This window comes from Gorilla gorilla, chromosome 10 (assembly GCF_029281585.2).
Source record: "Gorilla gorilla gorilla isolate KB3781 chromosome 10, NHGRI_mGorGor1-v2.1_pri, whole genome shotgun sequence".
Taxonomy (NCBI): Eukaryota; Metazoa; Chordata; class Mammalia; order Primates; family Hominidae; genus Gorilla; species Gorilla gorilla.
This window is the reverse complement of record NC_073234.2, coordinates 115,644,184-115,757,906: the sequence shown is the minus strand read 5'-3', so window position 1 is coordinate 115,757,906 and position 113,723 is coordinate 115,644,184. Positions and strand designations below refer to the sequence as shown.

General features: G+C 38.4%; 2 protein-coding genes across 4 annotated transcripts; one reads left to right on the top strand and one right to left on the bottom strand.

Annotated features, from left to right (window-relative positions):
* Window positions 1-1,958: 1,958 nt before the first annotated feature.
* SCYL2 (SCY1 like pseudokinase 2) lies at window positions 1,959-72,097 on the bottom strand. Of its 3 annotated transcripts, none has more exons than XM_019039298.3 (18): window positions 71,824-72,097; window positions 56,100-56,304; window positions 47,639-47,796; window positions 43,617-43,761; window positions 30,616-30,765; window positions 29,171-29,392; window positions 28,284-28,400; window positions 27,207-27,332; window positions 26,088-26,264; window positions 23,893-24,015; window positions 18,489-18,602; window positions 15,372-15,504; window positions 12,804-12,922; window positions 7,835-7,935; window positions 6,410-6,476; window positions 6,195-6,290; window positions 4,595-4,714; window positions 1,959-3,573 (listed from the first exon to the last, which is right to left on the bottom strand). In XM_019039298.3, exons 2-18 carry the CDS (start codon window positions 56,274-56,276, stop codon window positions 2,929-2,931), a joined length of 2,790 nt encoding a protein of 929 aa, XP_018894843.1. In that variant the 5' UTR covers window positions 56,277-56,304; window positions 71,824-72,097; the 3' UTR covers window positions 1,959-2,928. The 3 variants fall into 3 exon arrangements, with proteins under 3 accessions (XP_018894843.1, XP_004053789.1, XP_055214729.1); XM_004053741.5 differs by having other exon boundaries at window positions 71,429-72,044; XM_055358754.2 differs by having other exon boundaries at window positions 71,696-72,029.
* Window positions 72,098-72,135: 38 nt separating this feature from the next.
* DEPDC4 (DEP domain containing 4) lies at window positions 72,136-98,044 on the top strand. The gene is given in 11 exon segments (XM_063694233.1): window positions 72,136-72,301; window positions 75,487-75,883; window positions 76,990-77,135; window positions 83,105-83,282; window positions 85,615-85,776; window positions 85,778-85,851; window positions 86,788-86,930; window positions 87,021-87,146; window positions 90,342-90,420; window positions 96,730-96,813; window positions 97,456-98,044. Coding segments are annotated over 10 exon segments (1,500 nt in total). The 5' UTR covers window positions 72,136-72,144; the 3' UTR covers window positions 96,768-96,813; window positions 97,456-98,044.
* The last annotated feature ends 15,679 nt before the right edge of the window (window positions 98,045-113,723 follow it).

The following is a 113,723-nucleotide window of genomic DNA, read 5'->3' as shown; positions in this document are numbered from 1 at the left end:
CGGCCTCCCAAAGTGCTGGGATAACAGGCGTGAGCCACTGCGCCTGGCCTACTTAGTTTTATTCAAACTAAGTCATGAAATCCTTTAGCAATTGTAATCAACTTTTTTTTTTTAATTAATAGAATAAAAAGAGTACACTACACCTATTAAAGACGTTTTCTGAAACTTTTGTTTCAGGTATATATTTTATATAGCAGTTGTAGGGTAAAATGTCTTTCTTATTGAGTGTCACAGTTAAGAGTTTGAAAGCCACTGATGTAGATAATCTCTGAAAATCCTATATAGTTTGAATTCTTACAGATTCATTTGTTCCAAAATTATTTTAAGACCAGTAATCACAAAGTATGAAATCACAACTTAATATGGAAAGTTTTATCAAAGCTAAAATTTATTTGGTGCATACTCCTCTTGATATCAGGTATGTTCGCATATACCTTTTTCTTTCATGTGTAAAAACAACCATGTGAGGTATTTTACAGGTCAAAAAAAAAACAAAAACTACTTCCTTATTCAGTGTAAAGGAGGCTTATAAGCATTCCAAAATAAAAACAAAAAAAACCAGACAAGTACATAGTCTATTTCCATTTCCTTTTATACATCCTCTATATATATCACACATTTTAGCAATAGGAGAATAGAGAACTAATTCAAATGCAAGGGAATCTTTTTTGTAGATTCTGTTGACAGATGCTCTTTAACCTAAACATTTTCTACTCTAAACATAACGGACTTAACTGTTTTCAGTACGTGAAATAATTTTAAGGTGATCTAGTACTTTGAAAATTTCATTCACTTAAGAACACGTAAGCCTAAAAATAGCACTATTTTTCAGAGGCAATTTCTCAACAGAAAAAGGCAATGGTAACAGTTCAATTGATGGAAATGGTTGAAATAAAATACCTTTGAGAAGTAGAAAAAAGGTGTAGGAACACTTTTGTAAAAACATAGCACCATTACCTCAACGAATGAGCAAATTTTACATACTGTATTTTTTTCAAATGACTTATTTTCATATTTAGTAGTTCAAGTTCTATAAGCTGTTATATTAAGCTTTCTTTCTGTTTAAGAGTTCAACACTAACATCATGTTATTTTACAAAATAAAAAACAATTTCTCAATAAATAGTGACTACTAAATTGTTACAAAGAAAAATTCTTCAATACTTATTTTATTCCACATGTAGGCTTTTTCCCAAAAGACATATTAATATTGCATTACAAACAGGACAGCTAATCTGGTCAAGTTGTGAATATATTTGACAAAAACATTTGATCTTCCTACTGTTTTTCATTTATTGGATGCATTTCTTTAGCAATTCTATTAGTCCTTTTTCTAAAATCAAGTTAACCAAGTACAGCCCATACAGAAATCAGATGTGAAAGCTGACTTCTATTTTTTAAAGTACCCTCTTAACTGAATGCTGCCAGCAATAATGTAATTAAATTACATTTTGTAATCAAGTGCTGTGTATTACATATATATATGTGTATATATTTTCAATGAATATTCATATAAAATGAATAAACTTAATACCAGCATACTAAACTTAATATGGTTTATTTTAAATGATTGCTGGTTCCAGATAATTAAAAACCATCAACTCTATGGCAGCAACTATAATACACATATATAGTTCATTGAAAGATGGTTTTAAAGTTTTATGAGTGGAATATAATTTTTTAAAATACAAATGACATTTATAGCATAAAGCTCTGTGGTTGAATAATCAGCAAATTAAAGAAAAATATCAGAGAAAGGTTTTGAAAAATAAAGCATGTTTCCTGTTAAGAGAATTGATTCTTTCCTTCCTAAAAATGGCTAATAGAAATTAAAATGTTTAAACAAAAGGTTCCTAAAATTCCTAGAAAAAAATTGAACTTCAGTAGCAGTAATTAATGAGGTCAGACTATCATGGCAAGCTGAAAATCTGTTGGTGGTCAGAAGATACAACTGCTCAATTTTTAGAGAAGTAAAGTTTATTACATTTGAAACAATACAGCAGAAACCTCAAAAGTTTACTCATAAATATAGTTTAATTCTTACAAATCTTCTTTTGAAAACGCAATTCATATATGCTGCAACCTCAGAAGTTTGAATTTGAAATGAAATATGAAGGTAGTAGTCAGGGAAGTCACATCAGAGTGCCTTGTCAAATATCCAAACAAATCAGCACACACCTCTTCCGTGATACAGGAGGAAAAAAGTGATTCTAAATATATCCAAGTGAATGCAGAAAAATACATTACTATTTGAGGCAGACCATGCTAAAATATAATTTACAATGATTAGTTTGCACTTAAGATGGTTAATAACGCATTTAAACCAATGAAATGAAGGTTAAGTTGAATTTTGTAGTATTTGCTCAGTCTCTGTACTAAACAATAGTTTAACTGAAAAGTTTGGAAAAAGCAAATAACCTGATACTTCTCTTTATGCTTATCATCTTCTCACTGTCATCTTAAATGCAAACAAATCAATACAGCATCAAGATTTTTTACATATTAAAATGAAGACTAATGACTCATAGACTGTGTACCATATAGTACTTAATAGATGAGCTTGCAATGACCATCACCTCAATTTTTTAAATAACACCAAGATCCACAAGCCAAAATAAACATTTGATTAAAAAGTTATGTTATTCAAGATAACTCAGTTGTCCTTTTTCTCTTTGAGATTGGGAAGGGCTGGGTCTTTAAAAACCTGAAGAGGAGTTGGTAAGAGGAAAAAAATCCTCAATGCTTTAAAAAAACTCAACTGGTTAGAAGTCCATACAACTACTATGCTGGCATGGACAGAGATGTTCCCTGTCACAGAACTGTTCACTTTCCCATAGAAGTACTTCCTCCAAGCCAACTATATAAAGATGTAAATCAGCTCACCCATGATTGAAACTGAAATAATCCTTCAAAATAGAAGTAAGACACCTCACCCAAAAAGATCTTTTAAATCATTGCTAGCTGAACTGCTATTGGTCATAGTAGTTGGTGGCTGTGCAAAGTTCTGTGGGTTAAAGAAAGGATTACCCTGCATACCAAAAGCAGATTGTCCTATCACGTTCATCTGTGTCCCCATTACTGAACTGCCCATAGCTGGAGAACCTTGAGGAGGTACAAACTGATTAAGCCACTGATTTGGTTTCTGTTGTGATAACTGGTTCATGCTAACTTTGGGTTTCTGAGGGCCAAAGAGATTATTAAGGGCAGACATATCTGTGGGTCTTTGTTGGGTCTGCTTTGCACCAGCAGGAGGAACACTCAAAGCATTGAAGTTTGGCAAAGTGGGAGTTGTTCCCAGAGTCATCTTGGTCACTCCAACTGTGCTTGGACTACTGTAGAAGTTCTGGTTTGTATTAACGGGCATGTTGAATCCTGAAGTCTGAAAGCCCATATTGGCATTTAGGCCATTTGTCAAATTTCTCTTTGTATTATCAGTTGGTGTAGAAAACATCATACCAATGCCCATGGAAGGAACAGAAGTGAAAGTACTTGAAGCAGAAGATTTAGGGGTACTAACAGAAAGGCTGGTCAAGGATGACATATTATCCATCAATGTGTCTGTCAAGTCCTTAGTCTGAAAAATATGAGAGAATTACTTTATCTCTAAGAAATATAAATTACTTTATAATTAGTAAACATTTGACAGATTAAATTATAAAGGACAAGTTAGAATTAAGCTCAATGGTCTACACCAAATTAGCAAACTATAGCCTGCAGGTCAAATCCAGCCTGCCACCTATTTTTGCATAGTTTTTACAGACGAATATTTGCAATCGATTTGATGATAGGGAACACTAACTTTAAACTCCAATTAAGCAAAATATTATCTTGTCAAAAAAAGAATCGCATTCTTCTTATTCTATATTACAAAAAATACAGTAATTTTTTACTATTATTTGTATAGTTTGAATTTCATCAAAACTTTATAGGAATTTGTTTCCTCTATTCTTAAAAAAGTACCTACAAAATATTCTCAATTTTGCCTCTTGGCCCGCAAAGGTTTTTCTCAGAGAAAATGTTAGTGATTAAGAGGTAACAAAAAAATAATTTAAAGAAAGCTTTTAAGATAAAGTTCTCTCTGAAACCAGTAACAGTGTAAACTCTCTACAAGCAGGGCCCTTATTCACTGCCATAGCACCAATACCTGGAACAGTGCCTGGAACACAGGAGAAAACAAATACTAGCCAGGTCATGTAGGTACATCTTAAATCAAGTTACAAATCTAACTATAATTGAAAAGTCAAACACAGAAAATAACTTTAGCTCAAAAATATGTTAAGAGCATGAATATAATATTCTGATCATTTCAGAGTGAACAGAGTTGAATGAGTACTATGAGTCCTAATCTCTTTTAAGAACCCTTCCTATTCTTCTAGCTTCTTCTTTATTGGTAACAAGCATTGTCACAAAACATTATACATTAGGCAGGTTATAGCTGAGTTGGAAAATCGTTTATGCCCATACTTCTTAGAAACCACATATTAAGGTATTATTTGAGATATATTTTTATACAAATACTAGTAGACTAAGTTCTATACCACCTTACTCCTTAACAGTAGTATTCTGGAAATTACACAAAAGAAATGAACTCTGACCTGTTTAACAGTAGCAATAGGTGTGTGCACTTGGGGTTTAAGAGGCTGCTGGCTTTTCAGCTTCTGTGCCTGCTCTTGTTCTTTTGCTAATTTTTGTTTTTCTTCAAGTGTAAGTGATGCCTTAAAACAAAATAAAGCAAAAAATCAACCGGCAATTTCTTAAGTCCATTTGTAAAACAAAAGATAATCTCTTCAGGTAAAGGACATCTTACTACTTCACTGAAAAGCAAACTACTCTTGTCTTGGTGATTGTCACAGTAAGCTGTATTTCAAATTACTATATAATTTAACTTTAGATAAAAACTCATAGGATCTGTGCAAAAGTATTTCCAGTATGAAAATAATAATTATTTTAAAACCATTCATTAGAATCACTTTTTTCCAGACAATGATAATAAGATTTAGTGATTTCATTCTTGAAAATTGGGAAATCTTTTTAAACTCTAATCTATCTCACCCCAACAATATTTTAGGAACTCACAAAAAGCGAAGAACGAATGAAACAACATTAGCAGTTCTTTCACTGCTGATGTCTACAGCAAATTTGATGTCTTGTCTTTTATCAACTTTGCTAAACTAAAAGCTCACAATGTTCTCTTACAATTTTGTAAACTACTATGTCCAGTAGTCCCTTAGCTTTACACATACAGTATTCACATTTATGAATGAAGAGAAGAATGCCCTCAGCAGAAGTCACAAACTGACTTAAAGTTTTTTTTATTGGATGCTAACCAAGAGAAAAGTATCCTATTATAGTTTAATATTCAAAATCAGAGGGGGAGCAAAATTTTAGCAAGAAATAGAGAAGAAAAAAATGTGCTCAGATTTTTTATCTACTTATGAGATGGAATCAGATCTATTTTGAAAATCCTCTTTAAAATATTGTTGGTCTGCCATTAATAAGTCATGTATACATCATGCACCCCTGCTGGAATAAACCAAGAAGGGTACATCATCACTTCTGTAGTATGCCTGCCAAAAATGTACAACTTTAATCCAATTATGAGAAAACATGAGACAAACTCAAATTGATGGCCATGCTACCAAATAACTGACCAGTACTCTGTGAAAGTGTCAAAGTGAAAATCTGATGGACCATAAAAGTTGACACCATGAAATGACAGAAGATGAGGTTGCTAGGCTCAAAAAGAATGGAAAGAGTTTGGAACTCAAACTGTTGGGAATGTAATGAGTGGGAGAGAAATTAAAATACTGAAGAGCAACAATCAGAGACAGCCTAGGATAGCTGGACAGCACAAATCTAGAGTAGAATCCATCAACACAGGAGCAGAAGCAAAGAGAGACAATGGGATTCACCAAGGGATGTGACTGGCAAAGTACAAGAGAAAGGACAAAGGAGTCAAGGAGTCTATAAATATTACCTTGTGGCAAGTCAAGTAATAATGGAAGCTAAAAATCTTAAGTATGTTTATTCTCAAAATGGGTTAGGGTCATGTTTAACTGATAAAGCAATTTCAGAAAGATAATTACAAATGTTTCTTGTTAAGCTGCTGAACAGTATTTCCCAACAAAAAGCTGTGGTTTACAGGAAGTCCTACAGCATAAATAAGAGGGCTGAAAGAACAGTAAGGAAACTCACTCTTTTATGTTTATTCTGTAACCCGTCCTCTTTATTTTCGGACTCACTGCCAGTCAGAAGGTCTGCTCCAATGTTGTTAAAAACTTTGTCAATTTGCTGAAATAGAAAAATGTCAGTAATTTAAATAAGTTCAATAAAAATGTGATTTTGCTGCTTAAAGATTAAAAGCCCTCCAGATGAAGCATACTTTCTACAAAAATTAAGCTGCTTCTTACCTGATTCCCAATATTTGTAACTTTTGTCTCCTCAGAAACATTCATTTGATTTCCTATATCCAAAGATCTGTAGGAGAGTTGAATTATGATAAAACAATAAAAAGAAATGCATATTTTTAAATACTCATGCCAAAAATTATTTATTCACATGGAATTTATTAGACCCCAATTAAACTCTTTAAGAAGAGTCATCTTTTCCATTATTTTCTACTGTTAATGTTTGCTTGCCCCAAAAATAACATTTGTATGTAAGTCCATTTCTTAAACACAACATTGGGGATTTACTGGAGAATTTATTCAAGGTGTCATAAAACCAGTCAAGCATGGTTCTCTTGTCAAAGAGCTCAACATCTCACTCAAAGACAAGATATAATATGGGGAATTCAATGTGATTAAGTTCTGAGTCTGTGATACTAACAATGAATGCTATAATCACTGTTATGTGAGCCAGATCTATGTCCTGAGAAATAGGTAAGATTTAGATAGGAGGAAGAAAAAGGAAGGGTTCATTTGCCAACTCAAATATAAATACTTGTTATTAAAAAATTATTTCTACCTATAATGCATTTTAAAAATTATTTCTCCAGATTTTTACGTTAACATAGTCAATCCATCAAACACCACATACATACACACTATAGAATACTTCAAGCATACAAAGGGCTATTTCACCTATTTCTATACCATGTGGATTTACTTTAAGTCTTCATCTTGTGGGCAGAAGCTAAAGAGTTTCTACTTGGGGACCTTGTTCATGATTTATATTAATTTTACTGATTTTTAGATGTTTTTTGGTTCAGGATCAAACTTTAATAGGTATCCTAGATTCATGTGTTTTACTCTGGAGCAAAGAATATAGTGGGGCTTCGATTTTAATAAACTAGATTCAACAGTCAACGATTTCCATCTTTGCCTTCTTTGAATACTAGTTTTCTGCAAATAATTTAGAAAATCCTCCCTAAAAATAAAACCAGGTGAATGTTGTGATGCTAAATATGAAATGAATGCTCTCTAAATGTTTGTGGGGCTAGAGAAGAGAGAATGAAAAAAAAATCAAAACACTAGAAGTTCATAAATTTAAAAAATTTTCCTAATTGGTGCTTTTAGTTTTCAGCAACCTGAGTTTACAATGCTAGTGGCTATTGCTGACAAGACATTTTTCAGAAACAGAATTTTCTTTATGTAGATAAAATGCTAAAATTATACCATATTACACTTTTGTACTCAGAAGTGACACTAGATTTTTCAACCACATTCTATTTTAATTCAGTTCAACTTATTAACATGATGGTAAATTTTGAAATGTTTTACATATGGTCAAATTTAAATCCAGCAAGTTTTCTATTCCATATTCCAGAAAATCAATCATAAGACAACTATAATTTCACTCCCGGACCACATATAATTCATGTGCAACCTACTTACTTCTGCTGTTCTTGCATTATATGAAGTTGCTCCAGTTTAGTCTTATGTTCAGACTCCAATCTATTAAGCATTTCTTTTATGACGGAAATGAAAGAATTGAACTGGTATAATGAGAAATTGATACAGTTACAATGTTTCAAGTTAGCAGCAAATGTAATCAATTAAGATAATTCAGTAAGTTAATCATAATATTCTCCATTTTTACCAGTAGAATAGGATCCAGTCATAGCGCTGATATTCAATAAGAATGATACATTTAAATTCGGCATATCATAGCAAGCTTTTATAATACCTTTGGTGATGACATGATAGTTGATGAGGCTTTTAAGTTCCAGAAAACATGTCTCAATAATGAGTTTTACTCCCGGAGTTGTTTAATAGCTATTATTCAGGGGCCTTGTATAAATTCACCCTTAGCAGTTATACATTGATCTTCTTGGGATAATTCAAAATTAACCATCTGAATTTGTGCCTTCTAGAAATAATCCATTTAATAGGCATAGAAAATTCCTGCTTATTCAGATTGCAATGACATATCTGGCTAAAATAAATCCTGTTTTCTGACAGTTGAAAAATTAAATGTACATAATCCAACTTTCAAATAATTAGATTTCATAAAGCATACCTAGCACTATGTCTTAACATAGTTTAAGCTTTGGTTAATTTTGGTCAACTGCTGATCATTCATCCCTATGGTACTTCATTCAGGATCATCATAAACAACTTATTTGAATAACACCACATGTTACAGGAAGAATCTAGAAATGGCTCTCCTCCTTTCCCCAAATTTTATAACTACATTTTTGTGTTGAGTGTTTATACATACACTATTTTATTAATCCTCACAACTCTTCAAAGTAGGTTCATTAATATTTCCAATCTACAAATGAGGAAACTCAGGCTCAATGAGAGGTAAAGGAACTCAGAGATGCTAGAGAGCTCATATGGCAGAGCGAGAATTCATTCTAAGCCTGTCTCCAAAGTCTGCACCCTTTTCTACTACGTTATACTGCTTCTCACCATGCTCTATCAGCAGCAGCTTCTTCATCTTATGAGAAAGTCAAAAGGCATGTTTCCAAAGCAGTTTACTATGATTGACTTTCCACTGATTAGGGTTCCTAAAACTTTTTATTGAAGTATAATATACTAACACAAAAGTCTACATGTCAAAGCGCACAGACAAAAAAAAAAAAAAAAAAAAAATCACAATTCACACAAATTGAACACACCCAATGTAACTAGTAGCCAGATAAAGAAACAACATCGGTCCAGGCATGTGGCTCACACCTGTAGTCCCAGCACTTTGGGAAGCCAAGGCAGGAAGATCATTTGAGCCCAGGAGTTTGAGACCAGCCTGGGCAACGTGGAGAGACCACATCTCTACAAAAAAATACAAAAATTAGCCAGGAGTGGTGGTACATGCCTGTAGTCCTAGCTACTTGGGAGGCTGAGGTGGGAGGATCACTTGAGCCCAGGACGTCAATGCTGCAGTGAGCTGAGATTGTGCCACTGCACTCCAGCCTGGGAGACAGAGTGAGACCCTGTCTCAAAAAAAAAAAAACCAAAAATAAAAACAAAAACAAAGCAAAATCATTGTCAACATCCCAGAAGCTTCCTTATACCCCCTTCCAGTCATTTTCCACCCTCATACTCTTTGGGTAAACTTTATTCTGACTTCTAGCAGCATAGTTTAGACTATTGTACTTTATATAAATGGATCATTCAGCAGATCCTCTTCTATGCCTGGCTTCATTCACTCAACATGTTCGTGAGATTCATCCGTATTGTTAAATGTCGTTTGTGCAGAAAAGAGTTAACACTGTAGGCCTAAACTGCTATCCTCGAAAACTCCTGCTTGCAAAATTGGCCTTTAGCTGGTGTCTGGGAACTCAGATTTCAGAAAGGTTCCTATTATTAACTGGTAACAGTGGTTTACTTGCCTAAACTGTTTGTACAAAGAATATGTTCTATGCTGAACACCTGCTTTCCTTCTGGGAGTTTGGAATTTGAGTACATGCCAGGCAGAGGGTGTTACTTGATCAGACCTCATTGAAAACTCTGGACACTGAGTCTCTAATAAGTTTCCCTGGTTGGCAACATTTCACATGTATAACCACAATTCATTACAAGGGGAATCCTGCGTGATTTCACTGGGAAAAGACTCTAGAAGCTTGTGCCTGGTTTCCCTAGACTTTGTCCTATGAACCTTTTCCCTTTCCTGATTTTGCTTTATATCTTTTCACCATAATAGAGCACAGCCTGGGCATAACTATATGCTGAGTCCTGTGAGTCCTCCTACTGAATCATCCATTCTGGGGGTGGTCTTAGAAACCCCCCTCAAACGCAAGTTATTGATTATTCAGTGGACTGCTGCAGGGCATTTGCTGTTTTTTATTCAAATGCTGAAAGTGTATTTTCCTAAGTTACTTATCTTTGTCACTTAATGTATAATAGATTTAAATCATCTTAAATCAGAAAGGAACTAAGAAGGCAGTCTTAAATGAGAAACCCTGACCATGAAACAAATGGGAAGGCAGACCACATCCATGCTAAACTACTGTAAAATACAAGAAGATATGAATCAAAATATTTGTTGATGAAAATAGCCACCCCCCCAACCCCAAAAAAAACCCTCTAAGCTGAAGTAAATTAACACAACATTTCAAACGGAATTAGAGACAGGGTCTTGCTTTGTCATCCAGGCTGGAGTGCAGTGGTGCAGTCTCAAATCACTGCAACCTTCACCTCCCAGGCTCAAGCAATCCTCCCACCTTAGCTCCCTCTGGTAGCTGGGACTACAGGCACACACCACCACACCTGGCTAATTTTTGTATTTTTGTAGAGAAGGGGTTCCACCATGTTGCCCAGGCTGGTCTCAAACTCCTGAGTTCAAGTGATCCACCTACCCTTCCCTCCCAAAGTGCTGGGATGACAGGAGTGAGCCTATATATCCTAAAATAAGCATTTGGGAATATTTAAAAACACTAAATCAGAAACATGAGAACTAAGAACAGAAATGACAAAAAGCTGAAGGCTGTTTTAGGCATATTATCCTATTCCTCTCCAATATTCACTGTCTCCCTTCTTGCCCACCCTAACCTCAACTCTGCTATCCAAGATATGAAGAAATTACCAAACCAAAAATTAAAATCTAGGGGGCCGGGCATGGTGGCTCATGCCTGTAATCCCAGCACTTTGGGAGGCCGAGGCAAGCAGATCACTTGAGATCGGAGTCTGAGACCAGCCTGCAACATGGTGAAACCCTGTCTCTGCTAAAACTACAAAAATTAGCCAGGCATGGTGCCTCACGCCTGTAATCCCAGGTATTCGGGAGGCTGAGGCATGAGAATTGCTTGAACCCAGAAGGCGGAGGTTGCAGTGAGATGAGATTGCTCCACTGCACTCCAGTCTGGGTGACAGGGCGAGACTCCATCTCAAAAAAAAAAAAAAAGAAAAAAAAATTAAAACCTAGGAACAAATTTTCAGAGGCTTACCCTATTACTTCAAATGAAATGTTCATTCTGATTAGTTTTATAAATTTCTCTACCTCCAAAACTCTGCTCACTCAGCACTCTCCCCAATGCCAAACGCTCTCAACTTCCAGCTTTCTGCTTCCCTCATTGCTGTAATTCACTCTCAGTTCTAAATCCTCCCTGCCTATCCATCTCTGATGCTCTCAGTTAAACAGTTACCCAACTCAGTCTTTTCCATTATATTTCATTAAATACTAGTTCTGTTGTGAACAAAAATGACTCATCTCTACTCTATATCTCAATTTTCTCTCAATTCAATTAATATTTTTGCTTCTGTCATCGCACTAAGTGCTGGGGCTATAATGAAGAATAAGCTCTAATAACCAGTCTTTGAGGAGTTTCTAATCTTCAGGAAGAATCAGTCACATAAGAACACAGCTGTGACAAACAGCGATAGAGGTATGCAGAGAGACAATTCCATAATAATCTTTGGACACATTATTCCTTTACTCAAACATTTACCACACCTTGAAAGTTCAAATACCTAAACCAGACAGGCATTTAAAGTCTACCTATTCTAGTCTCAATTTATCTTTCTCCCATTATTCTCCTACTGTATTATATATATCTCCCAATCAAATTGAATTATTCCTTCCCAGTGATATATAGACTCTTAAAATGGTTCCCAATTATCTCCTCCTCCTGCCATTCATGCCCTTGTGGAATCCCCTATCTTTGAGTGTGGGCTGAACCTGTGACTTGTTTCTAAAGCAACAGACTATGGCACAGGTGATGGGGTATCACCTCCTTGATTACAAGGGACTGTAATTTCAGTCTTGCTAGCAGACTCTCTTTTGCAGGCTTTGATGAAACAAGTTGCCATGTTGGAAAGTCCCATGTGGCTAGGAACTGACAGTGGCATCCAGCTAATAGCTAAGAATGGAGGCCCTACGTACAACAGCCCAAAAGGAACTGAATCTTGCCAACAACCATGTAAGTGCGCTTAGAAGTAGATCACTCCATAGCTGGGCCTTGAACGAGCCCCAAGTCCTTTACTACAGCACTGTGAGAAACCCTGAGCAGGGAATCCAGCTAAGCCATGTTCTGGCCTGACCCACAGAAGCTGTGAGATAATAAATGTGTGTTGCTTTAAACCCCTAAGTTTGTGGTGATTTGTTCTGTAGCAATCAATAAATAATGAATATACTCCCCAAACACATTCTATAACTTTGTTCTTCATTCATGTCAATTTCCCAGCCCCAAATTTAAAGTAGTCCCAAATCCTACATATTTCTCAACATCCTGCTCATTTACTATTTACCAATGACGTATTTAACAATCTATCCTTCCACCCACAAACTTTCTTCATTTAGTTCTGTGGCATATTCTCCCCTCACCCTTTTTTTTTTTAACCAATCTTTGTAATATATTTATATATCTAATGCCAAGAAAAAAGTAAGCTGAATAAAATGCATAAAGCACAAAAATACTCCTACCTGATTAAGATTAAGATTGTTTTCAATACTCAGGGGAATAAGATGAGGCAACACTTTTCCAGCCAGCTGCTCTTTGGTGATTCCCAACTTCTTATGAGTAAAAGTACATTTGTAAATACCTGATAGAAAAGAATGTGACAAATTTTATAAGTTAACACCATAAATTCATAGAAATCATGAAAATAATATATGTATATTAAATCCCTTGATAATCTGTGTAGTACAAGTTTTTCCCAATTAATGCCTAGAATAATGATGTTCTTACATATGAATCAGAATGATTTCAGCCTTTATCATCAGGCCAGATTTAAACAACATGACATATTTATCCTGTGTTCTTTTGGTTTAGGAGTACATTTAATGATAGCATAACATTAGAAGCTTATCAGAACCAGGTTCAATTCTTATTGTGCAGCAGTAAGGTTACAGAATGGCCTTCTATTCTGAAACATCTAAATATATATTTCAGAAATCATACTCAAGGCATCTATTTCAAAGGGTATAGTATAGGTACAGTCAACATATAAGTTCTACACCTTTATTCACTTCTTCAGCAAATCAAACTCAACATGTTTGAAATTTAATAACTGAATTCAATTCCACAAAATCCTTCCCTATTGTCTCACCTATTTACTCAATCTTCAAGACCCTACTTGTTACATCTATCCACAAAGCCTTCATTTGGTAAACTGAGTACATTTCCGCCTCATTCTCTGAATGCTTTTGAGTTCTAAGTGTTTTGTATATAATCCAAAGCTTTGTGAAATACCATCCCCCATTATTCTGCTCATGTGCACATGACTTATATACCCAAAGAGTAACTTTATTGGGCACCTACTAAATGCTTATTTGCTGAGCACTATGCTTGTTACTTTCCCTTTGTTTCAGTGAAGTCTCACAAGAATCCTAAAATGACGTTAGTCTCATCCTCATTGGATAAATAAACTTTTCAAAGTCACCTCAAGAACTGACAGAGCCAGGATTAGAGCCAGGGCTCAAATTTCTACTATGCCAAACTCCTGCTCAAAAAGACTTTTTTTTTTAAGACAGGGTCTTGCCCTGTTGCTCATGCTGGAATGCAGTGACACGATCATGGGTCCCTGCAGCCTCAACCTCCCTGGTTCATGTGATTCTCCCACCTCAGACTCCAAGTAGCTGGGACTACAGGCGCATGCTACCACACCTGGCTAATTATTGTATTTCTAGTAAAGATGGGGTTTTGCCATGTTGCTCAGGCTGGTCTTGAACTCCTGGGCTCAAGTGATCTACCCACCTTGGCCTCCCAAAGTGCTGGGAATACAGGTGTCAGCCACTGCATCCAGCCAAGAAGACAAACTTCTTTCTGCACAAAAGATTCATGCGATATCCCTAGAGTACCTTCCATGTCTATAGAGGTCCACAATAAATACTTGCTAACCATTCCCACAAATATTTACTGAGCAGTTTCTGCAGGCCAAGCACTACATTAGGTGTTAAGAATACATGGATGAATAATATAATTTTTCTTAAAAATTAACAAAGAACCAGGCGGTAATCCCAGCACTTTGGGAGGCCGAGGCAGGTGGATCACAAGGTCAGGAGTTCAACACCAGCCTGGCCAAGATGATGAAACCCTGTCTCTACAAAAAATACAAAAAAATTAGCCACGCGTGGTGACAGGTGCCTGTAATCCCAGCTACTCAGGAGGCTGAGGCAGAGAATTGCTTGAACTCGGGAGGCGGAGGTTGCAGTGAGCTGAGATGGCACCGCTGCACTCCAGCCCGGGTGACAGAGCGAGACTCCATCTCAAAAAAAAAAAAAAAAATTAGCAAACAACCTTAAATTAAATGAAAAATGAACTTGTTAAATGTTTTTGTGACTCTATAGCTATGCCTATTTTATTAGTGCAGCAGACCCCTGGCATTTTCAGATTGGACTTCTATAACTTTAACTATATATAAATGATTTCAGAGTTTCTTAGTAATTTGTAATTATGCTGAGAGAACAGAATGTCCTATAAGGTTAACATGCTTCATCAGCATATCACTTAGCCACAAAATATACTAATTAAGACTTAAACATATTAGAAAACCAGCTCCTATCACTTATCACTTGTATGATCTTGAATCACTTATTTTACCTCTCTGAGCCTCAGTTTCCTTATAAAATAGAAACAATAGTACCTATTTAATTGAATTTGGGGAAGAATAAAATAAGGTAATGCAGAGAAAATACTTTGCCTCTTACAAATTGAGTATCAAATAAACCTCAGATATTACTACTAAGACCAGTATCAGCATTTCCAGTAGCTTTGTTTGCCTCTCTCACTTTGTACCATTTTATGGGGAAAACTACATGCTATCATGATATTTGTAAAGCTAGAATTCTTAAATATCTTATTCCTTTATAAATGTCAAGATTCTACTGCTTTTGCTAAACTTAAAGAGAAAAGTTATATTATGGTATTTATCACATCATTCTTCAATTATGAAATGCTATATACACGAAAGGAGAGTATAATTGTTTTATAGATTGGAAAATTTATTTGCATGATAAAATAGCATCAAATGACATTAAATTTTCAGCTACCTAAAATTCCCATGAGGACCGCAGGTTCCTTGGATGGAATTTGTTGTAAGAAGGGTAGGATATCATCAAGTACAAACCACTTATCCAAGTATTCCAAAATCTTTCCTAAGCACACTAATGAATTTACACGAACCTATTAAAAGAGGTAAATTACATTAGTCATTAAAAGTTTTCAAAATCTAGAACAAAATATTTAAGTGTAAACTTAATCTTCATATAAATATGTTAAAGTCTCAAGAATAAATGTAGATTTAGAAGCTCTCATCCTTTATCAACATAGGAAATTCACTTATTTACTAATTTTCCTGGCTTGTTTCACAAAGAATTTATGATTGCTTCACCAGGTCACTAGTGAGCTAAAGTCAAGGAATGACTACAATCTTGTAGCATTTTAAAGTGATTAGGATTTGAGAAACTTTTACTACATATGTGTTACTATCATAAGAACACTCCTTTGGGGACATTTGAATAATAAAAAGGACTACATTCTTTGCACCAAGTGATCATTTTCACCCACATTCCAGTATTTTACTCTAACTTGGGTTCAATTCATTCTTAAACTAAATATTTTAACATGTGAAGGTATCCATATATGTGTTTTCTATTTCCAAATATACAGTTATTAAGACCTCTTATTTAGAAGCTTTTATCAAAATTCCATATGCTCTTGACTATTTGATAAATACATCATACCCTACTTCTATTTGGAATTTCTTAAGATAGAATATCTTTAAGTCAGGACCATAGTATTAATAAAACTCCAGTTTTCAAAAAACAGTAAACCAACAAAGGCAGAAAATAATTTTGTTGGCTAATAAAGCATCATAGTTCTACAGGAAAAATGGGGAAAAATTTCCATTTCTAAAAAACAATGTACAATCGTTTTCTGAAATTAAAACACAAGAGATATTATAAATTCAAAAAGGTATCTGAACGCTTAACTTGTACTCATAATTCGTTTTATAAAAGGAACAGCTGCATTCTACTGAGATATATATATATTTTAAGCAAAACCGAAAATACTAATTTTATTTACTTTTAGGATATATAAAATATTAGTCACGTAAGTAATGAATAAATATAGCTCTTGGAGGATTTTACCTAACTCTGTGTAGAATTTTTAAAAATTTTATTTTCAGGGAAGAGTATTAAGACACAATTCTAACTCATGATTCAGGAATTTCCTAGTCAGAATTTTAAAGTTTTAGAGACAGAGGACTATGAATACAATTTGGGAATTCCTATTTGCCACTCTGAAGGTAGGCAGAAGCACTGAAAGTACTATCCAAAATCCACTTAAAAGGTGACATATAAAATGTAAATCCATTCCCAGTTACTGTTCTAAATATAAATACATTCATTATAACTTCTTGTAAACAACATGCCTTAACGGCCAGTTGGCATCTTAAAAAGAAACATACATATAACTGGGCAGCAATTCACATCATTTAAGTATCCATGTTTCCCATTTCTACATACCCCTACATATGCTCAGAACTGAACTAGAACACGTACTCGTTTTGCTTTGGTTTTGGATTTTTTTTTGGCGGGGTGGGGAGCAGCGGGGGCTTGCTCTGTCACCTAGACTGGAAGGAGCAGCACAATCACAACTCACTGCAGCCTCGACCTCTTGGTCTCAAGTGATGCTCCCACCATGCCACCATATCCAGCTAAATTTTTTTATTTTTAGTAGAGACGAGGTCTCGCTGTGTTGCTCATGCTCGTCTTGAACTCAGTGCTTGAGATCCACTCGCCTCAGCCTCCCAAAGTGTTGGCATTAAAGGTGTGAGCCACCATGCCCAGCCTACAACATGTACTTTGAGAAAATGTATGTTAATATAAATTTATGCTGCCATAAAATAAGGTACATAGTATGATTGTAAGATCTTTAAAAGGGCATTTTGAAAACTAAATTTTAAGCAGTATATTACTACCATCTATTTTAAAAATTCAACCGTAAAATTGAGAATTTTAGAGAAAACAGCTACTTTTAATGATAGTGAAGACTCAGAGAGGCACAGTGACTTTTCAAGGTCACAGGGGTTGTTAGTAACAAAGTGAGAATAAGAACTAAAACTTCTTGACTTTATTTCATTTCATACTTGTTTGTTTCAGTAATGATTTCTTTTTCTACTTTGGTGTTACATTTTCCATTTCAAAGCCTTTCAACCAAGAAATGAACTAAAATAGATTCAATGGCTATAAGATAAAATCATATCATTCAAATTACTTTTGCTTATAATTTTATTAAGCTGTTTATTTTTATTTAAATTCACATTCCACCAGATAAAGACGGGATCTCCAGAGAACTAGTTTTACAAAATGCAAATTTAATAATATGCCCGTTATCGAAAATCAATATAAAGAACTGGTCAGGCAAAAGAGAACATTTCTCCCTCTTTAAAGCTGCTATTTTGAAGACAGCATTCAATATTACTTCTATAAAGAAATATAAATGTGATAAACTATTATATGTAGTGTTAGAGAAAAGGTTGGGGACATTTATTGCTTTCAATATGAGATAATGAAAACTTCGTTATTAATTCTACCTTCCTTGACTAACAAGTAACTGAATGTTAAAATTTTGTATTCAAAGAAGGTAACTATTTCCTTGGTCTACATTTTTTAGTACAACTATTTATCCTACTTGTATTCACATTAATTTATTGCTTTCTTGTACTCTACCTTTTTAAGAAGTGGGCAAGTCAGTGAGAAATAAGACATTTAGAGACCAATAACTAAAAATAAAGGCTATTTATAAAAGGAAACTTTTCAACAAGTTTTTACGCTTAGATACCAAGTTAAACTCTCATAATATTTTTAAACTAACAACAAAATAAATTCAGTTAAAGCAGAAAAGGATTAAGAAAAAAATAATCACCCAACTTTTTTACTGAAGCACTCAAAGTAAAGGGACAGCAAGTAAGGTTAGGAATGCAATATTATAAATTATGTATCAAAGAAAACTACAGCTCATTTTTATAGTACTACATACAAGTTATCTACAGCCAAGATGAAATACATCAACAATCTATAAAAGGGTTATTAAACAATAAGAAAATGATTTAAAGCACTGACAAGTGAAAGAAAAACAAAAATTAATATGCAATTACTTACAGCAAGGGAAGACGTTTGTAGACAAGCATTTTTAATTCTTGGTATCAAAGCGTTTTTCATGGATGGGTAGTCTATAAGATTTGCAAAGGTTGGAATGATGTTTAGACAGAGCTCCTATCAAGAAAATAAACTGAATCAATATTAGGGAAAGACTCATCTTTTCTCTCTGATATTATAAAGTTTTGCATTTGCATGGCTAAACTGTCATATAGTTTGAAATAAATTTTCATATATATTATTTGGTCCTTTCAACAACTCTTTGAAAAATGAATGGTTATAATCACTTTTCAGTTTTACAGATGAGAAAAAAAGCTCAGAAGACATTACTCAAAGTCATACTAGGTCATAATAACTAGTGTATGACATCCAAACTCCCTGATCTCATTCCTAATCTCTTTCTTTGATAACACAAGTCCTCGTTTATCTTTAAATAACAAGAACACATAAGTTTTGCTATCTCTCAGAAGAAAGGAAAATCAAGTATGAAATCATGTAAAAATACTCCTCTCAAGTAATTCTCTTAGCTGTTACATATATCCATATGATAACATACAACACTTTTTTAAAAAAAAATATCGAAAGGAGTGTTTAATTTTTTTTTTTTTTTTCTTGAGACAGGACCTTGCTCTGTCACCCAGGCTGGAGTGCAGTGACGCAATCATAGCTCACTGCAGCATCAACCTCCCAGTCTTGTGCGATCCTCTGGCCTCAGCCTCCTGAGTAGCTGGGACTACAGGTACACGCCATCACACCCAGCTAATTTTTTTTTTTTTTTTTGAGACGGAGTTCTGCTCTTGTTGCCCAGGCTGGAGTGTAGTGACATGACCTTGGCTCACAGAATCCTCCACCTCCCAGGTTCAAGCAATTCTCCTGCCTCAGCCTATCGAGTAGTTGGGATTACAGGCACATGCCAACACACCCAGCTAATATTTTGTATTTTTAGTAGAGATGGGGTTTCACCATACTGGCCAGGCTGGTCTCAAACTCCTGACCTCAGGTGATCCACCTACCTTGGCCCATGCCCACCTAATTTTTCAATTTTTTGTAAAGACAAGGTCTCACTATGTTTCCCAGGCTGGTCTCGAATTCCTGAGCTCAAGCAATCCTCTCACCTCGGCCTCTCAAAGTGCTAAGATTATAGGCATGAACCACTGAGACCAGCCTTAAAAGAGTGTTTAATAATTTTTAGAAGAAAATTGAGGACAGAGTATTACATAATCCCAATTCTTTTTTTTTTTTTTAGTTTTCTTGGGTTTTTTTTTTCTTTTTTTTTTTTTTTTTTTTGGAGAGTCTTGCTCTGTCACCCAGGGTGGAGTGCAGTGGCAAATTCATAGCTCACTGTAGCCTCCTAGGCTCAAGTGATCCTCCTCCCCAACTCAGCCTCCCAAGTAGCTGGCACTACAGGCATGCACTGCCATGCCTGGTTAATTTTATCATCTTTTATTTTTGGTACAGACAAGGTCTTACTATGTTGCCCAGGCAGGTCTCAAACTCCTGGCTTCAAGGGATCCTCCCACCTCAGTCTTCCAAAGTGCTGAAATTACAGGTGTGAGCTACGGCACCTAATCCCAAGTTCTAAAATGTGTAGGTACCTGTGTCTATCCATACGCTTAGGAAAAAAGACTAGAAGGATATATATGAAAATGTTAACCATCGTCATCTGTGAGAGCGAATTTTAATTTTTTTTTTTGTTATTTGTAAGTACTTCCAAATTCTGAAACTTAAAGCAAGCATAACTCAGAAATGGGGGAAAAAAAGATTTAAAACATTCTTGTTAACTAATGTGGTGCCATAGTAGAAATGACAACTGGCAATTCTGGGAATAACAGGAAAACAGAGGGATGACTGGGGGCTAGGGAACTAAATGAGAAAATGAAAAGAAGAAATGGCTTGAGAACTAACTGGCTAAAAGTACACACATCTCAGGCAGTTTATGAGAGATGATCCTTGTAGCAAAGCATAAGAGAAGGGATCACTGAGGAAAACGGAAGCACAAATGTGAATTAGGAAGGATACTACTGAAAATACTGGCAAACTTCAAGACATCCATTTATAGTTAGAAGACAGAAATAAATTAACTACTAAGAATCTGTTATCAGAACACTGGATATATTTTATTTGCTTTAACTTATTCTTAGGCTTCCAAAAGGCAAATGTAAGAGAGTTAATTGTTTGTATCCACTCAGAACTATTAATGATTAAGTGATTGATAAAATTTAAAAATGAGCCAGGCATGGTGGTGTTATGTTCCTGTGGTCCCTGCTACTAGGAAGGCTGAGGGAGGATCACTTGAGCCTGAGAGAGCGTGGGAGGTCAAGGCCACAGTGAGCTAAGATTGTGCCACTGCACTCAAGCCTGGGCCACTGCACTCAAGCCTGGGCAACAGAGTGAAAGCCTGTCTCAAAAATAAATAAATTAATTGATTAATTAAGGACCACAGATGGGAGAAGAGAATGGGCAAGTGTAAGCAGTCAGTGGGACACTATGTTCCTATGTTCCCGTAAGGAGCTTCCTTACAGAAGATCAGGCTTTAAGACAGAGAGACAGAGATAGGCAGACTTACAGGAAAGGACCCCCTAACACCTGTATTATTAAAAAGCGACTGGAAAGTGCCATGCTGTCCAATCAAACTCAGAGCAGGAGGTTACAAAGAGGCAAATCTTAAATTCTGTCTAAATCACTTAGCTAACATAGGGGAGAGCTCTCTCCCGAAGAGGAGACAGGATGAGGAACTTTATTTATTTATTTATTTATTTATTTATTTATTTATTTATTTATTTTTGAGACGGAGTCTCACTCTGTCGCCCAGGCTGGAGTGCAGTGGCACGATCTCAGCTCACTGCAACCTCCGCCTCCCGGGTTCAAGCAATTCTCCCTGCCTTAGCCTCCTGAGTAGCTGGGATTACAGGTACCCGCCACCACACCCAGCTAATTTTTGTATTTTTTTAGTAGAGATGGGGTTTTGCCATGTTGGCCAGGCTGGTCTTGAACTCCTGACCTCAGGTGATCCGCCTGCCTTGGCCTCCTAAAGCACTGGGATTACAGGCATGAGCCACCGTGCCCAGACCGGGATGAGGAACTTAATAACAGCCGGGATGAGGAACTATTTTAATAACAGGAGATTGCAAAACACAAAATCAAACCTCAAAGGAGTCTAATGAGCAAATTCTCAGAAACTTCTGTTTATTTTACACTTTATAATGGGTGGTGGGTGGTGGTGATGAAGATAACTTCGATATCCATTTAAAAGGTAAATTAATTTTCAAAAATTGTGTCTGATATACATGTTTATAATGCCTCTTTTTAAGAACCCTACCTTTTGCAAACCATCTTCTACCTGTCCAAATGTTTTCAGAACCATCTCTAGCCTCTTAAATATTTCTAATCAAACTTAACTTTAAAAATTTCAATTTAAAAATGAATTTCAGATGTTACTTTCTAGCCTACTATTTGCAAGAACCTGGAGGAAAAGATTTCTTATTTCTTGCTTTCTCTAGGATTCTCCTAATTGTTTAGATATGCTTTATCAACTAAGCAGTGCTAATTTCATGACTAAAGACTTACACTGAATGATACCAGAAATGCTGGTTTCCCCAACCTGGCCAACATGGTGAAACCCCGTCTCTACTAAAAATACAAAAAAAATTAGCCAGGCATGGTCGCCCATGCATGCAATCCCAGGTACCTGGGAGGCTGAGACACAAGAACTGCTTGAACCCAGGAGGCGGAGGTTGCAGTGAGCCAAGATTGCACCACTGCACTCCAGCCTGGAAAAACAAAGGAAGAAATGCTGGTTTCCAAATCTTAGCAAAGTTACAAAAGTCAATCTGAATTATATACTACTTCAATAAAATACTTGCTGACACTTATTGGTCAAATTAACTATAAAGAAAAATGGATTTCATGTCACTTAATCTTCCCCTCCCTCTTCTTTAATATCACTAAATATAAAACAAGTTTGGCTGCACAGAGCCTGTGGGAATGTTTTGTGAGGCTATAATTCACAATTTCTTTAGAAAGAACTAAGAAATAGAGGTAGACACACCTTCCCCACTCATTCATGTCATTTGGACAAAGGCAGCATACCCTCAACCTTTAAGAAGGCAAATCTAATTATAAGGAAAAAAATGTTAACATCAACCTCACAGCCTTGAACAAACGAAATAACTTAGCAGACAAAGACTGAATTAAGTCCAAAAAGTGACCTTAAATATGTAGTATTAGGTTCATATTAACTTTAGAGTAAATAACTTAAAAAAAATCCTATTTTACTAAAATGTCTATACTAGCAGAGACTATAAGCTTTTACTACAAAACCATCCTGCAATGAGATGTTCTTAACATAAGTATGTATTTTCAAAGTGAAAAAACTAAATTACACTTTTAATAGTGATCTGGAATTTCTTTCAGACAAAGAACTCATAGAACCAAAATTTTAATCGCAAAGACTACAAAACTAACAGTTTGGCAAAGTATATGGTGTTTTAAGATTGCCTTTGTGGAACAAAAGTTATGACTATACATGCATTAAGAATGGTCACACTAAATTACTGTCTGCTTTCCCATCTACCTGCTGTACAAATTAACTTCATTGCAGAATAAACATCATCTCTACATAGAAAACTGAGTTACCAAGCAAGAAGGAAAATTATGAGTATGGGAAAATACCTACTCAATGTTTTCATGAGAAAAAGGCACATGTGGCCACGCACGGTGGCTCAGGCTTATAATCCCAGTACTTTCGGAGGCTGAGGCAGGAGGACCACCTGAGGTCAGGAGTTCGAGACCAGCCTGGCCAAAATGGCGAAACCCTGTCTCTACTAAAAATACCAAAAATTAGCCGGGTGTGGTGACAGGCACCTGTAGTTCCAGCTACTAGGGAGGCTGAGGCAGGAGAATTGCTTGAACCCAGGAGGCGGAGGTTGCAGTGAGCCGAGATTGTGCCACTGCACTCCAGCCTGGGCGACAGAGCAAGACTCAGTCTCAAAAAAAAAAAAAAAGAAAGAAAAGAAAAAGGCACATGCATCTTCGGAATTTTTGTTCATAATTATCAGTTTAGAAAGAAGCAGAAAGATGAAGGTATACAATAATACAAACTACAATATATCAAATCTTCTTCCATAATAGTACATTTCTGATAAATAAAAGCAACAAATCTACCTCATAATGCAGGTATTATGTACACAGACTGATTACTTTTTTCACTTACAATACACTGATTCTTTAAATTAGTTAGGAGTGAATATATTTTAGTTACAGTATATCAATAATGTGATTCAAAAGATAAATATATTTACTATTGAGTTATGTATTTTATGACTTAAATCCAAAATGTACTTTATACCTCTTCTTCTGCTTTAAGAATCAAAATCATCATTAAAGAAAAACAAATCAGATACTGTACCTGGATCTGAATGGAAGGAGCTTCTAGTGCTCTGTAAACCATGGGTAGAACGCTGTTCTTTATCTCATCAGGAGGGGTTTTGGTTAGTAGCAAATCCATTTTTTGTAGGAAAATTAACAAAATCTGTTTAGAAAATGGAAACAATGTATTAAAACCTGGAATCTTTAAGAGATTCAATATATGCCAAATGTAAAGCTTCTTCAAAAGAATAACTCATGTATTTTGACACTCACCATGTTGCTAGCCTGAATGCGTGGAAGACAAAAACACACAAATCAAGTCTCTTACATTTCTGGAGGCACAATATTTAACATCTGCTCTGAGTTTAAATGTTAATTAAATAAAGACTAATCTCCTCTCACATATCTACAGTAATCTATCACTTGCCCACACATATCAACTATCTGGAAAGCTACAGGGTGAAAAAAGCCAGTAAAGTGAGATATCCCAAAGAAGTAAAGTCCATCACTTGGCTTCTATGAAGCTCAAGAGAAAAAGAAAGTACAGAACTGAGAAGGAGTATAAGAAAAAATTCTAGACGCCAGGTGCAGTGGCACACACCTGCAGTCCCAGCTATTTGGGCGGCTGAAACAGGGGAATTGCTTGAGCCCAGAAGTTAAGTTCAGCCAAGGCAACATAGCAAGACCCTATCTCTTAATAAAATTTTTTTTTATTTTAGAAAAAAATGTTTTTAAGTTGTCCCTGGTCATTCTTCCACATACCTAAATTATAAGGAACATACTGCCCCTTCTATTTATACAGAAATTAGTTTTGCCAAGACTCAGGGAAGAATATTCGGAAGAAATTTTTTCTTTCTTTTTTTTTTTTCTGAGACAGGGCCTCACTCACTCTGTCACCCAGGCTGGAGCGCAGTGGCGCGATCATAGCTTACCGCAGCCTCGACCTCCCAGGGCTCAGGTGATCCTCCCACCTCAGCCTCCTGAGTAGCTGGGACCACAGGCAGGCACCTGGCTTATTTTTGTATTTGTTTGAAGAGACAGGGTTTCACCATGTTGCCCAGGCTGGTCTTGAACTCCTGGGCTCAAGCAATCTGCCTGCTTTGACACGCCAAAGAACTGGGATTACAAGCGTGAGCCACTGCACCTGGCCCAAAAGGTATTTTTAACTGGACAACTAAGAGAAAAAAGAATGGAGGCAAATAAGAATTCAGATTATAGGATCCTTAGGGTACTATCTTGACTGATGCATAGCTTAGGGAACAGTGGCTCCACCAACTTTCCCTCATGACACCTTGACCACTTGGGGGAACCCTGCTTCACAGGCTACAGCTCCCTCACTTGTTCTTTCCCTAATTCACAGAAATTCTCACCTTACCACCACACACTTCCTTCTGTTCCCCTCCTTTCAAGGGAAGGACTACAAAGAATCATAAAACCATTAAATTAGATAGTTGATATATAACTAATAAGCTATTCCTATACAATGCTAGAAACATGTAATAATACCTGCTATGTGCCAGAAAATTTCATTTGATCTCAACAATCCGTTTCATTTTAGAAATGAGGAAATAGAAGCTTTAAGACGGCAACGACACAAGTCATACTTCAAGTAAGGAGATAAAGAAGCTCCAATTCAACCCAGGTGTGTGACTCTACTGCTCTTAAATCCAACATTACCTTGAATCTAGCAAATATATATTATATACATGAGAGACTGATTACTTTTGTCACTTACAATACATACACACATTATTCCCATGGTGCTGTAAGCATTTTCCTATTCTAGTGGAAGTAGTTATTAGCAATAAAATGGAGAGAAACAACTGGCACAAAGCACCTACATATTGAAGACTTAAATAACAAAATAATCAAAAATACTTCAAATACTTCAAAGTGGAAGAGAAAAACAAGTATTTATTTTCCTAAACCTGTAACTTTCTACAAAGTATATATATGGTACATAAAGAACAGTATAACACATGCAAAATTTCATTGCAGTTTATCTTCTGAGATAGTAACTTATGGAGAGCTACAGACATTTAACTGCAAAGTTCAATCATAATTTTAAAAATAGTTTGGTTCAAACATGTAAAGCAGCTTTCTGACTAATGGAAAAGAAAGTCTCATACACTTACCTCAGTTTTTTTTAAGTCATATATTCATTCCTTTTGTTTTCAGTGATAGTCACAATCATAAATAACAGTAGATAAATACACAAAAATATCTATAACATACCTGGATTGGCTCCTGCTGCTTAAACACAGGGCCAAGTTCAGGTAGAATTAATTTGACATATTCTTCTTTGGTGCATTCCTCAGCAATAAGTAGAACATTGGGCAAAACAAAAGGTACCATGTCAGGGTTTACAAATTCTGAAGTCAAACAAGGCAAAATTCTCTGCACAATGACACGCTGAAAGGCAAAAATGTTTTTTATAAAAAAATAAAATTTATTAAAGGTTTTTAGTATTAGTTAACACTAAAGTCTAAAACCTCTAATCCCTTTAGGTAACATGACCATACAATTTATGGTTGAAACTGGTACATTTTGAGAGTAAAGTGGGATGCTATTGCTAATTATGCAAGGATAAATAGCATAAACTGGAAAGGTCATGGGTAAAAGGGGACACACGGTCACCCTACCTGTAGGAAACTTACCCTAATTAGTCTCCACCGCTATGTTTGTTTCTCCTCTTAATTCCTTCATTACTTATGATTCATACCACACAACATAAACACTATCATGTACTGTTAACTGTTTCACACGTTAACCCTAGCTACACTTACTATAAGGGCCTGAGAGCAGGGACAGTATTTTATGCCTCCTCTTTACTCTCCATAGCATCTAAGTAAAGAGTCAGACAAACAGTAGGTAACTAACGAATATCTGATAGATTAAACACTGGAAATGTTTTTACAACCAGGAATTATTAGTATTCCAACCAGTGCCTCTTCAGCATTCACCAACATTTTAAAAACTGTATTACACTCATCATTTAATAAGTCAGAAAAGGAGTAAAGGAATTGGAAAGGCTAACATCAACAGAAGTACCCCTTTAACTGCTGGTGAGACAATGAACTCCACATGATAGCTTATGGACTCTTCTTCTGACCTTTAATATCCAACTGCTATCTCTGCCTAGTTAGTATCCTTCTAAATTTTTTAGCCTGTTTATTTTTGGACCACGCAAAAAAAGGTCCACTGAACTTTTGGCTTCAGTCAGCAGTGTTTTATAGTCATTTATGCACCTCAGGCAAAGTTATATTATTTTCTTGGAAGAGTTATGGTAGTAAGTCAAAATAAACTTTAACTTCTAAAATCCTGATTATTAATAAGAAACTAACAATAACAAACCTTGGGCAGTTTTGGTAGAACCTTTGGCAGTCCTTTGAAAAACTGTGATTTCTGAAGATTATCTCTTTGGAATAAGGTATCAAAATATTGCAGTGTTACTGCACCAACATCATCAAAGAAGGGAATCTAAAAAAAATGGAAATAAAGTATTTTGATAAATGTTAAATTGAAAGTACTTCTCATATCTGAAACTGTCACAATATGGTAAAAAAAATACTCAGAAACATTTAGCAAAATGCTGAAGATCACCTTAGAAATTCTAATTATAAAACTCTGAATAAGAAAATAAATTATTTTTCAAGTTCAAATCTTTGGAATCTGTACCTGTGAATTGGCTGGGTAAAAACTTTCTTTTATGTAAGTCTAAAATATTGAAAGATTAAATAAAATAATTTGAAGGCATAAAAATACCAGTTATTAGTTAAAATCCATGGTTGGCCCGGTCACGGTGGCTCATGCCTATAATCCCAACACTTCAGGAGGCCGAGACAGGCAGATCACCTGAGGTCAGGACAAGCCTAGCCAAAATGGTGAAACGCTGTCTCTACCAAAAATACAAAAATTAGCCAGGTGTGGTGGTGGGGGCCTGTAATCCCAATTACTTGGGAGGCTGAGGCATGAGAATTGCTTGAACCTGGGAGGTGGAGGTTGCAGTGAGTGGAGATCGTGCCACTACACTCCAGCCTGGGTGACAGAGTGAAACTCTGTCTAAAAAAAAAAAAAAAAAAAAAAAAATCCATGGTTATATGAGTGAAGTAAAGGACTTTGAATTCTCTAAGAGTCTAGAACATCTGTTTACTTAATTGTGACTGTTAGCACTCTGCTTATTTGAAATCTTAATTTTCTATCAGAGCAATTATGTACATATTTAGCTGTGTAAGATTAAGCAAAATTGAATATTTAATACATTCAAGGATACAGATGTTATTTGGGGCTGTATCTGACTGTTGCTTTAGAAGAACTTAATCTCAGAACAGGGATCTCTGGGGAAAAACATTTTTTTAAAACCCAAAAACTTAATCTACTTCAACTCATTTTTTGTTCCTCCGTCTTAGGCAGAAATCCACATGTACTCACCTTTGTCATTTGATCTGCATCTGGTCTTACAGTCGGAGTTACATTTAACAGTAGCTTTACATGTTCACGAACTTCCTCAGGTATATTTGTAAGTGAACTAGATCCTAAACGACTCAACTATTCAAAAGAGTGATAACATTAACTGAGTATAAAATATTTAAAAAGACATATACATTTAAGAAAACATTTAAAAATTTACTCAATATTTTACTACAAATATACTGACTACATTTTAAACACACTGTTAATTCTATTGTTGCAAAACAAAACCCTTATCTTTAATACCCAAAATTGTTTCTATTCCTACAGTAAAATGTTCCAGTATTTATATTTACTCAAATGCCATGACTAAAGTTCTGTAACAAATTTTAACTAGTCCTCTTTATTTATTTGAAAAAAATATTTTTTTGAGACAGGGTCTCACTGTCACCCCAGGCTGGCATGCAGTGGCACAATCATAGCTCACTGCAGCCCCAAACTCCCAGGCTCAAGTGATCCTCCCACCCTGATCGGCCTTCCAAGTAGCTGGGACTACAGGCATGTGTGCCACCAAGCCCAGCTAACTTTTTGTATTTTTTTTTTGTGGAGAAGTGGTTTGGCCACTTCGAGACCAGGCTGGTCTCGAACTCCTGGACTCAAGTGATCCACCCGCCTTGGGTCTCCCCAAGTGCTGGGATTACAGGCGTGAGCCAGAGCACCTGGCCTAGTCTGTGTTACTTATAAATTTGTTAAAATAAAAATATAATAAATTATTAAGCTGATCTTATGCAAACTTAAAATTGAGATACTCATGTCATTTAAAGAATTTCCTGAACACATTTTGGAAAAAAATCAAAGACACATTTAATAAATTTTTTAATGCAAGCAAATTATTTATAGGCAAATACCTGATCCAACTGCCTACTGAAACTCTTGTAAATATCTTGCTTGTTGACTTCAAATATAGGTTTCCCTTTATTAAATACAGCATACATAACAGTTCCTAAAGAATACATATCACTGGCTGTTTCACAGCTCACAGAAAGTATGTATTCAGGAGCCAAATATTCAGGATTTGGAAGACACAATGAAGGTAAATTTGGGTCCCATTCTTTACAAGGAAATTTAGGCTGTAGTAAGAAAAGGAATTACATGGGTTACTTCAAATTCAACCAAACAACTATCAAGCAGTAGCAATCTATCTTTAAATTTCTACTCGGTCATGCAAGTAAAAATGCCATCACGCCTTCAACCCCAAAATTCCCAAATTCCCAAATGTAAAAAAGTTCATGCAACAAACTGAGAAATAAGAACCGTTACAACTGAGATTACTGGAGTCTCTTCCGGAAGACAAATTATCACTCTAATATGTAATATGAACATGTGAAGGTCTGGCTCATGTTTTATGATACACAGGCTTCAAAAGTTGTATGAGCTCAGATAGAGACTGTTGTTTGCAATCTGTTCTTTCACTAATTAGCTATGTGATTTAGTTAAAAAGTTCAAAAGATTGTAGTAAGGATTAAACAAATGTGTGGAAGTTTGACCTAGCAGTGTCTGACCCACTCATGATATATATCCAACCAATACTAGTTAGTTCTGATTACCTTAAAACTGGCTGCTCAACTTACAAATCTTAGGTCAAATCACGGGCCCTCTAACGACTACATATAATAAAAACCTATCACCAACGATCATAAGGCGCCATATCACCAAGGATCTTCTATGCCATGCAGACCCAATCAATACAAAGCAGAATTGATTTAATACAGTGTTTCTCTAAGTATGAATAGGCAGGTATCCTAATCATTAAGAAAAGGTGCTTTGGAAGCAGAAAGGCTGCATTCAAATTCTGGCTCTATCACTTACCATCTACCTAAATTTAGGCAGGTTCTTTTATCCTCTGAGCCTACTTAACTTATCTGTATTATTCCTATACCCCACTGAGTTATTGTGAGGATTAAATCAGTACAGAGAAAGTGTGTGGAAAAGTGCTTCAATAAGAATGTTAGCTATTGCCACTGCTATTATTATGCTCCCTAAAGAATATTCCACGACCCAATAAACGGGAAACACTGCTAGAGAGTCACATGTGTTATTGCATTTGACATCCTGAGGAAAAAAAAAAAAACCCTATTTAATCAAATAATTCTTAAATTTATTTAACTCTGGCATCCTTTTCTCAAACAACATTAACTACTATGGTAGTAATGTGCCGAAGAATACTCTTAAGTGCAATGAACACTATAAATTTTCTATAAAGCTGTATATCTAAACATACCACTGTACCACATAGCCTATTTCTAGTCCATTCCAGACGCAATCAAAATTAGAAGACTAAAACTTTCATTACCTCTTGTTCAGAAGGATTGGTTGATGATACACAAAAATCAAAACCCATTATTTTCCAGGCTCCACTTTTATTCAAAATTATATTTTCAGGAGTGATATTTCCATGCACCATTTTCACACTGCTATGCAAGAATGACAATCCTTCAGAAACCTGTAAATGGAAAAAACACACTTTACACTAAATAAAACTCCTTTCAATTATAATAAAATGTCTCATAAAAATAATAATTATTGCTACTCTTCACAATAAAAGTTTTGCGTGTCAGCTAAAAATCAAATTTCATCATAAATACCAAAGTATACACAGATGTAGTCAATTGCCAGAACAATCTGAAGATTAGTGAGAAAATTCTAGTTATAAAACCAGAGTACACCTATTTATTAAGTTCCTTCCTATATGCATATAAACAGAAGAAAAGACAAAGAACCCTTTGATGTCCAAATTTATTCAGTTCCTGAGTTTGAAAAGTGAGGGAATCTTTTATTTTTGAGTTGCAGACAGTGAATATTAAGATTTTTATATACATACACTTCAGATGGGAAATTCAGTTTTCCTGAATAGCATTGTACTCAGTTTTCAAATATTCAACTGAAGTTCACTTATTCTCACAGTGGATTAATATTTGGTAATTTTTATATTTGTCCCTGACATCACCACGGAATGTGTCAACCAAAACTAAAGGTTAGATTTCTGTTTCCAAGGAGTAGCTTTTGGCAAGCCAATGCACACTGACTTCCAGGACTTGAACATACATTCCAAAGAAGACATATGAATGGCCAATAAACACATGAAAAGATGCTCGAAGTCACTAATCATTAGGGAAATGCAAATCAAAACCACAGTGAGCTCTCACCTCACATCCATGAGGATGGCTACTATTTAAAAGAGAGAAAATCCAGGCTGCGCACAGTGGCTCATGCCTGTAATCCCAGCCATTTGGGAGGCCGACGCAGGCGGATCACAGGTCAGGAGTTCGAGACCAGCCTAGCCAACATGGGGAAACCCCGTCAATACTAGAAATACAAAAATCAGCCAGGCATGGTGGCGCGTGCCTCTAGACCCAGCTACTCGGTAGGCTGAGGCAGAAGAATCACTTGAACCTGGGAAGTGGTGGTTGTAGTGAGCTGAGATCGCGCCACTGAACTCCAGCCTGGGCAACAGAGCAAGACGCCATCTCCAAAAAAAATAAAAGAGAAAGAAAAAAGAAAATCCACATCTTTACATACCATGGGATAATTAAAATAGAGAGAGAGAAAAAAATAATAACTGCTGGTGAGGATATGGAGAAACTAGAATATTTGTGTACTGTTGGTGGGAATATAGGTGCTATGTAAAACAGTATAATTGTTCCCCCCAAAAATAGAATCAGTGTATGATCCAGCAATTCTATTTCTGGGTAGATACTGCAAAGAATTGATAGCAGGGTCTTACAGAGATGTTTGTATACTCATTTGCACAGCAGCATTATTCACAATAGCCAAAATGTGGAAGCAATTCAAGGTCCATTGACAGATGACTGGGCACATAAGCTGCTTATAATGTGTATAAGCAACTATCATCTATCAATGGACACATGAATTGCTATGCATATACATATAATGGAATATTATTTAGCCTTTAAAAGGAAGGAAATTCTAACAAATGCTACAACATGGATGAACCTTGAGAACATTATGCTAACATAGGCCAATCACAAAATAACAAATACTGTATGACTCCACTTACACGAAGTACCTAGAGTAGTCAAATTCATAGAGACAGAAAGTATAATTGTGGTTGCCAGGGGCAGGAAGGGAGGAGGAGTTGGAGGAATAAGGAGATATTGTTTCAGGGGCAGAGTTTCAGATTGCTAAGGTGAAAACAATTGTGGAGATGTATGGTGGTGATGGTTCCATGACAATGTGAATGTACTTAATGAATGGACTCAAATGTACACTTAAAAATGGTTAAGATGGAAGAGGGCAGAGTAAGATGGCCAAATAGAATCCTACACTGTATATCCTCCCTGCGCAGGAACACCAAATTTTAAAAACTAGCTGCACACACACACACACACACACACACACAAATCAAAATAACCAAAAATCAGGTGAGCACTCACAGTACCTGGTTTTAACTTCGTATCACTGAAAGAGGCACTGAAGAAGTGCTCTTTCATGGCTGGTTAGCAGTCAGTCCTCAATTGCCTACACCATCTCTCCCCAGTCCCTTACTGGGGATGTACAGCATAGAGACATAATCTGTGCACTTGGGGGACAGTGTAGTGACTAGGAGACTTTATACTGATCTCAGTGCTACCCTGTAATGCAGAAAGCAAAGCCATGCTGGGCTCAACTAGCACACATGCTCTAAGGGAGCATTTGAACGAGACCTAGCCAGATGGGAATCACCCATCACAGAGGTCAGAACTGGAGTTTCTTGGCAGGCCTCTGCACCATGGATCAAAGTGTTCTGGGGACCTAGATAAACTTGAAAGGCACTCTAGGACTACACAAGGACTGCAATTTCTTTCTTTTTTGTTGTTGTTGTTTAATTATTACACTTTAAGTTCTGGGATACATGTGCAGAATGTGCAGTTTTTTTTACACAGGTATACATGTGCCATGGTGGTTTGCTGCACCCATCAACCAGTCACCTACATTAGGTATTTCTCCTAATGCTATCCCTTCCCTAGTCCCCCACCCCCAGAAAGGCCCCAGTGTGTGATGCTCCCCTCCCAGTGTCCATGTGTTCTCATTGTTCAACTCCCACTTATAAGTGAGAACATGCGGTGTTTGGTTTTCTGTTTCTGTGTTAGTCTGCTGAGAATGATAGTTTCCAGCTTCATCCACGTCCCTGCAAAGGACGTGAACTCATCCTTTATTATGGCTGCATAGTATTCCATGGTGTATATGTGCCACATTTTCTTTATCCAATCTATCATTGATGGGCATTTGGGTTGGTTCCAAGTCTTTGCTACTGTGAATAGTGCTGCAATAAACATACGTGTGCATGTGTCTTTATAGTAGAATCATTATAATCCTTTGGATATATACCCAGTAATGGGATTGCTGGGTCAAACGGTATTTTTGGTTCTAGATCCTTGAGGAATCACCATACTGTCTTCAACAATGGTTGAACTAATTTACACTCCCACCAACAGTGTAAAAGCATTCCTATTTCTCCACATCCTCTCCAGCATCTGTTGTTTCCTGACTTTTTAATGATTGCCATTCTAACTGGCATGAGATGGTATCTCACCGTGGTTTTGATTTGCATTTCTCTAATGACCAGTGATGATGAGCTTTTTTTCATATGTTTGTTGGCTGCATAAATGTCCTTTTCAGAAGTGTCTGTTCATATGCTTCACCTACTTTTTGATGGGGTTGTTTTTTCTTGTAAATTTGTTTAAGTTCCTTGTAGATTCTGGATATTAGCCCTTTGTCAGATGGATAGATTGCAAAATTTCCTCCCATTCTGTAGGTTGCCTGTTCACTTTGATGATAGTTTCTTTTGCTGTGCAAAAGCTCTTTAGTTTAATTAGATCCCACTTGTCAAGTTTGGCTTTTGTTGCCATTGCTTTTGGTGCTTTAGTCATGAAGTCTTTGCCCATGCCTAAGTCCTGAATGGTATTGCCTAGGTTTTCTTCTAGGGTTTTTATGGATTTAGGTCTTATGTTTAAGTCTTTAATCCACCTTGAGTTAATTTTTGTATAAGGTGTAAGGAAGGGGTCCAGTTTCAGTTTTCTGCATGTGGCTAGCCAGTTTTCCCAACACCATTCATTAAATAGGAAATCCTTTCCCCATTGCTTGTTTTTGTCAGGTTTGTCAAAGATCAGATGGTTGTAGATGTGTGGCATTGTTTCTGAGGCCTCTGTTCTGTTCTATTGGTCTATATATCTGTTTTGGTATCAGTACCATGCTGTTTTGGTTACTGTAGCCTTACAGTATAGTTTGAAGTCAGGTAGCATGATGACTCCAGCTTTGTTCTTGTTGCTTAGGTTTGTCTTGGCTATACAGGTTCTTTTTGGTTCCATACGAAATTTAAAGTACTTTTTTCTAATTCTGTGAATAAAATCAATGGTAGCTTGATGGGGATAGCACTGAATCTACAAATTACTTTAGGCAGTATGGCCATTTTCACGATATTAATTCTTCCTATCCATGTGCATGGAATGTTTTTCCATTTGTTTGTGTCCTCTCTTATTTCCTTCAGGAGTGGTTTGTAGTTCTCCTTGAAGAGGTCCTTCACATCCCTTGTAAGTTGTATTCCTAGGTATTTTATTCTCTTTGTATCAATTGTGAATTGGAGTTCACTTATGATTTGGCTCTCTATTTGTTATTGCTGCATAGGAATGCTTGTTATTTTTTATTGATTTTGTATCCTGAGACTTTGCTGAAGTTGCTTATCAGCATAAGGAGATTTTGAGCTGAGACGATGGAGTGTTCTAAATATACCATCATGTCATCTGCAAACAGAGACAATTTGACTTCCTCTCTTCCTATCTGAATATCCTTTATTTCATTCTCTTGCCTGATTTCCCTGGCCAGAATTTCCAATACAATGTTGAATAGGAGTGGTGAGAGAGGGCATTTGTGCCAGTTTTCAAAGGGAACGCTTCCAGCTTTTACCCATTCAGTATGATACTGGCTGTGAGTTTGTCATAAATGGCTCTTATTATTTTGAGATATGTTCTATCAAAACCTAGTTTATTGAGAGTTTTTAGCATGAAGTGGTGTTGAATTTTATCAAAGGCCTTTTCTGCAACTATTGATATAATCATGTGGTTTTTGTCATTGGTTCTGTTTATGTGATGGATGACATTTAATGATTTGCATATGTTGAACCAGCCTTGCATCCCAGAGATGAAGCCAACTTGATCGTGGTGGATAAGCTTTTTGATGTGCTGCTGGATTCGGTTTGCCAGTATTTTATTGAGGATTTTTGCATCAGTGTTCATCAGGGATATTGGCCTGAAATTTTCTTCTTTTGTTGTAGCTCTGCCAGGTTTTGGTATCAGGATGATGGTGGCCTCATAAAATGAGTTCGGGAGGAGTCCCTCTTTTTCTATTGTTTGGAATAGTTTCATAAGGAATAGTACCAGCTCCTTCTACCTCTGGTAGAATTTGGTTGTGAACCCGTCTGGTCTTGGGCTTTTTTTGGTTGGTAGGCTATTAATTACTATATCAATTTCAGAATTTGTTATTGGTCTATTCAGGGATTTGACTTCTTCCTGGTTTAGTCTTGGGAGGGTGTATGTGTCCAGGAATTTATCCATTTCTTCTAGATTTTCGACTTTATTTGCATAGAAGGACTTATAGTATTCTCTGATGGTAGTTTGTATTTCTGTGGGATCAGTGGTGATATCCCCTTTATCATTTTTTATTGTGTCTATCTGATTATTCTCTCTTTTCTTCTTTATTAGTCTGGCTAGCAGTCTATTTTGTTAATCTTTAAAAAAAAAAAAAACCAGCTCCTAGATTCACTGATTTATTTTTAAGGGTTTTTCATGTCTCTATCTCCTTTGGTTCTGCTCTAATCTTAGTTATTTATTGTCTTCTGCTAGCTTTTGAATTTGTTTGCTCTTGCTTTTCTTTTAATTGTGACGTTAGGATGTTGATTTTAGATCTTTTCTGCTTTCTCCTGTGGACATTTAGTGCTATAAATTTCCCTCTACATACTGCTTTAGCTTTAGCTGTGTCCCAGAGATTCTGGTATGTTGTGTCTTTGTTCTCATTGGTTTCAAAGAACTTATTTATTTCTGCCTTAATTTCGTTATTTACCCAGTAGTCATTCAGGAGCAGGTTCTTCAGTTTCCATGTAGTTGTGTGGTTTTGAGTGAGTTTCTTAATCCTGAGTTCTAATTTGATTGCACTGTGGTCTGAGAGACTGTTTGTTAGGATTTCCATTCTTTTGCATTTGCTGAGGCGTGTTTTACTTCCAATTATGTGGTCAATTTTAGAATAACTGCAATGTGGTGCTGAGAAGAATGTATATTCTGTTGATTTGGGATGGAGAGTTCTGTAGATGTTTATTTGGGCCGCTTAGTCCAGAGTTGAGTTCAAGTCCTGAATATCCTTGTTAATTTTCTGTCTCGTTGATCTGTCTAATATTGACAATGGGGTGCTAAAGTCACCCACTATTATTGCGTGGGAGTCTAAGTCTCTTTGTAGGTCTCTAAGGACTTGCTTTATGTATCTGGGTGCTCCTGTATTGGATGCATATATATTTAGGACAGTTAGCTCTTCTTGTTGCATTGATCCCTGTACCATTATGTAGTGCCCTTCTTTGTCTTTTTTGATCTTTGTTGGTTTAAAGGCTGTTATATCAGAGGCTAGGACTGCAACCCCCGCTTTTTTTTTTTGCTTTCCATTTGCTTGGTAAATACTCCTCCATCCCTTTATTTTGAGCCTATGTGTGTCTTTGCACGTGAGATGAGTCTCCTAAATACAGCACAATGATGGGTCTTGACTCTTCATCCAATTTGCCAGTCTGTGTCTTTTAATTGGGGCATTTAGCCCGTTTACATTTAAGGTTAATATTGTTATGTGTGAATTTGATCCTATCATTATGATGCTAGCTGGTTTTGCCTGTAGACAGTGGGTGCAGCCCACAGAGGGCAAGCTGAAGCAGAGTGTGGCTTCACCTCACCTGGGAAGCTCAAGGGGTCGGGGAACTCCCTCCTGTCACCAAGGGAAGCCATGAGAAACTGTATGTCCCATGAGGGATGGTGCATTCTGGCCCAGATACTATGCTTTTCCCCCGGTCTTTGCAACCCGCAGACCAGGAGATTCCCTCAGGTACCTACACCACCAGGACCCTGGGTTTCAAGCACAAAACTGGGCGCCGTTTGGGCAGACACCGAGCTGGCTGCAGTTTTTTTTTTTCAAACCCCAGTGGTGCCTGGAACTCCAGCAAGACAGAACCGTTCACTCCCCTGGAAAAGAGGCTGAAGCCAGGGAACCAAGTGGTCTTGCTCAGCAGATCCCAACCCCAAGGAGCCCAGCCAGCTAAGATCCAATGGCTTGAAATTCTTGCTGCCAGCACAGCAGTCTGAAATCAACCTGGGACACTCGAGCTCAGTGCGGGGAGAGGCGTCTGCCATTACTGAAGCTTCAGTAGGTGGTTTTCCCCTCACAGTGTAAACAAAGCCGCCTAGAAGTTCACACTGGGCAGAGCCCACTGCAGCTGCAAAGCCACTATAACCAGACTGGCTCTCTAGATTCCTCCTCTCTGGGCAGGGCATCTATGAAAGAAAGGCAGCAGCCCCAGTCAGGGGTTTATACATAAAACTCCCATTTCCCTGAGACAGAGCATTTGAGGGAAGAGGCAGCTGTGGGCACAGCTTCAGGAGACTTAAACATTCCTGCCTACTGGCTGTAAAGAGAGCAGCGGATCTCCCAGCACAGCACTCGAGCTCTGCTAAGGGACAGACTGCCTCATCAAGTGTGTCCCTGACCCCAGTGCCTCCTGACTGGGAGACACCTCCCAGCAGGGGTCGACAGACACCTCATACAGGAGAGCTCTGGCTGGCATCTGGCAGGTGCCTCTCTAGGACAAAGCTTCCAGAGGAAGGATTAGGCAGCAATCTTTGCTGTTCTGCAGCCTCCGCTGGTGATACCCAGGCAAACAGGGTCTGGAGTGGACCTCCAGCAAACTCCAACAGACATGCAGCAGAGGGGCCTGACTGTTAGAAGGAAAATTAACAAACAGAAAAGAATCAACAGAAAGCATCGACATCAACAACAAGGACGTCTACACAAAAACCCCATTTGAAGGTCACCAACATCAAAGACCAAAGGTAGATAAATCCATGAAGATGAGGAAAAAACAGTGCCAAAAGGCTGAAAATTCCAAAAACCAGAATGCCTCTTCTCCTCCAAAGGATCACAACTCCTCACCAGTGAGGGAACAAAACTGGACAGAGAATAAGTTTGATGAATTGACAGAAGTAGGCTTCAGAAGGTAAGTAAAAACAAACTCCTCCGAGCTAAAGGAGCATGTTCTAACCCAATGCAAGGAAGCTAGGAACCTTGAAAAAGAGGAATTGCTAACTAGAATAACCAGTTTAGAGAAGAACATAAATGACCTGATGGAGCTGAAAAACACAGCATGAGAACTTCGTGAAGCATACACAATTATTAATAGCTGAATCGATCAAGCGGAAGAAAGGATATCAGAGACTGAAGATCAACTTAATGAAATAAAGCATCAAGAGAAGATTAGAGAAAAATGAATGAAAAGGAATGAACAAAGCCTCCAAGAAATATGGGACTATGTGAAAAGACCAAACCTCCGTTTGACTGGTGTACCTGAAGGTGACAAGGAGAATGGAACCAAGTTGGAAAATCCTCTTCAGGATATTATCCAGGAGAACTTCCCCAACCTAGCAAGACAGGCCAACATTCAAATTCAGGAAATACAGAGAACACCACAAAGATACTTCTTGAGAAGAGCAACCTCAAGACACATAATTATCAGATTCACCAAGGTTGAAATGAAGGAAAAAATGTTAAGCCAGAGAGAAAGGTCGGGTTACCCACAAAGAAAAGCTGATCAGATTAACAGCAGATCTCTCTGCAGAAACCCTACAAGCCAGAAGACAGTGGGGGCTAATATTCAATATTCTTAAAGAAAAGAATTTTCAACCCAGAATTTCATATCCAGCCAAACTAACCTTCGTAAGTGAAGGAGAAATAAAATCCTACACAGACAAGCAAAAGTTGTGAGATTTTGTCACCACCAGGCCTGCCTTACAAGAGCTCCTGAAGAAAGCACTAAATATGGAAAGGAAAAACCGGTACCAGCCACTGCAAAAACATACCAAATTGTAAAGCACTGCAATTTCTATGCAACTCTTAGTCCTGGGCTGGGCTTAGAGTCAATTGACTAGGATGGCAAGTGTCCTAGGGAGATCTAGGGAGACAACAACTGGGACAGATAAGGGAGTGCTTGCACCACCTCCCCCACCCAACCCCAGGCAATGTAGCTGGCAGCAACAAAAGGGTCTCCTTCCTTCTGTCTGAAGAGAAGAGAGTGAAGTGTAAAAAGGACTTTGTCTTGCATTTAGGTAACAGCTCAGCCACAGTAGAATACAGCACCAGGCAGTCTTAAGGGCCCCAATCTAGACCCTAGCTCATGGATGACATTTCTAGACACACCTAGGCCAAAGGGGACCCGCTGCCTTGAAGGGAAGGACCCAGTCCTGGTGGGATTCATCATCTGCTGATTAAAGAGCCATCGGGCCCTGAATAACCAATAGTGATACCCACATAGTACACCATGGGTCTTGGGCTGTGCTGGCTTCAGGGCGGTGACCCAGCACATTCCCAGCTGTGGTGGCTATGGTGAAAGACTCCCTTTATTTGAGAAAGCAGAGGAAAAGCAAAGGGAACTTTGTCTTGCACCTTAGGTACCAGCTTGGCCATAGCAGGGAAGAGCACCAAGTGGGTTCTTGAGGTGCCCAAGTCCAAGCCTAGGCTCTTGAAGGCAATTCTGGACCAATCTTCCAGACAGAAAATCAACAAAGAAACATCAGACTTAATCTGCACCATAGATTAAATGGATCTAATAGATATTTACAGAACATTTCAACCAATGGCTACAGAATACACATTGTCCTCAAAGAATTCTTGAGTAATGCCCTACAAGTACAGGTAACCAAAGCAAAAACGGACAAATGGGATCACATCAAGTTAAAAGGCTTGCGCACATCAAATGAAATAAACAACAAAGTGAAAAGACAACCCACAGAGTGGGAGAAAATGTTTGCAAACGACCCATCTGACAAGGGATTAATAACCAGAATATATAAGTAGTTCAAACAACTCCATCGAAAAAAAAACTAATAATCTGATCAAAAATGGGCAAAAGATTTGAACAGACATTTCTCAAAAGAAGACATACAAATGGCAAACAGGCATAAGAAAAGGTGCCCAACATCAATGATCATCAGAGAAACACGAATGAAAACTACAATGAGATATCATCTCACCCAAATTAAAATGCCTTCATACAAAAGACAGGCAATAACAAATGCTGGAGAAGATGTGGAGAATATAGAACCCTCGTACACTGTTGGTGGGGATGTAAATTAGTACAAGAACTATACAGAACAATTTGGAGGTTCTTCAAAAAACTAAAATTTGAGCTACCATACAATCCAGCAATCCCACTCCTAGGTATATACTCAAAAATAAAAAGGAAATCTGTAGAGCAAAGGGATATCTGCACTCCCATGTTTGCTGCAGCACTATTCACAATAACCAAGATTTAGAGGCAAACTAAGTGTCCATCAACAGATGAACAGATACAGAAAATATGGTACATATACACAATGGAGTACTATTCAGTCATAAAAAAGGAGGAGATCTTGTCATTTGCAACAACATAGATGGAACTGGGTGTCGTTATGTTAAGCAAAATAACTCAGGGACAAAAAGACAAACTTTGAATATTCTCCCTTATTTGTAGGAGCTAAAAATCAAAACAATTGAACTCATGGAGATGGAGAGTAGAAGGATGGTTACCAGAGGCTGGGAAGGGCAGTTGCAGGAGGTGGGGGAAAGTAGGGATGGTTAATGGGTACAAAAACAATAGTTAGAAAAAAATGAATAAGACCTAGAACTTGCTAGCACAACAGGGTGACTAAAGTCAATAATAATTTAATTGTACATTTAAAAATAGCTAAAGGAGTATAATGGATTGTAATACAGAGGATAAATGCTTGAGGAGATGGATGCCCCATTTTCCATGATGCAATTATTATGCATTGCATGCCTGTATCAAAGTATCTCATGTATAAGTATATATACCTACTATGTACCCACAAAAATTAAAAATAATTTTTAAAAATGGTTAAGATGGTATTTTGCCACAATTCTTTAAAAAATACAGCTAAGAGAATGACAAGATAAGCCAGATTGGGAGAAAATCTTTGTAAATTATGTAAATTATGTACTGTGTCCACACGTAAGTCAATAAGAAAACAACCCCTCAAAAAAATGGGCAGAGTATCTGAAGAGATATTTCACCTAAAAAGATATTCAGATGACAAAGAAGCATATGAAAAGATGCTCGCTATCATTATTGATCAGAGAAATACAAATTAAAAGCACTATGAGATACTACCGCACACCTGTTAGAATGACTGATACCAAAGAGACCAAAGATAGCAGATTTTGGCAAAGATGTGAAAAAAATGAAATTTTTATACGCTGCTGATAGAAATGTAAAATGGCACAACCACTATGGAAAACAGTATCATTTTCTTAAAAAGTGAATCATACACATACTATTTGATCTAGCCATTCCTCTCCCAAGTACTTGATCAGGAGAAACGAATGTGTATGTTCATACAAAAACTTGTACATGAATGTTCATAGCAGCTTTAACCACAGTAGCCAAAAACTAGAAACAACCCAAATATTATGAACAGGCAAATGGACTAGCTGTGGTATATTCATAAAACAACTCAGCAATTTAAAAAAAAAAAAGAATCAACTATTGATACACACAACATGTGAATCTCAAATAATTATGTTGGTTAAAAGAAGCCAGACCGAAAAAGAATAGGTACCATATGATTCCACTTATAAAATTCTAGAAAATGCAAATCTACCCATAGTGATAGAAAGCAGGTCAGTGATTTTCTGAGACAAGGGACAGACAAACTGCAAGGAAAAGAAGAGAGGGATTACAAGGAGTATGAGGAAGCTCTTGGGGGTTACAAATAGATGCAGTATCTTGGTCGTGGTGATGGTTTCACAGGTAAGTAAGTGTATGTCGAACTTATAAAACCACACACTTTGAATATGTGTAGTTTACTGTATGCCAATTATATCTTAATAAAGCTGTTAAAACGTAATAAAAATAATGTCTGCCCAAAAGGAACTTAGAATCTACTATATAAATTTATTCTATGGCACTGAAGATATTATTTTTGTTGTTGTTGTTGTTTTTTTAAGACAGGCTCTCACTCTGTCACCCAGGCTGGAGTGCAGTAGCACTATCATAGCTCACTGCATCCTCAACCTCCCAAGCTCAAGCAATCCTCCTGCCTCAGCCTCCTGAGTAGCTGGGACCACAGGTGCATGCCACCATGCCCAGCTAATTTTTAAATTTTTTTTGTAGAAACAAGGTCTTGCTATGTTTGAGCTCAGGGTTGTCTCAAACTCCTGAGCTCCAGTGATCCTCCCTCCTCAGCTTCCCAAAGTGCTGGGATTACAGGCATAAGCCACCAAAGTCAGCTGTCAGGATATTATTTTGGTAAGCAGGGAAAGGAAAATCTGAAAAAATGCGCATATATGAAAAGGCTAGCCAGGCGTGGTGGCTCACTCCTGTAATCCCAGCACTTTGGGAGGCCGAGGTGGGTGGATCACGAGGTCAGGAGTTCGAGACCAGCCTGGCCAACATGATGAAACCCCATCTCTATTAATAATACAAAAATTAGCTAGGCGTGTTGGTGCACGCCTGTAATCCCAGCTACTGGGGAGGCTGAGGCAGGAGAATCGCTTGAACCTGGGAGGTGGAGGTTGCAGGGAGGTGAAGGTTGCAGGGAGGTGGAGGTTGCAGTGAGCTGAGATCGTGCCATTGCACTCCAGCCTGGGCAACAAGAGTGAAACTCCATCTCGAAAAAGAAAAGAAAAGGCTAACAATACCTCTTGATATCACTAACTAAATTCCTTAAAGATAAAATTTTTATTTTTATCAAATACTTTATTTCAATTGAATGTTTTATAAAATGTATTCAGTTTAAGAATCAAAAGGAACCCACTCCATCCACTAGCCAATAAGTGACCCCCCAAAGGTTACCAATGTTATCAGTTTGATATATTTAAAATATTATTTAAGCCTGACAACAAACTGCAGAAAAAATTTCCAGAACATAGGAATAATGACTAAATTACTAACAAGAACCAAAAGTTTACCTAAAGTAGTTTTACATGGTTAATAAGTTTGAAATGCCAAAACCAATTTTAAAGGAAACAACTCTTTTTTACATGATGAATAAAAATACATACCTGAAGCAAACCATATTTGGTTTCTACATCATAAAGTTTATAATCCTTAATGTCTGGAGATATAGGGGAAGGTAGATTTTCCCAGTTACCAAGAACATTGGCTAAACTGGCAAAAACTGGTTCTGTACAAAATGCCAAGCAATCCCTGTTTTAAAAAAGAAAAAGTTATTTACTCTCATATTATTACACATTATCAAAATCAAATATACATAAAATATTAGTGCTCCTATTAAACTATCAATAAGAAGGTAACTATTTTACATTTGTTAATTTCAGCATAGACATAATCCACTTAAACCAACAAAGTTAGGAGCCTCTGCATACAAATTATACCAGATAAATCACTCGGTCTTTTAAACTAAGTGTTGTGATAACTGCGATCTTTTTTAAAACTTAAAAAGTGAAAAAATAAAACACCACCTTGTTCAACCACCTTGTTCAAATGATTGATATTCTTTATGGAAAACCAATAAACTAATTCAAAATACTGTTACATTACACTTATGGTATTATCCTTATTTATTAAGGCTGTTAATTTTCACAATACGCTCAAAGGAACTTCTGGATTTCCCACAGATGACCCTGGAATAGGAGTAGTCAGGAAGAGAGACAAGGCACAGCTAGCTCCAGTAGCCCAGTTCCCACTTCACAAAACAGCTTTGATCTATTTTATATGTCATTTTGAAAGGTGTCACAGTTATTAAATTTTTTAAATTACTAGTCTTTCATGTACAAGAAGATTTATAAACTCAGAAAATGTTAGATATTAACATTCAATGGCCTTACAGGGTAATGATCAAGAGCTCAGGCTTTGAGGACAGATACCTGACTTTAAGTCCCAGCATCCCTATGTGCTGTCTTGGTAAAAATGGACACTACTGTTCTGAACCTCACTTCACCCATTTGTAAAATGGTGATAATAGACCCACCTTGAAGGGTTAGTATAAAGATCTAATGAGAAAATCATGTAAAATACATAAAGCATGTAAGCTCAATAAGCTTACCATTGCTATTATAATTACCAAGCATTTGCCACCCAAGCCCTAACACTTTAGGCCTTGGGCTTTAGGCTCTGGCAATGAAGAACTACAAAGTAGTACAGTAATGTGGCTACATAACAAGCTTCTGGGCCTGCATAGTAACTGTTAAATGGCAGTTATGTCCTTTAATTGATGTCTCATCTGTTCCAATACCTGAATAACTTTTCTTCTGCCTTAAATCTGTTTTTCAAATGAGAGCATATGCAGAAGCTTAATATATAAGAAATAAAAACAGAGCTTAGGTTGAAGGTGAGAAATGGTCACATTGTCCTGCTGCCTGCTCAGCCATCATCAAGGAAGCTGCCTTGTTCTGTACTCCCAACACTTAGCTCATTAACACATTGGACCATAAGGCATGCTTTTGTTGAACTGTACTGTTAAAAAAAAAAAAAAAAACTGTCTTATAGACTTACATAGTGTCTTCTCTGCTAGGTCCCTTTGAATCTATTTTTTTTAGCTTCCAAACTGTCATCCTACTAAAATTACTGAATGTTACTAACAACTTCTAACTGGTCAAATGTAAGGGATTCTTCTCTGTCCTTGTTTTCTTTTTTATTCTGTATTCCCCAGTGTTAGCAGGTTCTTTTTCCCTCCTTTTGCTTCCATGACATGCTGCCAATTCTCCTGCCATACGACAATATTCCTCCTTTTTCTTTGGCTCTTGTTTTCCCTACATTTCAAGGTTCTTTCCTCAGTACTCTGCTCCTTTTACTCCTACTCTTGAAAAACTCACTTTTTTTTAGGTTTTAATTACTGCCTGTAAGTGACTCACCCCCATATACATCACCAACTCTGGACTGTCAACTGAATTACTCTTTCTGAAGTGCATTTCCTTTGGGTAATTCCAGTGTCATGTCAGTATTATTAATTCATTAAAAACTGGAAGTTCTCTTTTTCTTCCCTAAAGTGTCCCTATTTCTATCAATGCTACTACAATTTTTACAACCTAACAATTAGGACATCTTAAAGTAATCTTTGAATTGTCTCTCTTCATGATTGCCAATAAATTCCTAATTCTATAATATTTAAATCACCATACAAAAAGCTGCAGGGACACAGAAAAGTATAACTCATAGTCCTTCTCCCCTCAAGAGACTTGAAATGTAATTATGAGATATAAGACATGTAAATACAACATAAAATAACAAGGATAGGTAGGATTCTAATAGGTGACACTAGAGACACTGATAGAAAACACTCCAGAGGAAATAGCACCAACAAATACAGAGTCAGGAAAGTGTAGGATAAGTGTGGGAAAACCAGTCTACTTTGGGATACAGGATTCACAATAGTATTACATAACAGACAGAAACTATAGTGTTCTGGGTTTATCCATGAAAAGAAAGGCAATAAAAAATATTTTTATGACAAGAGACATATGAGCAAGCCAGGTGCAGCAGCATGCACCTGTGGTCCCAGCTACTTGATAGGCTGAGGCAGGAGGATCACACAAGCTCGGGAGTCCAAGGCAAGCCTGGGCAACAACAGCAAAACCCCACCCCAAAAATTAAAAAAGAAAAAGAAGAGGCCAGGCACAGTCACTCACACCTGTAATCTCAGGGAGGATCACTTGAGGCCAAGAGTTCAAGATCAGCCTGAGTAATACAGCAAGACCCCACTTCTACAAAACAAAAAATTTTTAAATTAAAAATCAAAAAATTAGCTGGGCATGGTAGCACACACTTGTAGTAGTCTACTTGAGAGGCTGAGGCAGGAGGATCACTTGAGTCCAGGAGTTCGAGGCTGCAGTGAGCTATGATGGCACTACTGTAATCCAGCTTGGGCAACAGAGTGAGACTCTGTCTCGATCAATCAACTGACACATGAGCATATTTTTGGGTAGATGCAGCATGGTGCAGTAAAAAATAAAAACAGGGACTCAGGAATCAGAATGACAAAATGAATCCTAGCTCCAGCACTTAAAATCATACAGTTTCTTTGATCCTCTGTTCTGTGTAATTGTGAGAATTAGATGAATCAAACAATGTAAAACATTTAGCATAGTTTTTCACATAGTAAATGTTTGTATTTTTCCTTTTATGTTTAAAAAAAAGATCTTGTGCCTTTGAAGGGTGAGATGGTAGAAAGTGGTTATTGAGGATTCCAAAGTAAGAACTGCAGAAACTCAATATATAATAAAAGATAAAAGCAAAACTGTACAATTGAAGGGAGATGGGACCTTCATCCCACACAGCCTGGAACCCTGCCAGTTCTGTCCTCCACCTTCCCATTCTTCCCCTATCCTTAAAAATCCTAAGGGCCAACAGGGCCACAGGACACAAATACCAAATGATCTGATTAAGATTTTCTGAATTAAGAGAGGGGAATACAGTCTGCTGAGAAAGAAGGAAGAAAGGCATAAATTTGGGTTATAAGTAATGTCGAAAAGGTTTATAAAGCTAGGGTATCTAAAGGAGTATTAAAAGTGCCACAAGCTTGAGAGTCTAGTTAAGATTACATACATTTCATTTTCTTGTCACTCTCACTAACACTTCTCAAGCTCACCCTTGAGAAAAATAGGTGGTAAAGTAACTGAGAGCTATGGACTGGCATGCTAGGCATAGTAGAAGGTTAAGTGTCTGAAACAGCAGTTGGCACACACACAAAATTGGCCTCCAAATACTGTATCAACGAAAAGGAGACAAGAAATTCTAGCAAATTAGCAAGGACAGCTACTTTCAGGCAAGAACTGTATTCTATACCCTTGTATCTTCTATTTTGACTATTGTAGTCATGAGCACAGGGTAGCCACTGAAGTACAGAATCATGGCAAAAGTAAAGAAAGTATTAATATTTCAAAGAGAGACATATACATAGACAACGCAAATAAATTTCAGGGAGAAAACTAATGCATAAGAACTCAACACTTAGAGTATAAGAAATTTTCACTGACAATACTTGAAACAGACAGATTTCAAATATAAAATTATTTTTAACTATTTGTTCAGGAAGTCTACTATGTAAGTTTTTGTAAAAATTTACCTGGATTCTTCTAAAGGATGCTGGACGGTAAGAAGTCGAGGGTGTCGAAGCCGAGTTAACTGTTGGACTCCTCGTTTTAGAGAATCAATGATTTGATCCTTTTCAAATTTTTGATACTTGTCAATCAGTTTTTTATCAAAGACAAAAACTGCCACTTCCTAAATAAAAGAATTGTGTAATTTTAGTCAAGAAATATAGAAAAGTAATAAAATTATATGAATGTCACAATCTACAAATAACTATGCCATAAAAATTTTAGCACCATTGTAATACTTTTCTGATATCAAAGAGTTGGTTTCCTTATGATAGTAAATCTAAACATTTTAAAAGGTGTAAAACCTAGAGTCCTCATCTAAAGAACACAGGAAAAACCTTACCTTTGAATTCTGCTATCACAGGTACATATTAATTGTGTACAATATGTTGTTTCCTGTGTAGTAATCTCTTATGGACACAGAATTCAAAGAAAATGTTTAAAAATTTAAAATGTAACTTACAATGATAATCGTGAAGTATACTACAAAATCTTGAAATGCTTTTTGAAAGAAAGGTTGTAAGTCAGGGAGTACTTGTTTGTAAGAAAAATGAATTTGTAGTATCTTTTACATATGAATAATCTATATTCTATCTCATACCTTCCTATCCCCCATCTTGTTAGGGGCAGTAAATGTAAATGGTTACTAGTACAGGGACTTGCTCTCCCACCACCTCTCTTTGAAATCATTCACAGCTTATTTTATACTACTAAAAGCACACATCCTCCTTACCATCTTCTTCCTTTCATTATTCCTCAGATACCCAAGGAAAAACAGTTCTCATCTAGTTACCCACTCTTAACAAATCAATAAAAAAACAGCTCTACTGATAGGTGATGTGTTAAATTACTGATGTGTGTTCTTGGTAATAACGCAAAATAAACTGGAAGCGAAATTAGCAAAGAATGCTAGCCTTCCAAAATTCCTTGAAAGATTTAGAAACTCTTTCAGAATTTCTATGTCTTTGAAAGCCTCAAATTAAACCTACTGCTACTCAACTATCAATATCCAAGACATTAGTTTTCTATTTTATTCTCATTTTTTCTCTTCTAATTATTTTCTTCTGTTCTGCATTTTTGCTACATTAGCATTATTATTTTCATAAGTTAGCCTGGCAACTCAACCATCTCATAGAGATTCACCGCAAAAAGTCCAATCCAATAAATTTCTCAAACATAACTTGTAAAATGAGGGATCCTTATGTATATAAATGAGTTAAGGATATTAGAGGAGTAAGTCTCTGAAAAGTGGCAACAAAAAGGAATTATTTAGCACTGTAACTCAATTAAAACACAACGTCCCCCCAAGCATTTGTGAATAAGGCAGCATTTACTACAATAAAACAACAGAGGATGTATCTATACAGCACTCAAGACACTGGCATTAGATCAGAGGAGACTTTGAGTCAATTTCCCTTCAACTGACCAGCTGCCTTTGGGCAAGTTTTCTCAACAGAAAAAAAAAAGAATAAGTAATAGTATGAATAACTCAAAGGACCACTGAAGAATAAGTGACACAGTAATATAAAAAGAACTTATTGTAATACCTGACATATTCAATTAACGTTAGCTAACGTCGTTACACCACTAACATCAAGACTTGTATTTTGTTATTTTTCTATTACTGATGAGTTTTCTGCTGACACACATCTGATCAATGACACATACATACGATCAATGACACACATTCAAGACCCATGGTCAAGAATCAACTTTGAAAGACAGAGATTCAACAACCTGTCAACTTGATAAGGAACATTAATATACTAAGCTAAACAAAATGATGTGATATAAACCCAATACCATTCCCATGTCACACAGAAAAAAACATGCAGCATAAAAATATAACAGTGATCAAGAGCCCAGTTTCCAGAGTCACACAAACCTAAAATGAAATTTCACTCCTGCCATTTATTATGTTGACCCTGAACTCAAACCTTGGTCATTGTTATTTTCAGACCACAGTCATAAAAGGAATGAGATAAAAAATGAAAATATAATACACTCTACAGCTAAAGTTTCAGGCATTAGTCTACCAGAAAATCTTACAAATAAAGAGGTTCCCAAGTCAACTATTTATATAATAGAAATAACAAGATAGCATTTGCGTATTTATATGTGCCAAGCATTGTGCTAAGTACTTTTCAGGAATTACTCTATTCCTCACAGAAACCCTATGAGACAAATATTATATTAACTTTACAAATGAGGATGTTGTGGAGAAGATAAATGTTTTCTAAGATAAAAAAAGTCAAGTTTCAAACACAGTCCACAGGACTATATTTTTAGCCAAGACATCATTCTGTCGCCCCAGAAATAACACAGGGAAAATACGGAACACCAAAGCAAAACACGATGCATGTCTTCAAGAAAGAAATCAGTCATTTAGGCTGAGTAACAGCTTTAAATAGCACTCATATAAACACCTAATCTTAACTCCTGATCATTACGAGGCACAGGACAGCCAGGAGGTAAGAGTTTTACATAATACTAATTTGAACTAAAAACAAATGACCTAAAACTTCAAGTTCCCATCTTGCCATTCATGTGCACAATCTTATTTTAGTAAGTCTTCTGCTATAACACATTTTATAAATGTATCCAATTTAAATGTGTTATGGCCGGCACGGTAGCTCACGCCTGTAATCTTTGCACTTTGGGAGGCCTGGGTACTCCAAAGTGTCCAGCACTTTGGAGCCTGGGCAGCACACTGAGATTCCATCTCAAAAAAAAAATTTAAAATAAATAAATGTTTTATTTTTCAAGTCTTTTTTTTTTTTCTTTTTTTGAGACAGGGTCTCACTCTATTACCCAGGCTGGAGTGCAGTGGCACAATCATGGCTCACTGCAGCCTCCACCTCCTGGTCTCAAGTGATCCTCTCACCTCAGTCTCCCGAGTAGCTGGGACCACAGCCACGCACCACCATGCCCAGCAAATTTTTTAATTTTTTTGTAGAGACGAGGTCTCACTATGTTGTCCAGGCCGGTCTCAAACTCTTGGACTCAAGCAATCCTCCCACCTCAGCCTCCCATAGTGTTTAGATTACAGGTGTGAGCCACCGTGCTCAGCTCAAGGTGTTCTAAGTATATATATAAAAAGGACTACATGAAATAGCTCTTGCAGTAAAGAGGAACACTATAGTTCACGAAGAAAAAGAAAACACTGGCTGGACATGGTGGCTCATGCTTTCAATTCCAACGCTTTGTGAAAATGAGGCAGGAGGATGGTTTGACGCCAGGGGCTCGAGACCAACCTGGGCAACACAGTAAGGCCCCATTTCTTAAAAGAAAAAAAGAAAAGAAAAAAAAACTCACAAAATTCTCTCAGATAGTCCATTGTTTTACGTGAAAGATAAGTCCTAAATAAGTTAGAAGAGGTTATCAACTATCTTAAAAATATTTTCTCTTTGTTTCAATCAGGTGATTAAAATTAACCAATGTTAAGAAGGTTGTGTTGTTAATCCTCAGGCCTCATACTGACTTCCTAAAATAAAACTATTACACCATACAAAGCCTTTCATCAGAATACATCATAATCTGATTTAATTTTTCTTTTACTACTTTTCTATACTACCCACTCTGCTAACACATATCACTTATGCAAAAGTCCAGTCACCTTATATATATTACAATCTTCTTGAAGAAACAATGTCTTATGTGCCTCTGTAACTACCACAGAACTCAGCAGTTATGCCTAGAAGATACTCAGATGTCTATTGCTTACTGATAGTAAATAAAGATAAGCAATTAAAGCTTTTTATTATCATCTTTAATTAAAATATAACTTTTTATTAACAAAAATTTCAAATATACAGAAAAGATCAAATAGCACAATCATCCAGTATGTCTTCTGCTTAAGATTCAACAACTGTTAACTGTAGTTAAATTGAGGGTTTTTTAATACAAAAAATTATTAGAACAAAATATAAGCAATATATGGTATCCTATTATTTATTTATTCATTGCAGATTCTTTAAAAACACTGGCAAAGAAAGACACCTACTAAAAAGTATTTTTTCTCAATAGCCTAATTTAAACAAAAAAGGCTACGGAAGTATTCTAAAAGACTGTAGTATTTGTCACAATACAGTATATGTCCCATTTGATACAGACCTAATTTATAATTTTTATGAGCTACTTGTGAGCCAAGCATGGCGGCACATGTCTGTAATCCCAGTTACTTGGGAGGCTGAGGTGGGAGGATTGCTTGAGCCCAGGAGGTCAAGGCTGTAGGCTACGGTTGTGCCTGTGAATAGCCATTGCACTCCAGCCTGAGCAATATATTAAGACCCCCTCTCTGGAAAACAACAACAACAACAAAAACCAAAGAAGCTATTTTGCTTACTACGAAGTTGAGCTCTGTTGATAACAAGATACTTAAGTAACAAAATTTAAATTACATGATTTATAGTAATGTGTCTACGATTCTCTAACAGCGATCACGACCTCCACTAATCTAACCCTCAGAGCCACCAGAGGTGGCTTTTGGAACACAGATGTTCCCTGAGATCTCTATTTTATGGACCCTCATGACTGGCTGGTGGTGACTGTCAAGCATCACACACTTCATTTTTCATCTGATTTTGGGATAATGTTCCTTCTTCAAAACAGTAAAGCAAAATATAAACTTTTATTTATATTAAGTTAAAAATAAGTTGGTGAGAAGAATGAAAGGTAAAAACATATATCCCTTAAAATTACTAGTCTATGATCATCTTTTGTCTAAGTGACATGACTAGCATATTTGGCTTCACATAAAAGTTTCCTTTATTTTAAAACTATTAATTATTCTAATTTAATTATTTATTATAATTTAATTATGCTTTTGTATATACAATATTAGCAAGCCTCATCCATGAATACTGGCATCTGGATAACACAATGTATATTTTGTAGTAAGAAAGGGATTACGTCCAACCCAACGTTTGGTAGAGCGGATAAGATATGAACAATTATTTATCATATAATAATTATTAGAAATCAATCAATCTTCACTATCCTCACAGAAACAGTCATTTCAGGGAGGTGTTATGAAGCCCCTGAAGTAGGGCAAAACTATCAGATCAACAAATACAACTTTTAAAGCCAACTAACACAAACCTACCCTATTTTCTTTCTTTTTTTCAAGAAAAAAGGTCTACTGCAAAAGCAAATATAAAAAGTCATAATAAATGTAGGATACTAGAAGACTACCCATAAATGTTAAATGAATCAATTTTGAAGGGTAATTCCTTGACAATACAGAATCTTATGTCAAACTAAACAGAAGTGCTTAATAAATAAATGCTTAAATATCCCAAGACCAGGCAAAATTACATATATAAACATATACACATACACACATATTTTTTTAAACATCCTCTCCCAAAATAAATCCCTTAGCTTGATATTTGACAGTTGAAAGAAATTTCAAAATCTAGAATTATTATTCTACTTGAAAGGAGGTAAAAATTAGGCACTAGGGACATAGCTGAGACAGAAATTAGATGTATGTGGTGTTTTATTAGAAATTATTTAAACAAATTAGCAGCCTTGATAGTCATAATATTCCTACCTAACAGATAACAGTATTCCAATTTTTAAAGGACATACATGTACGTATGTATGTATGTATACGGTAAACATTTCTCATTTATTATATATATATAGCTTGGCCAAAATAAAAATTTCCACCTTTAATGGCTAGTTTAAATAAAGTATAACTTAAAAATTAGTAAAGTCAATGAAATCCAACCAAGAGCATTTGCCTCAGAAATACCTCTCAAATAAGTATTTATAACAAAGAACATAACAATGTTTGAAAAGAATACCTATATTCAAATGACCATTTTAAGCCTGAAAACATGAAACTGTGTAAAAAGACTAAGTCAGTTAGAAAGCTATTAACAGAAATATAATGGTATAAATTCTATGTTTGAATTACCTATCAGACATTTTTAAAGTTCAGAAGAGAGGGGAGCAGGGAATATTTCACTGAATTTTCAAAAATTAGATAAACCCTCCACCCAGAATGTCTAAAATTAAAAAGACTATATAACAAGACTGGCAGGGATGTGAAGAAACTGTAACTGCTGGTGGAAGTGTATACTGGCACCACACCGGAAAAATTATTTGGCAATGAACACATACACTACAACCTAGCAATCCCATACCTAGGTAATGCGTCATATGTGCCAATGGCACATACAAGAATGTCTACAGCTGTACTCTATCAATGAAAAGAAAAACTGCATTGTTCAACAACACAGATATAGCTTATCCATATACTATTAAGGAAAAGGGGTCAAATACAAGAGTATATATAATTGCATTTAAATAAAGTTCAAAAACAGGCAAAATTATTCTAGTGTTAAAGGACAGGGTAGTGGTTATCCCTGGAGAGAAGGGGGTTAGGGATAATGACAGGAAAGGACATGAGTATTAGCAGTGTTTTTTTTTTTATTGGTCTGGATGCTGGTTACATGGGTGTATTCACTGTGAACATTTATCAAGCTGTACACTCATGATTTGTGCAATGTTCTATAATATGCTGAACATAAGTTATTAAAAATAAATTTATATTTTAAAAATTAATCAGACCACACAATTTTTTTTAGACAGAGTCTCCCTACATTGTACATGTTGGTCTCAAACTCCTGAGCTGAAGGGGTCCTTCCACCTTGGCCTTCCAAAGTGCTGAGACTACAGGCATGAGCCACCATGGCTGGCCAACACCACAGTTTTTATTCTCTAAATATTACCTGGAGATGTCTTTAGCATCCCTGCTGAGATTCCAGAAAAAAATAATAGTGAGAAACTAAGAGCTGCTTCTAAATGAACACTCAAAAAAGAAACTAGGCCGGGCGTGGTGGCTCATGCCTGTAATTCCAGCACTTTGGGAGGCTGAGACGGGCGGACCACTTGAGGTCAGGAGTTCGAGAGCAGTCTGGCCAACACGGTGAAACCCCGTCTCTACTAAAAATTCAAAAATTAGCCAGGCATGGTGGCGCACGCCTGTAGTCCCAGCTACTTGGGAAGCTGAGGTGGGAGAATTGCTTCAACCTGGGAGGCAGAGGCTTCAATGTCAAGGTGCTTAAGGACTTAGCTATTCTTTAAAAAATTAACCAGTAGTAAAGACAGGATATTCAGTTCTGACCGTTGCAAGTTGAAGGAGGCAAAAAAGAAAATTTGAACCTATATCCACTGAGCTCACTGGTGTACCACCTTTCATTCCAAAGCAATAAATACAGAAAAAAAGTGCAATGTAGAAAAGTTCCCTAAGAAAATCCAGTGCTGATAGTCAGCAGTTGAGAATGGGGTTCTATCATTTGTGCCTGGTTCTCATGTTCTAGAAGCTCCAACATCATCAGGAGATTTCAGCATATGAACTACTGATATTACCACAACTACCTAGAACCTTTCTAGTTACGCACAGAGATGCTATTATATATTACCACATCCTTAATAAAAATGTCTAATTTTATAAATTTGTTATTTTGTTTTCCCCTTATATAACTGATTGTAAAAGCAATTTGTGCTAGAATCAGAGGAGGTTGTTCATTTACAAAACTCATGACCTCATTAATAGTTTTTAGGTAGTCAATACTCAAGAAACCATTTACTTTTTTGGATGAGCTTATGGTGAACTGAAGAAAAAGCAATGTTCAAAAGTAACAAATCGATCAGCATTTCAGATGCAGATCAACTCTGAATTTCAGTAAAGACTTCCAAATGGCAATAAAAACAAGATTTAACAGGTTGAATACAAATGACATACCAGCAATTTATCATAGGACCAAGATTCCTATTTCATAAAAGGATAACCAAAGCCAATTCAGTCTTCAATGTACTTCCTGCGAAATAAGCTAACTTCGGAAAAGTAGCAAATAATGCATACCCACAATTGTATGACTGTGGTAGTCATTGGGAGGTATATACAAGAAATCCTTTACATTTTACAACCCATATATTTCACTTGTAGGGAAGTAAAAGACTTTTTAAAACAGTGATTTTGGCCGGGCACGGTGGCTCACGCTGTAATCCCAGCACTGACTGCACTAAGACGCACTTAACGTTGAAAAATTTAACTGACAAATATGAAAAGAAAATTTAAGAAACACGGCAATTTCTATCCTAAAACATATACTTCACTAAATATTACAATCTAATATACTCGTTTGCTCAACTGACATGGTTATTAAGTAAGCAAAATTGTATTTCAAGATGATATGGTATGTCAAACAGTATATGTGTAACCAGGAGATTCAGAGCATGTTTAAAAGCATTTGTTTTTTTGCTTGACTTCATAAGATAAAATGAGAACTAAAGAACCCATTTAAGAACCTATTAAAGAACTTTTGGCATTTCTTAACATAAAAATGCACACATGCATTTTATGGTTCTTAGCATGTCTGTTTTTTTCCAAGTGGATGCTGAATTAAAACTTACCTGCTTTGTTGACTTTTTTGTGCCATTAAAAATCTTCCAAGCTAGCCCATTGCCACCACTGGCAATGTGTCGACCAACATCAAATTCTCTAGTGACAGGATTTCCCATTACAGCACTAGTGACATCAGCTGTTACTTTTGTAACAGTACTCTTCAATTTATTAAGCATGGACTCCATGGCTGCAATATTGGGTGGTTATAGTTACCTAGAAAAACAGAAGGATAGTGGAGAACTGATCATTTCTTATGTATATAAGCATTTATTCATAGTTTAATTTGAAAAGTGTAAGATCTCCCAAACAGTGAACAGAATAATCCTATATAGATGAAAGTTGTATGTTGGTTTTATCTTCAGAGAACCCAATACACTTTAGTACAAATGTTAAGTCCAGAAATCAAACTGTTCGTTTCAACCTCAGTTCTCACTGACCAGGAAAAGATATACTCACACTTGACAATGACATTAAGAAAGAGAATGAATATTGCTCAACTGTATAACATGGATCCTTTAAGACTTAAAGCGGGGGATGGGCGTGGTGGCTCACGCCTGTAATACCAGCACTTCGGGAGGCCAAGGCAAGCGGATCACCTGAGGTCAGAAGTTTGAGACCAGCTGGCCAACATGGTGAAATGCCATCTCTACTAAAAATACAAAAATTAGCCAGGCGTGGTGGCAGGTGCCCGTAGTCCCAGCTACTTGGGAGGCTGAGGCCCAAGAATCACTTGAACCCAGGAGGTGGAGGTTGCAGTGAGCCAGGATTGTGCCACGGCACTCCAGCCTTGGTGACAAGAGTGAGACTGCATCTCAAAAAAAAAAAAAAAAAAAAAAAAGACTAAAAGTGGGTTTTGTGGGGTTTGGGAGACTGAGGCAGGAGGTTCACTTGAGACCAGGAGTTCAAAATCAGTCTGGCCAACGTGGCGAAAAACCATCTCTACAAAAATTACAAAAATTAGCCAGGCATGGTGGCGCGTGCCCACAATCCCAGCCACTAGGGAGACTAAGGTACAAGAATTGCTTGAACCCGGGAGACAGAAGCTGCAGTGAGTCAAGAGTCGAGATCACACTACTGCACTCCAGACTGGGTGACAGCACGAGACTCTGTCTCAAAAACAACAACAACAACAACAACAACAACAAATATAGGAGGTCTGACTCTCACTTCACATTAAACATTTATTCTTATTTTTTCTTTTTCCACCCCTTTTCACAGGTGTTGATCACTTCACATTAAAAACAACAATATACAACTTAAAACATGCTAACACTTTACTAAGCAATAAATTTGTACTTTCTTTTTTTTTTCTTTTTTGAGATAGAGTCTCCCTCTGTCACCCAGGCTGGAGTGCAGTGGCATGAACTTGGCTCACTGCAAGCTCCGCCTCCCGGGTTCACGCCATTCTCCTGCCTCAGCCTCCCGAGTAGCTGGGACTACAGGCGCCCGCCACCACGCCCGGCTAATTTTTTCTATTTTCTAGTAGAGACAGGGTTTCACCGTGTTAGCCAGGATGGTCTCGATCTCCTGACCTTGTAATCTGCCTGCCTCGGACTCCCAAAGTGCTGGGATTACAGGCGTGAGCCAATGCACCCAGCCTATTTTCTTTATTATTATTTTTCTGTAGAGACAGGGTACTGCTATGCTGCCCAGGCTGGTCTCAAACTCCTAGCCTCAAGTGATCCTCCCATCTTGGTCTCCCAAAGTGCTGAGATTACAGGCATAAATAAGCCACCACACCTAGCCCAAATTGGTATTTTATAAAAAGTTTTGTTATTAAAACAATAATTACATTCAACTATGAAATCATTTAAGAATATTTCCTAATAAAGAAGCATTCAGGCTTGTAATCCCAGCACTTTAGGAGGCTGATGGAGGTGGATCACTTGAGCTCACGAGTTCAAGACCAGCCTGGGAAACATGGAGAAACCCTGTCCCTACAAAAAATTTGAAAATTAGCCAGGAATGGCAGCATGTGCCTGTAGTCCCAGCTACTTGGGAGGCTGAGGTGGAAGGATCATTTGAGCCCGGGATGGGGAGGCTGCAGTGAGCTGAGAAAGCACCACTGCACTCCCGCCTGGGTGACAGCCAGGCTCTATCTCAAAAAAAAAAAAAAAAAAAAAAAAAAAAAAAGCACTGATGGTAAAGGGACAATAAAATACACACAAGCATAAAGTCAGAAGATTATTTTTAGAATTTTACATAGGTTTGTTATTAATGACTAGTGTCATTAATGAATATTTATCATTTAATTGGTAATTTTTAATAAGCACAATGATCAGTAGTTGTTACAGGTTGAATATTTATCCTAAATGCTTGGGACCAGAAGTGTTTTGGATTTTTTTATTTTTTCAGATGTTGGATGTTTACATTATATACTTACTGCCTGAGCAATCCTAATTCAAAAATCCAAAATCCGAAATGCTCCAAAGAGCATTTCCTTTAAGCACCATGTCACTGCTCAAAAAGTTTCAGATTCTGGAGCATTTCAGATTTTTGGATTAGGGATATTCAACCTGTATTAATAATTAGTAATTGCCAGGCTTAACTTTTCTCCTTTGGTAAATTAAAATAGACTCTAATTGTGATGATGTCTGTTGACATCTTTAGTTGAAGAAAGTTAAAGGAAGCTTTCTTCAAACTAGAATGTCTGTATCTCTAGGGTTACATGAAGACTTTTCAGGGAATACATGGGCATAGACAGTTTTAAGGTAGCAGTTCCTAATCTGGAGTCAGGTAAAGACTTCAAAGAGAATTAGAGGTATTATTAGGCCCCCATACTAGGTTTTATTATTGAATGCATTAAACATATATAAAACCATTTTGTAGTTATGAAAATGTTATTACAATTATTTCAAAACAATTTTTTCTATACATTTTATTTCATACATTTAAAAATATTACTCTAAGTAAATAAATGAATAAATTACTCTAACTTCTGCCCATGAGGGAGGAACAAAGAGTGAATTTGCCCTCTTGCTTTTAACAACTAGAAAACTGAACAAAACGTATGAAACACATTTTTTAAGACATTGAACAGGCAGCAAGAGCCTTTGATCCCAGTAAGAAAGAGAACAAGAGAACCAGGATTGCCCCAGAGGCACATTCCAAACTACAGAGCATAGAGCAGAATTCCAGGTAGCTATCTAGCTGAATTGAGAAGCTGGAGGAACAAACTGGCATTCAAGAATGTGGAGGTAGATGAAAGTTCTGAGATACAATTTCAAAGTGAATGAAGCTATGCTGAAGAAAATGCAAACTGGTCCCCTTCATGCTCTGTTCCCTGGTCCCACACATGCTTATGCATAGTGTGACACTCCACCAGGTCTGGCAAGAACCAAACTAGAGAGCTATCAGTTGAATAGTTTCAAAGTTCACACAAGGCTGCAAATCATTCAATATCTGGTCAGCCAGAGTAGTGAGTCTTCACTGACCACTAAGACAATCAGCAGAAACCTGTAAGAACCATGCCTTAATGGTGGGGTAAACCACCCTTAGAGTAAAAGCTAATCTAAATCCACTCTAAAATCAATTCTCAAATGACCAAAGTAATCATAAATTACTAAACTGCCTACCAGAACAAAACCCATAGTCATGAAAGACACATAACATGCACAAAAAAATTCAGATACTAAACAATGTAGCATTCACAATATTCAGCAGGCAATCAACAATTATCAGACGTGCCAAGAAGCAAGACGATGTGACTTATACAACAGTAGACCCTAACCCCTAGGCCGCCAGATCAGTACCAGTCCATGGCCTATTAGGAACCGGGCTGCAGAGCAGGAGGTGAGCAGTAGGCGAGCAAGCATTACTGCCTAAGCTCCGCCTCCTGTCAGATAGGTGGCAGCAATAGATTCTCATAGGAGCCTGAACCCTACTGTGAACTGCACATGCGAGGGACCTAGGCTGTGTGCTCCTTATGAGAATCTAACTAATGCCTGATGATCTGAGGTAGAAGAGTTTCACCCTGAAACCAAGCCTCCCATCCCCCATCTGTGGAAAAACTGTCTTCCACGAATCCGGTCCCTGGTGCCAAAAAGGTTGGGGACTGCTGCTATACAAAGCTCCAAGAAATTAAATAAACCACACACAGGATAAACACAAAGAAACCCATACATAGATATACCATATAGCTGAAAATCAGTGATTAAAAGAAAAATCTTAAAAGCAGCCACAGAAAACAAGTAAATTACATATAAGAACAAAGATAAGAATTTCCCCAGACTGGCCAGGCGCGGTGGCTCACGCCTGTAATCCCAGCACTTTGGGAGGCTGAGGTAGGCAGATCACAAGGTCAAAAGATGGAGACCATCCTGGCAAACACGGAGAAACCCCATCTCTACTAAAAATACAAAAATTAGCTGGGCATGGTGGTACGCGCCTGTAGTCCCAGCTACTCAGGAGGCTGAGGCAGAAGAATTGCTTGAACCCGGGAGGTGAAGGTTGCAGTAAGCCGAGATCGCGCCACTGCACTCCAGCTTGGCAAGGGAGCAAGACTCCATCTCAAAAAAAAAAAAAAAAGAATTTCCCCAAATTTGGCAGAAACAACACATGCCAAAGAACAACTGAATGAGGTCTTTAAACTGCTAAACGAAACTGTCAACCTAGAATTCTACAGGTTGGGGAAAAAACTTCCAAAACTCAATGTGAAATAAAGACATTTTCAGAAAAACAACAGATAATCACTATAAAAACTATTAGAGATGGGAGGATCACTTGAGCCCAGCAGTTCGAGATGAGCCTAGGCAACACAGTAAGACCCCATCTCTACAAAAAATAGAAAAATTATCCAGGTATGGTGTCATCTGACTGTAGTCTCATCTACTCAGGAGGCTGAGGCAGAAGAATCAATTGAGACCAGGAGGTGGAGGCTGCAGTGAGTTGTGATTGCACCACTGCACTCCAGCCCAGGTGACAGAACAAGACCCTCTCTCTAAAAAAAAAAAAAAAAACTTAAAGTTTTTAAACCAGAACAATAAAAATAAAAAATGATGTGGGTATATAAAATACTTTTCATGTCATACCTTTAAAAGATAGCTGATCATTTAAAGCAAAAATAATAAAAATGTATTATGTTTATAATATATGCAGAAGAAACTGTAACAAGAAAGAACAGGAGGGGAAATATAAGTATATTTTTTAAAGATCCTTACATTATATCTGAGGCAGTACAGTATCATTTGAAGGCAGGTTGTGGTATTTAAAGTTAAAAGATATATACTGTAGACCCTCAAATAATAACAAAATAAAAATAACAACAAAATAATAAAGTGATATAACTAAATTGTAGAGATAAGATAAACCCTAAAGTAAACTGAATATAAAAAGAAGCGGAAAAGAGGAAGGAACAAAAAACAAATGTGCCAAATACAAAATAAATAGCAAGACGGTTGACTTAAATCCAACCATATCAATAAATTACATTACGTGTAAATAATTTAAAATTTCAATTACAAGGCAGAGATTGTCAAATTGGATAAAAAAGCAAGACCTAACTATATGCTGCTTACAAAAACCCACTTTAAAAGTATAAAAACACAGGTAAAAGAATGTGAAAGTATACCAAGCTGGAGTGGCAATATTAATAACAGAATAAGCTTGAAGACAAAGAGGTCATTTTGTAATGACAAAGTTGTCAATTCACCAAAAAGACATAACAATACTAAATATGTACACACCCAATAAGAGAACTTCGAAATAAATGCAGCAAAAAGTGGCAGAACTGATAGAAGAAATAGACAAATTCATAATTATAGTTGGAGACTTCAAGAGTTCTCACTTAGTAACAGACACAGACCAAGCAGAGAGAAAAATCAGTAAGGATAGAGACTTCAACAGCACTATCAAACAACCTGACCTAAAACACACACTCTACAAATGACAAATTGTTTTCATGCAGACATGTAACATTCACTAAAAATGGTTTTCATGTAGACACGTAACATTCACTAAAATGAACTATATGTTGGGCTATGAAATGAGTCTCAAAATATTTATAACTACTGAAATAATACAAACTATTCTCTTTGACTACAATAAAATTAAACTAGAAATCAATAATAGATTAAAATATATAGAAAAACTGCAAATATATGGAAATTAATCAACGCTTTTAAATAATCCAAGGGCTAAAAAAGAAATCACAAAGAAATTTTTAAAATATTTTGAAGAGAATGAAAATGAAAATGAAAATTTGTGGGTCATATCTAAAGCAGTACTTACAAAGAAATCTATAGCTGTAAATGTTTATATTAGGGAGTTTAAAAGTCCAAAATAATGGTCTAAGCTTCCACCTTAGGAAGCTAGAAAAAGAGAAAATTAAAATAAGTAGAAGAGGAGGAATCAATGAAAGAGACTGAATTTAATGTAATACTTTATTTAATAGAGAAATGAAAGAGAAAAAAAATCCAATGAAGTAAAAAAAAAGTTTTGAAAAGATCAATGAAATCAGTAAAACTCTGGCTATATTGATCAAGAAAATTTTAGCAAGGTGCAGTGACTCATGCTTGTAATCCCAACACTCTGGGACACTAAAGCAGGAGAATCACTTGAGCCCAGGAGTTCAAGACCAGCCCGAGCAACATAAGGAGACCCTGTTTCTACAAAAACAAATAAAATAAAATTTGCAGGGCATAGTGGTGTGTGCTTATGGTCCCAGCTACTTGGGAGGCTGAGGTGGAAGTATTGCTTAAGCCTGGGAGGTCAAGGCTGCAGTGAGCCATGATTGTGCCACTCTCCTCTGGCCTGCGTGACAAAGAGTGGGATCCTGTTTCAAAAATAAAAATAAAAAGAAAGAAAATAAAAATTTTAAAAGACACAAATGACCAATAACAGAAATTCTACAGATTCTAATTCTAAAGCTTCTAAATGAATAGGGTATATCATCAAACATTTAAGGAAAAAAATCATACCAAGTCTATACAAACTCTCCCAGAAAATAGAAGAGGGGAGGATACTTTCCATTTCATGTTATGTAGTCAGCATTACCTTGACATCAAACCAAATAATGCAATGGCAATAAAATTGCAAACCAATGTCCCTCGTTAATATGTAAAAATCCTTAAGATATTAGAACATCACATCCAACCCCACGACCAAATGGGGTTCACTTCAGGAATGCAATGTTAATTCAACTTTTAAAAATGAATCCATGTAATTCACATTCACTGAATAATGAAAAAAAGCAAGATAATCTCAGTAGAGGCAGAAAAAAAACTGACAAAATTCAATACCAATTCATAATAAAAACTCTCAGGAAACTAAGAACAGGAAGGAACTTCCTCAACCTGATAAATAGCATCTTTGAATAATTACAGCTAACATTATATTTAAAGATAAAATACTAACCACTTTTCTCCCTAAGTTTCAGAACAAGGTAAGTATACCCACTTTTACCACTTCTGTTCAATATTCCAGTAAAGGTCCTAACCAAGGCAATAAAGCAAGAAAATGAAATAAAAGGCATTCGGACTGCAAAGAAAGAAAACAATTTATTCCCAAATGACACAACTGCATACACAGAACATCAGAAGGAATGAATCTACAAAATAGCTATCAGAATGAATACATGAGTTTGGCAAGATAGTAGAATACAAGAACAACATACTTGAAAAGATTGTATTTCTAGGCTGGGCATAGTAATTCATGCCTGTAATCCCAGCACCTTGGGAGGCTGAAGTGGAAGGATTGCTTGAGTACAGGAGTTTGAGATCAGCCTGGGTAACATATCAAGACTCTAAAAAGTTTTTAAAAATCAGCCAGGAGCAGTAGCACATGTCTGCAGTCCCAGCTACTCAGTAGGCTGAAGTGGAAGGATCACTTGAACCTGGGAGGTTGAGGATGCAGTGAGCTGTGATCACACTAATGCACTCCAGCCTGGGTGACAGGGTGAGACCCTGTCTCAAAAAAAAGAAAAAAAAAGAAATTGCATTTCTATGTATTTCTATTAGAAAATTTAAAATTTAAAAATACTGTTTCAAGGGTATGAAATACCTATGAATAAATTTAACAAGCTATGCAAGATCTATACAATGAAAACAAAATACTGCTAACAGAAACTGAAGAAAACCTAAATAAATGGAACGATATACTGTGATCATGAATTGGAAGATTCAATATGGTTAATGTGTCAATTATCCCCAATAATCTAGAAACTCAATGCAATTCAACCAGAATCCCAGCAGGCTTTCTGTAGAAAGTGACAAACTGATTCTAGAATATTACTGTGAGAAGGGATCCACAGGCTTTACTAAATTGTCAAAAGGGTCTATGGCACAAACCAAGGTTTTAAAGCCCTATCACTCTCCAAATTGTCAACTTCCAGGTGTACTCCTTCCTAAAATTGATTTGCCTGAGACCAAGTCTATGTCCTGAAGATTTTCCTTAACCACTTCTTTGTTCACAATTTTTTCCCACTTGACTAAAACAAAGTATTTCTCTCAGCCATCCCAGTGTTACTGTAGGCCATTTTCCTAGGTGTAAAAAAATTCTGTGGGAGGAGGGGGATGCAATCTGTGGATTTAATTCTATGAGAAAGCCACTTAAGAGTAAAGCACAAGGAAGTTTGATAAGAAATACTAAAGGAGGCTGTACCTTGCTTCTTTCAGGACAGATGTTAATAACAACAAGAACCCATGCCTTATCTATCACAGAACTACAGTTAAGAAGATGGTTGTCACAGAGATATATAGGAACACATTTATTTCAATTGATAAACTCCAAGGTTTTGATAAAGTAAAGCACTATCACAATATACGACAATTTAGAAATTCGATCTTTTGCAACTATTTAAACTCTTGACAAAAAACTCCAGCTGTGATCAACTTAAAAAATGTGCAAGAGGAACACATGTTATTCAAAATTATTGGATACACGAGCAAAAATATTTGAAGACCACTGATCTCAGGTAGTTTGTATCCTGTTTTCTCTATTAACGAAATTATACTTATGTAAATATAACCCACTTTCTTCTATTAAAGATTTGAACTGTCTGTAAATGGAAATGGAGACTCACTTTCCCTTTTTAATTTAATGCTGCATTTTTGTAAGCAGCTAGAAAATGTTGCTACTGGCATTATGAAAACATTTACTGGCTATGCCAAGTTGTTCTCTATGAACATCTGCTGTTGATTTTGATGGGAAGGTGAAAGGATACAAAATTCTATTTAAAACCATACATATCTATTCCTCTAACGCTGCCTGACAAGCTATATATCAAATGCCATGCATCTTGTTATACACTGAGAATACAGAGGTTCTTCTTTTTAGGGACTCCGTCCAATAGCAGACTCAGTCCTCCAAAGAGTTACAGCAATTAACTTGTGGTAAGAATGTACATGCTATGGAAATATTAAGATGGGCTCAAAACTATAAAGTAAGGAGGGAAGGAGTATTCCAGAAGGGATTATAATACCACGTGCCAAGATATGTAAGGGAGGAAGACTATGGTGTGGTCTGCAAACTACAGTTACATATGAAAACAAAGCATATTTTCAGAATTGATATTCAAATTTGAGATGCTATCCATCATCCAGAGTCAACACTGATGTACGTATGGCAAAGAACAGGCATGGAAATTCATTTGGTGGTTTAATATTTACTGAGTATCCACTATGTATCTGATACCATATGAGAAACTGGGAAGGAAGTAAATGAAAAATAAGCTATGAAAAATCTTACATCAAAGGGGGAAGACACACAAGTAAAACCACCACAGCACTAGCCTACAGAGTGATAAAACGCTACAGAATATACATGCACAGTGTTATAGGAACAAAAAGAAGAGGAATAGAATGTTTCCCAAAAACAGTAATGCTAGAGGAGTAAACTGGATAGAGAATAGGAGAATTGTAGGAGTAAAATCACAAAGTAAAAACCAAGTTCAGTTAAAAGCTGAAGAAAAAGAAGAAAGCATGGCAAAGGAGGCTAAAAAGCCAGATCACCAAGGACATTGAGTAGTAAGAAATCAAGCTATGGAAGCCACAGAAGGGTTTCAGGCATCAGTAAGATCATCAATCACTCTATCAAGCAGAGTGAAAGATATACTAAAGGTGGAGGCTGAGAATATGGCAAGACTGAAGAGAACTTCAATATGCAATTCAGGGATATTTATAATTCAGAATATATACAAAGCAAGAAAATAAAGGAAATATGGTCAAGGAAGATAGAGAAGAGATGGTGGGTAAAGGAGGTATTTCAAAGGTGCTAGTTATACACATACTTATTTTGTATTTACATGTTAAACTACGTTATATACTTTTATGTGTTATATTTCACATTTTAAACAAATTTTTAAAGGGAGAAGGGTTGCTGAATTACAAAAATAGCAGTGAGAAAGGAGAAGAAAGGAAAAATTAAGAAACAAGTTAAAACCAAGAGAAGAAAAGAACGAAACTAAGAATCCTACCCCACCCCCAATTTCACAGTCTAGGTGGAAGGTGAAGCCATTTACCAACGACATATAGAAGCCAGTTGTTTTATAGGGGAAGAACTCAACTTGGACATGTAGAATTTGAGCTGCCTGAATGACACTCAGATGGAGACATCTAATAGGTTTTTAGACATGCAGGCCAAAAACTTAGAAAAAACCGTCCAGACTGAAAGTAAAAATTGGTACACGATGAGCCAGTATGGTAGACTATGGCCTTGAAAAATATCACCCAAGAATACCATGAAAATTACAGAAGGCCAAGGACAGAGTAATCTCCAAGGAGCCTGTAAAATAAGACCTGAACTTAAACGAGATTTTGAATTATTAGCATAGCCATTTGACATATAAGAAAACTAAGAGTCCAAATACCTTTTCTTAAAATGATAGCTTTTCATTTTTCCTTTGATTAATGAAGAAAAAAGCCTATATTTTCCAATGACAAAGTTATAAATGATGGAAATTCTCAGTCATGTAAGGCATTTCTCATTGTACACCATTTATTATAATTCACTTGAAATTCAATCATCTGCCCTTCCTAAATTTCAGCCAAAATAGGATTTGGGGTAGCTTCAGTATGATTCCAAGATTGTATATCTCCCTACCATCTAGCTCAGCCATCACCTGGCTTTCAATAGAACCAGCATGTGAATCTGTTGTAATACTAGATTTTACGTGCACCTGGCAGAAAGTAGGATGAGTATTACAGCATCTGACAGCAGGTAGCTGAAAGGAACTGGCAATTCTTTCAGTCCTGCCTGCTCATGAATTCTAGATACAGCAAGAAATGTAACAGGTAAAACTATATTTATGCTTAAGAAAGACTTCCTGAATTTTCAAATAACATGACTACAAACAGTCCTATACTTCCCCAAGAATATATTTTTACTTTTTTCCCCAGCTTCCCAAGCTTACAATCCCAAGAATAAAATATTATAAAGCAGAATGAGCTCCCATTTTTGTTGAAGTCACTGCAATGCAAATAAAAGGCTTACCGTAATTACATCTGGCAATGAAGTTACATTTAATAACTTTCAGTCTCATGGCACCTAGCAGAGACTAGACTTTCCAAAAGCACCAAATAATAGACACTGACTACAAAGAACAACAACATAAAACAAAGAAACTCAAAATAGTTTGCTTTATCCCTTAAAGGGGCACAAAGGTCTGAGATTTGTATGTAAATGCCTGAAATAAGAGAATACCATTTATATAATCATTTATAGTTATTCAATGAATTTTTGTAATTCTAATTAAGAATTACATTCAAGAATTACTTTCAGAAGACATGAAATACGGTTAAATACTTCACAAAATCTGGGGGAAAATACGTGTGCCTATACTCCCATATGCAGTACTTACCTGTTTGTATCTAAAGAAAGATGATCTTAAGATATATTCTCTCTCTCTTTTTTTTTTTTTTTTTTTTTTTTTTTGCTGCTCTGCAAGGAGCAGGGCTAACCTTAAGGCCAGAGTTGGCCTTAAGATGTATTCTTGAAATATACATTTCTGCTTGTGGGAGCACTCAGAGATTACTAGAAGTTTTTTAAAAGAAAGTTTTCAAAAACTGGATAATGCTCTTCTTTGTTCTATACAGAAATCATGTTTAATCTTATACAGAACAAAGATTAAACCAGCTGAGTATAATCATTCCTTTACAATTACAAAGAGTATCTAATTATCAGACATAGTTGAGCCAGAACAGATTACAGAAGACAAGCCTGATTTTAAAAACGAACATAAAAAACTGAAAAGACTTAGCAATGTACAGCCAAGTTAGTACACAAATTATTGGGTACCTACTAGGTGAAAAGCACCATGCTAAACGCAGTGGGAGAAACAAGAAGTAAAACATTCAGTTTCTGTCACTGGTCACAAATTTTAAGACCACTGTACAATAAGATTTAAGATTTAAAAAGCAACATGAGGCCAGTGGCTCATGCCTGTAATCCTAGCACTTTGGGAGGCCAAGGCAGGAGGATCACTTCAGCTCAGGAGTTCGAGACCAGCCTGGGCAACATAGAGAGACCCTGTCTCTATGTAAATAAAAATATTAAAAAAAAAAAAAAAAAAAGAAAGCAACATGAAATTTCAGGCAACATACACTTAAATATCAAATTAGTAATTTAAACAGTAAGTAAGATCTGAGGAAAGATTACATCCAAGTTTTTTGAAGCTATTTCCAGCCCATGTATTTAGTGAACTATAGTTTTTACAACAAGAAGTTAATCAGATTCTTGAAATTATTGTAATTTTTTTTTAAAGCAGTAGCAGAGGGGTGACAGTTTCTCACTATTCAGGCCTTCCAGCTAGAGAAGAGGGACAAGGAATAACTGAGTAGGAAATTAGACTAAATGATCACTTCCTTAAAGTCTACAGTTCTTCCTTAATTTAAGAAAGTATAAAATCTCGGCCAGGCGCGGTGGCTCACGCCTGTAATCCCAGCACTTTGGGAAGCCGAGGCGGGTGGATCACGAGGGTCAGGAGATCGAGACCATCCTGGCTAACACGGTGAAACCCCGTCTCTACTAAAAATATAAAAAATTAGCCAGGCCTGGTGGTGGGCGCCTGTAGTCCCAGCTACTCGGGAGGCTGAGGCAGGAGAATGGCGTGAACCTGGGAGGCGGAGCTTGCAGTGAGCCGAGATCGCGCCACTGCACTCCAGCCTGGGTGACAGAGTGACACTCCGTCTCAAAAAAAAAAAAAAAAGTATAAAATCTCAAATACAATGTATGAAAACAAACTCATAAAACACAAGTACTGTCTAAGACAGTGGTTTTCAAATTCTGATGAACATCTAAATAACCTGGATAACTTCTTAAACCACATAGATGCCTAGGTAGTATCTCAAACCTTTGGAATCGGAACCTATAAAGATGAAGTATATCTGTATCCTGAGAAAGCTCCGTAAGTGATTCTGATGAACAGCAAAGTGTTAAAATTAAGTTACATGGTTAAGTACACACTCTTCAGTGGTAAGGAAATCTGAGTTCAAATGCCAATTCTAATATTTACTAGAGCCATCACCAACTAACTACCCACCCTAACACTATTTCTAATCTATAAAAAGGGGAAAAGCTAGCTATACCTCACGTGATTGTTATAAGGATTAACAGTGATGATGAGGTAAAATGTTTAGTACAATTCTTGGCCCATTCAGTAAGCATTAAATGAATTCATTCATTTAATAAACATTCAGCACTTACACATCAGGAGATGAGGAACATCTAATTAATTTATTAAGTATTAATAAACATGGCAACTCTTCAATGGTGTGGTAAGAACATATAATCAGGAGAATCTATTCTAATCAGGAAAGTCTTCCCTGAAGTGAGCTGAATGATGAATAGGCATAATTGGCTAAAAAAAGAAAGGAAGGGCATTTCCAAGCAGAGGAAGTAGCATAACCAAAGCCACATACTTGAAGCAGGAGAACAGAAAAGACAGGGTGACTAGGGGAGAAAGGGAATGTCAGAAAGCACAGTGGAGATGAGTTTGGAAAGGGGACCGACTATGCAGGGCTTGTAGGGCATGTTAATGTGTTCGATTTACTTAAAAATGGTGAGAAGCCACTGAAAGATTTTAAACACTAAGACAATGTTATTAGGTCTGCATTTTGAAAAAGTCACTAAGTCTTGTTTGGAAAACTACAGGAGACCACAGTAGATGCAAGCAGACCACAATCAGGAGGCTACGGAAGTAGTCAAGATGAGAGATGGTGGTGGCTTGGAACAGGACTACTGTTACAGACGAAGAGCAGACAAGAGTCAAGAGATATTCAAGAGGCAAAATCAACAGGACTTCATGAGAGACTGAGTATGAAGCATGACAGAGGAATTGTCAAACTTCAACTTCTATACAAAGGAATTGATAGTGATGCTACCCACGGAGTTAAACACAATAAGAGGAGCTATTTTTCTTCTTGGGGTGGGGGAAGGGAGGTATATCATGAATTTCAAACATGTGAATATGAGTAGTTATTCCCAGTAACAGGGTTGATCTGTCTAGAAAGTATTCCACAGTATAGAAGTACAATGTGCCTGTATTTATTTTACTGGGTATTTATGAATCTTAGAGACAAAATAGGTTTCTGCATGTGAGTAATGTAAATCTAAAGAGAATGAAGGCCCTTACCTTCCATTAGGTTCCCTTCCTTTACACAATCCCCCAAAAGCATTCTTTATGATTACAGTTTAATGTTGCCTCAAGAAGTAATTTATATACTCAGCTGATTTCATTTTTAAATATTTTAAAAATATTTGTGCTAAAGAATAAGACAGCAAACCAAACAACAACAAACCTGCAAAGTCCAAAAGGAATCTTCAAGCACCTGACTTTAAAGCCATCACCAGAACATGATGGGGTTTTACAGTGGCAGGCTGATTTGGAGCATTTTTGCTAAACTATTTATTTTTCAGAACGGAGACACGCTACTTAGAAAACTCACTCATAGTATCCAATGTTTTTAGAAAGTGTCATCACAAATAATTCCTGAGTTTGACGTACTAAAAAATAGTTGACACCTTCCAATGAAGTCACTACAGGCATAGCGCTTTTAAGCGGCTTGTCTGGAGCCTCCTCGAGTGCCTTAGAGGGTGGATTTGATAATATAGTTTCCTTAATTACGGATCACAGGTATGTGCTCAGAGTCCAATAAGTTTTTGCAAGCTTTATCGGTCTAAACCTTCCTCCATCCGTTTTCTCCCGTTTAGAAAAACAAGACTGCAGGAGTAACCGGTGGGGTTTTTTGTCTTAACAAAACACCTGCCCCACCCACCTCACACACAATAACCTTCCATTCCAGAACTAAAGCTACTGTCAGAGAAGGACGGCGGGCGGCAGGGCCCTGGCTGGTGACCCAGGCTAGCGGATTCCGGACCTCAGAACTCAGGTGAACTCTCTCACCCGGTCCTAGAGTAGTGTCCAATGTCCCCGAAAGGTACTACGTTCTCCACCACCGAAACCCGAGCTCTCGAGCCGGCATGGGGGGCTCTCCCTCCGGCAGCTGACTTCGATCCCGGGTCTCCCGTCGCCTCAAGGCCTCTTTCGAGGACTCGGCCCTCTCGGATCCGCTCCCCGGAGCTCGCTGCTCGCCCAGCCCCGCTTTGCGCGGGCGCCGACCGCCGATCGCCCGGCCGGCCGCCGGCAGGCCCGTCACCAGGCAACACTCACCAGCCTGGGCGGCCCTGGGAGGCCTACCCCGGGCGCGAGTCCTCCATTCCCTCCTCGCCGGCCCCGGGAGCCCAGCGAGAGAGCGGCCGGTGAGGGAGGTCGGTCGGTGCCGGCGGCCGGTCACTTACCTCTTCCTTCTTCCAGGAGGGGCGGTGCTGGGGCTCTTTCCCCCCGCCCCCCTAATAAACGCCTCCTGGCTGCTCCTGCTCTGCCTTCGTGCCTGGCCACTGACTCCGGCTTTACTCCATATCCTTCGCCGCCCCCGCGGCCGCAAACGTCGGAGCTAGAGGGAAAGGGGTGGGGAGGGGAGGGACCGGGGACGAAGAGTAAGGGAGGGGGAAAAAGACTAAAAGACCTGCCGGCCGGGGGCATGACGTCACTTCCTGCCGGTTCGGAAGAGGCGGAGCCAGGACTTCTCTCCGCCCCCGGGTGTCAGGTGGGGCGGGGCTATGGTGCCAGGGGAGGAGTCAGCGCGCGAGCTTAGGGCGGTTCTTTTGACTCCGCCGTTCCGTAGACTTGTCAGTCAGAACGAGCTTCCGGGCCCAGGGTTGAACGGGCCAAGTTCCAGGAACCGTAGAGGTGGCTTCTGCCGGGAAAGGAGGACAGGTAGCCCTGTATATCCTAGCCAAATGTGCAGTGAAGGTGAAGGGGGCAGCTGAAGGGAGCAGGCGGCTGGGACTCTGTTCCTCATTGGTCCAGGGCCCCGCCCATATCCTAGCCCCGCCCCCTTCCTGCCCTCCCAGGCACTGGACTGGGGGACCCGGGACTGAGGCTTTTTAGGGGTTACTGCGGTGAAGTGCCCTTGGAGCGTGCAGGAAAGCATTTTTTCTCAAACTTTAATATACATACGAATCCCTAGGATCTTGTGAAAGTGCAAATTCTGATTGAGGAGTAGGGTCTGATAATCTGCGTTTCTAATACATGTCCAGATGGCACCAATGCTGCTGGTCCCTAGGCTACACTTACAGCAACAAGGGGTTAAAGTACTAGAGGGCAAATTCCTTGAGCTAGAGGAGTTATTTCTTTAATCTAGCCTACTTGTTTAATGAAGGTTAGAGAGGTAGACTGTCTATGGAAAACAGGCTGTACCGCTGTATCTTCCACCAACCCCGTCGAGTACCCTCCTGCCCACCTCCGCCCATCACTTTCTGGCCTCCCCTCCTCAGTCTCCGCTCTGCCCACAATGTCTGGGGATAAGATTTCTGGAGTGATTAGACGGGTAACTTCTGTTACAGAAGGAATTTGAGGGTGGTGGATTTTTATTTCTGTCATTTTATCGTAAACATATGTATAGTTGGGCATACTTTTGCGGTTATGCATAGTCGGAGAAGAGAGCTTAAGTTCTTGGATTCTACCCACTTCCCCCTGCAAATCTAGAAAAAACATTCTAGAAGTTCTAAGTTATTCCCTTATTCTTTAATTTTTTTAATTAATTTTAATTAAATTTAATTTTAATTAAAATTTTACTGGGGTACGGAAGAATGAAGAATGACTACGAACTATAGGTTTCTTTGTGGAATGATGCAATGGTCTGAAATTAGATAATAGTGATGGCTGCACAACTTTGTGAATGTACTAGAAACACTGAATTGTACACTTTAAAAGGGTGAATTTTATGGCATGTGAACTGTATCTCAGTAGTTTTTACTGTCTCCAGTTAGTTAAAAAATAAATTTATATGTGCCCATTATAACAAGTCAGAAACATAGAATAAAAAATGATGTTAACTTGACTGGGCTTAAATGAAAAACATATATTAAAAAATGAACATCCTCTTTCATCAGCCACCATTACAATCCTTCTTCCCCAAGGTTACTTGTTTGAAGTTTATTCTTCCAGATCTTTCTATTTATTTACATACATTCTTACGTAGGTTGGGAATTCATTTTTACCTAAGTAGGATAATAATATACAAGTTGTTCTGCTCAGCTCATTTTTAAAAAATTTTTGTTTTGGGTTTTTCTTTTTCCCTACTTAATGAGATCCTTGCACACTATAAACATAGCTCTACTTCATTCTTTCTAATGGCTGGCTACTATTCTATAGTAAGGGTATACCATAATTTATTTAACTGTTTTTTTCAGGTAATAGACTGTTTTTTTTCCCTTGCCCAGGCTGGAGTGCAATGGCGTGATCTCGGCTCACTGCAACCTCCACCTCCTGGTTCTAACAATTCTCCTGCCTCAGCTTCCCAAGTAGCTGGGATTACAGGCGCGTGACACCATGCCCAGCTAAATTTTTTTGTGTTGTATTTTTGGTAGAGATGGGGTTTCACTATGTTGGCCAGTGTGGTCTTGAACTCCTGACCTCCACCTGCCTCAGCCTCCCAAAGTGCTGGGATTACAGGTGTAAGCCACTGCGCCTGGCCAACTGTTTTTGTTTCTAATTGAGACAGGGTCTCACTCTGTTGCCCTGACTGGAGTGCAGTGGCAAGGTCACAGCTCACTGCAGCCTCGGCCTCCCTGGCCAAGTGATCCTCCCACCTCAGCCTCCTGAGCAGCTGGGACTATAGGAGCACGCCACCATGCCCCACTAATTTTTTGTATTTTTTATAGAGTCTCCCTGTGTTGCCCAAGCTAGTCTTGAAATCCTGAGTTCATGCGATCCTTCTGCTTCAGCCTCCCAAAGTGCTGGGATTACAGGCATGAGCCACTGAACCTGGCCAGTAGTAGACATTTTGATTGTTTTTAGGTTTTCATTATTTCTCAGCAATTTTTTTTTCTTTTTGCCCAGAGAAGTGGGATTTCTGTTATTTGGAGAGTAAGTTCAGCATGTGATAAGGCAATTTTTTTTTCATTATGCAATATGTCCATGTAAGATAAGGCACATCTTTATCTAAACCCCTTAATCGGGAGCAACAGTGGAAGCACTTTCTAGAGCCCAGTATCTCTACAATGTTTGGTAGTTTCACTTCATAATTTAGATAATTGGGTTATATTCAAGTATTCAACTCAAGTGGGTATGTGACCCTCTTTCATTTTTCAGCAAACTTTTTTTTTTTTTTTGAGACAGAGTCTTGCTCTGTCACCAAGGCTGGAGTGCAGTGGCACGATTTCAGCTCACTGCAACCTCCGTCTCCTGGGTTGAAGAGATTCTTCTGCCTCAGCCTCCCGAGTAACTGGGATTACAGGCGCATGCCACCACGCTCGGCTAATTTTTGTATTTTTAGTAGAGGTGGAGTCTCGTCATGTTGGCCAGGCTGGTCTCAAACTCCTGACCTCAGGTGATCTGCCTGCCTCGGCTTCCCAAAATGCTGGGATTACAGGTATGAGCCACTGTGCCTGGCCTCAGCAAACTTTTTAAACAGCTGGTTTAAACAATTAAAAAAATTGATTATTTAGTTCCTTGCCTTGATCTCCCTAATGAAGAACTTACCATTGTTCAAAAGGGCAAAAAGAAAAAAAGAAAAGGCAAAGAGTTTGGTGAAGCCACAACTCTGTAATAATCAATACTCAAGTGTATTTGCATTACTTTTAAATATGCCCTAAAATAACATTCTTGAAGATTCGGTATAACTAGTAGTTAACCATGTAATAAGGGTATATAAATTCATATAATAATGTATTTCACATCAGTAAAGCAAGTTCCTAGGTTTACTCTGTTTTTATTGGCAGACCCACATGGTGCAACTTAGTAAATATTCTATAGTTTATGTAAGATGTGAGATGACACGTAAGAAGGACATTAGCAGCAGATATGCCTTCAACAAGCATAAGGTTGTCAAAACTGAAAAATTTGCATATTTTTGTATAATCTAGATTTGTTAGAAATGTATATTTAATTTTTTTCAGGATGCTCTGGTCCTTTTCAAGCTACTCAGCTATGGGATGGTATTATTCACTCTCTTCAGGCCCAAGTGGAAATAAAAAGAAGGAGGCATCATTTACCAACATACAAAGACTGTTTCACTGGTTCTGATGCTGTCGATGTGGTCTTAAGTCATCTTATGCAAAACACGTGCCTAAGTAGCAATGACATCTCTCGTCTTAAAGGGGTTCATCTTTGCCAAGTTCTAATGAATCACAAAGTATTTGAACCAGTAGGAATGAAGAAGCTTTTCAAAAAAGAAAAGGAATTGGAATTTGAAGATTCCAACATTAGTCTCTACAGGTTTCTAGGCAATAAATCATCTTACAATTGTTGCAAAAGACAAAAGGATGCTGAGAATGAGTTCAATGAAACCTTGAGGTTAGTGTTACCTAAGATACTGTAATATATTTTATTTAGACCCTAGAAGAACTATCTTTATTGAGCTAAACTCGATTGTGTACTTTTTTCAGAAGCCAATTAAAAAAAAATCCATGTGAAAATTAATCCACTTATGCATTTTATCTAAAACTGGAATGATGCAATAGACTAGAATTAGATAATAGTGATGGCTGCACAACTTTGTGAATGTACTAGAAAGCACTGAGTTATACACTTTAAAAGGGTGACTTTTGGCCAGGTAGGGTGGCCCACGCTGAGGCAAGACGGACAGATCACTTGAGATCAGAAGTTCGAAACCAGCCTGGCCATTATAGCAAAACCTTGTTTCTACTAAAAATACAAAAATTAGCGGGATATGGTGGCAGGTGCCTGTATTCCTAGCTACTCAAGAGGCTGAGTGAGGCACAAGAATCGCTTGAGCTGGGGAGGTGGAGGTTGCAGTTAGCCAAGATTGTGCCACTGTACTCCAGCCAGGGCAACACAGCAAGAATCTGTCTCAAAAAAAAGTGAATTTTATGGGATGTGAATTATATCTCAGTAGTTTTTACTGTTTCCAATATAGCAGCATCTGCTGCTGTAACCAAAAATATATATTATTCCTTTTCCTTTACAACATTTTGTTTTCCTTAGAGCAAATACAGTTTTGTTTTCTGTTTTGCTTAGTTGTTGAAGACATTGTCACATAAATTTTTCAGAGTTTATAACAGGAAAAACTATGTCTTCTAAGGAATGGATATGCTCTCTAATTTTGAAAAATGACTTAGCCAGTGTACTAAAAGCCAAGGTTTTCTGGAAACTCGGAACAAAAATTTTCTATTCCATCATAACAACTATGTTAACCTTAGAATTAGCATGTATGCTTTTCTTCTTTATTTAGAATTCTAATTTGTCCTCTTTTGGTGATAGTCTATTAAATGAATTATTTGCATCTTTTATTATAAGCTGCCTGAAATCATTTTTGGAAATAGAGAATGTATGAATAAATTTTAATACATTAATTTAAATATATATTTGAAATTTTGGTTCTGTGTATAATGAAAAGAGTATTATTTTTATTTTAATATAAATGTATTACTTTTTAACAGACCAGGATATGAAATGATTTCAAATCCTCTAGCACAGGAGATTGGTGAGGAAAGAATTGAGGAATTTATTCATACAATAAATGGGAATCCAGCTTTATGTCCAAATATCACAGTTCAGAAACCTTTTCTCCGGCTTTCAAAAGAAGGTAATTTGTTTTCATTATTTTTTCAGAACATGGTAAGGAAGAACTAACTTCTTTTTAACAAGTTCGTATAAGCAGTTTCAAGGTCATGGCAAAATAGAGCAGAAAGTACAGTTCCCACATACCCATTGCTTCCACTCACACACAACCTTCCCCATTATCAACATCCTGCAACCAAGTGGTGCATTTGTTATAATCAATGAATCTACATTGATACATCATTTTCACCCAAAGCCCATAGTTTACATTAAGGCTCAGTCTTGGTGTTGTACATTCTATGGGTTTGTACAAATTTTTGATGACATATTATCTGTCATTATAGTATCACACAGAATAGTTTCACTGCCCTAAAAATTCTCTGTGCTTTACCTACTCATTCCTCCCTTCTCTCTAACCTTAGGCAACCACTAATATTTTTACTGTTTCCAAGAACTGACGTTTTAAATGTGATTTAAGTAGTGTATTAGTGTGTTGACTCCCTCCTTCTCTTCCCTGTAGGAGTTTCCTTCTACACAGCAATTACATCAGATAAGACAGGTGAGGCAATATACATCTAATAACACTTAATTCATTTTTTACAATGACTGTGACCAGATTAACTGGAGGTGCTATAGTCTGCACTGCAAGAGAAAACATACGGACTCACCACAGTCCTTAGTATTTGTACTGCAAGACCATCTTCTTATGAGCGTATCGTTTGTCCATTGTGTAAACTCCTCCCAAACATCTTCCTACTCTTTGCCTTTCTCAGAACAAACTAGCTAAACTACCTGTTGCACCACTCCTCTTTACTATTTACTTCATCTACTTGTGTTTTTCTCCTTAAAATGCCACTAATGGCAGATAAAAGAGCACCATAGCCAGGGCAGTTAGGAGAGATACATACAAAATTCATTAATGGCCCTTTACTCCATTTGGTCAAACCATGACAGAAGCAAGACTAGCAATGACTTGCGCACTGGAGGACTATGATTTATCAACAATAGTTAACATTGGCATGATAAAGGAAATACAGGGTGCCCAAAGAAAGGGTGTAGAATTGAGAAGAAGAACTAAAAGAGAACTCTTTTTTTTTTGAGACGGAGTCTCGCTCTGTTGCCCAGGCTGGAGTGCACTGGTGTGATCTTGGCTCACTCCAACCTCTGCCTCCCAGGTTCAAGTGATTCTCCTGCCTCAGCCTCCAGAGTAGCTGGGACTATAGGCACCCGCCACCACACCCGGCTAATTTTTGTATTTTTTAGTAGACACGGGGTTTTACCATGTTGGCCAGGCTGGTCTCGAACTCCTGACCTCAAGTGATCCACCCACCTTGGCCTCCCAAAGTGCTGGGATTACAGGCGTGAGCCTCCTTGGCTGGCCATTGAGACACAGTTTCACTCTTTCGCCCAGGCAGAAGTGCAGTGGTGTGATCTCAGCTCACTGCAAACTCTGCCTCCCAGGTTCAAGCAAGTCTTGTGCCCCGGCCTCCGGAGTAGTTGGAACTATAGGCGCGTGCCACCATGCCTGGCTAATTTTTTATTTATTTATTTTTTGTATTATTAGTAGAGATGAGGTTTTGCCATATTGGCCAAGCTGGTCTTGAACTCCTGACCTCAAGTTATCCACCCGCCTTGGCCTCCCAAAGTGCTGGGATTATAGGTGTGAGCCACCATGCCTGGCCGTAAGAGAACTCTGATGAAGACTAATATTTAAAGGGCAAGCAGGAGAGTCCCCCAGAAGTACAGTTTTTATCTAGTACAAATGAAAAAATAACTTTTCCCATTATTTTTTCTTGAGGTCATGACGTACCTCTAGAAATTTCTAACTAAAAGTGGATATGATTTATCAGTAAAGGCCAGGGCACGGTGGCTCACGCCTGTAATCCCAGCACTTTGGGAGGCCAAGGTGGGTGGATCACCTGAGGTCAGGAGTTCAAGACCAGCCTGGCCAACATGATGAAACCCCATCTCTACTAAAAATACAAAAATTAGCCAGGTGTCATGGTGCGTGCCTATAATCCCAGCTACTCTGGAGGCTGAGGCATGAGAATCACTTGAACCCGGGAGGCAGAGGTTGCAGTAAATGGAGATCGCGCCTTTGCACTCCAGCCTGGGCAACAAGAGCGAAACTCTGTCTCAAAAAAAAAAAAAAATTTATAGGTAATAATAAGAATAATTTCCGCTTATTTTGGACCTTTCTCTGTGCTAAGCAATTTGTTATGCATTTTATATTTATTATCCATGATTTTACAGTAGCCTGTAAAGTGAAGGGTAAAACTTGCGTTTTATAGTTAGGGAAACAGAATCAGAAGGATCACATTTAAAAAAAAAAAAAGACATAGGAGGGAATGAAAGCTGTCACTCTAATGTGGGTTTTTAAAAGTATTATCCTTACCCTTGTTTTATAGGCACATAATGTAACCATTCAAATAGCTGTTCTAGTTTTGTTACAAAAAAATAGCAGTTCCCCACCCTTTCATTCCTTCCTCCCCAGACACAGCCATTTACAACTGGTATCTCTAAATAGCATGCTTATATTGTTACTTTATGATTTTTCAGTTTTAGGCGCATCCATTAATTTTCTAAAAGGGAAAATGGGGATTTGTGTCTCTTTCCCTCCTTGTATCTATTTTACGAATACTTCCCTATGCCCACATCTTTTAATATAATTAGATTACTTTGATTAGAGCAATACAGTGTGTTTACATTATTTTGTACAAAAGAGCTATTCAGAGTTGAGGTATGTAATAAACCATCTGTTGTTATAACCAAAAATATATATTATTCCTTTTCCTTTACAACGTTTTGTTTTCCTTAGACCAAATACATTTTTGTTTTCTGTTTTGCTTGGTTTTTTACATTCATACACATTTTCACCTACAAACACTTCAACACTTATCCAGAGCACCTGCTGGCACGCTGAGGTGTATCAGGTATTTTTATCAATTTCATCTTCTTGGGGAAATCCCCTTCATAAGGTTTCTCATGTCTCAATCATGGACTGGCTGCCCTCTATACTTGGTGCATGGTTGTCATCCTGGTGTCTGCCTTTACCATGATCATGGAGATTACCTTTGCCTGATATATTGTAGATCTCCTATGTCCTGTCTTCTGTGCCTTTTCTTGTTTACTGCTGATTTTAGTGGCACACATTTTCTAGTAGTTGCCTGACAAAGGGTACATGGGATATATATATACATATTTTTTTGAGACAGATTTTTGCTCTGTCGCCCAGGCTGGAGTGCAGTGGTGCGATCTTGGCTCACTGCAATCTCTACCTCCTGGATTCAAGTGATTCTTGTGCCTCAGCCTCCCAAGTAGCTGGGATTACAGGCACACACCATGACACACAGCTAATTTTTATGTTTTTAGTAGAGTCATGGTTTCACCATGTTGGTCAGGCTGGTCTCGAACTTTTGGCCTCAAGCAATCTGACCACTGCAACCTCCCAAAGTGCTGAGATTACAGACGTGAACCACCGCGCCTGGCCTGAGATAATTTTTTTGTTTGTATTTCTGAAATTTTCTTTATTCTAGCCTCTTATTTGATTGACAGAACTCTAGGTGGAAATAATTTCTCAAATAATTTTAAAGGTATTTCCCCATTGCTTTCTAGCTTCTTGTGTTGGTGTTGCAAAGCCTTGGCTGTGATATGAAGGAAAGAAAAAAGACTAAAGCCTTTCTGATTAATGACACTTTGTATCTGATTTGTTCCCCATCTCCACCCCAAAACTTAAGAGTCTTCTCTTCGTCCCACACTTTCTGAAATTCTAAAGTAATACACTTAAGGTAAATCTATTTTTACTTACTGGGCTGTTGCAATCTAGAAATTTTTTTTTATTTCATTGGCGATTTTCCCCATTTCTCCCTAACTCTACCTTCTCTGTTCTAATTCCAATCTCTTATTAAGATATTGGACCTTCTTAACTAGTCCTCTAATTTGTATATATTTTTCTCTCTTATTGTTCATGTTTTTGGGATTTTTTTGTTTTACCTACTAGGAAGTATCTTCAAATGTATCCTCCAGTTTTCTTATTGATACCTAAAAACACTTTTCCTTTTTTTCTTCTTTTTTTACTTTTTCCTAAAATCACTTTCAAGTTCTCAGAATTTCCTTTCTTGTGGCATCCTGTTTTTGTTTTATAGTTGCTTGTTTTGGTTACTTTTATATCCCTGGCACTTAGAACAGGAGTTTGAGACCGCAGTGAGCTATGATCATGTTATGGCACTCCAGCCTGGATGACAGAGCAAGACTCTATCTATCTATCTATCTATCAATACATTTTAGAATTTCACATGAAATCTCCCATTTTTATACATTAATTTTCTTCAGAGTACTTTATAACCAAGCAAATCATGGCTGTGGGCCAAATTTAGTCCACAGGCCACTGGCTTGGGAGCTCTGCAAGAAACTTACTATAACTGTTGCTTTTGTAATTTTGTTAAATAAAAGGAAAACCAGGCTGGTCCAAATGCAATGGTGTGTACAACGAATTGATAACAACCAGTTAACAGATTTCCTTGTTCCTTCTCCAATTCCACTGCTTCACTTGACTAGCCTTAAAAAACAAAAAAATAGGTCGGGCACAGTGGCTCACGTCTGTAATCTCAGCACTTTGGGAGGCCAAGGCAGGCAGATGACCCGAGGTTGGGAATTCAAGACCAGCCAGACCAACATGGAGAAACCCTGCCTCTACTAAAAATGCAAAATTAGCTGGCCGTGGTGGCGCATGCCTGTAATCCCAGCTACTCGGTAGGCTGAGGCAGGAGAACCGCCTGAACCTGGGAGGCAGAGGCTGTGGTGTGCCACTGCACTCCAGCCTGGGCAACAAGAGCAAAACTCCATCTCAAAAATAATAAATAAATAAAAACAGGCTGGGCACAGTGGTTCACGCCTGTAATCCCAGCACTTTGAGAGGCCAAGGCGGGTGGATCACCTGAGGTCAGAAGTTTGAGACCAGCCTGGCCAACATGGTGAAACCCTGTCTCTACTAAAAATACAAAAATTAGTCCGGCAGGGTGGTGCACGCCTGTAGTCCCAGCTACTCTGGAGGCTGAGGCAGGAGAATCACTTCAGCGGGGAGATGGAGGTTGCAGTGAGCCGAGATTGCACCACTGCACTCCAGCCTGGGCAGAGTGACACTCTGTCTCAAAAAGTAAGTAAATAAATAAAAATAAAGGAAAAGCAAAGTATTATGATGATGGTTAGGGTGATGAAAAACTTAACAGGAACTTAACAGGAATGACTGGAAATCCGAGACAAAATTACCCTAATACTGTATTTTAGTTTAAAAGCAATGAACTGTCCTGGCGCAGTGACTCACGCCTGTAATCCCAGCACTTTGGGAGGCCGAGGCAGGCGGATCACTAGGTCAGGAGATCGAGACCATCGAGCTAACACGGTGAAACCCCGTCTCTACTAAAAACCGAAAAATTAGCCGGACGTGGTGGGCGCCTGTAGTCCCAGCTACTCAGGAGGCTGAGGCAGGAGAATGGCATGAACCTGGGAGGCGGAGCTTGCAGTGAGCTGAGATCTCGCCACTGCACTCGAGCCTGGGCAACAAAGCGAGACTCCATCTCAAAAAACAAACAAACAAACAAAAAACAATGAACCACAATTATCTATGTTGCTATAAATAGAAAGATAAATAATTAGTAATCTCATTCTCTCAGATGTGTAATATAAGTTATAAGCATGACTAGTAATTTTTTATATTTAGAATTAATGTTGGCCTTAAGAGCTAGATAATATATCTTTATAATCAGCATAACAGAAAATAAAATTAATATGGCTCATAACTCTGATGTTTAAGATCAATCTTGAAAAATTATAATATAACAAATGTAAATTATCTAAGCATTAAATTAACCCATTATACTACTACTGAACTAGTTTTGCTTTTGTATTATTTAGAAATAGAACGATTTATAATATTGGTTGAATGTGTATGTTTTATTTACCAATCTTGATCATTGCATTACTTTCCTTTTCAAGATGTTTGGAAAGAACAAACATTATTATGTCTTCTTCAATTGATTCACCTTCCATTCTTGGACAATATTTTGGAGCCTCCAGTTAAAACACAAAATCTTCAATTAAACAAAGAGGAAGATCTTGTTATTACTAACACTTGCCTAGACAAAGAACTTATTCCAAGCTTATGTCTACCTGAGTAAGTGACCATTTTTATTGTCAAATAATTTGTAAACAGTTTTTTTCACATATTTGCCCTTGGTATTTTAGGATGTGAGAAAATATTCATGTTATAAGCTTATACTATCTCTCTTTTATAAATTATCATTATGAATCCTCATTTGATCTAATAAAGCCATTGGTCATGACCTATAAGATCACTGGAGATCAGAGTGGTTTGGTTCATACGAATTCATTTGTATGTCAATCATCTTCTCCCCGCATCATCCAAAATTCTGTCATTTCCATTTTATTACCCTAAATAATGCAACCATCCCAGTTTCTACCAGCTTATTTAGCCGTGCCCTAAAAGAAACCATAGTCTAGAAGGGGGAGACATACATGAGAGAAAAAATTATAGTCTGAAAGATAAGCCCTATCATAAAATCGGCCTAATTTGTAGATAAGAGATTAAAGGAACCCTGAATGAGGCTCCTTTCCCTTTTACTCCCAATGCCAAGCTATTTCTCACTTCTGAATAAAGCAGCTGCTGGAAACTATAGTCATTAGACCTTGAGTACTGTTGGGATTCCAGCAGGGAGAACTGATATAGTGCTTCCTCCCATGTGAGCCAAACAAGAAAAGAAGATTAGACACCAAGGCTGAAGACCAGAAAACTTCAGATCTTGTGAAGAGGTTAGTGATCAGAGACCTCTGGACCCTCTTAGTCAACTATGGTCCTGTTTCTACATGACAGATTTCTCTTGTTCGCAGTAGGCCAAGAAAGACCCAAACAAAGGGCTGAGTCTTCCTGCCCTTGAGTCAGGGATAGTATAGGGACACCAGAAAAGAAACAGGACTTCTGCAGGTGCCTCTGCAGGAAACTCACAGCAGCCAGTCTGCCTTAGAAAGCTTCCAGGCAAAAAGGGCAGGTTATCTGTAAGAGAAAAGCAATCAAACTGTCATTAGTCTTTTCATCTGCAATACTAGGATCTAGAAGACAATGAATCACACATATTAGGCAAGATGTACTATTCATCTGTCAGGAGAAAAAAAGAGAAAAGAGGAAAGAAGGGCCAAAGGGCCTGTAATCCCAGCAACTTGGGAGGCTAAGCTGAGAATATTGCTTGAGGCCAGGAATTCAAGACCAGCATGGGCAACATAGTGAGACCCTGTCTCTCTAAAAAAAAATTTTAAAATTAGCTAGGCAAGACAGCACATGTCTATAGTCCCAGCTGCTCAAGAAGCTGAGGTGAAAGGATCACTTGAGCCCAGGAGTTGGAAGTTAGAGTGAGCTATGACTATGTCACTGCACTCTAGCTAGGTGACATAGCAAGACCCTCTGTCATATTTAAAAAAGAAGAAAGAGAGGGAAGGAGGGAGGGAGAAAGAAAGGAAGGAAAGGAGAGAGGGAGGGAGAGAGGAAGGAAAGAAAGATATTTGAGGATTTTGAAGAATTCAGTCCAGGCACAGGGGCCCACACCTATAATCCTAGCACTTTGGAAGCCCAAGGCAGATGGATCGCTTGAGTCCGGAAGTTTGAGACCAGCCTGAGCAACCATAGCAAAACCCCGTCTCTATGCAAAATACAAAAATTAGCCTGGCGTGATAGTGCAAGCCTATAGTCCCAGCTACTCGGGAGACTGAAGTGAGAGGACTGCTTGAGCCCAGGAGGCAGAGGTTGCAGTGAGCCGAGATCATGCCAGTGTACTCCAGCCTGGGCAACAGAGTAAGATGCTGCCTCAAAAAAAAAAAAAAAAAAAAAAAAAGTCAAAAAAAAGGGACATACCATTAAGGGAAATTACAATAAATACTAACCTATCTTGGCAAAACCTAGGGGTTGGGAGGGCAGCAGATATGGAAAAGGGAAAAATAAAGGCCTTCCAAAGGAGTCACCGGAGGGCAGGGGAGTGACAGGACCCTAAATTTCTTATCTTATTGGGGTGGGCAAATAAGAAAGGGAAAACAATGTGTGGTGGGTAAACAGTACATCCGGGTTGGGGAAATATTTGGTATCTTATTTTCAAATAATAATAGAACCATATGCATCTCATCGGAGCAGGAAAAGGGAGGGGAACTACTAACAAAATTAGATATAAATAATAAAAGGTTCATTAAAAATTATTTTAACTTCTTGAAAATAAAGGTCCATAGAGGTGTGGTGGTATTCAGTAAGGAATACAGCCATTCCCTCTCATATAGTCCTTCACTCATCCAGCGAAATATATTGAAATGCTTCTCCCAAAAAATAATTTCTTCTTTAGATTTATCTAGCTTAAATAAGCCAGATTTTATCATGTTTTATCAAATAGTGCTTTAGTTAAATGGAAATGTTAACCATTGCTTTATTTTGGTTTGCATATTCTCTCTAGGATCGATAACTGGCTTAATGCAGCAATTGAATGCTTGGAGTATTTCCCTGACCAGTTAATAGTTACAGTTAGTCAGCAGTTAATGCAAAACAGAAATGAAGAGACAAGATTGAACAGTCGGAAGAAGATACTCTTTGATGTCATAGCAAAATACTATGCTCAAGAGAGATTGCCTATTAACTGATGAGTATTTTGTTATTCATTCAGGAATTATTGAACTTTTAGATAAAACAGGATGTTTATATTTTAATTTTTGGTGTAATAAAACATTTTAAAATATACAAGTTGAAATAGAAAATTGTGTATATTATATGAGTATTACATTTTAATATTTTTCTTCTATGATGTCAAGGTACTTCAAGAAGTCTTGTTTTACTTCACTACTATTGCTTACCTTGTAAATTCTATCATCAAATGTAACTAATATAGTATAGTGCATAAATCTAAGGCAGTACATCACAGGGACATCGCAGGGACATTCTAAGAAACATGATATAGCCGGGAGCGATGGCTCACACCTGTAATCCCAGCACTTTGGGAGGCCAAGGCGGGTGAGTCACCTGAGGTCAGGAGTTCGAGACCAGCCTGGCCAACATGGTGAAACCCTGTCTCTACTAAAAATACAAAAAATTAGCCAGGTTTAGTGGCGGGCACCTGTAGTCCCAGCTACTCGGGAGGGTGAGGCAGGAGAATGGCGTGGGCTCAGGAGGCGGAGCTTGTAGTGAGCCGAGATCGCCACTGCACTCCAGCCTGGGCGACAGAGCAAGGCTCCATCTCAAAAAAAAAGAAAGAAACATATGTTATAGTATAAGGATTTAAGAACCGAGGTACCTAGAAATACTAACTTCTGAGTTATTAATTTGATGACCTTTTAGCAAAATAAAAATTGAGTGACATAATATGTCATTGTTTAGCTATGTAAGTGGCCATATAATTTCATGTTAAAAACAAAATACTGTTTGATAATGCTGGATATAGCTACATCGCATATTACATAGAATTATATAGATAATTTCCCATGTGTTTGAAATATTCCATAATAAAACATTTTAATTGTAGAAAAGAACCTGCAAACTAATACATTGTAGCATTTTAATTGACTACTAAGTAAATACTTACTATACTCTCCATTTTTCATCCTATGCTTTGTTTTCTTTGTAACCCATATAACAGAAAATGAGAAAAGAGCAGAAGCACTTGAAGCAATACAACTATATCTAAGATTGCTGTTGCTGAACATTAGAGAAAAATTATGATGGCTACTTATTTTTATGGCAATGGCATCAGAGCCCAATGCCTACAAGGTGCAAAAACAGGTGAAAAATTTTGCAATAAGTTTTACCATTTTTTTTGCTATTTTCTTCCCCAAAAACCATTTATGCTAATGTTAATCTTTCTGTTTACAGTATGATAATAAAACAGTGGTCCCGAAAACTCTTGCCAAATCAGTTTTGCAAGCCAAATCATTATTAAAAGTGCGGGCAGAACAACTGGTCTGGTTTCTACTGGAGTACCACTCTGAGCTCTTCAAGGTATCTGGCATTTTGCCTGGGCACATTTATTACTAAGCTACTTGTGTCAAGCAGAAAAGCAAATCATTCACTTAGTAAATAATTTACTAAGTACCTATAATGTGCAAAGTTTAAAGAAATGCTGACTCCCAACACCCACAAAAGAGAAGGAAGCAGACTTAAAACCGTTTTGTTGTCTGGGCACAGTGGCTCATACTTGTAATCCCAGCACTTTGGGAGACTGAGGCACGTGGATCACTAGAGCCCAGGAGTTTGAGACCAGCCTGGGCAACATAGCAAAACCCCATCTATACAGAAAAATAACAGGCCGGGCACAGTGGCTCATGCCTGTAATCCCAGCACTTTAGGAGGCCCAGGTGGGTGGACTCACCTGAGGTCAGGAGTTCGAGACCAGCCTGGCCAACATGGCAAAACCCCGTCTCTACTAAAAATACAAAAATTAGCCAGGTGTGGTGGCGCGTGCCTGTAATCCCAGCTACTCAGGAGGCTGAGGCAGGAGAATTGCTTGAACCTGGGAGGCGGAGGTTGCAGTGAACCAAGACTGCGCCACTGCACCCCAGCCTGGGCAACAGAACAAGACTCCGCCTCAAAAAAAAAAAAAAAATCCAGGTGTGGTGGCACACACCTGTGGTCCCAGCTACTAGGGAGGCTGAGGTGGGAGGGTCAGTTGAGCCCATGAGGTTGAGGCTGCAGTGAGCCGTGATCATGCCATTGCACTCCAGCCTGGGTGACAGAGCGAGACCCTGTCTCAAAACAAAACAAAACACTTAGGAGTAGCAGTAGCATTAGTAAAACATGGTCATATTCCTATTTTGAAACGTTTTTGAAATAGATTTTTTTTTTAGCCTCACTATTATATTTTAGTACCAGACAATAGTATGAATACTTTTAATGGTGTTATTTCTCCAAAGCCTCTATAAAGAATTCTCTTCCTTCTGTTTTCTGGCTTAAAAATGTGTCTAGCTGGGCACAGTGATACATGCCTTTAACCTCAGCTACTCTGGAGGCTGGGGTGGGATGACTTGAGCCCAGGAGTTTGCAACTATCCTGGGCAACATTGCAAGACCCCATTTTATTTTTAAAAATTTTTTTGTCTCATGTCATAATGCAACATATTGATCCAAACTTTGTAACAGTTCTGTGACCTTAACTGAACTTTTTTTTCCACTATTTACAAGAAAAAGGTGGTACTAAGTATATACAATGGAGGCAGTCCCCATTAACATTAAACATTAAAAAATGTTTCATTCATGAATTTTGAATGAAACATATTTTAAAAGGTCATTTATAAGTCAATTGTTAGGTATTCTACACCTAGTTTTTCATCCAAATAAATAAATAACAGATGGTAGTAAGGGCCCAGGTTATGTAAATGTTTTATGCTACAGTCACTAAAGTAAAATTCTCATATGTAGTTTACCTGCTAAAATCGGTCCCAGATTTCAACTAGCAATTTAGAAAGAACACTTCTCTCCTCTCTCCTCTTCCGTACTACTCAGCCTCTCTCTGTTTTCTTCTTTCTCACTCTACCCCCTCCTCTACATAAATGAATCTGCCTCTTTCCTACACATGGTACAGACATTAGGAAGGATTTTTTTCATCTTTCTACCTCCCGCTTCATGTTCAAACTAGCAGTGTCATAAGGAAACATACTGGTTCAAGCCAGGTGCAGTGGCTCATGCTTGTAATCCCAGCATTTTGGGAGGCCAAGGCAGGTGGATCACTGGAAGTCAGGAGTTCGAGACCAGCCTGGCCAACATGGTGAAACCCAGTCTCTACTAAAAATACAAAAAAATTAGCCAGGCGTGGTGGTGGGCATCTGTAATCCCAGCTACTTGGGAGGCAGAGGCAGGAGAATCGCTTGAACCCAGGAGGCGGAGGCTGCAGTGAGCCAAGATCGCACCACTGCACTCCAGCCTAGGCGACAGCACAAGACTCCATCTAAAAAAACAGAAACATACTGGTTCAAATTTTGTACCAGGCCACAAATGGAGAAAAGGAACTTGACATGGGCTGGAGGAAGTGGGGATATGGGAATCAGGAAGCAGGGAGAAGGGCCCTGATGGTTGGTTTCTAGAGATTAGAGGCTGATGTATTTCAGGGAGGCTGAGATGGGGATATTTATGTTAGGGGCTCTCGAACATGCCACGCTTTTTCCTGTTACAGGGCTGTCCGTGTGCTGTCTACCTTTGGCCACTGCTTTCACTCTGGCCTCTTTCTCTGCTTTGTTTTCATAGTGGCACTTATCGCTACCTGAGATTATATGTATTATGTATTTGCCTATTTTTTTTTTTGTTGTTAAATTGTCTTTCTCTCCTATGAGAATATAACTTCCCATAAATTCAGGAACTTGATCTACTCATTCATCACCTGTAACAGTACCTGGCACATAACAATCACTCACTCAATTTTTATTGAATGACAGAATGAAGTAAAGGGGACAGCGTCATGGCTGGAAAGTGGCAGGACAAGTAGAAGCTAATGAAAAGGTAGCCTGCGAGCCAGGATGAAGGAGCTATCTAGACATGAGCTTTGGGATTGGTAGGGCTAGGGCATGCCCTCTGTAACAGTATTAGTCAATGGATTATTTCTCCAGATACATGTAGTAGTCTGGGATTACCTTTGGTATAGCCAAATTAGAAAAGGAATGTATACCTATTTTGTTTAGGGGTTTTTGTTGTTATTATTAGAGACGGGATCTCGCTGTGTTGCCCAGACTGGTCTTGAACTTCTGGACTCAAGCGATCCTCCCATTTCACCCTCCCAAAGTACTGGGATTACAGGTGTGAGCCACCATGCCTGGCCTATTTGCCTATTTTAGGATAATAATTTTAATGTATTTTAGGGCTACTATTTACATATAGACTGTGTAATTACAATGTAATGTTATTTGAATAAATGCTGTAATTAAAGTACAAATAATTTTTATTGTTATAGGAGAACATTTCACTAATGGTGGGTTAACTAATTTTAAATATAGTACATACATGAAAGCAGAAAATAAGATTTTAAGAGTGCTAAAAAAATTTCAAGAATTTATAATTCAGAGGCCTTCTACCACCCACCCTTTCCACTCATCTACAATCCTCTCCATCTACTCATTGGTCAAAAATATTGAGATGTTTTTCTTTCTATGTTGAAATGCTGGCTAGAAAAAAATCATATTAAATATTTGAAAATACCTGTTTTGTGTAGACACCAGTTACTTTATTGGATCTGGTTAGTAAGAAACTTAAGAAGCTTCTACATAGAGAAGATGCAGATGCCATATCAGGTATGGATTCCAGCTTGTTCCTCCTTTATTGTTAAGTGACTGTTGTGACCAAATGAGTTGGGAAGGCATCAAAGATGAGTATGTAATAAATATATGTAAAATGTTGTAAAAAGTGGTTACAGGAAGGTTATTTTTTAGTATCTCCAGGGCAAGTTCTTCTCTAGTTCTTTTTTGAAACCCTTTATTTACCTTTTCTACTAAGAAGGCAGGAACCTTCTGTCTCTCACTGCTGCTCCCAATTCTCACCTCCCCTTCAATTATCACCCACGTGCCTGCTTCTTTTCTCTTGTGCTCTCTGTTGTGTCTTCTGACTCTCTCAGATTCTTTTTCTTGTTTTTCATCCTCTCTCCCTTGCCTGCTTCTTTTCTAGGGGAAGGATCAAATTTTATAGAGGAGTAGCCTGGCCCCCAGTTGAATAGACTCCATGATTCTTTTCATTCAGTGTCTTTAGGCTACTGATCTTATTCTTTAACTTATAATTGTTTAAAACTATAACGTATTTTTAATCCAAGTTTACTAAGATTGTCATGCAGGAAACAAAATAGCCTAATAGATATATCTGTAAGTGCCAGCACCAAATTGTCTGGGCAAGTCATTTAACCCCTTTTTGCCTCAGTTTCCTCAACTGCGAAATGGGAATGATAATATCTATTTCTTTGTGCAGTAAAATATTTAATATTTATGCTATTAATAGGATATTAAATATTCTATTAATATATAATGCTGGTTGTAATTAATTATGATTAATATATCTGAATTAATATGACATTAGCTGACACATATACTGAGCCCTACTATGTGTCAGAAACTGTGTTGAAGATTAACATAGACTTATGAAATTATTTAATCTTCACAATAATCTGTGTCAGTATATTAATATTATTATTATTTGATTTTATAGGGGAGGTAGCTGAAGCTTAGAGAGGTTGTATAGCTTGGTGAACTAGAAAGATCGGTGACTTTTTTTTCTTTAAAAAGATGTTTCAAGGGTTGTGGCAGGGGAAAAATGATCCAAAGGCATTATTAATTGTTGGAAAGAACATTTACAGAGGAGGGCATAAGTGTACTTGCTTGAATTGCTTGGAATTTCTCAGCTAATAGATGCTATTTTCTCTCATTCTCTTCTTTGAATACAGAGTATATGGCAACAAGTATGTTGCCACATGCATCCTATTTGGTGTAATTAAACAATGATACTAATGAAGTATTCTGAAACTAGTACTTAGAATCTTTTGGATTAATTTAATCTTATCTGGCTAATTTCAAAGCAAACATTAATTGGCTGCCGTTACTGCATTATCTTTTCACATTCAACTTTTCATTATTTTTGACTTTTGAGGAAAATAGAAGGATTGTCAGCATTTTACTCTTGATTTCTATTCAACAATATATGCTAGGTTGGGTGCCGTGGCTCATGCCTGTAATCCCAGCACTTTGAGAGGCCGAGGCGGGCAGATCACCTGAGGTTATGACTTCGAGACCAGCCTGGCCAATGTGGTAAAACTCCATCTCTACTAAAAATACCAAAAGTAGCCAGGTGTGGTGGTGCATGCCTGTAATCCAAGCTACTTGGGAGGCTGAGGCAGAATCACTTGAACCCAGGAGGCGGAGGTTGCAGTGAGCCAAGATTGTGCCACTGCGCTCCAGCCTGGGTGACAGAGCAAGACTCTGTCTCAAAAAAAAAAAAAAAACAAATACACTAAGGGGAGATTATAAATATAAGTGTTTTGCACAATGCCATGTGCTACAAGCACTTGGAAAGTAAAGAGTTTTCTGATAATATTTTTCCCTAAATAGCTTACCTATTTTATCTCTTCTTGAAGCTTATCTCTTACTCAGTAAAACTGTCAGAGTATATCAGTAAACAACTTTAAATTTTTTAATTGCCTCCATGCTTTGTGTTGTATGCTTTTTTCTCTGTAACTTACTTGAAATTTATTTTCTTTGCTTTTCTTTTTTTTTGAGACAGAGTCTCACTCTGTCGCCCAGGCTGGAGTGCAGTGGTGCGATCTCGGCTCACTGCAACCTCCGCCTCCTGGGTTCAAGTGATTCTCCTGCCTCAGCCTCCCAAGTAGCTGGGAATACAGGCAAGCACCACCACGCCCAGCTAATTTTTATATTTTTAGGTAGAGACAGGGTTTCCTCATGTTGGCCAGGCTGGTCTCGAACTCCTGACCTCAAGTGATCCGCCTGCCTTGGCCTTCCAAAGTGCTGGGATTACAGGCATGAGCCACTGTGCCTGGCCTGATTACTTGAAATTCATGAGTATTGATTTAAAATGCTTCTGACAGCCAGGATTTGTCTGTCCATCTATTCATTCAGTTATTCACTTAACATTTTTTGAATCTGTATAGTTGTGCCAGAATTTGTATAAGCACCACAAAATGCAAAGATGTATAAGATAATGCCCCTGCTCGCAATAAGCTCACATTCTAACATTCAAAGTGACTAGCACATAGTAGATGTTCAATAAACATTTGTTGACTAAATTCAGTGAAAGAGTTGATGAATGAGAGACAGCCATATCAATGAATCATAAAAATCTGACAGAGATATGTTCAAGCCAGAGGAGATTATGGAAGCTTGGAGGAGGATTACCTGACCACCTAGTCTGAGGGAATCAAAGCTTGTAGAAGAGATAACGCATAATAGGAGTCTTAAAGAATAGGAGCTTAAAGAATTAGAACAGTGTGAGCAAAAATAGGTAAGCACTAGAAACAGCAGTCAGGCATAAGGCAAAACAAAATGAAACAAAAATGACAACAACAACAAAAAAAAACCCAGGCGTGGTGGCATATGCCTGTGGTCCTAGCTGCTTGGGAGGCAGATGTGGGAGGATTGCTTGAGCTCAGTAGGTCAAGGCTGCAGTGAGCGTTGATCATGCCACTGAACTCAGCTTGGGTGACAGAGTGAGATTCTGTCTCAGAAAACCAAAAAAATTTAAAAATAAAAATAAAATAAGAAACTGCTGCCAAGGAGATAGCAGAAATTGAAACTAGAGAGATTGATAGGTATCATCTTACGAAGGGCCATATTTAGCTACCAAGTCTCTAGGCAGTTGGAAAGGCATTAAAAATTATTTTTAAGGAAGTGATACGACCAGATTTGTATTTTAGATAAAGAGTGCTGGCAGCAGTGTAGAGAATGGATTGACCTGGAGGACTGGAAGCAGTCCTGGTTGGGAGACTACTATGACAACACAGTGAGAAATTATATAGGCCTGTACAATGCACAGGCATGAGGGATGAAGAAGAAGGAACAGTTTGAGAAATATTTAGGAGGTAAAATTGGCAACAATTGATTTCACTTGTGGGTTAGGAAGAACAGTGACTCGGCGGGATGCAGTGGCTCATGCCTGTAATCCCAGCACTGGGAGGCCGAAGCAGGCAGATCACTTGAGGTCAGGAGTTTGAGACCAGCCTGGGCAATATGGTGAAACCCTGTCTCTACTAAAAATACAAAAATTAGCCCGGCATGGTGGTGGGTGCTTGTAATCCCAGCTAGTTGGAAGGCTGAGGCATGAGAATTGCTTGAACCCGGGAGGTGGGGGTTGCATTGAGCCGAGATCTCGCCACTACGCTCCAGCCTGGGGGATAGAGCGAGACCCTGTCTCCAAAAACAGAAAAGTGACTCAAATATGAATCTCAGGTTTCCAGGTGGGGTGACTACCACCGTATTTAGGGGAACGATAGAGTCTGTTTGGGGCTTTTGATTTAAAATAAGGATGGGGCCAGGCGCGGTGGCTCACACCTGTAATCCCAGCACTTTGGGAGGCCAAGGCAGGCGGATCACAAGGTCAGGAGTTCGAGACCAGCCTGGCCAACATAGTGAAACCCCATCTCTACTAAAAATACAAAAATTAGCTGGGGATGGTGGTGCACACCTGTAGTCCCAGCTAGTCAGGAGGCTGAGGCAGGAGACTCGCCTGAACCCGGGAGGCGGAGGTTGTGGTGAGCTGAGATTGCGCCACTGCACTCCAGTCTGGGCAACAGAGTGAGACTCCATCTCAAAAAATAAATAAAATAAATAAATAAATAAAATAAGCATGGGACGTTGTGGTTGAGATTTTCAGCAGGGCAACTAGATGTACAATTTGGAAGTTCAGAGGAGAGATAGGAGCTAAAAATAAATATCTGGGTTGGGTGCAGTGGCTCACACCTGCAATCCCAGCACTTTGGGAGGCTGAGGCAGGAGGATTGCTTGAGCCCAGGAGTTCAAGAGCAGCCGAGGCAACATAGTGAGAACCCATCCCTACAAAAATAGAAATAAAAAACTAGCCAGGTAAAATATAAAAAATTATTCAGCAGGATGAGGCAGGAGGATCGCTGCAGGAGGTCCAGGCTGCAGTAAGCCATGATCAACATCACTGCACTACAGCTGGGGTGACAGAGCAAGACCCTGTCTCAAACATAAAATAGGCCAGACACTGTGGCTCATGACTGTAATCCCAGCACTTTGGGAGGCCGAGGCAGGTGGATCACAAGGTCAGGAGATTGATACCGTCCTGGCTAACACAGTGAAACCCTGTCTCTACTAAAAATACAAAAAAATTAGCCTGGCCTGGTGGCGGGTGCCTGTAGTCCCAGCCACTCGGGGGGCTGAGGCAGGAGACTGGCGTGAACCTAGGAGGCAGAGCTTGCAGTGAGCCGAGATGGCGCCACTGCATTCCAGCCTGGGCGACAGAGAGAGACTCTGTCTCAAAACAAACAAACAAACAAACAAAAAAACCATAAAATAAAATTGTATTTTATTGTATTTTGTGTATATATATATATATATATAGAGAGAGAGAGAGAGAGAGAGAGAGAGGGAGACACCTCTGCCTGTGCTAAGTAAAGGTTCAAGGATAAAACTTTGACATCAATAGTCAAGGGGTGAGTAAAGAGGAACCTATGAATGAGAGAAAAATATGTTAGGAAGGGAATGAGAAGAAGTCATGCCCATGAAGCCAAAGAAATATAACATTTTAGGATGGAGGGTTCCATGTATTGGAAGATCAGAACGGCCACTGGATATGTGGAGCCAATTAGAGCTATCTTAATCACTTGAGAGGCAAAATCCAGGTTGCAGTGGGATAAGAAGGGTAGAATGGGTAGAGAAACGAAGAGTGGATATATGATGAGAAGGGGAAGAGAGGAACTGGGCAATAACCAGAGCAGTGCAAGGTCAAGGGAGAGATTTTAGCATACTGATCTGCTGAGAGGAAGGCATCAGAAGAAAGGGGGTGTTGAAAAAAAGAGATGCTGGTGGAGGCAGGCCCTGGAGGAGGCAGGAGGTAATTAGTTTGAGGGCATAGGATCAAGGGTTTTCCTGGAACAGGAGGAGGGATTTTAGAGTAAAGGTGAGCGTATATGGATGTAAATAAATGTGTAGTGCCAAGGGTAGGAAGTTGAGGGATACTATTAAGTAATGAATCCATTTTCCTTGATAAAGTAGGAGGAGACCATATTGTCTGAGGGTTTACAGGGGGAGCACTGAATGGATGACATGAGAAGAAGGGAATAGTTTGAAATAGATGGTTAGGGGAGTTGAGAAAGTTTAAGTACAGGGATTGATGCATAATTCTGAGCACCACATAAAGCAGGAGATTCTAAATTTTAGTGGTACCGATTAGACGGTATTTTTTTTCAACACTTACAGTACCCCCCTTTTATCTGTGGTTTCACGTTCCACAGTTAGAAAATAGGTGAGTACGGTACAATAAGATATTTTAAGAAAGAGAGACCACATTCACATAACTTTTACTCTAATATATTGTTATAATTGCTCTATTTTATTATTGGTTATTGCTGTTAATCTCTTATGATGCCTAATTAATAAATTAAACTTTAATATAGGTATGTATATATAGGAAAAAACATAGTACATATAGGATTTGGTACCACCTGCAGTTGGATGCACCCACTGGGGAATGTAGCCTCTGGGAATAAGGGTGAATTACTGTATTTCCTTGAACGTTGGAGTGGACACAGTAGATTAGAGCATTGATTAAGAGCTGGGATTTTGCTTTGTCGCGCATTGCAGAAGGATAGGTGTGCAAGAGAATTAAGGACACATATTGATGAAGCAGTGGTTCAAGTGTTCAGATATGTGATGGACTCAGGATGGCAAAGAAGAAATGCTAGCAGTATGCTAAAACTGGCACATCAAGGTTTCATGTTCTGAGACTGAAGAAAGTTGACAGAGAGCCAAAGGCAGCATAGCATAGTGATGAAGACACCAAGCCCCAGTAATGGACAACCCTGGGTTCAGATCCTAACTCAGCTACTTTCTAGCCATGTGGTCAAGCTTTATTTCTTTACCTTTAAGGTATGGCTGAAAATAATAGCTACACATCTACAGCTTAGGATACTGGAGATTTAATGAGAAAAAGTACCAAAAGGTTGACACATGGTAAGCATTCATTGTAAGATATTATTATTATTTGAAAAATGTAGATTCTGAGTAGAGAGTTGAGTATAGGAGCGTAAGTTTTCAGAGGCAGTGTAATTCCAGGCTATTTCCATAGGTGTGTCCTATTATAGTGAAGATAGGCAAAAAAAAAAAAAAAAAAAAAAAAAGCCCTCATAGTAATGGTCTTCAGGGTTTCAGACATTAACTCTGAGAACTGCTTTGGTGAGTGTGGAGGCTATGGTGGCTTCCTCTGTAAATCAGCATAGGTTGACTGTACATGCTAAGACAGCTCACAGAGCAGTGTGAAAAAGCAGTGCTATAGAATTCAGACATTCTTTGTTCATGTTTTGAACGTGCCTTTAACTTATTGGCCATGTCACTTAAATTTTTTATGTATTTCTCTTGAAACTGGAATACTAGTTTCTTGCTTCTCTTGCTTCTAGTTATTTTAGAGATCAAATAATGTATGTAAAATAAAATCATGTATGTTTTGCTAAAGTAAAAGCACTTTTGAAAGAAACTGTGGAACAAAGAAAGCCTAGGCATAGGTAACATACCATAAGACCAGTTTGGATAAGTACAGTTTAGTTGGTTTTTTAACTTGCTTTTCCAGTGGTACTTTTCTTTTTTTTTTTTTTCCAGGCTTTACATTTTGCCAACCCTTGACATACAAGGAGTTTGAAAAGCAGAAGGGAAGGACAATTCAGTATCTACACCAGTTGGCTCTTGAGATTAATAGTAACCCCAGCATTTCTCTGAAACGAAAAAAGAAAATAATTAAGGAATTTCAAAAACACCATCCAGAAGCTTTGAATTAACATTTCTGATACAAGAAACTACAATTTGTAAATATAAACAATTCTCTGGTGGTTTTCTCAAATTGCCATACTTACACTTCAGAGAAAGCATAATCTCAAAGGATTTTAAGTGTTTTATTTTTTATTTTTATTTTGTAGAGACAGGGGTCCTATTATGTTGCCCAGGCTGGTCTCAAACTCCTGGCCTCAAGTCATCCTCCTGCCTTGGCCTCTTAAAGTGCTGGGAATATAGGCATGAGTCACTGTACTTGGCCATTATTTTATTTTTATAAAATATTACTTTTAATTTAATCATGCTTAAAATATGTTAAGGAAGTTTTTAACTTTAAGAAGGAATACAAGTTAGCCTTCATGTTTGCTGATTCACTTAATTATGCTGCTAAAATCACTTAATAAATGTGCTGCTATTATTAGGGATCTAGTACAGTTAATTTCCTTTTTTTTCCACAGGAAAGGAGCTTTTCATACACAAGCTCTCTGAAGAAAGCATGCATTTTCCTTAGTATATGATTATTTTCAAGCAACCCCCTTAACCTGCTGTAACTTAAATAACTGTGAATCATTGAAATAGGGAAAGATGCATAAAGTAGTTGTTTTGTTTTGTTTTGTATTTTTTGAAATGGAGTCTTGCTCTGTCCCAGGCTGGAGTGCAGTGGCACCATCTCACCTCACTGCAACCTCTGCCTCCTGGATTCAAGCAATTCTCCCTGCCTCAGCCTCCCGAGTAGCTGGGATTATAGGTACCTGCCACTACGCCCAGCTAATTTTTGTAGTTTTAGTAGAGACAGTGTTTCGCCATATTGGCCATGCTAGTCTTGAACTCCTGACCTCAGGTGATCTGCCCGCCTCAGCCTCCCAAGGTGCTGGGATTACAGGCGTGAGCCACCACACCCGGCCACATGAAGTAGATTTAAAAGGCCACAAATTTAAAATTCGTAAACATCAAAACTGTGATTTCTCTCTCTAATTCTTCTTCAGTCCATATTTTATGGTTATCTTCTTTCCTTCTCATTCTTTCTCTGCTCCTTCCTTTTCTTTCTTCTTTCTCTCTCTCTTTCCAGCTCTTTCACTTTTTTCTTGCCTGCTTCTCTCTTTCTTTGTTTTAAATTGGTTAGTTCACTCTATGGCATCATTCCCTAATGTAGCAGAGGTTACAGATTCAATACCTATGGGAAGTTTTACACAGAAAAATTCTTATGGGCCAACCTTGGTGGCCCATGCCTGTAGTCCCGGCACTTTGGGAGGCCAGGGAGAGGGGATTGCTTTAAGTCCAGGAGTTCAAGACCAGCCTGAGTAATAGTGAGACCCTGCCCCTATCTCTACAAAAACTACAAAAAAAAAAAAAAAATTTTAGCCAGGTGTGGCAGCCCACACCTATAGTCCCAGCTACTCAGGAGGCTGAGGTGGGAGGATCTCTTGAGCCCAGGAGTTTTAGGCTGCAGTGAGCTATGATTGCACCACTGTACTGCAGCCTGGGCAATGAAGCAAGCCTGTCTCAAAAAAAAGAAGGAAAAAAGTATTTTGTGGTCATCTTAATTTATATTGTTGATCACAGGGAAAGAAAAGCATAATTAATTAAATTCTTGAAAAAATAAACTATATTAGACAGATGTCATCAGTTTTATCTTTTTGTATAAAACCTTTATCAGTCATCTTGAATTAGAATGCTTAGTTTCAAAGTTCTCAACTAAGAAGTCAGACATGGTGGCATGTAGCTATAGTCCCAACTATTGGAGAGGCTGAAGCAGGAGGATCCCTTGAGCCCAGGAGGTTTAGTTTGTTTGTTTTTGTAGAGATGGAGTCTTACTATATTGCCCAGGCTGGTCTCAAACTGCTGGCCTCAAGCAATCCTCCTGCCTCTGCCTCCCAAAGTGCTGGAATTACAGTTGTGAGCCACTGTGCCTGGCTGACCACAGGAGTTAGAGGCCAGCCTGGGAAACATAGCAAGACCCTGTCTTGCGGGGGAAAAAAATTCTCAGCTAAGGCTTGGCCTGGTGGCTCACACCTATAATCCCAGCACATTGGGATGCCAATGCAGGAGGATTGCTTGAGACTGGGAGTTCACGGCCAGCCTGGGCAATATAGTTTGACCCTGTCTCTACAAAAATAAAAATAAAAATTTTAATTGCTGGGCAGAGTGTTGTGTACCCTGTAGTTCTGACTACTCAGGAGACTGAAGTGGGAGAATCACGTGAGCCGAGGAGTTCAAGGTTTCAATGAGCCATGAGTGTACCACTGCACTCCAGCCTGGGCAATAGAGTGAAACGCTGTCTCAAAAAAAAAAAAAAAATTATTGGGCAGGTGTGGTGGCTCACATCTGTAATCCTAGCACTTTGAGAGGCCAAGACAGGTGGATAACCTGAGGTCAGGAGTTCGAGACCAGCCTGTCCAACATGGTGAAACCCCATCTCTACCAAAAATACAAAAATTAGCGTGTGTGGTGGTGGGCACCTGTAATCCCAGCTACTTGAGAGGCTGAGGCAGGAGAATTGCTTGAACCCAGGAGGTGGAGGTTGCAGTGAGCTAAGATCACGCCGCTGCACTCCAGCCTCAGCAATAGGAAGAGACTCTGTCTCAAAAAAACAAACAAACAAAAATTCTCAACTAGGAGTCTGTGAAAAGGTTTCAAAGGGCCAAAGTACAATACACTTTCTGAAACTGTAGGCAGTTTTTTGCGTATCTGTGCTTATGGCATCTTTCTAGGAAGACAATCCATGGCTGTCAGCAAATTTTCACGAGGACTGTGGCGCAAGCACAGTAAGAACCACTGGGTTCAAGAATCTAAAAGTCTTTATTGATGTATATTTATATATTTCCCAAATTTTGCTTTTACCTTATGGATAAACTATTAAATATCCCAATGTTATATTAACATAAGAGCATTGGCTGGATGTGGTGGCTAATGCCTATAATCCCAGCACTTTGGGAGGCTGAAGTGGGTAGATCCCTTGAGCCCACGAGTTCCAAGACCAGCCTGCACAACATGGCAAAACCCCATCTCTAGTAAAAATGCAAAAATTAGCCAGGTACAGTGGTGGGTGCCTATAGTCCCAGCTGCTCAGGAGGCTGAGGTAGGAGGATCACTTGAGCCCAGGAGCAGAGGTTGCAGTGAGCTGAGATTATGCCACTGCACACCAGCCTGGGCAAAAAAAAAAAAAAAGCACTAAGCTAGATGACTTTTAAGTTCTTCCTACTTAAAAAAAAAGAAAGGCTGGGTGTGGTGGCTCACACCTGTAATCCCAGCACTTTGGTAGGCCAAGGCAGGCAGATGACCTGAGATCAGGAGTTCGAGACCAGCCTGGCCAACATGGTGAAACCCTGTCTCTACTAAAAATACAAAAAATTAGCTGGGAGTGGTGGTGCATGCCATCTACTTTGGAGGCTGAGGCAGGAGAATTGCTTGAACCTGGGAGGCAGATGTTGCCGAGATGGTGCCATCGCACTCCAGCCTGGGTGATGGAGCGAGACTCTGTCAAAAAAAAAACAAAGCAACCCAATTATATGACACTGGAAGATAAAACTGCCCTAATCTGCATATTTTTTTTTAAGTTGGGGAGGAAGTTAATATACTTCCACTGGAAGACCTGAGAGGGTACCTGAAGAGATACCAGGAAAATATTGGAAACATGCCACCAAGCCCTCTTCGATAGAAGTCTCCTTATTTGGAAAGTTGCCATTTTAACGTTCAGTGTGAATCGGGTAGGGATTTGCTAGTCATCACTGTGAATGGTGGATACTTTGACAAATGCTTTAAGGATATTACCATGTCGTTGCGTCTGCTGTTCAGAAAATTATAACCTTAGATAAATATCTTTGCACTGAGCCTCAGTTTTTTAAAAATCTCTAAAATAAAAATACACATGCACAGATTTGTATTTTTAAGATCGAGCTATTCCTTTAATAGTTTAAGGTTGAAACAAAGAAATAAAAAATGAAATAAATTAAAAAAAATTTTTTTAAGATTGGGCCAGATAATACCAAAGGTACCTTCCAACTCTTTGCTGGATAACAGTCATCTGTCCATCTGTAAATAGTGGGTTCGTGAGGGAGAATCTGTGATGTGGTAACAGGAATATGGGCTCTGAAGTCTACAATTCAATGCAATTTCCATTAAAATACTACGATCATTCTTTACAGAACTAGAAAAAATAAAAATCCTAGGCTAGGTGCAGTGGCTCACACCTGTAATCCCAGCACTTTGGGAGGCCAAGGTGGGTGGATCACCTGAGGTCAGGAGTTCGAGTCCAGCCTGGCCAACATGGTGAAAACCCATCTCTACTAAAAATACAAAAATTAGCTGGGTGTGGTGGCACACGCCTATAGTCCCAGCTACTTGGGAGGCTGAGGCAGGAGAATCACTTGAACTTGGGAGGTGGAGGTTGCAGTGAGCCAAGATCACGCCACTGCACTCCAGCCTGGCTGGCAACAGAATGAGACTCTGTTTCAAAAAAAAAGAAAAAGAAAATCCTAAAATTCATATGGAAAGAAAAAAGAGCCTGCATAGCCAAAGCAAGACTAAGCAAAAAGAACAAATCTGGAGGCATCACATTACCTGATTTTAAACTATACTATAAGGCCATAGTCACCAAAACAGCATGGTACTAGTATAAAAATAGGCACATAGACCAATGGAACAGAATAGAGAACCCAGAAATAAACCCAAATACGTATAGCCAACTGATCTTCGACAAAGCAAACAAAAACAAAAAGTGGGGAAAGGACACCCTCTTCAACAAATGGTGCTAGGATAATTGGCAAGCCACATGTAGGAGAATGAAACTGGATCCTCATCTCTCACCTTATACAAAAATAAACTCAAGATGGATCAAGGACTTAAATCTAAGAACTGAAACTTGGAAAATTCTAGAAGATAACATGGGAAAAACTCTTCTAGACATTGGCTTATGCAAAGATTTCATGACCAAGGACCCAAAAGCAAATACAACAAAAACAAAGATAAATAGGTGGGACTTAATTAAACAAACGCACTTTTGCACAGCAAAAGGAACAGTCTGCACAGTAAACAGAGAACCCATAGAGTGGGAGAAAATCTTTATACATCTGACAAAGTGCTAATATCCAGAATCTACAAGGAACTCAAACAAATCAGTAAGAAAAAAACAATCCCATCAAAAAGTGGGCTAAAGACATGAATAGAAAATTCTCAAAAGAAGATATACAAATGACCAACAAACATATGAAAATATGCTCAACATCACTAGTAATTAGGGAAATATAAATCAAAACCACAATGCAATACTACCTTACTCCCACAGAATGGTCATAATAGAAAAATAAAAAAAAATAGATGTTGGCATGGATGTGGTGAACAAGGAACACTTCTACATTACTGGTGGGAATGTAAACTAGTACAGCCACTATGGAAAACGGTGTGGAGATTCCTTAAAGAACTAAAAGTAGAACTATCATTTGATTCAGCAATCCCACTACTGGGTATCTACCCAGAGGAAAAGAAGTCATTATACCAAAAAGATACTTGCTCACACATGTTTATAGCACCACAATTCACAATTGCAAAAATATGGAACCAGCCCAAATGCCCATCAATCAACAAGTGGATAAACAAAATGTGGTATATGCATACAATGGAATACTATGCAGCCATAAAAAGGAATGAATTAATGGCATTCACAGCAACCTGGATGGGATTGGAGACCATTATTCTACGTGAAGTAACTGAGGAATGGGAAATCAAACATCGTATGTTCTCCTTCATAAGTGGGAGCTAAGCTATGAGAATGCAAAGGCCTAAGAGTGATAGAGTGGGCCAGGCATGGTGGCTCATGCCTGTAATCCCAGCACTCTGGGAAGCTGAGGCAGGTGGATCACCTAAGGTCAGGAGTTCAAGACCAGCCTAGCCAACATGGTGAAACCCGTCTCTACTAAAAATACAAAAATTAGCCAGATGCAGTGGCAGGCACCTGTAATCCCAGCTATTTGGGAGGCTGAGATAGGAGAATTGCCTGAACCCAGGAGATGGAGGCTGCAGTGAGCCGGGATCATGCCACTGCACTCCGGCCTGGGTGACAGAGCAAGACTCCATCTTGGAGGAAAAAAAAAAAAGAATGATACAGTGGAGTTTGGGGACTTGGGGGTGAAAGGGTGGGAAAGGGGTAAGGGATAAAAGGCTACAAATTGGGTTCAGTGTACACTGCTGGGGGGATGGGTGCCCCAGAATCTCACAAATCACCACTAAAAAGCTTATTCATGTAACCAAATACCACCTGTTCCCCAAAAACCTATGGAAATAAAGAATTTTTAAAAAGAGAATAAAAAAAAAACCTTAAAAAAAAAAAGAATATGGACTCTGGTATCATAGACCTGGATTTACGATTTGACCTGTTTGGGTTAAAAGGGAAGATACTATCAGATGAGTATTCTAGATTAGGATAAAATATAGTTTAGAAATAGAATTACCAGAAGTCAGAGTTGTTAAGCATACTTTAAATGTCTTATTTTGTTATTATTTAAATTGAGTATTTCCTACAACATTCCCTAATGGAGCTTATTTTTATCAACGTGTACATATATATATGTATATGTATGTGTGTATATATATATATACACACACACACACACACACATACATCCATACTACTACTCAATGAAACTTGTAAACAGTGAAACTTTGTAAACAATGAAACTTGTTTCACTGTAAACAGTGAAATGTTTGTAAACAATGAAACTTGTTTACAAAGAAACTGACTTCTACTGAATAGTTTTTGAAGGTTCTGAGGCATTAATTTCTAAAGGGAAATTTCTAACCAAGCATTGCCATGCCACCTAGTGACAGCTTCATAAAGCACAGTTATTAGCCTTAAAAAGAATTAAGTTCCCAAGGGTATCATCATTCAATGTTAGGCTAAACAGTTCGGAGGGACTTACGTGTAAAGCATTTTTTTCTCTGTATAAATAAATCCAGCTTCAATTACTGGAAAGCTTTGCTCCTGATAGAATATTCAGTAAATTTCCATGACCATTAACGGTCTGATTCATAACACTTGAGACTGTTTAAACTTCTTAGATTATTCAGTCTCTACGAGATGACAAAGATTGTTTGCTTGACCAAACTTTAGTCAGGCTCCTGAATCTTCTTCTAGTGCCATCTGTGCTCTTCCTTGTAAAATCCCATTTTAGCAAAGAACCCTGCTGTGTCAGTTTAGCAAGAAGCCCCCACCGTCAATATCTGATCATACTCAATATCCAATCCATCCTTCATCATTCCCCAGAGGTTATGTGTCATCATCCTGGCCAGTCTTCAGCGAGAATCCTGTTAGGTCAGTTCAGCCAGAATCTCCCTTACCCTTGAGGTTTTTCTCTGAGCAATTTTCCATTCATTGACCCCTGACCTGCTTCTTGGCTATAAATTCCCACTACTTGGCCATGCCGTACCCAGATTTGAGGCTAGTATCTCTCTCTGACTGCAGAATCCCATAGCAGTGGTCCCTGTACCTATTTTGATGGTCCTGAATAAAATCATCTTTTAACAAGTATCATTGAACAATTTTTTTGTTGACAGGTACTATCCACATAAATAAAAGTTTGGTTTTTTGTTCGTTTGTTTCTGGAGACAGGGTCTAACTCTGTCACTCAGGCTGAAGTGCAGTGGTGTGATCATGGCTCACCACAGCCTCAACCTCCTGGGTTCAAGTGATTCTCCCACCTCAGCCTCCTGAGTAGCTGGGACTACAGGCACATGCCACCAAGCCCAGCTTTTTTTTTAGAGACAGGGTTTTGCCATGTAGCCCAAGCTCATAAAAGATTTTCTAACTCCAAAAGACAATTTTTTCTGAGACAAAACGTTTTTCTTCTTATATAACTTTTATACATAAAGAATTCAAGACTGAAATCTGTTACTGAGATCTTTTTCCTGGAAATCTTTCCTTCCTGTACACTCTACAAGTAGATTGCAAGTGCTTCTATTTGCTGATTCCTTGCATGCTAAAAAGATTTTTGGAACACAAAAACCAAAAAAGTTGGGGCTGAAGCCTCATCTCTGATGCTTAGCAACCCTGTAACCAATGATGCTACCTAATAATTCATTTATGAGTATAATCATTCAGCTTTTCAGCTATGCCAGGTATGATGTAGGAGACATAAAGTGGATGTCATAGTCCCACCCTTGGAAAAGTAACTCTAATACAGAGAACATAAACATGACATTAACAACGTAGTAAATGTATAGAGGTATGAAGACAGAACTCTATACAACTAATTTATTATGGCAACTGAAAGAGAAGCAGTATTTAAAGTTGGTCGTGAAATCTGAATGGGAGTTAGAATTTGTAACAGCATCTCTGGAAGAGGGACGAGAATGTTTAAAGGGACTGGGTTGCCAAGAACATTTTATACATATTTCCATCTTTCAGGGGGCTGTATGCATATGCATACATGAAAATTATATATATGTATGTATCTAGGAGTGGCAGATTGGGTTAGAAAGAGGAGGAGTTGAGAGTAAATTTAACTTTGATATGTTTAGGGTGAGATACTTGTGAACATCTAAATTGAAGGTGTGGTAAAGCATAAACTTCAAAATTAGACCCACCTGTGTTTGACTCGCAAGTCCACTACCTCATGTGACCTTGAACAGTTTACTCATTGTTTTGAACCTAGGTTTTCTCATTTGCAAAATGGAGCTAGTATACAATTGTTGCAGTTAGGATTAAATGATATGTACATACATTGCCTGTCACAGGTTACGCTATTTTAATAAGTGCTATCCTCTCACCCGCCAGGCCTGTTTCTTTTTTTGTGTTTGTTTGTTTGTTTGTTTTGTTTTGTTTTTGAGACGGAGTTTCCCTCTTGTTGCCCAGGCTGGAGTGCAATGGTACGATCTCAGCTCACCACAACCTCCTGCCTCCCAGGTTCAAGCGATTCTTCTGCCTCAGACTCCCAAGTAGCTGGGATTACAGGCATGCGCCACCACGCCTGCCTAATTTTGTATTTTTAGTAGAGATGGGGTTTCTCCAAGTTGGTCAGGCTGGTCTCAAACTCCTGAACACAGGTGATCCGCCCACCCTGGCCTCCCAAAGTGCTGGGATTACAGGCGTGAGCCACCGTGCCCAGCCTTAGGCCAGTGTTTCTCAAAGTGGCCCAAGGTCTACCTGCACCAGAATCACCTGGAGTGCTTGTTACACAGTAACGCCTTTCCATACCTAATGAATTAATTTACTGAGATGGAGCTTGAAACTCTGAAATTTAACCGTCACATTGGAGTTGTGAGGTATATAAATTATGTTAATTAACCCATATACAAAGATTTTTTTTTTTTTTTTGAGATGGAGTCTTGCTCTGTCGCCCAGGCTGGAGTGCGGTGGCGCGAATGTGGCTCACTGCAACCTCCACATCCTGGGTTCAAGCTATTCTCCAGTCTCAGCCTCCCTAGTAACTGGGATTACAGGTGCGTGCCACCATACCTGGCTAATTTTTGCATTTTTTTTTTAGTAGAGACAGGGTTTCACCATGTTGGCCAGGCTGGTCTCAAACTCCTGACCTCAGGTGATCTGCCTGCCTTGGCCTCCCAGAGTGCTGGGATTACAGGCGTGAGCAACTGCACCTGGCAAAGACTTCTAATTACACAACTGTTCACTGACTCAAGTTTCTATTAGCATTTTCCTTTAGGCTAAAAATATGAAACCACTTAACCTTTTGTCAGAAAGAGTATGATACTTCGAAAGTTAAAAATGAATATATGAGACATTTTCCTAATTCTTTTTTTTTTTTCTGAGGCAGGATCTCTCTCTGACACCCATGCTGGAGTGCATTTGTGTGATCTCAGCTCACTTGCAACCTCTGCCTCTCAGGTTCAAGTGACTCTCCCGCCTCAGCCTCCTGAGTAGCTGGTACTACAAGCGTGACCCACCACACCTGCCTAAATTTTGTATTTTTAGTAGCGATAGGGTTTCACCATTTTCCTAATTCTTAAAGTGCAAGTTCAGAGTAAAACTAGGTGCTTTAAAGATGGCTCAAGGATGCTAAATACTAACCATTAAATTAGCAACAAAAAGTTAATAAAACATTAAAATTGACAAAGATATTTTGATAAAGTTATTCATTTGTTTTATTTGTTGTGTGTTTTATTGTAAGATTGTCACTAGGGTCCAGACATGGTGGCTCACACCTGTAATACCAGCATTTTGGGAGTCTGAGGCAGGCAGATTGCTCGAGCCCAGGAGTTGGAGACCAGCCTGGGCAACATGGCAAAACCCCATCTCTACAAAAAATTTGCCAGGCGTCGTGGTGGACACCTGTAGTCCCAGCTACCCAGAAGGCTAAGGTGGGAGGATCACTTGCTGTGAGGAGTGATTGAGCCACTGCACTCTAGCCTGGATGACAGAATGTGACCCTGACACACACACACACACACACTCTAAATTTGCCGGGCACAGTGGCTCACACCGGTAATCACAGCACTTTGGGAGGCCAAGGCAGGTGGATCACTTGAGGTCAGGAATTTGAGACCAGCCTGGCCAACATGGTGAATCCCCGACTCTAATAAAAATACAAAAAAGTTAGCCAGGCGTGGAGGGTGCCTGTAATCCCATCTACTGGGGAGGCTGAAGCAGGCAGGTAGGATTGCTTGAACCCAGGAGGCAGAGGTTCCAGTGAGCGGAGATCACACCACTGCGCTCCACTCTGGGCAACAGAGCGAGACTCATTCTCAAAAAAAAAAAAAAGATTGTCACTAGAAACTATTTTAAGTTAGTTTAGGGCTTATACTTCAGAATAAAAGGGGTATAACTAGCAACTCAACTATTTTGATGGCCAGGTGCCGTGGCTCACACCTGTAATCCCAGCACTTTGGGAGGCTGAGGTGGGCAGATCACCTGAGGTCGGGAGTTCGAGACCAGCCTGACCAACATGGTGAAACCCCGTCTCAACTAAAAATACAAAAATTAACCAGGCATGGTGACGCGTGCCTGTGATCTCAGTTACTCAGAAGGCTGAGGCAGGAGAATCACTTGAATCCGGGAGGCGGAGGTTGCAGTGAGCCAAGGTCGTGCCATTGTACTGCAGCCTGGGCAACAAGAGCGAAACTCTATCTCAAAAAAAAATTGAATAAATATATATTTAAATATATATTGAAAATGTGAGTGAACACAATTTGAAAAATGTTTTGTGTTAATAAGATACACAAATTATAAAATTACACAATTCAGTATTTCAACTGCTAACTCTTTAGTGCTTCTATAATTATTCAAATTAATTTTCCTGATTCATTTTTTCCCTACTGTGTTTTTGTTTGTTTTTTAGAGACAAGGTCTTGCTCTGTCACACATGCTGGAGTGCAGTGGTATGATCATAGCTCACTACAGCCTCTAACTCCTGGGCTCAAGTGCTCCTCCTGCCTCTGCCTCCCAAAGTGGTGGGATTACAGGCGTAAGCCATCTTGCTGGGCCCCTACTGTTTTCTTGAATCCTTACCCTCCTTTCTTAGATTCATTGTCATCTTACTACAGTACTGTATCCTTAAGCAGTTCTTTCAGAAATTGTCTCAAGAGTGGCACTTTGAGTCCTTGTTTATCCAAAAGTTTCTATTTTGCCCCCAGGCATTGAATACTGGTTTGACCAGGGACTGCGGCTCCTGTTGCTCAACGTTTAGTGTAACTTCCTTATAGTGTGTCTTCCTAAACTTCGGAGAGTAGAAAGCTAAAAACCTCATTTTCCAGCTCCTTTGTAGCCAGTGTTCTGAGTATGATTTACATAAAACTGTTTTTTTTTTAAATTATTACTATTTTTTGAGACGGAGTTTCTCTCATCGCCCAGGCTGGAGTGCAATGGTGCAATCTTAGCTCACTGCCTCTGCTGGGATTACAAGCACGTGCCACCACGCCTGGCTAATTTTTTGTATTTTTAGTAGAGATGGAGTTTCACTGTGTTAGCCAGGATGGTCTCGATCTCCTGACCTTGTGATCCGCCCACTTCGGCCTCCCAAAGTGCTGGGATTACAAGCGTGAGCCACTGCGCCCGGCCAAAAAAAACATTTTTTTTAAGAGACGGTATCTCACTCTGTTGCCCAGGCTGGAGTACAGTGGTGCGATCTTAGCTCACTGCCGCCTCGAACTTCTGGGCTCAAGCAATCCCCCTGCATCAGCCTCCTGAGAAGCTGAGAGTAAGTAGCTCATAAAATTGACTCATGTCCTTAAGACCAGTCTGAGTCCAATCCTGTATATGCCACTTCCACTTGATGGCAGCACATGCTGCTGAGCACACCTAATCCACAGTGGGGAGGAGAAATTATCTCAGGGAGAAATCAGAGCAATATTTCTGGTGGTTCAACTTACATGAAGACATGGGTAGAGATGACAGTTAATGGTTTGACCAAAGGGTCAGAGATTTGACAACTACAAGGTGAGAAACCTAGGCCAGGAACAGTGGCGTAGGCCCATAATCTCAAAACTTTGGGAGGCCAAGGCAGGAGGATTGCTTGAGGCTAGGAGTCCAAGGCCAGCATGGGCAACATAGTGAGATTCCCTATCTCTAAAAATAAAAATAAAAAAATTAGCCAGCGGTAGTGGTGCAAGCTTTTAGTCCCAGCTACTCTGGAGGCTGAGGTGAGAAGACCACTTGAGCCCAGGAGTTCCAGGCTGCAGTGAGCTAGGATCATGCCAGTGCACTCCAGCCTGAGCGACAGAGCAAGACCCCATCTCAAAAAGAAATAAAAATAAATTTTAAAAAAGAAAGAAAAAAAAAGAAACTTGGGAAGTAGAAGCTTTAGGGAAGTATGTGGACAAACTCAGAACAGGCCCCAAATGCAAGGATATTTGTTTCCTGTGTGAAAGCTTATCAAAAGCTTTCTTATCAAAAGCCGTCTTCTGTAGGTAAGGCTCTTAATATTTAGATGGACAGCATAGCATACACTGTGGACATTGATTAGCTCTTTCCCCAGCCATCCTAGTGCTTGCTCAGTTATGCTACATTCTGGGAAAATTCCCTCAGCTTCTTTCTAACTGAGATTTTCAGTCTTTTTTCTTTTTCTTTCTTTCTTTTCTTTTCTTTTTTTTTTTTTTTTTTTTTTTCAGTCTCTGTCACCCAGGCTGGAGTGCAGTGGTGTGATCCTGGCTTACTGCAACTTCCACCTCCTGGGTTCAAGCAATTCTTGTGCCTCAGCCTCCTGAGTAGCTGGGACTACAGGCATGCACTGCCCTGCCCAGCTAATTTTGTATTTTTAGTATGGACGGGGTTTTACCATGTTGCCCAGGCTGGTCTTGAACTCCCAGGCTCAAGCCATCCACCTGTGTCAGTCTCCCAAAGTGCTGGGATTACATGGGTGAGCCACTGCACCTGGCCCAGATTTTCAGCACAGTACTAGTGTCCATTCTGCTGTTCAATCCATCTATTAAGCAAAAGTTTTTTGTCTTTTTATTTTTATTTTTAGTTTTATTTATTTATTTTTTTGAGACAGGGTCTCACTCTGTCACCCAGGCTGGAGTGCAGTGGCACAATCTCGGCTCCCTGCCACCTCCGCCTCCTGGGTTGAAGCAATCCTCCTGCCTCAGCCTCCCAAGCAGGGATTACAGGTGTGCACCACCACACTGAGTTGGTTTTTGTATTTTTAGTAGAGAACGGGTTTCACTATGTTGGCCAGGCTGGTCTTGAACTCCTGACCTCAGGTGATCTGCCTGCCTTGGCCTTCCAAATTGCTGGGATTACAGGCGCCCGGCCCAAAAGTTATTTTTAATAACTTATTTTTAATTTCTAAGAACTATTTTTGTTATAGCAACCTGCTCTTTTTACAATAGATACAGTGACCCCATCAGTCCTTTAGAGGATATTAGTTTTTGTTTTTTCCTTTATTTTCTTCCCTTAGGGATTCATTCTTGTTAGATTTAGGGCCTCTCTGGTGATAAGTATCTCTCAAATATTTAATGCTTGGTTGTCTGCTCATTTTTTTCATTTCTGAATTCCTGTTTACCCATGGGTGAATCCAAGTTTTTTTGTTTTTTTTGTTTTTGTGTGTGTGTGTATGTGACGGAGTTTCGCTCTTTTTGCCCAGGCTGGAGTGCAATGGCACGATCTCGGCTCACTGCAACCTCCGCCTCTCAAGTTCAAGTGATTCTCCTGCCTCAGCCTCCCAAGTAGCTGGGATTACAGGCACCTGCCACCACACCCGGCTAATTTTTTGTATTTTTAGTAGAGACGGGGTTTCACCATGTTGGCCAGGCTGGTCTCGAACTCCTGACGTCAGGTGATCCACCCACCTCAGCCTCCCAAAGTGCTGGGATTACAGGTGTGAGCCACCATGCCTGGCCAATCCAAGTTCTAATTTGGTGTTTTGCCTCTGGTTGTTGTGGGGGGTGAGAGGGAAACAGGAGGGAGATGTGCTGAGTTCCCTAGGGCCCTGCCCTGTCAGAATTCTTTCTAATGAGGTCCAAGCTCTTGGCTTTAATCAGAGTTCAGTGACACAACCCACTGCTCCGTTAAAATTTTTTTCTTACTTTGATGCCCTTAGGGGATATGAAATTATTTCAGGTTCTAGTCTTTCCTTTCCAACCTTTACACTTTAACCCCTTTTACTGCCCAGCCTCAATAACAAGACAGGGAATAGGGCACAGCTGTAGGTTTCAATCTTTTAGTGGCTAACCCATGATCTCCTTCTACTCTTTTTTTTTAGACAAGATCTCACTATGTTGCCCGGGCTGAAATATAGTGGCTATTCACAGGTGAAGCTGTAGCACACTGCAGCCTCAAACTCCTAGGCTCAAGCAATTTTCCTACCTCAGCCTCTTGAGTAGCTGGGACTGCTGACACATGCTGCCATGCCCAGCCTTCTCCTACTCTCTGTATTTGTCCTGAGATTAAAATATCTCTGGAATTGTTCTTACCTCTTTGGTAGTTTTCTCCTGCCCTGATTTGGGATATGGGTTTTCTTGTTTCTCTAACAATCTAATCGTATTTGTTTTCCATATTTTAGACACTTCTCCACATCAGTAGTACTCTTTTTGTTTACTAGAATTATGGATTTAATCTTACAAAAGATAACAGAATTTTGTCATGCACATAATATGGACTCTAATAAAATGAATACCCAGTGTCCAACATCTAGCTTGAGAAATACTATATCACAAATAGCATTGAAATGCACCCTGTGTATTCCTCCCTCATGTACCTCCCTCCCCACCGCAGCGGACGTTTAATGCGACTTGGAACAGGTAGAGAAATAGGTGAACACGATCAGTTTGCTATGTTGAGGCAATCATTACTGAATTCAAAAATTCAAAAATGTTTTTCCACAACAATACATATCTTTAAAGTGTCACTCCAGATATTACTATTTAGAGCCAATTTTTTATGACCTATACTGTCTCCAGATAGAGCTAATATTAAAAGTGTTCTTTGAAATCAAACATATTAAAACAACATCTATATTTAGCAATAAAGTTTCAAAATTAGATAGGTGTTGAAATGGATGAAAGCTTTGATCCTAGTGATAACAGATTAGGGTTTATGTTCATTAATGTCAAAAATCAATTTGTAGGGCCAGGCACGGTGGCTTATGCCTGTCATCCCAGCACTTTTGGAGGCCGAGGCAGGTGGATCACGAGGTCAGGAGTTCGAGACCAACCTGGCCAACATGGTGAAACCCCGTCTCTACTAAAAATACAAAAATTAGCTGGGAGTGGCAGCATGCGCCTATAGTCCCAGCTACTCAGGAGGCTGAGGCAGGAGAGTTGCTTGAACTCAGGAGGCGGAGGTGGCAGTAAGCCAAGATCCTGCCACCGCACTCCAGCCTGAGCAATGGAGCGATACTCCATCTCAACAAAAAAACACACACAAAAACACCAATTTATAGTGGCTCCAAAATGAGCACTATGAGACCTAATTTATATAGAAATTATTTACTGTAATAAGCACATGAAAACACACATACACACTATTCTCAGAAGAATGTAAACATCAGGCTGGGGCATGTTTGGGAAAGGCAGCTTTGAGGAATGACCCATTTTCTCAAAGGAAAAACACCTGGTTGGCATTCTGCCATCCAGGATGAGGTCCAGACAGGTAATGGACTTTAAATGAGGACTTACCTTTTTACCTCCATTGACATCACCTTGAACTTCTAGCACAG

Excerpts from the sequence above, each read along its gene's own strand:
- SCYL2 (XM_019039298.3), bottom strand. The coding sequence starts at position 56,276 with ATGGAGTCCATGCTTAATAAATTGAAGAGTACTGTTACAAAAGTAACA. Across the intron at positions 28,401-29,170 it reads TCAGTAGGCAGTTGGATCAG|TTGAGTCGTTTAGGATCTAG; the intron begins GTATTTGCCTAT and ends TCTTTTGAATAG. Across the intron at positions 24,016-26,087 it reads AGCAGCAGGAGCCAATCCAG|ATTTTGTTAATTTTCCTACA; the intron begins GTATGTTATAGA and ends TTTTCTAAACAG.